The sequence below is a fragment of the Salmo salar genome, chromosome ssa05 (genome assembly GCF_905237065.1).
Source record: "Salmo salar chromosome ssa05, Ssal_v3.1, whole genome shotgun sequence".
NCBI classification, from domain to species: domain Eukaryota; kingdom Metazoa; phylum Chordata; class Actinopteri; order Salmoniformes; family Salmonidae; genus Salmo; species Salmo salar.
The window spans coordinates 76080615-76224793 of record NC_059446.1 but is presented as its reverse complement, the minus strand read 5'-3'; the positions used below and the strand labels follow the sequence as shown (position 1 = coordinate 76224793).

Here is a 144179-nt window from a genome sequence, read left to right as displayed (position 1 = left end):
GTACTTCCTATTTTAGGAATGCGGATCTTCAGAGACACAGGGTGGTTATCTGAAATCCCTGAGTCAGTGTGAATCTCACAGCTCTGGCCAAATGGGGCTTTGTCCTGTTGCATGAAGAACATATCTAACCGGGAGTGGCTGGTGTTCTGAGAGCGAGTGAAGGCTTGTTCTTTTGAGTGTAGTCTTGCCCAGATGTCCACTAGGTTCCGTGAGGAGATGAACTCTTCCAGATGACGCCTCAAGGCTGTGTATTGTCTATGTTCAGGTGCAGAGATCCTGTCAAAGTCAGGGTCAAGGACTGTGTTGAAATCCCCTCCAATCACTAAGATGCCTGTGGCCATATCCTGAAAATACTGTGACAGCCTCTTCAGTACTTGCTTGTCTTCTTTATGATTGTACACGTTCACAAGAGTGAAAAGTTGACCATACACCTGACAGATCAGCACAACGTTTCCACCAGCGTAATCTTCATCATCGCAGATGTACTGATGGTGTGGTATGTTTTTATTCACCAGTATGGCCACTCCTTTGCTCCTCAGAGAGTAAACGGTAAAGCAAGAGGTCCAACCTCTCACTTCATTTATGTCTTTGTAACCTTTAGGTCCAATGTGAGTTTCTTGAAGGAAGATTACGTCAGCTTTCCGTTTCTTGCCAAAGTTCCTTATATCAATCAACTTATTTGGGAGGGATTTTGTTGGTTTAACACCACTAGTGTTCCAGGTGATGATAGAGAGACTTTTTCCTGTGGTTTGTGCCATAGTTATTGGTGTTGCTAGGTTGAAATTGGGATTCTAAAACATAAAAAGATATCAGTTTGAGTTCATAATAAGCTGAATTAAATCAGACTTTCCTCCTGCTAACCAAAAGATTCAGCAAGTATTTTGAGCCTGTAATCGAACCCACAAATGCTGATGCTCCAGATACTCAACTGCTCTAAAGAAGGCCAGTTTTATTGCTTCTTTAATCAGGACAACAGTTTTCAGCTGCGCTAACATGATTGCAAAAGGGTTTTCTAATGATCAATTAGCCTTTTAAAATTATAAACTTGGATTAGCTAACACAACGTGCCATTGGAACACAGGAGTGATGGTTGCTGATAATGGGCCTCTTACAACATTAACAACATCGACACTGTATTTCTGATCCATTTGATGTTATTTTAATGGACAAAAAATGTGCTTTTCTTTCATAAACAAGGACATTTCTAAGTGACCCCAAACTTTTGAACGGTAGTGTAAATTCGGTTAATATAAAACAAGTACCATTTGAGAATCATTCTTTGAAACCATAATGTGCTGTGTTACCTGCTCAGCTGTGACAGTCACAATGGCACTTTAAGGCAAGTTTGTCCAGGTACTGAGGCAACAAAACAACCCAAAACCATCACACCCCCACCATCCTTGACCGTTGGTATGAGGTTCTTACTGTGAAACGCAGTGTTTGGTTTTCACAAGACATAATGGTACCCATCTCATCCAAAAAGTTGACTAAAGTTTGCCAAAAAGCTCCTCGAAGCACCTGTATGATCATCAAGACTTGGAAGAATGTTCTATGGACAGATGGACTGTTCTCATTCTTGTGGTGGACACTTGTTTGGAGAGCTCACAAACTGTGCAACACTTGTGATAATGAAGTTGTGGTTTATTTAATTTACCAGTTTTATGTCAATTTCTTAATTGTCTTTTGTTTGGAGCACGTCTGTTTTTTCTGTCTTGTCACTGTTGTGTGGGCTTGATTGCACACAAATGTGGGCTACCTGGACTGAGAGCCAGGATAGTCTTATGCTGTTTAGGTTCCCTATAACTATCAAGCTGTCCTATCACAGTACAACTAGCTCCATGACAAATCATATGCTTATCAAGCACAAAAAAACATTCTCAGAGGGGGACAAGCAGGAGCAATCTCGCATCCCATCTTGTGCCACTTTAACCTCTATGGGCTAGGTGGGACGCAAGCTCAACAGCCAGTGTAATCCCGTGGCGCGATATTCAAATACCTCAAAAATGCAAAAACTTCAATTTTTCAAACATATGACTATTTTACACCATTTTAAAGACAAGACTCTCGTTAATCTAACCACACTGTCCGATTTCAAAAAGGCTTTACAACGAAAGCAAAACATTAGATTATGTCAGCAGAGTACCCAGCCAGAAATAATCAGACACCCATTTTTCAAGCTAGCATATAATGTCACATAAACCCAAACCACAGCTAAATGCAGCACTAACCTTTGATTATCTTCATCAGATGACAACCCTAGGACATTATGTTATACAATACATGCATGTTTTGTTCAATCAAGTTCATATTTATATCAAAAAACAGCTTTTTTTTACATTAGCATGTGACTAGCATGTGACTAGCATTCCCACCGAACACTGCCGGTGAATTTACTAAATGACTCACGATAAACGTTCACAAAATACATAACAATTATTTTAAGAATTATAGATACAGAACTCCTCTATGCACTCGCTATGTCCGATTTTAAAATAGCTTTTCGGTGAAAGCACATTTTGCAATATTCTCAGTAGATAGCCCGGCATCACAGGGCTAGCTATTTAGACACCGAGCAAGTTTAGCCCTGACCAAAGTCAGATTTACTATAAGAAAAATGTTATTACCTTTGCTGTCTTCGTCAGAATGCACTCCCAGGACTTCTACTTCAATAAAAAATGTTGGTTTGGTCCCAAATAATCCATTGTTATATCCAAATAGCGGCGTTTTGTTCATGCGTTCAAGACACTATCCGAATGGTAAAGGAGGGTGACGAGCACGGCGCATTTCGTGACAAAAAAATTCTAAATATTCCATTACCGTACTTCGAAGCATGTCAACAGCTGTTTAAAATAAATTTTTATGCAATTTTTCTCGTAAAAAAGCGATAATATTCCGACCGGGAGTGGTGGTTTTCGTTCAAAGAGAGGGAAAATAAAAACATCTCGTGCCCTCGTGCACGAGCCCCAGTCTAATGGTCCTCTGATCGGCCACTATCCAAACACGCTAATGTGTTTCAGCCTGGGGCTGCCTCGATATCATTAAGCTTTTTCCCGGGTTCTGAGAGCCTATGGGAGCCGTAGGAAGTGTCATGTTACAGCAAAGATCCTCAGTCTTCAATAAAAAGAGCCAAGATGAACAACAACTTGTCAGACAGGCCACTTCCTGTTCAGAATCTTCTCAGGTTTTTGCCTGCCATATGAGTTCTGTTATACTCACAGACACCATTCAAACAGTTTTAGAAACTTTAGGGTGTTTTCTATCCAAAGCCAATAATTATATGCATATTCTCGTTACTGGGCAGGAGTAGTAATTAGATTAAATCGGGTAAGTTTTTTATACGGCCGTATAAATACTGCCCCCTATCCCCAACAGGTTAACCTCTTGGGGCTATGTGGGACGCTAGCGTGCCACCCGTGGTGCACCCTATCAACAGCAGGTGCATTTCAAGAGCGGCAAATTTGAAACCAAATAAATGTCAAAATTCAAATTTTTCAAACATACAACTATCTTACACCCTTTGAAAGATAAACATCTCCTTAATCTAACCACGTTATCCGATTTCAAAAAGGTTTTACGGCGAAAGCATAAAGTTAGATTATGTTAGGAGAGTACATTGACAATAGCTGTGTGTAATGTTTTGTCAATTCAAAGACAGGCGTCACCAAAACCATAAAACCAGCTAAAATGATGCACTAACCTTTGACAATCTCCATCAGATGACACTCCTAGGACATTATGTTAGACAATGCATGCATTTTTAGTTCTATCAAGTTCATATTTATATCCAAAAACAGCGTTTTACTATGGCGTTGATGTTCAGGAAATCGTTTCCCTTCAATAACCGGCAGTCAAGTCAGCACCACAAATTAAATAATTAAAATTAGAAAACATTGGTAAAATATTATATTGTCATTTAAAGAATTATAGATTTACATCTCTTGAACGCAATCGACTTGCCAGATTTAAAAATAGCCTTACTGGGAAATCACACTTTGCAATAATCTGAGCACTGCGCCCAGAAAAATACGCTTTGCGATACAGACAAACGGCCATGTTGGAGAGATCTAAAATCGAAAATACTATGCAAATAATCCATTACCTTTGATTCTCTTCATCAGATGTCACTTCCAGGAATCCCAGGTCCATAACGAATGTAGTTTTGTTCAAAAAAGCTCATCATTTATGTCCAAAAAGCTCCGTGTTGTTAGCACATGATCTAAGCCCGCCGGACTTCACTTCATGAACGAGGGGAAAAAAATATATTTACGTTCGTTCAAACATGTCAAACGTTGTATAGCATAAATCATTAGTGCCTTTTTTAACCAGAACATGAATAATATTCAAGGTGGACGAATGCATTCTCTTTTAAAACGTATTGGAACGAGGGTACCCAACATGACCTCGTGCGCCAGAGTCTAATCGGCCATCACCGTTCCAAGGCTCTTGTTCGGTCAGATCTCACAGTATAAGACTCAAAACACTTTGTAAAGACTGGTGACATCTAGTGGAAGCCATAGGAAGTGCCAAAACATTAATCAGCCCCTGTGTGTTTCAATGGCATAGGCTTAAAGGTAATTCAACACATCAGGTATCCACTTCCTGTCAGAAAATGTCTCAGGGCTTTGCCTGCCAAATGAGTTCTGTTATACTCACAGACACCATTCAAACAGTTTTAGAAACTTTAGGGTGTTTTCTATCCATATATAATAAGTATATGCATATTCTAGTTACTGGGTAGGATTAGTAACCAGATTAAATCGGGTACGTTTTTTTTATCCAGCCGTGAAAATACTGCCCCCTAGCCCCAACAGGTTAACAGAAGGAACCATGAATTCTGCTCCGTATCAGAGAATTCTACAGGTGAATGTCAGGACATCCATCTGTGAGCTGAAGCTGACAGCAAGACAAGTATCCAAAACACACAATCAAGTCTACATGAAAATGGTTCAAAAGCAATACATTTGAAGTTTTGGAATGGCCTAGTCAAAGTCTAGACCTTATCCCAATTGAGATGTTGTGGCAGGACTTGAAATGAGCAGACTAGAAAACCCATAAATGTCGCTGAGTTAACTTCTCTGGGCTAGGTGGGATGTGAGCGTCCCACTCTATTCAACAGCCAGTGGTAGAGCGTGGCGCGAAATTGAAAACCTCAGAAATGCTATAATTTCAATATTTCAAACATTCGACTATTTTACACCATTTGAAAGATAAGACTCTTGTTAATCTAACCACACTGTCCGATTTCAAAAAGGCTTTACAGCGAAAGCAAAACATTAGATTATGTTAGGAGAGTACATAGCCAGAAATAACCACACAGCCATTTTTCAAGCAAGCATATGTCACAAAAACCCAAAACACAGCTAAATGCAGCACTAACCTCTGATGATCTTCATCAGATGACACTCCTAGGACATTATGTTATACAATACATGCATGTTTTGTTCAATCAAGTTCATATTTATATAAAAAAACAGCTTTTTACATTAGCATGTGATGTTCAAAACTAGCATACTTCTGGTGAATTTACTAAATTACTCATGATAAACGTTCACAAAATACATAACAATTATTTTAAGAATTATAGATACAGAACTCCTTTATGCAATCACAGTGTCAGATTTTAAAATAGCTTTTCGGCGAAAGCACATTTTGTAATATTCTGAGTACATAGCTCGGCCATCAAGGCTAGCTATTCAGACACCCGCCAACGTCGAGGCTCACTAAACTCAGAATTACTATTAGAAACATTGGATTACCTTTGCTGTTCTTCATCAGAATGCACTCCCAGGACTGCTACTTCCACAAGAAATGTTGTTTTTGTTCCAAATAATCCATAGTTATGTGCAAATATCTGCGTTTTGTTTGTGCGTTCAGGTCACTATCCAAAAGGTAACGCGCGAGCGCATATCGAAAAAAATTCAAAATGTTCCATTACCGTACTTAGAAGCATGTCAAACGCTGTTTAAAATAAATTTTTATGCAATTTTTCTCGGAAAATAGCGATAATATTCCAACCGGACAATACTGTATTCATTCAAAGATGGAAAGAAAAAATGGCGAGGTCTCGGGACTGCGCATCTCCAGTCTCTGAGTCACCAGGCAGTCCACTAACAAACTGTGCTCCAATACTTTGCCCAGAGACAGGTGACACCCCAATCCACTTTCTGGCAGCTTTAGAGAGCCAATGGAAGCCTTAGAAAGTGCAACAAAACCCCACGGATACTGTAGTTTCGATAGACAAGCAAAAGCAAAACTACAAAATCGCAGACAGGGCACTTCATGCTTGAAATCTTCTCAGATTTTTGCCTGCCATATGAGTTCTGTTATACTCACAGACACCATTGAAACAGTTTTAGAAACTTTCGAGTGTTTTCTATCCAAATCTGCTAATAATATGCATATTCTCGTTTCTGGGCAAGAGTAGTAACCAGTTTAAATCGGGTTCGTATTTTATCCGTCCGTGAAAATACTGCCCCCTAGCCCAGAAAGGTTAAAGCAGTTCTGCATGCAAGAGTGGGCCAAAATTCCTCCACAGCGATGTGAGAAACTGATCAACAAGTACAGGAAGCATTTGGTTGCTGTCATCGCAGCTAAAGGTGGCACAACCAGTTATTGAGTGTGAGGGGGCATTTGCTTTTTCAGACACGGGAATAACTTTGTTAATTAAGTAAAATATTGTTGTTGTTGTTGTTGTGATTTCTAAACCCAGGTTCCCTTTGTCTAATATTAGGTTTTGGTTGAAGATCTGATAACATTCAGTATCAAAAATATGCAAAATAGAGAAAATCAGAAAGGGGGCAAATGCTTTTTCACGGCACTGTGTCAACACAGTAAAATCCTAGTAATTTCAGATGATCTTAATTCTGCCATTCTTCATTCATGTCAATCCCAGACTCCTCTCTGATGTGGGAGAGGTGGTCCTGCATAGACTTTACTACCAGAGTGTCTATGTAGATCTTAAGACTCCTTCTTTGGTAGCTGAGGCTAGTGGTGACATTGGGGATGACTCTGGAAATGTCGTCCTCCATGTATTTGAGACTCAGGCTGAGTAGGGCTGGGGTGAGGGGACAGTCATGATGTAGGTGTTTCTTATGAACACAGGAATGTTCAACACTTATAAGCAACTTCCGCAAGATAGCCAAGTCCTGGGAAAGCACTTTCCTCAAAATGGTGTCCTCTTTGGGAATATTTTGTAGTGGGATTGTCTTTATTGATTTAATTGCAATGCTTAAGAACTTCCAATTGATCTGTTCTTTGCCATTAAGGACCAAAGTAACAGTGCAGTGCGGACTCAGGGGTATCTTGGTCCTTTCATGTAATAAGGGTTCCAAGTACATCTGCAGACGGTTGGCAAGTATTGTTGCAAATATTTTGTACTCTCTGTTGAATCCTTTAGGGATTTTCTTATTTTCCGTTTCCTCTGCGAGTACTTCATTATAATAGTGTTTTAATCTTTCTATTTCCATAAGGTTATCTAACCTTGAATCATATGGTGTTAAATCTAATCTTGAATCCTTTAAATCACATGGTGGTGATTGTCTGGAGTCATCTGACCTTGAATCATATAGTGTTGATTGTCTGGAGTCATCTGACCTTGAATCATATAGTGTTGATTGTCTGGAATCATCTGGCCTTGATGGTGATTGTCTGGAGTAATCTGACCACCTTGATGGTGATTGTCTGGAATAATCTGACCTCAATGGTGATTGTCTGACATCATCTGACCTCAATGGTGATCGTGTATAGGCATCTGACCCTGAAATCACCACCTCATATGGTGGTGATTGTGTTGAGTCAGTCAGGGATTTTATCGCCACTAGGACTTCAGCTCCACTGATTTTTCCTTGCCTTCTTGTTGTTTCACTGTCTCCTATCTGGCTCAGTTTTCTGGGAATAACCGGTGATATTGTACATTCTACTTGTACTCTCAGAGACACAGGATTGTGATCTGAAATCGCATTAGGTTGGTGAATCTTACATGTCAGAGCATGGTGTGCTTTGTTCTGTGGCATGAAGAACATATCTATCCGGGAGTGGCTGGTGCTCTGAGAACGAGTGAAGGCTTCTTCTGTTGGGTGTAGTCTTGCCCATGTGTCTTGGAGGTTCAGTGAGGAAATGAAACTCTGCAGGAGAGGTCGTAGGGATGTGTGCCGTTTATGTTCAGATGCTGTACACTTGTCAAAGTCAAGGTCCAAGACTGTTTTGAAATCCCCCACAATCACTAAAGTTCCGATCTTCATCTCCTGAAGATACTGAGACAGCCTCCCCAGTACTTGCTTGTCTTCTTTATGATTGTACACGTTCACGAGCGTGAAGAGTTGACCATACATCTGACAGAACAGCACAATGTAGCCACCAGCGTAATCTTCATCATGGCAGATGTACTCATAGTGTGGTTTTAGTTTTTTATTCACCAGTATGGCCACTCCTTTGCTATTCGGAGAGTAAACTGTAAAGTAAGAGGTCCAATGTATTTTCATCTCTTCCCATCCATGTCTTTCCATCACTTTATAGCAGTTAGGTCCAATGTGAGTTCCTTGAAGGAAGATTATGTCACCATTCCTGCCACACTTCATTATATCAATACATTTATTTGGGTGCCGTTTTGTTGGTTTAACACCACAAATATTCCAGGTGATGATAGAGAGTCTATTTGCTGTATATTTTGCCATAGTTCTTGCCATAGGTGTTTCTAGGTTGGATTCTATAACATGAAGATATTGATTTTGTAATAAGCTGCTTTAAATCAGACTTTCCTCCTTCTAACCAAAAGATTCAGCCAGATTCAGCATGTATTTGCATAAGCACAGAAGATTATTTAAAAACCAAAGCTTAAAGATGAATCTCTGATTATTTGCCATTTACCATCATCTACTTGAAATAATAGTGAAGTTCTACACACAGTTATTTCACCAACAAATATTAAAAAATGTATAATAACCTCACCTGTGTAGTGCTGATCCAGGTGTGTCTTGTCTGCCGTGCTGTATGACCTGTGTAGTGCTGATCCAGGTGTGTCTTCTCTGCTGGGCTGTATGACCTGTGTAGTGCTGATCCAGGTGTGTCTTCTCTGCTGTGCTGTATGACCTGTGTAGTGCTGATCCAGGTGTGTCTTCTCTGCTGTGCTGTATGACCTCTGATACTCAGGTGAGTCTATGTAAATACATGTAAATAAATGTGACTCACCACCTGGATTCGGTCTTATGTAACAACATTTGAATTTCTGTTTTTTACATTGGATAAAAGATTTGAAATTTGATTTGCATTTGAGGAAATAATGGGAAAGTAATTCTGCTTTGAAAGTTGATCAACTTGTAAACTCACTTTTGAGAAAGCCATCTTTGTCACGTCTGCTCCTGCTCTTCCCTCCCCTGGCGCTTGAGGGCACCAGGCTGCCCTGCATCACGCACTCCTGCCACCAATTACGCACACCTGCCTTCCCTCGTCACGTGCATCAGCGATACTGGACTCACCTGGACTCACTTATCATGTTTTGTTCAATCAAGTTCATATTTATATCAAAAACCAGCTTTTTTACATTAGCATGTGATGTTCAGAACTAGCATACCCCCCGCAAACATCCGGTGAATTTACTAAATTACTCACGATAAACGTTCACAAAAAACATAACAATTATTTTAAGAATTATAGATACAGAACTCCTCTATGCACTCGATATGTCCGATTTTAAAATAGCTTTTCGGTGAAAGCACATTTTGCAATATTCTCAGTAGATAGCCCAGCCATCACGGCTAGCCATTTAGACACCGACCAAGTTTAGCCCTGATCAAACTCCGATTTACTATTACAAAAGTTTCATTACCTTTGTTGTCTTCGTCAGAATGCACTCCCAGGACTGCTACTTCAATAACAAATGTTGGTTTGGTCCAAAATACTCCATCGTTATATCCAAATTGCGGCGTTTTGTTCGTGTGTTCCAAGACACTATCCGAAATGGTAAATCAGGGTCGCGAGCATGGCGCAATTCGTGACAAAAGATTTCTAAATATTCCATTACCGTACTTCGAAGCATGTCAACCGCTGTTTAAAATCCATTTTTATGCCATTTTTCTCGTAATGAAGCGATAATATTCCGACCGGGAATCTCCGTTTAGCTAAACAGAGGAAAGAAAACAAAGCTTTCGGTCGACGCGGGCACGAGCCTGAGTCTCACAGTACTGTAACCAGCCACTACCCAAACGCGCTACTTTGTTTCAGCCAGAGCCTGCAAAGCCACGATTCAGCTTTTTGCCGCCTTCTGAGAGTCCATGTGAGCCGTAGAAAGTGTCACGTCAGAGCAGAGATCCCCTGTAATAGATAGAGATAATCAACAAGGCCAAGAAATGGTCAGACAGGGTACTTCCTGTACAGAATCTTCTCAGGTTTTGGCCTGCCAAATGAGTTCTGTTATACTCACGGACACCATTCAAACAGTTTTAGAAACTTTGGAGTGTTTTCTATCCAGAGCTAATCATTATATGCATATTCTAGTTTCTGGGCAGGAGTACTAATCAGATTAAATCGGGTACGTTTTTTATCCGTCCGTGAAAATACTGCCCCCTAGCCATAACAGGTTAAACAGCGGTTGACATGCTTCGAAGTACGGTAATGGAATATTTAGAATTTTTTTGTCACGAAACGCGTCGGGCGCGTCACCCTTCGTCACCCTTCGGATAGTGTCTTGAACGCACGAACAAAACAGAGGATATTTGAACATAACTATGGATTATTTTGAACCAAACCAACATTTGTTATTGAAGTAGAAGTCTTGGGAGTGCATTCTGACAAAGAACAGCAAAGGTAATCAAATTTTTCTAATAGTAAATCGGAGTTTGGTGAGGGCCAAACTTGGTGGGTGTCAAATTAGCTAGCCGTGATGGCTGGGCTATCTACTCAGAATATTGCAAAATGTGCTTTTGCCGAAAAGCTATTTTAAAATCGGACATAGCGATTGCATAAAGGAGTTCTGTATCTATAATTCTTAAAATAATTGTTATGTTTTTTGTGAACGTTTATCGTGAGTACTTTAGTAAATTCACCAGAAGTTTGCAGTGGGTATGCTAGTTCTGAACTTCACATGCTAATGTAAAAAGCTGGTTTTTGATATAAATATGAACTTGATTGAACAAAACATGCATGTATTGTATAACATAATGTCCTAGGATTGTCATCTGATGAAGATCATCAAAGGTTAGTGCTGCATTTAGCTGTGGTTTGGGTTTATGTGACATTATATGCTAGCTTGAAAAATGGGTGTCTGATTATTTCTGGCTGGGTACTCTGCTGACATAATCTAATGTTTTGCTTTCATTGTAAAGCCTTTTTGAAATCGGACAGTGTGGTTAGATTAACGAGAGTCTTGTCTTTAAAATGGTGTAAAATAGTCATATGTTTGAGAAATTGAAGTAATAGCATTTCTAAGGTATTTGAATAACCGGCCACGGGATTCCACTGGCTGTTGAGTAGGTGGGACGATTTCGTCACACATACCCTAGAGAGGTTAATGTTTGACTTCCTGTACCTGCTTCCTCTCTCCAGCGTCAACTCATGTGACAGAATGCAGCAGCCATCACACGAAGCATCGGGGAGTACTGGCGTTCCGGTTGGTATGGTGGCATCGGCTCTGGGTCGCCACCGATGGAACCGGGGGTGCCTAGCCAGCTCGTCGGGCTTCCACACCCTAGCTGGCTCAAGAGGTTTCCTTGCCCTGGTTGGCTCGGATGGCGCCCATCCCACGTCGGGCCTCAGCCAGATCGTCAGTTCTTGTTCACCCAGCCGGTCCAGGAGTTTTTTTTTGTTTTTTGTTTTGTTGGTGAAGTCGGGGTGGATTCCGCCTCCGATGGAACCGGGGGTACCTAAGCCAGTCTGTTGGGCTTTCACGAGAGGTTTCCTTGCCTCGGTTGGCTCGGTGGCTTCCCATCCCACGTCACTCTCCACCGGATCATCGGGCTCCCTCTCTGCAGCGGGATCGACAGGCGTCTTGTCTCAGTCGGATTGTTTGGCTTCCATGCCTCCTGCTTGTTCGTTGGGCTTTGACGCTCCAACCAGCTTGCCCAGCACCCATGTCTCGGCCGGTTCGCCCAGGTGGGACGCCAGGTGGCACCCCTAGAGGGAGGGGCACTGTCACGTCTGCTCCCACTCTTCCCTCCCCTGGCGCTTGAGGGCGCCAGGCTGCCCTGCATCACGCACTCCTGCCATCAATTATGCACAATTGCCTTCCCTCGTCACGCGCTTCAGTGATATTGGACTCAGTCTGCACTCACTATTATCCCCCCCTATATTTGTCAGTTTCCCTGCTCTGTTCCCTGCTGATGCATTAATAGTTTTTTGTCTGTATTGCTCATTTGCTGACACTGTTCCTGTCTCGTTCCATGTCCATTCTATATTAAATGTTTGACTCCCCGTACCTGCTTCGTCTCTCCAGCGTCATCCATGTGACAATCTTTCAATGTTTGGTACTATTATTGGAGCTAGCTAAAAGTACACTTTAACTTGAAATTAAAATACTTTGTCAAAATTAGAGTGGAGTCTTTTCTTACGACAACAATCCAGTCACCGGGACTGAGTTTGACAATAGCCAGTGAAAAATCAGAGCGCCAGATTCAAAACCACAAATCTAATAATTTCAATTTCTCAAACATAGGACTATTTACACCATTTTATAGATACACTTCTCCTGAATCGAACCACGTTGTCCGATTTCAGAAAAGCTTTACAGCAAAAGCAAAACATTAGATTATGTTAGGAGAGTACGTTGACACAAATAACCACACAGCCATTTTCCAAGCAACTAGATGCATCACAAATACCCAAAACACAGCTAAATGAAGCACTAACCTTTGACGATCTTCATCAGATGACACTCCTAGGACATCATGTTACACAATACATGCATTTTTTGTTCGATAAAGTTCTGTTTTATATCTAAAAACAGCATTTTACATTGGCGCGTGACGTTCAGAAAATATTTTCCCTCAAATACTGCCGGTGAATCAGCACAATTTACAAAAATACTCGTCATAAACGTTGATAAAATATAAAACTGTCATTCAAAGAATTATAGATGAACATCTCCTTTATGCTAACACTGTGAAAGATTTCAAAATAACTTTACTGGGAAAGCACACTTTGCAATAATCTGAGTACTGCGCTCAGAAAAATACACTACGCAATACAGATAGCCGCCATTTTGGAGTCATCTAAAATATTAAATAGCATGAGAAATATTCACTTACCTTTGATGATCTTCGTCAAGGCATTTCCAGGAATCCCAGGTCCACAACAAATGTTGTTTTGTTCGATAAACTCCATAATTTATGTCCAAATAGCTCCTTGTTGTTCGCGCATTCGTTCAGCTATTCCAAATGTAGGAAGCGCGTGGAAAATATCACGACGAAAAGTCAAAAAAAGTTATATTTACGTTCGTTCAAACATGTCAAACGTTGTAAAGCATCAATCTTTAGGGCCTTTAGAATGTGAAAATTCAGTAATATTCCAACCGGACGATTCCAGTGTCTTGAAAAACATTTTGGAACACAGCTACCTCTCGTGTGAATGCGTGCCAATGAACTGATGTCCTTCCGTGGGTCAACAACTTCCCAGCCTTCTTGTTCGGTCTCTATTCATCATAGACGCCTCAAACAACTTTCTAAAGACTGTTGACATCTAGTGGAAGCCTTAGGAAGTGCACAATGATTACTTAGTCACTGTGTGTTTGATAGGCAATGACTTGAAAAGAGTCCACGCATCAGATTTCCACTTCCTGGTAGGATTTTTCTCAGGTTTTTGCCTGCCATATGAGTTCTGTTATACTCACAGACATCATTCAAACCGTTTTAGAAACTTCAGAGTGTTTTCTATCCAAATCTACTAATAATATGCATATCCTAGCTTCTGCGTTTGAGTAGGAGGCAGTTTAATATGGGCACATATTTAATCCGAAAGTGACAATACTGCCCCCTATGCGATTGGTGTCATAAGAGGTTAAAATAAAAGCCGCATTCGACATGATTACCTAAACATACGGACCTGCTCCAATAGACAGACGCGTGCTATATGGTAGACCAATCCAAACTCATCTCTCGACATATCCAGCCCACTCAATATCTCAGCCAATCACGGCTAGTGGGAAGGTTGCTCGCTTTTTCTGTGGCTAAACCAACTACGCTTATTTAACAATTGTATTCGTATTTACAGATGGCATACAAGTTTGATATTAAGGCACAGGAAACTTCACATGTTCGAGAAGGCATTTCTGTAAAAGAAAACGCATTTTACAAAAAAATATTTTTTACGTTCAAACAGCTCTCCTGTGAATTCATGGCTTGCGACATATGCCTAGTCTCCTGAATCGGGTCACAAATGCCTGCATCCATACAAACATCTACACCCACCTCTGTGTCATACCAGCACTTATCATTGGATAGATGTCAACGATAAGACTTATGGAATGCCACCCCTAAAACAGAGCTACATAGTTAATTTGAATATCCATTTCCAATCCAGGTTTTAAATCACTACCTTTAATTTTGATCAAGCAAATGATATGTTATTGTTGAAGTAGGAATTACTGCCAATGTCGTGTGTAATTTCATTGTTGTTATTCTTGTCTTGCTTTAAGAGGTAAGGAATGTCTTCTGAGAATTGCGTATGACTAGTATTTTCATATAAATTCAGTGACAGTAGTGCAGGAATTACCTGATGACTGGATTATGATAGTTGATTCCTGAAAAAAAGGGCAAAACATTCTTTGAACACTTCAGTGACATTTATATACATTTATATTAAATTAGTTGTATAGATCTGGATAATTTTTTAAAACATTTTAGTCATTTTAGCAGAGCAATTGCTCTTGCTAAGAAGCTATTTTAGTTTGTTTTTGACTGCTTTTTGATTGAAGAAAGTCACTTTTTAAGGTACTTATGTTACCCAGAAATTATTTGATATTGAGATAAAAAAAAACAGCCGCAATGGGCCTTTTAATATTCTGCCTCTATTTTACACACTGTAAATTATGTAAAATGACAGAATGTGTGGACAAAATATTTTTACATTTAGTTAAAAGTTGCAAAAAATACTTGAAATTTGAAGTTTTTCTACTTCAGGATACCGTGCTTTTTTTTTTGTACTGGCCCCCCGTGGGAATCAAACCCACAACCCTGGCGTTGCACACACCATGCTCTACCAACTGAGCCACAGGGAATGCAAATAATGCATCGAACATGTTACAAACCCCTACAGTTATTACTGTATAACTGATTATTTGACTTTAAAGTACTACTTAAGTAGTTTTTTGGGGTATCTGTACTTTATTTTACTATTACTATAAGAAAATAATGTACTTTTTACTCCATACATTTCCCTGACACCCAAAAGTACTCGTTACATTTTGAATGCTTAGCAGGATAGGAAAATGGTCCAGTTCACGCACGTATCAAGAGAACATGTGGACATCCCTACTGCCTCTGATCTGGCGGACTCACTAATCACAAATGCATTATGTCTGAGTGTTGGAGTGTGCCCCTGGCTATCTGTAAATTTTTTAAACAAGAAAATGGTGCCGTCTGCTTTGCTTAATATAAGGAATTTGAAATGATTTATACTTTCACTTTTAATACTTAAAACCTCTACAGGATCGGTGGGTCTCCTGCGGGACGGTTGAGCTAATGTAGGCTAATGCGATTAGCATGAGGTTGTAAGTGTAACAGTTTTGCTTCCGTCCCTCTCCTCGCCCCTACCTGGGCTTGAACCAGGGACCCTCTGCACACATCGACAACAGCCACCCTCGAAGCATCGTTACCCATCGCTCCACAAAAGCCACGGCCCTTGCAGAGCAAGGGGAACAACTACTTCAAGGTCTCAGAGCGAGTGACGTCACCGATTGAAATGCTATTAGCGCGCACGCCGCTAACTAGCTAGCCATTTCACACCGGTTACACTCAACCCCCCTTTGACCTCCTCCTTTTCCGCAGCAACCAGTGATCCAGATCAACAGTATCACTGTAACAGTTTTGCTTGCGTCCCTCTCCTCGCCTCGAACCAGGGACCCTCTGCACAAATGAACAACTGACACCTACGAAGCATCGTAACCCATCGCTCCACAAAAGCCATGGCCCTTGCAGAGCAAGGGGAACAACTACTTCAAGGTCTCAGAGCGAGTGATGTCACCGATTGAAACGCTATTAGTTCACATCGGTTACATAAGTAACAAGGACATAGACATATCTGATATTGGCAGAAAGCTTAAATTCTTGTTAATCTAACTGCACTGTCCAATTTACAGTAGCTATTTTCACTATAGCTATTTACAGTAGCTATAGTGAAATAATACCATGCTATTGTTTGAGGAGAGTGCACAGTTATGAATGAACTTGAAAAGTAATTAATAAACCAATTAGGCACATTTGGGAAGTCTTGATACAAAATTTGGAACAGAAATGCGTCTGGCTCATTGGATGAGTCTGAAACTTTGCACATACACTGCTTCCATCTAGTGGCCAAAATCTAAATTGTGCCTAGGTTCTTAAGTCATATTTTGGCCTTTCTCTTGGATTTCAAAGATGTTAAAAAAATAAATACAAAAACGCATGGTTATTTCTTTGTATTATCTTTTACCAAATCTAACGTGTTATATTCTCCTACATTAATTTAAAATTTACACAAACTTCAAAGTGTTTCCCTTCACATGGTATCAAGAATATGCATATCCTTGCTTCAGGTCCTGAGCTACAGGCAGTTAGATTTGGGTATGTCATTTTAGGCAAAAATTGAAAAAAAGGGATCGAGCCGTAAGTATATTTTAGCAATTACATTTACTTTTGATACTTACAGTAAGTATATTTAGAACAAAATACTTGTAGGCTTTTACTCAAGTAGTATTTACTGACTTTAACTTTTACTTGAGTAACTTTCTATTATGTTATCTATACTTTTACCCATGTATCACAATTGGGTACTTTTTCCACCACTGGCTACTGATATTCAGGTGAGTCTCTTTAAATATTAAAGGTTGTGTGCATCTAAACAAACATCCACATGCACCCTCTGCATCATACCAGCAGCACCTATCGTTAAATAGATATGACCTATGGAATCCCACCTGTAAAAACACTTTTAGATTTCCATTGAGTTTACATTTCCAATACTGGTTTTTCATCACTACCTTTTAGTTTTGAACAAGCAATTAGACATTTGAATTACTTCCAATGTCATCAAATAGATGACACTTTTTATTTATTAAAGTCCCATTATGGTAACCTTTAAGATACCGTAATGCTCCCGAGTGGCGCAGCGCCTCTTGCACCTCAGTGCAAGATTCATCACTGCAGTCCCTGGTTCGAATCCAGGCTGCATCACATCCAGCTGTGATTGGTAGTCCCATAGGGCAGTGCACAATTGGCCCAGCGTAGACTGGGTTTGGACGGGATAGGCCGTCATTGTAAATAAGAATTTGTTCTTAACTGACTTGCCTAGTTAAAACATTTTTTTTAAAGTATTTAGTATTATATCAGGATCCCCATCAGCTGTTGCTAAGGCAGCAGCTGCTCTTCCTTGAAGCAACAATTAAGAAATGCAATCAAAAGGATTCAATTTGTCTCTCTATTTGACTTTCCTTTTGGTGTAATATGTAATGTATAAATGCCCCATTCTTTGTTTTGAGGGGGTTGGGTGGGGGGGACATTCTGATGTTCTTATTTTTTATCTTGCTTTCAGAGGTAAGGAATGTCCAGTGGCGATTCTAGCATGTAAATCTTGGTGGGGTCAAACTCAACTAAAATGTTTTAGCTGCATGCCAGCAAAGCCATTACACAACACTAAACAATACATTAAATGCACTATAACAGTGACAAATGGTGCCCACAAACTGTTAGGGCCTACATAAAGGTGTCACAACAGCAGTCCCAACACCTTACCACTGCTACACCTGGCTATCAGCGCAGCCTTGTCTGGCAACAAAACAGTTAATTCAGCCTCATTTACTGCCTTTAAAATGTATTTTGCTGATATGGCTGACTTGCTTAAAGAAATGAGGTTTCTACTGACATTTGAGATGTACAAACTATGGCATAAGGGAACGATGAACAGATAAAAGACCATCCGTAATTTTGTTTAAGACATTAATGAGCGAGCTAAGACGGACGTAGTCAATATAACTTTGTTCAGCACTTTTTAAATGTACAGTGACATAATTCAGAACATGGGCCCTTCTTACAGTATTCTCCCTGTACACCAAGTCAGAATCGTAGGATACATAAAGGGGAGATATAAGCAGACAATGCAAGCTCTAACAATATTCAATGAGATTTCTCTAAAAAAGGCTACATGTGCACCACCAAGTCAGAACAGTAGGCTAAGTTATGAGGGGGAGAAGGACCAAATTATTAGGGTGAGACACATGGGCTACTGACAGCTTACTACACAACATACACTTAGTATTACTTTCTTAGCTAGAGTATACATATCTCCCTGGCATATTACATAATTTATGCAGAAGCATACAATACATTTTTGCACTCACAGTTGTGCTGTGCTCACTTGAACAGGAAGGTGGAACGGTGGTCCATCTTGTGGGCAAATTTTGTCATGAAACTTTGTCATCAAAGTGCTTTCAAGACAACTGGGAATTCAGAAAAAAACAAGGTGAAATCATGACGTCAGTTATCTTTCGGTCGGAGCTTTAGAAAGGCCCGAGTTCCCGAGTTGGCTGAACGTTCAAAACTTTTTTTCCCAGTCAGAGCTAGTTTTTTTCCGAGTTCCCAGTGGCTTTGGTTGTCCCATAGGGCAGTGCACAATTGGCCCAGCGTAGTCCGGGTTTGGACGGGATAGGCCGTCATTGTAAATAAGAATTTGTTCTTAACTGACTTGCCTAGTTAAAACATTTTTTTAAAGTATTTAGTATTAACTTCAGTGGCACTGAAGTTTGAGATTTCCAAGTTTCCAGTTTTTTTACATGGCAGAAGTCTTGCTGGATGGACAGCATGGCCAATGTATTCAACCTTTTCTTGCCCATGGTGATCCGTGTGAATGTTGATCCTTTTAAGCTTGGAAAAGAGACCCTTAGACCCAGACTTGGACCACACACCCTCTCCACTGAATAGCAGGCAGGAGAATCAAAATAGAGATTGCTTTGCAACGCTTGCACTTAGCCACTGATTCCTTCCAAACCACTCATTGTTGAATTTGCAATTTCCAACTTGTGTAATGTTTATGTCCAATGGCTTATGAGCACCAATACATTTTATCTCTAATTAGGATTGAAAAGGAATTGGCAGTAGATCGTCGACGTGATTCATAATGATGACTGCTTGTCTAGCTTACTAGCTAAGATTTTGAAAGTATGATGTTACATGATCAGTCCAATCAAAGCTATGGTAGATGTGATTTGACATAATTTTATCTGTGGCCAATGACCTTGAGCCTTCTTGGATGGGCACTTTAATGTAAATCTATGGCAACCCCCAAGGGAGCTTGAACTTTCTAGCTCTCCCTGTAGATTTTGGAGTGGTGTAGTGTCTCCATGAGTGACAAAAAACAGAGACAATTACGGCGCAACTAGAGAAAATTACCAACCCCTACCCTCTGTATTTGTCACAGGCTGCCCCTCCATGTCACGTTCGTCATATGGATTAGTCCAAAACGCAGCGGGATTGTGTATGCTCATCTTCTTTATTTTCGAAGAGAACCAAAACAAACACTTAACCTCTATGGGCTAGGTGGGATGCCTGCTCAACAGCCAGTGTAATCCCGTGGCGTGATATTGAAATACCTCAAAAATGCAAAAACTTCAATTTTTCAAACATATGACTATTTTACACCATTTTAAAGACAAGACTCTCGTTAATCTAACCACACTGTCCGATTTCAAAAAGGCTTTACAACGAAAGCAAAACATTAGATTATGTCAGCAGAGTACCCAGCCAGAAATAATCAGACACCCATTTTTCAAGCTAGCATATAATGTCATCTCTCTCCTGCTGGGCCTGTCTCCTCATCTTCTCAGACACTGATAAATCCTACACACAGAGACACAGAGAGAGACAGAGAGAGAGAGAGAGAGAGAGAGAGTGTTCTAAAACACAAGAGTTTGTGTCTTCGCAAATCTCTCTCACACACACACACACCAGCACACACACACCTCTGTAAGCTGCAGTAACTCCGCCTCCAAGGTCTGCAGGCGCTTCTCTGTGTCTTTTGATTGGACGACAGTAAAGGGGTTCTCTGACCAATTATCCGCCACCTCCCTCATGACCTGGTAAAATAGGCTGACTCTCGATATGTTATTGGCAAAAGAGGATGGTGTAGGTAGAATGAGTAAGTTCATTGCTGTACATACATTCCTGATAACACAGCTCATGTTTGGGAAATGGAAAAGTGTTGTAAGAACTGTATTATGGGCTGCTTTCCCCTGTATGAGGTTTAATCACCAGAACTCTAGAGAGATCGATAACGGAGCAGATGGTGAGATACGGACCGAGTCATAGTTCAGACCAATGGGACGACAAATACCTACCGCCGAGCCAGGTGGAGGATTCATTTAATTATGAGGAACACATGTTAGATGAGACCATCTTTAGGGATTCCTGAATTAGTTTGATTTTGTGTGAAATTTCTGAATCCAATAAAAATAGATGTGTTATAATGTATGTGAAATATCTAGCAAAACGGGTGGATGGTAATGGAAATGATATGATTTTAAGCCATATTGAGACTTGACAAGCTATCTGCTGAAATTAAGGGTGGAGCAGGGGTAGACGAGGGGAATTGGATGAATATATTTTTTGGTAAGTACACATCTATGGTGGTTACTGGATTTCTGACCCTAGTGCTTGTGTTCCTATTATTGATGTGTTGTGCTGCCTGTATAATCCCATGCTTAAGAAAGTCTCTTACAGAGGTGGTCAGAGCAACTGGAATGATGCCTTTGATGGAATTGACCCCGGAGAACACTAAATCCAGCTCTGGGCAAAAGATGGATCTGTCCGAGGACGATCCTTGGTTTGCTGTTGAGGAAGTGGTTGAATAAAGCGTATCCACAGTAATTTCATATGTATTGAATGTAGTGGCAAGTGGATGTGAAGGTTTAAAGTACTGGGACAAAGTGTCTGTCCCACACATGTTAGGTGTAGCCACTGTCGCAAGAAGGTATTATTTTTATATGTTTTTTAAATAATATGTTTTGAATTTATCCTGTGTACTATTTGTCTTTCCTTATGTGAAGGTTTGAAGTTCCTGGGTGACTGGTAGTCAACCTAGTACAAGTGAGGTGTAGCCGGAAGGATGTGAGGGTTTTTATCTAATTATCTAATCATTAAAATGGAGATATACAAATTGTGTTGAGTGACACCCTAGGGGGTGTCAAAAGGGGGAATCCTAAATTTCTCTGAAATTTGTTATAGGAGTATGTTCACACCCCAGGGGGTGTGAGAAGGGGGATTGTTAGTGTTGAACTGGCTATTTGTTTGCATAACCTATTAAATATACCAGGGAAGCTATTGCTACAATATTAAGTATACAAACTACGGATAAGTCAACTGCTGAAGACAAGAACTACACCCGGCAACAGGAAGTGCGTCTCGAGAAATTGCATTGAAGTAATTCATTCATGAAATTCTTATATCTAACCAACAGATATGAAAAATAAATTATCCAATCCAAATACAAAGTAAATACATTTTAAATTGCATTGATAATAAAACGTAATTCATGCTATTCGTTTAAAAAACTGATGATAAAAAAAGGATGTTTTATAACCTTGAAACCTGTACTGGTAACCTGTACTAAAGAGCAGTTATTGTTTATAGAGCTACATATATCACCACACTGAGTTAAGTGCACTTTAGTGTTCCCTGATATAACTTTTGTGATTGGAAAATGAAATTGCTTTGAAGTAATAAATTCATAAATGTCATGTATCTAACCAACAGATAATAAGCATATATTACACAATCAAAATAAAAGTAATGAATTTAGATTGCATTGAAAATAAAATTGAATTAATTGATGTTATTTGTTTAATGAACAGATTATAACAAAATAAATGTTTTATAACTTAAAAAATACAGGGTAACCTGTACTAAAGAGCTTGAGTTATTGTTGATAGAGCTACAAGCAGTTAATCTACACCTGTAAACATTTGTAAAAAAAAAAGGAGATTAGGAGATTTGTCAAAAAAAAAAAAAAAACATTTAAATGAGGAGATATTTGAGAATGTTTCAAATAATCAAAATCGATGCAAACACGTCTGGACCTCTACAAAATATCAACATTTAACTGAAACACATAAAGCAGAGTGTTTACTGCCATTCAAACAAACACCAATTTTAAGCCTCTCCTCATTGATGGAGGGCCTCACCTGGTTAAGTGCTCAGCAGAAAGTCTAAATAACTGCACACCTGGTTAAAATCGAGCACACTGCCATGCAATCTCCATAGACAAACATTGACAGTGGAATGGCCCATACTGAAGAGCTCAGTGACTTTTAACGTGGCAACGTCATAGGATGCCACCTTTCCAAGAAATCAGTTTGGAAAATTTCTGCCCTGCTAGAGTTGCCCCGGTAAACTATAAGTGCTGTTATCACCATGCGCAATGCCAAGCGTCAACTGCAGTGGTGTATAGCTCGCCGCCTTTGGACTCTGTAGCAGTGGAAACGCGTTCTCTGGAATGATGAATCACGCTTCACAATTTGGCAGTCCGAAGGACGAATCTGGGTTTGGCAGATACCAGGAGAACACTACGTGCCCCAATGCACAGTGTCAACTGTAACATTTGGTGGAGGAGGAATAATGGTCTGGGGCTGTTTTTCATGGTTTGGGCTAGGCCCCTTAGTTCCAGTGGAGGGAAATCTTAACTCTAGAGCTTACAATGACATTCTAGACGATTTTAAGCTTCCAACTTTGTGGCAACAATTTGGGGAAGATCCTGGTTCAGCCTAACAATGTCCCCGTGCACAAAGCAAGGTCCACACAGAAATGGTTTGGAATAACTTGACTGGCCTGCACAAAGCCCTGACCTCAACTCCAGAAGGGACAGAGGTAGAGGGGACAGAAGGTGATGCAGTGGACTTGCTGTAGCAAGCAAGCTCCCGGATGAGCAGCTCTCTGAAGGCTAGCTGTGAGATGGGGGGCTGTCCACAGCTCTTAGCCATTTCCTTCTGGAGGATGAAGGCATTCACCACAGCAATGATCATGAAATGATAGAACAATGTCTTGTACCATTTCATTGTCTTGTGGAGAAGATTGTAGTAGCCTATCAGCGCGTCTGACAGGTCCACACCTCCCATGCCCTTGTTGTAGTCCTTTACAGCAGCTGGAATGGGGCCATTTTTTGTGGTCCATGCCCCATTAGCGTTCTTCACACGCCTTACGACGTGATTGCCACTGTAGGACTTGTGGATAGTTGTGCACATGACCACCTCTCTGGTATCCATCCACTTTACAAAGAGCAGGCCATCTTCACGAATCCATCGCATGGTATCCCTTTCAGCCCTCTTAGGCATGTCATTCACTTTGTTTTTGGAAAGCCCACTCTGTTGGTCCGAATGGTGCCACAAGCCCACACATCCAGCCTCCTCAGGTCTGTAAACAGGATAGGGCTTGTGTAGAAATTGTCCACAAACAGTTTGTAGCCCTTCCCCAGCAGTTGAAAATCCAGTAACTCCATAACGGAATCATAACTAAGTCCATTACCGGTAGCAAAACTGTTTTTCCCCTCATAAACAAAACAATTGCAAGTGTAGGCACACACAGAATCAGCCAAAACCAAAAAGTTTGTAACCCCATTTTGTTGGTTTGTTATGCATGTATTGTTTGAGGCCAATTCTGGCCTTTGAAGCTACCATCCTCTCATCTACGGACAGGTTCTGGGCGGGCTGAAAATAGGTCTTGCAGGCCTCAACCACGTTGTGGTAGAAAGGTTTGATTTTGCAGAGCCTATCAAACCTTGCTGTGCCTCTCTTCGTGTCATTGTCCTCATCAACTTCTGGGTCACTGATATGAAGCGCCCGTGAAATAGCCAGAAATGACCAGTGAAAGGTAGCAGAAAAGGTCTGACATGGAAATAGGCTTCCATGCCTTTTTCTTTCCTGCATGCTTCTTAGCCCCATACTTGTTGGTCTTAGACACCAGGGAATCAATAACAGACGAGGTGAAAAACAGCTGAAAAAGTTGAATGGGGCTGTAATTAGAGGTCATGTCCAGCTGAGGTCCTGGTGGCCTTTTTCGGTCTGAATGTTGGTGGAAGTGGCTCCACATCCTCCTCTAGCACAGTGTGCCAACGACCCTCTGCCTCTTTGTCTGCAGATTTCTCTCTTCCCCACCTCTGCTTCTTTGTCAGTGCCTGCACACCTCTAGATGGCCGGGTAGGTGTGGAGCCGGAGACAGCAGGGGTCCGGCTGGATGAACCAGCTCCAGTGGGGGATGGACACCTTGCCATTGAGGGCTCCCATTCAGAGTCAGTGGCACTGTGAAAGAAAAAAATTCAGTAAGAATACTTTCACGTATGAGCCCTGCATGTATATGTATGTATGTGTGTGTGTATATATTATATGTTTATTACATTTATTTTATAAAAACATGGAATGGAGTAGAATGGAACAGCACTTCACCATGGTGATTGTGTTCCCTCGACTCTATATAATACATATCTGTTTATTTTACGTGTTGATACACACGTAAAATAAATATGTATTATATAGAGTAGAGGGAACACAATCACTATGGTGAAGTGCTGTTCCATTCTACTCCACTCCATGTTTATATAAAATACATTAAAAAAATATATAATATACACACACACACACACACACACACACACACACACACACACACACACACACAATGTATAGCCAATGTGTACTATACACATTTCATTACTGATGATATTTTTGGATATTGCAAATAAAATAAGAAAATCTCCAAAAAATCTCAAATGAATAATATTTTATATTATTAATTTCAAACAATGGCATTAGCATGAGAAGAACTTACCAGTCCAAAATGACGTCCTCTCCGTGCAAAAACATGTCTTCTGCCTGTGAGTCAAAACTATGCTCGTTTACTGACTCATCTTCCTGAAGCAACTCTGTCTCACTTTTCCTATCAATTTCCTCTATAATTTGGGTTAAATTTGTATACCTAGACTTTGTTTTTGCTTTTCCTGATTTAGTCGCCATAATTTAACTTTTTAGGGTATAGGGGGCAGGATTTTCGATTTCGGATGAAAAGCGTGCCCAGAGTAAACTGTCTAATACTTGGGCCCAGAGTCAAGTATTTGCATATTATTAGTAGATTTGGATAGAAAACACTCTGCCGTTTCTAAAACTGTTTGAATGATGTCTGTGAGTATAACAGAACTCATATGGCAGGCAAAAACCTGAGAAAAATCCAACCAGGAATTGTCTAAAAAACAAATAGTAAAGTATAGATACCCCCAAAAACTACTTAAGTAGTACTTTAAAGTATTTTACTGAAGTACATAACACCACTGGTTATTGACAGGAAATATTTATTAAACGCTCCTAAAGTCACGGTTGTCATAGGGTTGAGACCAAAACGCAGCGGGGTTATGTGCACTCATCTTCTTTTATTAAATTGGCAAAGAAGGAAAAACCAAAATAAACACGTACACGAAACACAATGACGAATAACAGGCCGGTAAGGCATAAAGGCAATACCTAGCACAATCTCCCACAAACCACAAACACATACCTATATATAGGACTCTCAATCAGAGGCAACTAGGAAACACCTGCCTCCAATTGAGAGTCCAACACCCAATGACCTAAACAAAGAAATACTAATACTAGAATCAACATAGAAATACAAAACATATAACATAGCCCAAATAATAATAAATCAAACACCCTTCTAAACAACCCACCACCCCGAACCACATAAAACAAATACCCTCTGCCACGTCCTGACCAAACTACAATAACAAATAACCCCTATTACCGGTCAGGACGTGACAGTACCCCCCCCCCCCCAAAAAGGTGCAGACCCTGTATGCACCTCAAAAAATATATATAAATAAATAAACCCCTAACTAAAGGGAGGGAAGGGAGGGTGGCTGCCGTCACCGACGTCTCCTGTGCTACACCCCCCCCTCCCCAAACCACCTATATTGGAGGTGGCTTAGGCTCGGGCCTCAAACCACCCCCTGACCAGTCCACTCCTCCCAAGTACCTCGGCCTGACACATGCCACTGTAGACCCTGTACTATACTTTATGAGCTCTGGACTGTAGGACGACTCACTCGGTTCCGGACTGGACACTGTTGCCGGATACTCTGGACTGGACACTGTTGCCGGATACTCTGGACTGGACACTGTTGCCGGATACTCTGGACTGGAAACTGTTGCCGGATACTCTGGACTGGACACTGTTGCCGGATACTGTGGACTTGACACTGCTGCCGGACACTGTGGACTGGACACTGTGGACTGGACACTGTGGACTGGACACTGTGGACTGGACACTGTGGACTGGACACTCTGGACTGGACACTCTGGACTGGACACTCTGGACTGGACACTCTGGACTGGACACTCTGGACTGGGTCTGGGCTGATGCACTGAAAGCCTGATGCGTGGTGCTGGATGTGCCAGTTTGGGGACACGCACCTCAGGGCTAGTGCGAGGAGCGGGAACAGGCTGAACTGGATTGGGCTGACGCACTGGAGGCCTGGTGCGTGGTGCTGGTACTGGATATACCGGGCCGTGGAGGCGCACTGGCGGTCTCGATCGCACCTCCTGCACAACCCGTCCTGGCTGGATGGAACTAGTAGCCCTGCACAAGCGGAGTGCTGGCACAGGGCGAACTGGGCTGTGCAGGGGCCTGATGGTTGCCGTGCGTAGAGCTGGCGTAGGGTAGCCTGGACCTAGGAGGCGCACCGGTGGCCAGATGCGCTGCGCAGGCATCCTCCTTCCAGGCTGGATGCCCACTCTAGCACGGCACTTGCGAGGGGCTGGGATCACTCGCACTGGACTGTGCGTGCGTACGGGCGAGATCGTGCGCACTTCCGCATACCTCGGCGCTCTCTTCTCCACCTGCTTCCCATAATAAGCACGGGGAGCTGGCTTAGGTCTACTGCCTGGCCTAGCCAAACTACCCGTGTGCCCCCCCCAAAAAAATTCTTGGGGGTGCCTCTCGTGCTTTATCGGCCCATATATCGCTTCATACCGCCGCCGCTCTGCCTTGGCTGCTTCTATCTCCTCCGGTGGGAGACGGTAGTCCGCAGCCTGGTGCCATGGTCCAGCCCCGTCCAGAATCTCCTCCCATGTCCAATTCCCCTGATAGTCCATATAATCTTTCCATTGCTCCTTACCCCGCTGCTTGGTCCTTGGTTGGTGGGAGATTCTGTAACGGTTGTCATAGGGTTGAGACCAAAACGCAGCGGGGTTATGTGCACTCATCTTCTTTTATTAAATTGGCAAAGAAGGAAAAAACTAAATAAACACGTACAAAACACAATGACAAATAACAGGCCGGTAAGGCATAAAGGCAATACCTAGCACAATCTCCCACAAACCACCAACACAAACACATACCTATGTATAGGACTCTCAATCATAGACAACTAGGAAACACCTGCCTCCAATTGAGAGTCCAACACCCAATGACCTAAACAAAGAAATACTAATACTAGAATCAACATAGAAATACAAAACATATAACATAGCCCAAAAACCCGGAAATAATAAATCAAACACCCTTCTAAACAACCAACCACCCCGAACCACATAAAACAAATACCCTCTGCCACGTCCTGACCAAACTACAATAACAAATAACCCCTATTACCGGTCAGGACATGACACCTAATTGCATTTCTTCTATAGGTTTCAGAAACATACACAATTCAATTACTATAATGTGGCTTTAACTTTTATAAAAAGAAAATTGCTATAAAAAGTATTGGATGTTGGGTTTTTATAGATGTATTCAACCTTTAATATTTAAAGAGACCTGAGTATCACTGGTAATACAGTCTGACAGCGATGACACACCAACATTTCCACTGTAATAACTAAAGGGAATCACAAAAAAGGACATTTAACACTTAAGACACAGTAGTCCTCCATTGTCACTGTACAGACTGACCAAACACATGAGAACTTAGTGAAGTTATATAAATGACCTCAAGACAGTTCATTGAATCATAATGAAGATCATAACCCTGTTATCTAGTACATCCTGCTCTACTGTCACTGAACTTGTATGTAAAGAATGTCATTTGTTTCCGAGTGCTCGCACGCAACTCTCACAAGACATTCCTTACCTTTGAAAGCAAGATAAAAATAAGAACATCTGAATACGCCCCACCCACTCAAAACAAAGAACGGGGCATTTATACATTACATATTACACAACGGAAAGTCAAATAGAAAGACAAATTGAATCCTCCTGACTGCATTTCTTAATTGTTGCTTCAAGGAAGAGTAGCTGCTGCCTTAGTAACAGCTGATGGAAATCCTAATAAAAGACTAAATGCTAAATACTTAAAGGTTACCATCATGGGACTTTAATAAATAATTACTATTTGATGGCATTGGCAGTAATTCAAATGTCAATTTGCTTGTTCAAAACTAAAGGTAGTGATTAAAAACCAGTGTTGGAAATGTAAACTCAATGGAAATCAAAAACTGTTTTTACTAGGTGGGATTCCATAGGTCATATCATCTATCTAACGATAGGTGCTGGTATGTCGCAGAGGTGCATGTGGATGTTTGTTTAGATGCACGCACCTGAATATCAATAGCCAGTGGTGGAAAAAGTACCCAATTGTGATACTTGAGTAAAAGTATAGATACCTTAATAGAAAGTTACTCAAGTAAAAGTTAGTCGCCCAGTACAATGCTACTTGAGTAAAAATCAAAAAGTATTTGGGTCTTAATATACTTACTGTAAGTATCAAAAGGAAATGTCATTGCTAAAATATACTTAAGTATCAAAAGTAAAAGTATAAATCATTTCAAATTCCTTATATTAAGCAAAGCAGACGGCACCATTTTCTTGTTTTAAAAATGTACAGATAACCAGGGGCACACTCCAACACTCAGACATTATTTACAAATGATGCATTTGTGTTTAGTGAGTCCACCAGATCAGGTGCAGTAGGGATGACCACGTGTTCTCTTGATACGTGCGTGAATTGGATCATTTTCCTGTCCTGCTAAGCATTCAAAATGTAACGAGTACTTTTGGGTGTCAGGGAAAATGTATGGAGTAAAAAGTACATGATTTTCTTTAGGAATGTAGTGAAGTAAAGTTTGTCTAAAAAACAAATAGTAAAGTATAGATACCCCCAAAAACTACTTAAGTAGTACTTTAAAGTATTTTACTGAAGTACATAACACCACTGTTTATTGAGAGGAAATATTTATTAAACGCTCCTAATTGCATTTCTTCTATAGGTTTCAGAAACATACACAATTCAATTACTATAATGTGGCTTTAACTTTTATTTAAAAAAATGCAATAAAAAGTATTGGATGTTGGGTGTGGCTGTTTTTATAGATGTATTCAACCTTTAATATTTAAAGAGACCTGAGTATCACTGGTAATACAGTCTGACAGCGATGACACACCAACATTTCCACTGTAATAACTAAAGGGAATCACAAAAAAGGACATTTACCACTTAAGACACAGTAGTCCTCCATTGTCACTGTACAGACTGACCAAACACATGAGAACTTAGTGAAGTTATATACATGACCTCAAGACAGTTCATTGAATCATAATGAAGATCATAACCCTGTTATCTAGTACATCCTGCTCTACTGTCACTGAACTTGTATGTAAAGAATGTCATTTGTTTCCGAGTGCTCGCACGCAACTCTCACAAGACATTCCTTACCTTTGAAAGCAAGATAAAAATAAGAACATCTGAATACGCCCCACCCACTCAAAACAAAGAACGGGGTATTTATACATTACATATTACACAACGGAAAGTCAAATAGAAAGACAAATTGAATCCTCCTGACTGCATTTCTTAATTGTTGCTTCAAGGAAGAGTAGCTGCTGCCTTAGTAACAGCTGATGGAAATCCTAATAAAAGACTAAATGCTAAATACTTAAAGGTTACCATCATGGGATTTTAATAAATAATGACTATTTGATGACATTGGCAGTAATTCAAATGTCAATTTGCTTGTTCAAAACCAAAGGTAGTGATTAAAAACCAGTATTGGAAATGTAAACTCAATGGAAATCAAAAACTGTTTTTACTAGGTGGGATTCCATAAGTCATATCATCTATCTAACGATAGGTGCTGCTATGACGCAGAGGTGCATGTGGATGTTTGTTTAGATGCACGCACCTGAATATCAATAGCCAGTGGTGGAAAAAGTACCCAATTGTGATACTTGAGTAAAAGTATAGATACCTTAATAGAAAGTTACTCAAGTAAAAGTTAGTCGCCCAGTACAATACTACTTGAGTAAAAGTCTACAAGTATTTGGTTCTAAATATACTTATCGTAAGTATCAAAAGTAAATGTAAATGCTAAAATATACTTAAATATACCAACTTCACACTTCCAGACAAAATAAACACCTTCTTTGCCCGCTTTGTTGATAATAGAGTGCCACTCTCCCCCCTCTCCTTCTCCGTGGCTGACATGAGTAAAACATTTAAACGTGTTAACCCTAGCAAGGCTGCTGTCCCAGATGGCATCCCTAGCCGTGTCCTCAGAGCATGCGCAGACCAGCTGGCTGGTGTGTTTACGGACATTCAATCGCTACCTATCCCAGTCTGCTGCTCCCACATGCTTTAAGATGGCTACCATTGTTCCTGTACCCAAGAAGGCAAAGATAGCTGAACTAAATGACTACCGCCCCGTAGCACTCACTTCTGTCATCATGAAGTGCTTTGAGAGGCTAATCAAGGATCATATCACCTCCACCTTACCGGCCACCCTAGACCCACTTCAGTTTGCATACTGCACCAACAGGTCCACAGATGAGGCATTCGCCATCACACTGCACACTGCCCTATCCCATCTGGACAAAAGGAATACCTATGTAAGAATGCTGTTCATTGACTACAGCTCAGCATTCAATACCATAGCGCTCTCCAAGCTCATCATCAAGCTGGAGGCCCTGGGTCTCAACCCTGCCCTGTGCAACTGGGTCCTGGACTTTCTGACAGGCCGACCCCAGGTGGTGAAGGTAGGAAACAACATCACCACTTCGCTGACCCTCAACACTGGGGCCCCACAAGGGTGCGTGCTCAGCCCCCTCCTGTACTCCCTGTTCACCCATGACTGTGTGGCCATGCACACCTCCAACTCAATCATCAAGTTTGCAGATGACACAACAGTAGTGGGCTTGATTACCAACCACGACGAGACAGCATACAGGGAGGAGGTGAGGGTACTCGGATTGTGGTGTCACGAAAACAATCTCACTCAAATTCAACAAAACAAAGGAGATGATCGTGAGGCTGAAGAAATTTGGCTTGTCACCCAAAACCCTGACAAACTTTTAGAGATGCACAATCGAGAGCATCCTGTCGGGCTGTATCACAGCCTGGTACAGCAACTGCACCGCCCTCAACCGCAAGGCTCTCCAGAGGGTGGTGCGGTCTGCACAACGCATCACCGGGGGCAAACTACCTGCCCTCCATGACACCTACAGCACCCAATGTCACAGGAAGGCCAAATTGATCATCAACGACATCAATTACCCGAGCCACTGCCTGTTCCCCCCGCTACCATCCAGAAGGTGAGGTCAGTACAGGTGCATCAAAGCTGGGACCAGAGACTGAAAAGCAGCTTCTATCTCAAGGCCATCAGACTGCTAAACAGCAATCATTAACTCAGAGAGGCTGCTGCCTACATTGAGACCCAATCACTAGTCACTTTATACAATGCCACTCTAAATAATGGCACTTTAATAATGTTTACATATCTTACATTACTCATATCACATGTATAAACTGAATTTTATACCATCTATTGCACCTTGCCTATGCCGCTCGGCCGTCGCTCATCCATATACTTACACTACCGTTCAAAAGTTTGGGGTCACTTATAAATGTCCTTGTTTTCCATGAAAACATACATGAAATAAGTTGCAAAATGAATAGGAAATATAGTCAAGATATTGACAAGGTTATAAATAATGATTTTTAATTGAAATAATAATTGTGTCCTTCAAACTTTGCTTTCATCAAAGAATCCTCCATTTGCAACAATTACAGCCTTGCAGACCTTTGGCATTCTAGTTGTCAATTTGTTGAGGTAATCTGAAGAGATTTCACCCCATGCTTCCTGAAGCACCTCCCACAAGTTGGATTGGCTTGATGGTTACTTCTTATGTACCATACGGTCAAGCTGCTCCCACAACAGCTCAATAGGGTTGAGATCCGGTGACTGTACTGGCCACTCCCTTATAGACAGAATACCAGCTGACCGCCTCTTCCCTAAATAGTTATTGCATAGTTTGGAGCTGTGCTTTGGGTTATTGTCCTGTTGTAGGAGGAAATTGGCTCCAATTAAGCTCCGTCCACAGGGTATGACATGGCATTGCAAAATGGAGTCATAGCCTTCCTTCTTCAAGATCCCTTTTACCCTGTACAAATCTCTCACTTTACCACCACCAAAGCACCCCCAGACCATCACATTGCCTCCAGCATGCTTGACAGATGGCGTCAAGCACTCCTCCAGCATCTTTTCATTTTTTCTGTGTCTCATGAATGTTCTTCTTTGTGATCCGAACACCTCAAACTTAGATTAGTCTGTCCATAACACTTTTTTCCAATCTTCCTCTGTCCAGTGTCAGTGTTCTTTTACTCATCTTAAACTTTTCTTTTAATTGGCCAGTCTGAGATATGTATTTTTCTTTGCAACTCTGCCTAGAAGGCCAGCATCCTGGAGTCGCCTCTTCACTGTTGACCTTTGAGACTGGTGTTTTGCGGGTACTATTTAATGAAGCTGCCAGTTGAGGACTTGTGATTGTGAGGCGTCTGTTTCTCAAACTAGACACTCCAATGTACTTGTCCTCTTGCTCAGTTGTGCACCGGGGCCTCCCACTCCTCTTTATATTCTGGTTAGTTTGTGCTGTTCTGTGAAGGGAATAGTACACAGCGTTTTACGAGATCTTCCGTTTCTTTGCAATTTCTCACATGGAATAGCCTTAATTTCTCAGAACAAGAATAGACTGACAAGTTTCGGAAGAAAGTCCATTGTTTCTGGCCATTTTGAGCCTGTAATCGAACCCACAAATGCTGATGATCCAGATATTGAACTACTCTAAAGAAGGCCAGTTTTATTGCTTCTTTAATCAGAACAACAGTTTTCAGCTGTGCTAACATAATTGCAAAATGGTTTTCTAATGATCAATTAGCCATTTAAAAGGATAAACTTGGATTAGATAACACAAGGTGCCATTGGAACACAGGAGTGATGGTTGCTAATAATGGGCCTCTGTACGCCTATGTAGATATTCCATAAAAAAATCTGCCGTTTCCAGCTACAATAGTCATTAACAACATTAACAATGACTACACTGTATTTTTGATCAATTTGATGTTATTTTAATGGACAAAATATTTTTGCTTTTCTTTCAAGAACAAGGACATTTCTAAGTGAACCCAAACTTTTGAACGGTAGTGTATATGTACATTTTCTCATTCACCCCTATAGATTTGTGTGTATTAGGTTGTTGTTGGGGGAATGTTAGAATACTTGTTAGATATTACTTTTGGGTGTCAGGAAAATGTATGGAGTAAAAAGTACATTTTCTTTAGGAATGTACTGAAGTAAAAGTGAAAGTTATCAAAAAAATAAATAGTAAAGTACACATACGCCAAAGAAATGACCTAAGTAGTACTTTATAGTATTTTACTTAAGTACTTTACACCAATGGTTATTCATGATTGCATTTCTTCTATAGGTTTCAGAAACATAAACATATAAATTACTATAATGTGGCTTTACATTTGATAAAAATTGCAATAAAACGTATTTGATGATGCAGCTGTGGGTGTGGCTGTTTTTATAAATGCATACAAGCTTTCATATTTAAAGTGATCTGAGTATCACTGGTAATACAGCATGACAGGGATGACACACCAACATTTCCACTGTAATCAGTAAAGGGAATCACAAAAGGACATTTAACACTTAAGACACAGTAGTCCTCCATTGTTCCTGTACAGACTGACCAAACACATGAGAGCTTTGTGAAGTAGAAATGACCTCAAGACAGTTCATTGAATCATAATGAAGACCATAACCCTGTTATCTAGTACATCCTGCTCTAACTTCACCACTTCACTGAACTTATGTAATTTGTCCTCGGAGACATTCATTAACTCCGAAATGAGGACAAAAAAAGAACTAAACATTATAAAATGCACATGCCCCCACCTCATCAAAACAAAGGATGCATCAATTATATCTAACACCTTACAATGGAATGTCAAATAGAGAGACAAATGTAATTCTCCAGATTGCATTTCTTGTAAAGGTTTAAGAGACATACAAGTGAGATGTTGTTTAAAATATATATATATATATATATGATGACATTGGCAGTCATTTCTACTTCAACAATAACATATATTTTGTTTGAGCAAATGTAAAGGTAGTCATTCAAAACTGGGATTAGAAATAGAAACTCAAATGAAACAAAACTCATGTAACTGTCTGACTTACAGTCGAGGGGCATTCCATGAGTCAGGTTGAGTGGCATTCCATGAGTCTTATTACTGGCATCAATCTAATAGTTGGTGCTGTTATGATGCAGGGGTGGGTGTGGTTGTTTCTATGAATGCAAGCAACCTTTATTATTTAAAACTCACCTGAGTAGCCCAGGCCATACAGCACGGAAGAGAAGACACACCAGGATCAGCACTACACAGGTCATACAGCACGGAAGAGAAGACACACCTGGATCAGCACTACACAGGTCATACAGCACAGAAGAGAAGACACACCTGGATCAGCTCTACACAGGTCATACAGCACGGCAGAGAAAACACACCTGGATCAGCACTACACAGGTGAGGTTATTATGCGTTGTTTTTTATGTGTATTGATGTGCAGATGAGTGTAGAAGTGTGTGAAGAACTTTACCCTTATTACATGAAGATGGTTAATGATAGATAAGCAGAGATTCATCTTTAACCTTTGTTTTTTAAATTATATTCTGAAAAAGTTGTGTTCTTGTGCAAATACTTGCGGAATCTGGATGAATCTGTTGGTTAGCAGGAGGAAAGTCTGTTTTAAATCATCTTATTATGAACTCAATCTGATATCTTTATGTTGTAGAATCCAACCTAGAAACAGCAAGAACTATGGCAAAATCTACAGGAAATAGTCTCTCTATCATCACCTGGAACACTTGTGGTGTTAAACCAACAAAACGCAGCCCAAATAAATTGATTGATATAATGAACTATGGCAAGAAACAGAATACTGACATAATCTTCCTTCAAGAAACTCACATTGGACCTAAATGCTATAGAAAACTGAAACAACATGGATGGGAAGAGATGGAAAGACATTGGACCTCTTACTTTACAGTTTACTCTCCGAATAGCAAAGGAGTGGCCATACTGGTGAATAGAGAACTAAAATCACACTATAAGTACATCTGCCATGATGAAGATTACGCTGGTGGCTACATTGTGCTGTTCTGTCAGATGTATGGTCAACTCTTCACGCTCGTGAACGTGTACAATCATAAAGAAGACAAGCAAGTACTGGGGAGGCTGTCTCAGTATCTTCAGGAGATGAAGATCGGAACTTTAGTGATTGGGGGGGATTTCAACACAGTTTTGGACCTTGACTTTGACAAGCGTACAGCATCTGAACATAGACGGCACACATCCCTACGACCTCTCCTGCAAAGTTTCATTTCCTCACTGAACCTCCAAGACACATGGGCAAGACTACACCCAACAGAAGAAGCCTTCACTCGTTCTCGGAGCACCAGCCACTCCCGGTTAGATATGTTCTTCATGCCACAGAATAAAGCACACCATGCTCTAACATGTAAGATTCACCAACCTAATGTGATTTCAGATCACAATCCTGTGTCTCTGAGAGTACAAGTAGAATGTACAATATCACAGGTTATTCCCAGAAAACTGAGCCAGATAGGAGACAGTGAAACAACAAGAAGGCAAGGAAAAATCAGTGGAGCTGAAGTCCTAGTGGCGATAAAATCCCTGACTGACTCAGGGTCGGATGACTGTACACGATCAACACTATATGATTCAAGGTCAGATGACTCCAGACAATCACCACCATGTGAATTAGATGATTCAAGATTAGATTTAACACCATGTGATTCAAGGTTAGATAACCTTATGGAAATAGAAAGATTAAAACACTATTATAATGAAGTACTCGCAGAGGGAATGAAAAATAAGAAAATCCCTAAAGGATTCAACAGAGAGTACAAAATATTTGCAACAATACTTGCCAACCGCCTGCAGATGTACTTGGAACCCTTATTACATGAAAAGATCAAGATACCCCTGAGTCCGCACTGCACTGTTACTTTGGTCCTTAATGGCAAATCACAGATCAATTGGAAGTTCTTAAGCATTGCAATTAAATCAATAAAGCCAATCCCACTACAAAATATTCCCAAAGAGGACACCATTTTGAGGAAAGTGCTTTCCCAGGACTTGGCTATCTTGCGGAAGTTGCTTATAAGTGTTGAACATTCCTGTGTTCATAAGAAACACCTACATCATGACTGTCCCCTCACCCCAGCCCTACTCAGCCTGAGTCTCAAATACATGGAGGACAAGATTTCCAGTGTCATCCCCAATGTCACCACTAGAATCAGCTACCAAAGAAGGAGTCTTAAGATCTACATAGACAATCTGGGAGTACCCTCTTTGCAGGACTATCTTGCCCACATCAGAGAGCAGTCTGGGATTGAAATGAACCTGTTGTGGACAGAACCCCATTCCGCCAGCGGAACCCCATTCCGCCAGCGGAACCCCTAGCCAACAGCCAATGGAACAGCAGGGCGCGATATTCAAAACATAAAAAAATCTAATAATTACAATTTCTCAAACATACGACTATTTTACACCATTTGAAAGATAAACCTCTCCTGAATCCAACCACCTTGTCCGATTTCAAAAAGGCTTTACAGCGAAAGCAAAACATTAGATTATGTTAGGATACCACCACAGAAAAAAAACAACAACACAGCCACTTCCCTAGCAAGGACAGCCATTTTCCAAGCAAGGGTAGCCGTCCAAAAGCACAAAACCAGCTAAAATGATTCACTAACCTTTGACGATCTTCATCAGATAACACTCCTAGGACATTATGTTAGACAAGACATGCATTTTTTGTTCCATCAAGTTCATATTTATATCCCCAAAAAAACTTTTACATTGGCGCGTGACGTTCAGAAAATGTATTCACCCCAAACTCTCCGGTGAATGGGCACCATAATTTACAGAAATACTCATCATAAATGTTGACAGAATATATAACAATTAATTAAAGAAGTATAGATGAACTATTCCTTTATGCAACCGCTTTGTCAGATTTCAAAATAACTTTACGGAGAAAGCACATTGTTCAATATTCTGAGTACTGAGCCCCAAGCTATTCAGTTAGCCGTCCAGCCACGGCATCCACAAAACGCTGAAATATGTAAAAAATATTATCTTACCTTTGCTGATCTTCGGCTGAATGCACTCGGAAGGTCTCCCACTTCCACAAGAAATGTTCATTTGTTTGATAAAGTCCATAATTTATGTCGAAATAAATCAGTTTTGATGGCGCGTCCAGATCACCATTCCAATATGCATCTATCCACCGTCGACGAAATGTTATAAAGTTCCCTCAGCGTTTGTAGAAAAATGTCAAACCATGTTCACAATCAATCTTTAGGGTGTTTTTAACGTAGAATTTTAATAATATTCCAACCGGACAATAGCAAATTCATTACAGAAGAAAAATAACAATGGCTAGCCCTACGTGACCGCGCGAGAGGTAAGTCAATGACACCAGGTCGACCACTTACTGTTCCGGGTATTATTCAATCAAATTGCATTGTAGAAGCCTCAAACAAGATTCTAATGACTGTTGACATCTAGTGGAAGCCTTAGGAAGTGCAATATGACATCACAGACACTGTAGTTTAGATAGAACATCATTTGAAATGACTACAACCATCAGAGGTCAAACTTCCTGGTTGGATACCTCTCAGGTTTTTGCCTGCCATATGAGTTCTGTTATACTCACAGACATCATTCAAACAGTTTTAGAAACTTCAGAGTGTTTTCTATCCAACTCTACTAATAATATGCATATCCTACCTTCTGAGTCTGAGTAGGAGGCAGTTTAATTTGGGTACGTTTTTCATCCGGCCGTGAAATTACTGCCCCCTATAGTGAAGAGGTTAAGGTCCTGGAGTGGCCTAGACAGTCTCCAGACCTTAATCCCATAGAAAATCTGTGGAGGGAGCTGAAGGTTCGAGTTGCCAAACGTCAGCCTCGAAACCTTAATGACTTGGAGAAGATCTGCAAAGAGGAGTGGGACAAAATCCCTCCTGAGATGTGTGCAAACCTGGTGGCCAACTACAAGAAACGTCTGACCTCTGTGATTGCCAACAAGGGTTTTGCCACCAAGTACTAAGTCATGTTTTGCAGAGGGGTCAAATACTTATTTCCCTGATTAAAACGCAAATAATTTTATAACATTTTTGACATGCGTTTTTCTGGATTTTTTGTTGTTGTTATTCTGTCTCTCACTGTTCAAATAAACCTACCATTAAAATTATAGACTGATCATTTCTTTGTAAGTGGGCAAACGTACAAAATCAGCAGGGGATCAAATACATTCCCCCCCCACTGAATATACTGTATGAACTTTCTTAAAGAACAATGAGGTCATTTCTATAATTTCACAAAGTTCTCATGTGTTTGCTCAGTTTGTGCAAGGACAAAGGAGGATTATTGTGTCTTATTGTTAAATGTCCTTTAATGATTCCTTTTGCTTATTACAGTGCCAATGTGAACACATCCTGTGATTCAACAGTAAAAACTAGATACAGGTATAGGATCTCTCTCTCTCTCTCTCCTCTCTCTCTCTCTCTCTTTGCATGCCCACATAAAGGCCATAGACAAGGTGAGGGTACAAAGGCCAGTGGGGGAAATCGAGGTCAACGTGCTGGGGGCCATGAGACGCAGGCAGCAGAGGCTGGGCCTAGTCATGCTATGAATGGTGGTGTAGCTGAGGCTGGGCCTTTTCATGTTACTGACGGTGGAGTAGATGATGCTGGGCCTAGTCATGCTATGAATGGTGGTGTAGCTGAGGCTGGGCCTAGTCATGTTACTGATGGTGGTGTAGATGAGACTGGGTCTAGTCAGGTTATGCTAGTGGATGAGGAGAGTATAGTGGGGAAGAGGAAGAGACTAGTGGGGGTGAAGGAGGGTATCAGGTGGAAGAGGAAAATGGTGGAGAAGAAAGGAGTTGGGAGGGGAGAGGCTGGTGTGGTCAAAGGCACCAAGGAACCTTTGCCTGGTGGGGGGGGGCGACCAGAGAGAAAGTACAGGTGGTAAGGATGGGAGATAGGGACTAGGAGGAGGAGGGTGAGTCTGAGGAAGAGGACAACGATGAGGCTTTTTTTCCAGACCCCTCTTCAATGGGTCCAGTGCTGAGAGTCAGGCAAAGAAGGTTAAGAAGTTTGTAAGATCAGTACAACAAGCTTTGAAAAATGAGGGGCATGGTGTCCTCTCACCTAGGAAACGTTTTAGGTTGAGGAAGTGGGTCACAACCGTGCGTGAGGGTCTACCTTCCGATGCTGTTTAAATGAATAGTTTTTTTTCTGGCACTTGGGGCTTTTTTTGCTGGCTTTTCTCCCACTTCTTATGGAGACTCTTCGGGTAGGCTTGCTTAATATTAATGGCGCCAGAGATGCAGGAAAGAGGAGTCTGTTAGTTGAATACGTAAAAAAATTAAACAGTACAGGTTTTGTGGTGAATGAAGTCGATTCGGGGCTCTGGTGGGTGTGGCAGTTCTTTTTGCCCCGGGGCTGGCTGTAAAAATGTACTCCTCAAAGGAAGTGCGTAGGGGCAGACTGCATGTAGTAAAAGCAGAAATTAATAATAGGGGTTTTGCCTTTATAAATGTGTATGCGCCTAACACAGGCAGGGACATGTGGCTTCTGTTTGGGTGTCTTAGACAGGAACTCTCACAGGTAGTGCCTGAGGAGACGCTGGTGGTCGGCGGGGACTGGAACTGTACGATGGATTTGACGAAGACAGGAATGGGGAAGAGCCTCATTCAGGCTCAGTGGGGGTGTTAAGGGACATCCCAACACAAGACAGTATACATGGGTGAAGGTCGTTGGGGCTAGGGTGAGTGCAGCTCGACTCAATATATTTTATATTTCCAGCAATGAGAGCAATAGGCTGTTGGGTGCTACCATTCTCCTGGTGGGTTTTTCAATCACCACATAACCATGGCTCGGCTGTCTATTTCACCAGGGCCTCGGCAGGCATCCTATTGGAAGTTTAATGTAAAGCGCTTACAAGATACCACCTTTTGCTCAGGTTTCCAGACTTTTTGGGAAAGGTGGGTGCAGCGAAGAGAGGAGTATGAGTCAATGGTGGGATGTGGGAAAAGTCCAAATTCTGCTTTCTGTCAACAGTATACAACTATCTCATCCTCAGAGGCTGGTAGAGTATTGGTGGAACTCGAGCGTAGTATCAGTGAGGTGGAGGTAGAGCTGGTGGGGCTAGGCAATGTAGGCCTTCAGTCTAACTTAGCTGAATTACGTAGGGACCTGGGCAGTTTTTTTGAGGTTAAAGCGAAGGGAGCACTTCTATGAGCTAGGTTCTCCATGCTCAAGAAGATGAATGCTCCCAGCTCCTTCTTCTTTGGTTTGGAAAGACAGAGTGGTGAAGCCAGGGGTATGCATTGTCTAAGGCTGTCGGATGGGTGGGTGACCTCTATGGTGGGGGAGATCCGGGAGTGGACTGTGGAGTTTTATACTGTGTTGTATAGGGCAGAACTGTGTGATCCCATGTGTGCTCAGGTTTATATCGCGGAAGTTTTTTGCTGAACTTTTTTACGGATCTCCCTGTGTGCCTGGACATTCCCCTGTTGTCCCATGAACTGGCAGAGGCCGTAACCCAGATGTCCCTCGGCCATGCACCAGGGGTCGATGGACTCCCAGAGGAGTTTTATAAACAATTCTGCGGAATAATTGGACTGGACTTCCTTTGCATGTTGCGTGAGTGCGTTGGGGTAGGAGAGTTGCCGATGAGCTGTTGTTGGATGGCTCTGACTCTCCTGACTTGTGTGAACTTAAGAACTGGAGGCCTGTGGCATTGCTATGTGCGGACTACAAGATATTTGCCAAGGTCCTCGCTAACAGACTGAAGTCCCATCTGGACTCTATAGTACACAAGGACCAAACATATTGTGTACCGGGATGCTCAATCAAGGACAACCTGTTCTTAATCACGGACAACCTGGCTCAGTAGGCCAGTATGGGTAAGGCGGGGCATTAAGCAAGGATGCCCTCTATCGAGGCAGTTATATACACTATAATATAAACTAGTCATTGAGCCTCTTTTGGGCCTGCTTTGCAGGAGACTGCGGGGAGTGTGTTGGACAGGTATGGGTATGGGTGTGTTGACAGGCATAGCAGTGTTGGGGTATGAAGATGATGTCTCTGTGATGGTCAGGGATGGGCAAGACATGCAGGCACTAGAGACTAGACTGAAGGTGCATGAGGGAGCTTCATCAGCTACGGTGAGTTGGGGCAAGTGCGAAGCTCTGTTAAGTGGGCTCGGAGAGGTGGGTCAGGAAGAACTGAGAGGGGCTGTCACAGGCAGTGGTGTCAAGACTGACCAGGTAGAGGTGGCTGCCAATGTTTCCACCACTGCAGGGGATGGCAGAGACTCTGTCTGTCTGTCTGTCTGTCTGTCTGTCTGTCTGTCTGTCTGTCTGTCTGTCTCTCACATCTGACACTCTGGGATTGGAGAATAGACCCTGCTACTCTGTAGTCGTAATCTGACCATATCTGCAATTAACTGGACCCGTGGCTGTTGGTTTACATTTCGTATTGAGATTCAATTGGTAGGGGGTGAGAAAGGGAGGTTTCTATCCCCCTTCCACATCTTCTTCTGTTTTAGGCAATAAAAAATATGAGCACGCTTCAAACCGCATCGGGTGATTGGCGGATGCTTCTGACCAACCAGGTGTGTAACTATTTAGACTGTGTGCTGAGCAATTTAACCAGACAAGGCCCTCCACCAATGAGGAATAGAGGTTCTTGTTTTAGCGCAGTAAAAGTCTGTTCGGTTTTTCACTTCAATATTTATGTTTTGTAGAGGTCCAGACATTTTGATTATTTGAAAAAATCTGTTAATTTTAACATGGCAGAACTTGAGTTTTATAATTTTTTTACAAATATTTACACGTGTAGATGAATTAACTCAATATGGTGATACATGTATCTCTATCAAGAATCACTGCTCCTTAGTACAGGGCACCCTGTATTGTTTTCGGGTTATAAAAAAAAATATTTTTTTAAACAAATAGCATGAATTAAATTTTATTATCAATGCAATTTTAAATGTATTTAAATGATATTTGTATTGTGTAATTTCTGTTTAATATCTGATGGTTAGATATAAGACTTTTATGAATGAATTACTTCAATGCAATTTCTTTCTTTTCAATCAGAAAAAACTGTTAGTGCAACTAAAGTGCACTAACAGGGTTCAAGTGTGTATTACAAAATCTATCACAAAACTAACAATTATACATGTTCTGTTTTAAAAAAGGAGAGGTTTAACTGAAATGATTGTTATTAATTTAATCCCCTCAAAAAACAGAACAGATTTAATTAAATAATTATTCTGATTATTTCCTTAACTTCATCAAACATAAAAGTGACAGTTTCCACCTATAATTGAAAAATAATACATAGGCTTTTCTGTGCTGCATTTTATACCACATTGTAATGTTGTCTTCTGTCACAGCATGTACAATATGTTGACTCATAGTTATACCTGTAAGAACTTCCTCATGAAGAGGAGTCTGTAGTATTACTTTACTCACACATTTGGACTAATGATTACGCCCTAGATCAGCTAGATGCAGGCAAGAGTGTGCAAGGCGGTGTCGTGGAAATGACCACCAGGATCTCAAAGTCAAACTTAAATGAATGTTCTTTATTAATATACGGCCGGAGAGGTTTCAATTAACTTAATGCACAAAGTACAAGTCTGTCAGAAGCTCTGAAGGGGCGTGTGACTGCATGTGACCGGCTGTTATCGCCAGTCATATGCAGTCTCATATCTTAACTTCCAGAACATATTCTGAGCATTCTACCAATTCGTCTGAGGAGGGGGTCATACCCAGTCACCTGCACGAACCATGATATTTTATTTTATTTATTTTTATTTCACCTTTATTTGACCAGGTAAGCTAGTTGAGAACAAGTTCTCATTTACAACTGCGACCTGGCCAAGATAAAGCAAAGCTGTGCGACACAAACAACAACACAGAGTTACACATGGAATAAACAAGCGTACAGTCAATAACACAATAGAACAAAAAAAGAAAGTCTATGTACAGTGTGTGCAAATGGCGTGAGGAGGTAAGGCAATAAATAGGCACTAGTAACAAAGTAATTACAATTTAGCAAATTAACACTGGAGTGATAGATGAGAAGATGATGACGTGCAAATAGAAATACTGGTGTGCAAAAGAGCAGAAAAGTAAATAAAAACAATATGGGGATGAGGTAGGTAGATTGGGTGGGCTATTTATAGACGGGCTATGTACAGCTGCAGCGATCGGTTAGCTGCTTCGATAGCTGATGTTTAAAGTTAGTGAGGGAAATATAAGTCTCCAGCTTCAGCGATTTTTGCAATTCGTTCCAGTCATTGGCAGCAGAGAACTGGAAGGAAAGGTGGCCAAAGGACGTGTTGGCTTTGGGGATGACCAGTGAGATATACCTGCTAAATCAAATCAAATCAAATGTTATTTGTCATTTACACATGGTTAGCAGATACTGTTGGGGCTAGGGGGCAGTATTTGCACGGCCGGATAAAAAACGTACCGATTTATCCTTTTCCGGAAACGAGAATATGCATATAATTACTAGATTTGGATAGAAAACACTCTAAAGTTTCTAAAACTGTTTGAATGGTGTCTGTGAGTATAACATAACTCATATGGCAGGCCAAAACCTGAGAAGATTCCATACAGGAAGTGCCCTGTCTGACAATTTCTGGTCCTTCTGAGTTATCTCCATCGAAAATACAGTATCTCTGCTGTTACGTGACAATTTCTAAGGCTTCCATTGGCTGTCTGAAGGCGCCAGAAAGTGGATTGGGGCGTCTGCTGTCTCTGGGCGAATAACTGCAGCAGATTTTGTGAGTGGTCAGGCTGAGGACAGTGACACTGGATATGCGCGTTCATGAGAATCCTCCATTTTTTCTTTCAGCCTTTGAATGAAAACAACGTCGCCCGGTTGGAATATTATCGCTATTTTACGAGAAAAATCGCATAAAAATGTATTTTAAACAGCGTTTGACATGCTTCTAAGTACGGTAATGGAATATTTTGAAAATTCTTGTCACGATATGCGCTCACGCGTCACCCTTTGGATAGGGACCTGAACGCACAAAAAAATGGAGATATTTGCACATAACTATGGATTATTTTGAACCAAAACTAAATTTCTTGTTGAAGTAGAAGTCCTGGGAGTGCATTCTGACGAAGAACAGCAAAGGTAATCCAATTTTTCTTATAGTAATTCTGAGTTTAGTGAGCGCCAAACTTGGTGGGTGTCAAATTAGCTAGCCTGTGATGGCCGAGCTATCTACTCAGAATATTGCAAAATGTGCTTTTGCCGAAAAGCTATTTTAAAATCTGAAGCATAAAGGAGTTCTGTATCTATAATTCTTAAAATAATTGTTATGTATTTTGTGAAGGTTAATCGTGAGTAATTTAGTAAATTCACCGGAAGTTTGCGGTGGGAATGCTAGTTCTGTAAATCACATGCTAATGTAAAAAGCTGGTTTTTGATATAAATATGAACTTGATTGAACAAAACATGCATGTATTGTATAACATAATGTCCTAGGAGTGTCATCTGATGAAGATCATCAAAGGTTAGTGCTGCATTTAGCTGTGGTTTTGGTTTTTGTGACATTATATGCTTGCTTTGAAAATGGCTGTGTGATTATTTTTGGATGGGTACTCTCCTGACATAATCTAATGTTTTGCTTTCGCTGTAAAGCCTTTTTGAAATCGGACAGTGTGGTTAGATTAACGAGAGTCTTGTCTTTCAAATGGTGTAAAATAGTCATATGTTTGAGAAATTGAAGTTATAGCATATTTAAGGTTTTTGTATTTCGCGCCACTCGATTCCACTGACTGTTGACTAGGTGGGACGCTCACGTCCCACCTAGCCCACGGAAGTTAATGCGAGGGTAGCGAAATGCTTGTGCTTCTAGTTCCGACCATGCAGTAATATCTAACAAGTAATCTAACCTAACAATTGCACAACAACTACCTCATATACACAAGTGTAAAGGAATGAATAAGAATATGTACATAAAAATATATGAATGAGTGATGGCCGAATGGCATAGGCAAAATGCAGTAGATGGTATAGAGTACAGTATATACATATGAGATGAGTAATGTAGGGTATGTAAACATTATATAGAGTGGCATTGCTTAAAGTGGCTAGTGATACATTTATTACATCAATTTAACCATTATTAAAGTGGCTAGAGTTGAGTCAGTATGGTGGCAACAGCCACTCAATGTTAGTGATGGCTGTTTAACAGTCTGATGGCCTTGAGATAGAAGCTGTTTTTCAGTCTCTCGGTCCCAGCTTTAATGCACCTGTACTGACCTCGCCTTCTGGGTGATAGCGGGGTGAAAAGGCAGTGGCTCGGGTGGTTGTTGTCCTTGATGATCTTTTTGGCATTCCTGTGACATCGGGTGGTGTAGGTGTCCTGGAGAGCAGGTAGTTTGCCCCCGGTGATGCGTTGTGCAGACCTCACTACCCTCTGGAGAGCCTTACGGTTGTGGGCGGAGCAGTTGCCATACCAGGCGGAGATACAGCCTGACAGGATGCTCTCGATTGTGCATCTGTAAAAGTTTGTGAGTGTTTTTGGTGACAAGCCGAATTTCTTCAGCCTCCTGAGGTTGAAGAGGCGCTGCTGCGCCTTCTTCACCACGCTGTCTGTGTGGGTGGACCATTTCAGTTTGTCCATGATGTGTACGCCGAGGAACTTAAAACCTTCCACCCTCTCCACTACTGTCCCGTCTATGTGGATAGGGGGCTACTCCCTCTGCTGTTTCCTGAAGTCCACGATCATCTCCTTTGTTTTGTTGACATTGAGTGTGAGGTTATTTTCCTGACACCACGCTCCGAGGGCCCTCACCTCCTCCCTGTAGGCCGTCTCGTCGTTGTTGGTAATCAAGCCTACCACTATAGTGTCGTAAACTTGATGATTGAGTTGGATGGGTGCATGTCCACGCAGTCGTGGGTGAACAGGGAGTACAGGAGAGGGCTGAGAACACACCCTTGTGGGGCCCCAGTGTTGAGGATCAGCGGGGTGGAGATGTTGTTACCTACCCTCACCACCTGGGGCCAGCCTGTCAGGAAGTCCAGGACCCAGTTGCACAGGGCGGGGTCAAGACCCAGGGTCTCGAACTTAATGACGAGTTTGGAGGGTACTATGGTGTTAAATGCTGAGCTGTAGTCGATGAACAGCATTCTTACCTAGGTATTCCTCTTGTCCAGATGGGTTAGGGCAGTGTGATTGCGTCGTCTGTAGACCTATTGGGGCGGTAAGCAAATTGGAGTGTGTCTAGGGTGTCAGGGAGTGTGGAGGTGATATGGTCCTTGACTCGTCTCTCAAAGCACTTCATGATGACGGAAGTGAATGCTACGGAGCGGTAGTCATTTAGCTCAGTTACCTTAGCTTTCTTGGGAACAGGAATAATGGTGGCCCTCTTGAAGCATGTGGGAACAGCAGACTGGGATAAGGATTGATTGAATATGTCCGTAAACACACCAGCCAGCTGGTCTGTGCATGCTCTGAGGACGCGGCTGGGGATGCCGTCTGGGCCTGCAGCGTTGCTAGGGTTAACACGTTTAAATGTTTTACTCACGTTGGCTGCAGTGAAGGAGAGCCCGCAGGTTTTGGTAGCGGGTTGTGTCAGTGGCACTGTATTGTCCTCAAAGTGGGAAAAGAAGTTGTTTAGTCTGTCTGGGCGCAAGAAATCGTGGTCCGCGACGGGGCTGGTTTTTCTTTTTGTAGTCCGTGATTGACTGTAGACCCTGCCACATACCTTTCGTGTCTGAGCCGTTGAATTGCGACTCCACTTTGTCTCTATACTGACACTTAGCTTGTTTGATTGCCTTGCGGAGGGAATAGCTACACTGTTTGTATTCGGTCATGTTTCCGGTCACCTTGCCCTGATTAAAACCTGTTAGGGCTACCCCCCCACTTCTCTTAATTTCCGCCTAAAGACATACCCAAATCTAACTGTCTGTAGCTCAGGCCCAGTAGCAAGGATATGCATGTTCTTGGTTTCATTTGAAAGGAAACACTCTGAAGTTTGTGGAAATGTGAATTGAATGTAGGAGAATATAACACAATAGATCTGGTAGAAGAAAATACAAGGAAACAAACATACGTTTTCTGTTTTTTATTGTTGCTGTATCATCTTTCAAATAAAGAAGAACAGACAAACATACAGATGGGATGCTGGGGATGGTTTGATTGCAGAAAATAAGATGGCAACAATAGCTGAGCAAAGTTTTGGAAAATTAACTCCAAAAATGAGCGAGCCACATGCCATTGATCATGAGGTCACCCAGGTGTCCCACACCAATGTACCCAAATGTACCCAAGTGGCCAAATTGGTACAGTGATACATATTGAAAGAAACAACTATATACAAAATACAAATGTCATTCTAACACCCCCCCCAAAAAAAAAGTAAAAAATTAACATTGGGAACTATTTACAATTTATATTTACAATACTGTGAAGACCCTCAGTCCACAATATTGTGCTGATGGTGCCATGGCACATAGCAGTTTCTTTCTGCTGTAAAGCAGAGGCTTACTGCGCAGGTGGTGCAGGTGATGGCACATTTTCTGTGACAAAGGGCACAGCGACGTCTCCCCACTGTGGCCTTTTTGCCCGGAGGCACATCCATGCCTGCAGAGATGTATCTGGGCAGGTGAACACCACAGTTTGGAGCAGAAGAGACAGAGGTAGAGGGGACAGAAGGTGCTTCAGTGGACTTGCTATAGGCAGCAAGCTCCTGGATGAGCACCTCTCTGAATGCAAGCTGAGAGATGGGGGGCTGTCCACAGCTCTCTTCCTTCTGTAGAATGAAAGAATTGACCACACCAATATCAATAAAATGATAAAAAAATGTTTTGTACCATTTCATGGTCTTGTGTAGCACATTGTAGTACCCTATCAGTGCATCTGACAGGTCCACACCCCCCATGCTCTTGTTGTAGTCTTTGACAGCTACTGGAATGGGGACATTTTTGGTGTTCCATGCCCCGCTACCGTCCTTGACACGCCTGATGACCTGATCTCCACTGAAGGACTTGTGGATAGTGGAGCACATGACCACCTCCCTGGTATCCATCCACTTCACAAACAGCAGGCCATCTTCACGGATCCATCGCATGGTACCCCGCTCAGCCCGCTTAGGCATGTCGTTTTCCTTGGTTTTCGGAAAGCCCACCCTGTTGGTCCGAATGGTCCCACAAGCCCACACATCACGCTGCCTCAGGTCTCTGAACAGGGTAGGGCTTGTGTAGAAGTTGTCTACAAATAGTTTGTAGCCCTTCCCCAGCAGTTGAAAATCCAGTAATTCCATAACGGAATCATAACTCAGTCCATTACCGGTTGCAAAACTGCTCTTCCCCTCATAAACAAAAAATTACAGGTGTAGGCACACACAGAATCAGCCAAAACAAACAGTTTGTATCCCCACTTGGTCGGTTTGTTTCTCATGTATTGTTTTAGGCTGATTCGGGCCTTTGAGGCTACCATCCTCTCATCAATGGACAGGTTCTGGGCAGGCTGAAAATAGGTCTTGCAGGCCTCAACGATGTTGGGGTAGAGAGGTTTGATCTTGCATAGCCTATCAAACCTTGGTGTGCCTCTCTGCTTGTCATTCTCCCCATCAACTTCTGGGTCACTGATGTGAAGTGCCCGTGAGATAGACAGAAACCGTTTGCAAGACATCACAGTCATGGGGAAAGGCAGTTGGTAGAGGGCTGACGTCTTCCAGTAGTCCTTCAGAGTTTTCAACTTCACCAGCCCCATGTAAATGACCAGTGAAAGAAAGCAGAAAAGGTCTGAAATGGAAATGGGCTTCCATGCCTCTTTCTTTCCTGACTGCTTCTTAGCCCCATACTTATTGGTGTTCGACACCAGGGAATCTACAACTGACGAGGTGAAAAACAGTTGGAAAAGTTGAAGGGGGCTGTACTTTGCAGTCATGTCAAGTTGAGGGCCTGGCTGCCTTTTGGGTCTGAAAACTGGTGGAATTGGTTCCACATCTTCTTCTGACACAGAGTGCCAACGACCCTCTGTCCCTTTGTTTGAAGGTTTCTCTCTGCCCCACCTCCGTTTCTTTGTTACTGACTTCACACCTCTAGATGGCCGGGTAGGTGTGGAGCCAGAGACAGCAGGGGTCCGTCTGGATGAACCAGCTTCAGAGGGGGATGGGCACCTAGCCACTGGTGGCTCATAATCAGAATCACTCCCACTGTGAATGAAAGGCAAAACTCAGTAAGAATACTTTCACATATGAGCCCTGTATCAACATGTAAAATAAACATATGTGTATTATATAGAGTACAGGGAACATTATGGTGAATTGCTGTTCCATTCCACGTTTATGTAAATTCAATTAAAAATATATATATATATATATAAACACACAGTACAGCCAAGGTGTACTTTATACATTTATACTTTATACTTCATTTAGCAGATGCGCTTATCCAGAGCGACGTACAGTAGTGAATGTATACATTTCACGCATTATTATTTTTTTTTGTATTGGTCCCCCGTGAGAATTGAACCCATAGCCATGGCATTATACACACCATGCGCTACCGACTGAGCCACAGGGAAGACATTGCGTTACTGATGGAATTTTTATATATTGCAAATAAAATAAGAAAATCTCAATAAAAAAATATATATATTTCATATTATTCATTTCAAACAATAACATGACCACTTACTTATCCAGCACGGCATCCTCCCCATGTAGAAACATATCTTCAGTCCTGGAGTCAAAGCTATCTTCACTGAAAGAATCATCTTCCTCTAGAAATTCTGTCTCGCTTTCTCTATCAATTTCCTCTAAAATCTCGGTCAAATCTGTATACCTAGACTTTGTTTTAGACTTTCCTGATTTATTCGCCATAATTTCACTAAATAAACTTGCTGAAAACGCTATTGATTATGTACCGCTATGCGTAACACTCGTGGCTCCGTCAAGTAGAATTCGCAATGACTGGAGAACCTCTTTTACGCCAGAGTTTACGACAAAGGCTGGTCTTCAAACCTATAACCATTATACACCGTCATTTACCTTAGCTCATTGGCTATCTTCCAAGCTAGATTTCAAGATGATCAGTGGTCATTGGGCCAAAATATAGTCAATCAACGATAGACCGCTCCTACCACTGGTGCGTAAAGCTGTCATTGATCGCTGTCTTCAAATCGGCTTCTTTCGGGCCAATACGTCCCAGGAAAAAAACCATCAAGGTTGATGTGTCACTAACAATCAGAGGATTGCAATGAAGCCAACCTTGACTAGATACACGTTTGTTTTGTGAGTGTAATTACCACGAATGTCACGTCCAAAGTTGAAGGAGACGGAAATCACGACGCAAGCGGTTTACAAATGTTTGGTGTTAGGCTATAAAAATGGATTTGATCAAACATAATTGACATTCACTAAGTAGTTAGGACACTTGGCATTGCCACCAGAAGAAGATCTTCAAAGGTAATTGATTATTTTATTGCCATTTCTGACTTTAGTGACGCTAATGCTTGGTTGGAAAATGCCAGTAATGCTTGTGTGTGCGGGAGCTGTCCTCGGATTATTATAATGTATGCTTTCGCCGCAAAACATTTTTGATATCTGACATACTGGCTGGATTAACAAGATGTTAAGCTTTTAAAAACTGTAACCTACATGTATTTACATAAATGTTTAATATAACGATAGTGGATTTAGAATTGTGAAGCTATGCATTTTCACCGGATGTTAGCCAAGTGGGACGAAATCGTCCCACCTAGCCCAGACAGGTTAAAAGCAGTGGTTCGCGCTTTTAGTTTTGCGCGAATGCTGCCATCAATCCACGGTTTCTGGTTGGGGAATGTTTTAATAGACGCTGTGGGTACAACATCATCGAAGCACTTGCTAATAAACTCGCTCACCGAATCAGCATATTCATCAATGTTGTTGTTTGCCGCTATGCGGAACATATCCCAGTCCTCGTGATCGAAGCAATCTTGAAGCGTGGAATCCGATTGGTCGGACCAGCATTGAACAGACCTGAGCGTGGGTGTTTCCTGTTTTAGTTTCTGTCTATAGGCTGGGAGCAACAAAATGGGAGAGATGCTTGTTTCTGTCGGCGCGATGCGTGATGAAACCAGGTGGCTGTACCGACTCCGATAGCGTGTCTCGAGTGAGCCATGTTTCCATGAAACAAACAACGTTACAGTCTCTGATGTCTCTCTGGAATGCAACCCTTGCGCGGATTTCGTCTACCTTGTTGTCAAGAGACTGGACATTGGCGAGTAGTATGCTCGGGAACGGTGCGCGATGTACCCGTATACGGAGCATGACCAGAAGACCGCTCCGTCTGCCCCTTCTGCGGCGCCGTTGTTTTGGGTCGCCGGCTGGGATCCGATCCATTGTCCTGAGTGGTGGGCCAAACAGAGGATCCGCTTCTGGAAAGTCGTATTCCTGGTCGTAATGTTGGTGAGTTGACGTTGCTCTTATATCCAATAGTTCCTCCCGACTGTATGTAATAAAACCTAAGATTTCCTGGGGTAACAATGTAAGAAATAACACAGTAAAAAACAAAATACTGCATAGTTTCCTAGGAACGCGAAGCGAGGCGGCCATCTCTGTCGGCGCCGGAAGTTACAGTAGAGCGCCTGCTACGGGTGGGTGTTGTCATCGTGACCAGTGAGCTGAGATAAGGCGGAGCTTTACCTAGCATAAACTTATAGATGACCTGGAGCCAGTGGGTCTGGCGACGAATATGTAGCGAGGGCCAGCCGACTAGAGCATACAGGTCGCAGTGGTGGGTGGTATAAGGGGGTTTGGTAACAAAACGGATGGCACTGTGATAGATTGCATCCAGTTTTCTGAGTAGAGTATTGGAAGCTATTTTGTAAATTACATCGCCGAAGTCGAGGATCGGTAGGATGGTCAGTTTTACGAGGGTATGTTTGGCGACGTGAGTGAAGGAGGCTTTGTTGTGAAATAGTAAGCCGATTCTAGATTTAATTTTGGATTGGAGATGTTTAATATGAGTCTGGAAGGAGATTTTACAGTCTAGCCAGACACCTAGGTATTTGTAGTTGTCCACATATTCTAAGTTAGAACATATATAAAGTTAGATAGAAGAACAAAGGATGCATACAGCTTGTACGATTCAAGGCCATGTCTTCAGAATATACAATTTCCCACCACAGTGGTATTGTTTCTCACCTTGATTACTCTAATTTCTCTCTCTCTGTGCACCTACATTGTAAACCTTCATTAATAGGCTAAGTTGTAGCAGCCTCGTGATGGGTACAGGTAAAATTTGGAGTATTATTTAGTAGCCTTAACCTATTGATGTTACATTGCGCTGGGTGAATGGAATATATGAATGACAGTTTTATTTATTTTTTATTTAACCTTTATTTAACCAGGAAGGGCTCATTGAGATTTGAAATCTCTTTTTCAAGAGCGTCCTGTCCAAGATAGGCAGCACCAAGTCATTACACAATTACAGACAGACGACTTGAAAAACTACCGGTAATCTAGTAAAAAACCATAGAATTCACAAGAGTATAACAAAATCATAAAAAATCTATTTAAAAACATTGACAGGTCAGGGAATCAGCCTCAAAATCCTTCATCAATGATTTAAAAACACCAATCGGGACAATTTCTTCCAGTTTAAAGTATTTTGTAAGGCTTTCCAAGCCGTTGGCGCAGAGTACATAAAAGCCCTTTTACCAAATTCAGTTCAGACATTTGGAACAGTTAGCAGGATAAAGTCCAGCAAACGAAGAGAGTATCCACCACATGTCTGATCAATAAAAATGCCCAAATAAAATGGTAGTAAACCCAAAAGGCTTTGTAAATAAAAGTATACCAGTGACTGAGCCTACGAGTGACTAGAGAAGGCCAGCCAACCCTGGTATATAAAGTACAGTGGTGCGTAAGGGTTTTGCAGTTTAAAATAAATCTCAATGCTCCATGGTAAAGGTGTCAATTGATCTCAAACACTGAGTGGAAGCATTCATATATAAAATATACCCATAGTCTAGTATAGGCATACATTTAGCTGATACTAGCCTCTTTCTGGCTTCAAAAGAAAAACAGGCCTTATTCCTAAAATAAAATCCCAACTTCAGCTTCAATTTTTTTGTAAGTTGTTGAATATGCAATTTAAAATAGAGGCCGTCATCAATTAAAATTCCAAGATATTTATAGGAGGTTACAGTCTCAATCTCATTGCCCTGACAGGTAGTAAGTAATATGTGAAATGTGCTGTAATAGAAATAAGGCCATGCTCCTAAAAAAAATTATTGTCCTTCCTCATAAATGGCATGGATGACACGTTTGTCACAAATCATACATGCTCTTTAGGACTGGTTCTGGTGTTTGACCTTCACTCACTGTTCTGGGTTTGTGGCCTGGTGGCAAAGGGATAGTTTTATGTGTGGTAATACTAAGCCCAGAGTCTTCTCTGAATTTAAGTAGTACTGTAAAGGGATAGTTTTATCTGTGGTAATGCTGAGCCCAGAGTCTTCTCTGAATTTTAGTAGTACTGTAAAGGGATAGTTTTATCTGTGGTAATGCTAAGCCCAGAGTCTTCTATGAATTTAAAGAGTACAGCTGCCACAGTTGGCAATTCCTTTTCATCCATGTGTATCAGACAACACCGTCTGAAGTACCACACACTGGGTATCTTAGCTTGATCATTAATCTTGTATTGCAAATTCTTCAGCCATAAGGCAAGTAGATTTTGGGTGAGGGGACAGTCATGCCTCAACCATCTCTTGTCACATCAACGATTTGTGGGAGCTGAAGCATGATCGACAACTGGAAGAAACTTTAACCAGATGGGAAAGTCATAAGAAAGCACTTCCCTTAAATCCCTAGAGTCGATCAAAATCTGTCTGTTTAAGATATCTCTTTTTTTGCATTGGATACGTCTCAATCCACCGCATGCGCCGATGTCGCACTTCCATATCTGCGGTAAAAGGTGGCAGAGCTACAGCAGTGTTTGTCAGACCATGAGACATCCCAAAAATTGGTCTTCTCATGAAAACGTCTGCAGGGCCAGAATGGTTTGGCCTACAAAATATCATGACACTTCTATAGAAAGATGAAACACTCACAAACACGATGGTGTTCTCCCGGACTCGTCTGAAGTCGATACTGCCCATCTGCCAACTTCTGTCTGTAGTCTCCAAACAGTTTGGGCTACACACTAATAGATCAAAGCCCTCTATGGAAAGGTGTCTCTCACAACCATGTACATGTTGGCTGGTTTACTCTAGGATGAACAAAAGCCTCACAAGTCTTGTCTGAAGGTCCACGGTACCAGTTTAAAAAATGAATGGAAGTATACAGTGCATTCGGAAAGTATTCAGACCCTTGACTTTTTCCCCCAAAAATTACGTTACAGCCTTATTCTAAAATTGATTAAATATTTTTTTTCACTCATCAATCCACACACAATACCCCATAATAACAAAGAAAAAACATTTATTTTAATTTTAGCAAATTTATAACAAATAAAAACTGAAATATCACATTTACGTAAGCATTCAGACCCTTTACTCTGTACTTTTCGGAAGCACCTTTGGCAGCGATACAGACTTGAGTCTTCTTGGGTATGACACTACCTGTATTTGGGGAGTTTCTTCTCTGCAGATCCTCTCAATCTCGGTCAGTTTGGTTGGGGAGTGTCGCTGAACAGCTATTTTCAGGTCTCTCCAGAGATGTTAGATCAGATTTCAAGTCCGGGCTCTGGCTGGGACACTTAAGGACATTCAGAGACTAGTCCCAAAGCCACTCCTGCGTTGTCTTGGCTGTGTGCTTAGGGTCATTGTCTTGTTGGAAGGTGAACCTTCATCCCAGTCTTAGGTCCTGAGTGCTCTGGAGCAGGTTTTCTCTGTTCTTTGCTCCGTTCATCTTTCCCTCGATCCTGACTAGTCTCCCAGTCCCTGCCGCTGAAAAACATCCCCACAGCATGATGCTGCCACTGTAGGGATGATATTGGCCAGGTGATGAGTGGTACCTGGTTTCCTCCAGATGTGACACTTGGCATTCAGGCGAAAGAGTTCAATCTCGGTTTCATCAGAACAGAGAATCTTGTTTCTCGTGGTCTGAGAGTCCTTTAGGTGCCTTTTGTCAAACTCCAAGAGAGCTATTTTTCTAATATATTTTATTTAACCTTTATTTAACTAGGCAAGTCAGTTGAGCACAAATTATTATTTTCAACGACGGCCTAGGAACACTGCCTTAACAGCCTTGTTCAGAATGACAGATTTTTACATTGTCAGCTTGGGGATTCGATCTTGCAACCTTTCGGTTACAAGTCCAACGCTCTAACCACTAGGCTACCTGCCGTCCCAAGAGAGCTATCATGTGCCTTTTACTAAGGAGTGGCTTCTACCATAAAATCCTGATTGGTGGAGTGCTGCAGTGGTGGTTGTCCTTCTGGAAGGTTCTCCCATCTCCACAGAGGAACTCTGGAGCTCTGGGGGTTTTTGGTCACCTCCCTGACCAACGCCCTTCTCCCCTGATTGCTCAGTTTGGCCGGGCAGTCAGATCTGTGAAGAGTCTTGTTGGGTCCAAACTTCTTCAATTTAAGAATGATAGACACCACTATTTTCTTGGGGACCTTCAATGATGCAGACATTTTTTGCTACCCTTCCCCAGTTCTGTGCCTTGACACAATCCTGTCTCGGAGCTATAAGGACCATTCCTTCGACCTCATGCCTTGGTTTTTGCTCTGACATGCACTGTTAACTGTGGGACCTAATATAGACAGGTGTGTGCCTTTCCAATTCATGTCCAATCAACTGAATTTACCACAGGTGGACATCGGCAAAACATCTCAAGGATGATCAAAGGAAACAGGATGCACCTGAGCTCAATTTCGAGTCTCATAGCAAAGGGTCTGAATACTTATGTAAATAAGGTATTTCTGTTTTTTATTTTTAGTAAGAAATGTATAAAACGTTTTTTTACGCTTTGTCATTATGGGGTATTGTGTGTAGATTGATATTAGTTTTTTTACTTAATCCATTTTAGAATAAGGCTGTAACGTAACAAAATGTGGAAAAAGGGAAGGGGTCTGAATACTTTCCGAATGCACTGTATGCCTCAGTGTTCAGTATGAAGAAAGTTAGAGGTAGTTTTGCGAGCCAATGCTAACTACTGGAAGTCTATGGGTATCTGATAGCTATCCACACTTTCATCTGATACTTGGCATTTTGCCCAAATCCCGATGTATCCATGTAAAGCCAGATTATAGTTGAAGTTGGAAGTTTACAAACACTTAGTTTGGAGTCATTAAAACTCGTTTTTCAACCACTCCACAAATTTCTTGTTAACAAACTATAGTTTTGGCAAGTCAGTTAGGACATCTACTTTGTGCATGACACAAGACATTTTTCCAACACTTGTTTACAGACAGATTATTTAACTTATAATTCACTGTATCACAATTCCAGTGGGTAAGAAGTTTACATACACTAAGTTGACTGTGCCCTTAACCAGCTTGGAAAATTCCAGAAAATGATGTCATGGCTTTACAAGCATCTGATAGGCTAATTTACATAATTTGAGTAAATTGGAGGTGTACCTGTGGATGTATTTCAAGGCATACCTTCAAACTCAGTGCCTCTTTGCTTGACATCATGGGAAAATTGAAAGAAATCAGCCAAGGCCTCTGTAGACCTTCACAAGTCTGGTTCATCCTTGGGAGCAATTTCCAAATGCCTGAAGGTACCACTTTCATCTGTACAAACAATAGCACGGAAGTATAAACACCATGGGACCACGCAGCCGTCATACCGCTCAGGAAGGAGAAGCGTTCTGTCTCCTAGAGATGACTTCGGTGCAAAAAGTGCAAATCAATCCCAGAACAACAGCAAAGGACCTTGTGAAGATGCTGGAGGAACAGGTACAAAAGTATCTATGTCCACAGTAAAACAAGTCTTATATCGACATAACCTAAATCGCCGCTCAGCAAGGAAGAAGCCACTGCTCCAAAACCGCCATAAAAAAGCCAAACTACGGTTTGCAACTGCACATGGGGACGAAGATCGTACTTTTTGGGGAAATGTCCTCTGGTCTGATGAAAGAAAAATAGAACTGTTTGGCCATAATGACCATCGTTATGTTTGGAGGAAAAAGGGGAGACTTGCAAGCCGAAGAACACCATCCCAAACGTGAAGCACGGGGGTGGCAGCATCATGTTGTGGGGGTGCTTTGCTGCAGGAGGGACTGGTGAAATTCACAAAATAGATGGCATCATGAGGCGGGAAAATGATGTGGATATATTCAAGCAACATCTCAGTCAGGAAGTTAAAGCTTGATCGCAAATGGGTCTTCCAAATGGACAATGACCCCAAGCATACTTCCAAAGTTGTCGAAAAATGGCTTAATGACAACAAAGTCAAGTTTTGGAGTGGCCATCACAAAGCCCTGACCTCAATCCCATAGAACATTCGTGGGCAGAACTGAAAAGGCGTGTGCGAGCAAGGAGGCCTAAAATACTGACTCAGTTACACCAGCTCTGTCAGTAGGAATGGGCCAAAATTCACCGAAATTATTGTGGGAAGATTGTGGCAGGCTACACGAAACATTTGACCCAAGTTAAACAATTTAAAGGGTAATGCTACCAAATACTAATTGAGTACTTCTGACCCATTGGGAATGTGATGAAAGAAATAAAACCTTAAATAAATAATTCTCTCTACTATTATTCTGACATTTCACATTCTTAAAATAAAGTGGTGATCCTAACTGACCTAAGACAGGGAATTTTTACGAGGATCAAATGTCAGAATTGTGAAAAACTGAGTTTAAATGTATTTGGCTAAGGTGTATGTAAACTTCCGACTTCATCTGTATTTGTCTATGCTTCTAATACTTATAGAAGAAATGTCATCAGGAACATTTAATAGATATTTCCTATGCATTTCTCTTTACAGTGTGCAAAATGTGTGCATTAACATATTCCAAATAAGCCATTCTTCTTTAATGTGCTTCTTCTTGAGCCACTCCTTTGTTGCCTTGGCCGTGTGTTTCCATGACCCATTTTCAATGCCCTGGCTGAGGGAAGGAGGTTCTCACCCAAGATTTGACGGTACATGGCCCCATCCATCGTCCCTTTGATGCAGTGAAGTTGTCCTGTCCCCTTAGCAGAAAAACACCTCCAAAGCATAATGTTTCCACCTCCATGTTTGACGGTGGAGAGGGTGTTCTTGGGGTCATAGGCAGCATTCCTCCTCCTCCAAACACGGCGAGTTGAGTTGATGCCAAAGAGCTCTATTTTGGTCTCATCTGACCACAACACTTTCACCTGTTGTCCTCTGAATCATTCAGATGTTCATTGGCAAACTTCAGACGGGCATGTATATGTGCTTTCTTGAGCAGGGGGACCTTGCGGGCGCTGCAGGATTTCAGTCCTTCACGGCGTAGTGTGTTACCAATTGTTTTCTTGGTGACTATGGTCCCAGCTGCCTTGAGATCATTGACAAGATCCTCCCGTGTAGTTCTGGGCTGATTCCTCACCGTTCTCATGATCATTGCAACTCCACGAGGTGAGATCTTGCATGGAGCCCCAGGCCGAGGGATATTGACAGTTCTTTTGTGTTTCTTCCATTTGCGAATAATCGCACCAAATGTTGTCACCTTCTCACCAAGCTGCTTGGCGATGGTCTTGTAGCTCATTCCAGCCTTGTGAAGGTCTACAATCTTGTCCCTGACATCCTTGGAGAGCTCTTTGGTCTTGGCCATGGTGGAGAGTTTGGAATCTGATTGCTTCTGTGGACAGATGTCTTTTTTACAGGTAACAAGCTGCGGTTAGGAGCACTCCCTTTCAGAGTGTGCTCCTAATCTCAGCTCGTTACCTGTATAAAAGACACCTGGGAGCCAGAAATCTTTCTGATTGAGAGGGGGTCAAATACATATTTCCCTCATTAAAATGCTAATAATTTTATAAAATTTTTGACATGAGTTTTTCTGGATCTTTTTGTTGTTATTCTGTCTCTCACTGTTCAAATAAACCTACCATTAAAATTATAGACTTATCATTTCTTTGTAAGTGGGTAAACGTACAAAATCAGCAGGGGATCAAATACTCCCCCCCCCCCCCCCCCCCACTGTACATCCAGCGGTGGAAAAAGTACCCAATTCTCAGACTTGAGTAAATGTAAAAATACTTCAATAGAAAATGACTCATTAAAAGTGAGTCACTCAGTAAAATATTGCTTGAGTAAAAGTAAAAAATTATTTGATTTTATACATACTTAAGTTCCCTGTAGCTCAGTTGGTAGAGCATGGCGTTTGCAACGCCAGGGTTGTGGGTTCGATTCCCACGGGGGGCCAGCACAGGAAGAAAAAAAAATAAAACAAAATTGTATGAAATGTATGCATTCACTACTGTAAGTCGCTCTGGATAAGAGTGTCTGCTAAATGACTAAAATGTAGAAATGTAAAAAAATGTAAGTATCAAAAGTAAATGTAATCACTAAAATATACTTAAGTATCAAAAGTAAAAATATAAATCATTTCGAATTTCTTATATTAAGCAAACCAGACAGCACAATTTCTGTTTTTTTTAATATATTATGGAAAGCCAGGGGCATACTCCAACACTCAGATATAATTTACAAACAAAGCATGTGTGTTTAGTGAGTCAGCCAGAGCAGAGGCAGTAGGGATGACCAGGGATATTCTTTTGATAAGTGCGTGAATTGGACCATTTTCCTGTCCTGCTAAGCATTCAACATGTAACGAGTACTTTTGGGTGTCAGGGAAAATGTATGAGTAAAAAGCACATTGTTTTCTTCAGGAATGTAGTGAAGTAAAAGTAACAGTTGTCAAAAATATAAATAGTAAAGTACAGATACCCAAAAATACCCTTTAAAGTATTTTTACTTAAGTACTTTACACCACTGTATGAATCAAATAATACAGTAATAATTGTACGTGTTTGTAACATGTTCAATGCATTATCCAGTTCTATACAACTAATTGAATATAAATGTATAAATCCAGTATATAAATGTCACTGAACCTGTGCCATTTTTCAGGAAACAACAATCTGAATCAAAAATAGTAATCCAGTTATCAGGTAAATTTGGCACTACTGAATTTATATGAAAATAATGGTAATTTGTCCTCAAGTGTTCATACGCAATTCTCAGAAGATATTCCTTACCTCTCAAAGCAAGACACACAACAACAACGAAATTCCCCCTTCCCCCGTCGTGCCTAAGAACAGCCCTTAGCCGTGGTACAGTATATTGGCCCTATGCCACACGCCCTCATGCCTTATTGCTTGATTACACAGTGGAAGCTCAAATAGTGAGACAAATCAATTCTTATAAAATGTAAGAGATATACAAGTAAGATGTTTTATAAAATATCATAATGAGATTTCAATAAAAAATAATTGTTTGATTACATTTTTAGTAAATTCCTACTTCAACAATAACATATAATTCGCTTGATCAAAATTAAAGGTAGTGATTCAAAACCTCGATTGGAAATGGAAATTCAAATGAACTACGTAGCTCTGTTTTACGGGAGGCATTACATAAGTCTTATCAATGACATCGATCTAGAGATAGGTGCTGGTATGACACCGAGGTGGGTGTAGATGTTTGTATGGATGCAGGCATTTATTTACATGTATACATAGACTCACCTGAGTATCAGAGGTCATACAGAGAAGACACACCTGGATCAGCACTACACAGGTCATACAGCCCAGCAGAGAAGACACACCTGGATCAACACTACACAGGTCATACAGCACAGCAGAGAAGACACACCTGGATCAGCACTACACAGGTCATACAGCACAGCAGAGAAGACACACCTGGATCAGCACTACACAGGTGAGGTTATTATACATTTTTTAAATGTGTTGGTGACATAACTGTGAAGAACTATACTATTATTACATGTATATGATGGTGAACGGCAGATAATCAGAGATTCATCTTTAAGCCTTGTTTTTAAAAATAATATTCTGGAAAAAAGTTGTGTTAAATCTGCGTTTATGCAAATACATGCTGAATCTGGCTGAATCTTTTGGTTAGAAGTAGGAAAGTCTGATTTAAAGCAGCTTATTATGAACTCAATATCTTTCTGTTTTAGAATCCAACCTAGGAACACCAATGGCAAGAACTATGGCAAAATATACAGGAAAAAGTCTCTCAATCATCACCTGGAATATTTGTGGTGTTAAACCCACAAAACGCAGCCCAAATAAATGTATTGATATAATGAAGTGTGGCAGGAATGGTGACATAATCTTCCTTCAAGAAACTCACATTGGACCTAACTGCTATAAAGTGATGGAAAGACATGGATGGGAAGAGATGAAAATACATTGGAGCTCTTACTTTACAGTTTACTCTCCGAATAGCAAAGGAGTGGCCATACTGGTGAATAAAAAACTAAAACCACACTATGAGTACATCTGCCATGATGAAGATTACGCTGGTGGCTACATTGTGCTGTTCTGTCACATGTATGGTCAACTCTTCACGCTCGTGAACGTGTACAATCATAAAGAAGACAAGCAAGTACTGGGGAGGCTGTCTCAGTATCTTCAGGAGATGAAGATCGGAACTTTCGTGATTGGGGGGGATTTCAACACAGTTTTGGACCTTGACTTTGACAATCGTACAGCATCTGAACATAAACGGCACACATCCCTACGACCTCTCCTGCAGAGTTTCATTTCCTCACTGAACCTCCAAGACACATGGGCAAGACTACACCCAACAGAAGAAGCCTTCACTCATTCTCAGAACACCAGCCACTCCCGGATAGATATGTTCTTCATGCATCAGGACAAAGCCCCATTTGCCCAGAGCTGTGAGATTCACACTGACTCAGGGATTTCAGATCACAACCCTGTGTCTCTGAAGATCCATGTTCCTAAAATAGGAAGTACGTTAACAGATGTTCATCAAAAGCTGAGGAAGTTGGGCGATGGTGAACTAAAATACAAGACCAAATTAGATAGAAGAGCAGGACAAATCAGTGGGGCAGAAGTCCTTGTGGCAATGAAATCCCTGACCGACTCATCAAATGGACCAAGGGAAGGGGACCTCATGGAAACAGAGACATTAAAGCATGAATACAATGAAATACTCAGCGGGAAGAGACAAATACCTGATGGATTCAATATGTCAGTTAACCGAGAGAAGAAAATATTTGCCACAATACTTGCCAACCGTCTGCAGATGTACCTAGAACCCTCGTTCACAAGAAGTATTAACATACCACCAAAGAGTTTGCCATACATAGTTTATCTGGGCAGGCAACCATTGATTAAGTCAAATTTCTTAAAAAAGGCACTGCTGTCCATTGACATTATTTCGTCTCCTCCTAGAGACTTCAAAATCCTAAAGCAGGTGCTTCCTCGGGACTTGGACATCTTGTGGAAGTTACTCCCAATGGTTGAAGGTTCCTCGGGTCACAAAATAAATCTACAGGATCAATGCCCCCTCACCCCAGCACTACTCCATCTGTGTCTGAAGTACATGGAGCACAGAATCCAGAAGACAGGCACAGTCCTTAGTGTTAGCCGTCAAAGACTGAGTCTTTTTATACACATGGAACAAAAGAAACAGCCTTTGGTGTTCAAACTACTCTTTAAAATCAGAAAGGAGTCTGACCTGAGTTTTAAGGTATTTGAAGGTAACATCTTAAGTGGAAGATGGACATTCAAATTAAAGGAAACGTTCTCATAAAAATATTAGAGAAACTGTTATTGTTCTCTAAATGTGGATATTGCCTTCAGCTTCAAAATGAGAAAAACAAAATACCATGAAAATATAAGAAACATATATGGAACTACCTCCATGAAGTGTTGAACCAGTGCTCTCCATACTGCATGCTATGGGCTGTCATGACGTTGCCCTCTTTGGACACAGTGAGCACCATCCCCCTACCTCTGCACCATCTCTCTCTGTCTCCTACACCCAGGCTGCTGTGGTCAGAGAGGTCGTAAATTCCTGGAGGAGATTATCTCCTCATGGCCACAGTATAGAGAGAGAGTGAGTTTTCAGAGGGAACAAAGGAATTTCTTCCACCTCACAGAACTGGAGGTCCGAACAATATTTATGTTCTGGAGAATGTATAAAAGATCGGCGAAGAATCCAGCTACGAACTGGTCCATTTGGTACAATTTTGTGAAACTCATGAGAGACAATACGGCCACATTACCATAACACTGTTTATACAATAGCCTCAGTTATGAGGCTTACATCTAATTGTTGTATAAAATGAATGAGTAAAGATGATACTATTTGTGAAATGATGTGATGCTATGTAATGATGTTAATGTGAGAGAATTGTATTTCTGTTTAAAGTTTCACTAAGTCATTGGCACGCCCCCAGGAGCACAGACATGACCTGGCGTCATGAGACAGCCCTTTTCTATGTTCCGAATAAAACCCCCACCTGGGTTTTCTATCACCAGACCAGCTTACCTCGATAACGAGAGGGCCAAGGTTTGAGACCAGACCAGTACCTCTATCACAGAGGGAAATAAGGTTTAAGTAGATCGCTGAATCTTTTAACCATCCCACGTGGTTAAACTCTTAGACTATCGATACCGACAGAATAAGAACAAGTCTTTGATATTAAATTACTAGTCTGCAGCTAGGAATTCGGTATCATTGAATGCGAAGACCGACAACCCCCGAAACATTATTCTTTAATGACATGAATGAATGTCACTCTCAACTATCCATTCTAACCACGAGAGAGAGAGAGGGCGGACAAACTCTCCAACAGAAACAAACTTTTCAACAGAGATCCCAACGACACACTGAGCGTAAATATATATATTGATTGCAATTATTCCCGAATGAGTGAGCGTTCATGTGCAAAGGGTTAGCATTTCAATTGTTATAATTATCAACTTTGTAGTGTCTTTTATCTTTTGCGCCCTTCTCAGTCCCTTTGTCTAACAAGCCGCCATGCCGGTTTAGCCCACTAGGGCACATTCCCCTATAATTTCTTTGTAACCATTGTTTGTTTGTGTTATGCATTTCTGTGAGTACTTAGTTAGTAAATAAATGATTTTAAGACAATTGATGTATGGATGACTCATAGTGAAGACTGGGTTCGTGCAGATAACCAACAATTTACGACGTTTGGAATGAGACTAACGTGAGGTAAATAATAATTCATTAATCAGAAGACTAAGTGATCAGATCTTAAAAATCTGAAAATTATACTAGGAAAATTATAACTTTGTAATCTGAATATTTTCCTTGGTGCCCCGACGTCCTAGTTAATTAGTTACATGATTAAGTAGTTTAATCACGTAATAATAATTACAGAGAATTTTTGATAAAGATGAATCTTCAGTTTAATGATGCCAAAGACACGACAGGGCCCTGAGCGCCTGTTCAGTCATCTCCAGACCCATGGCTGGCTTCAGTCATCTCCAGACCCATGGCTGGCTTCAGTCATCTCCAGACCCATGGCTGGCTTCAGTCATCTCCAGACCCATGGCCAGTCAGCCAGCCAGACCCACACCACAACCCGGACTTGTGATACCGGAAGGGAAATCATACTCAACTACGAGAGATGGGATCGCAAAGGAAGTAAAGATGGAACCAAAGTGAAGGTCAAACCCAGAAACAATCCTACAGAGTCATCAAGTTAGATCATAAACAATCAAATAAGAGGAATTAGACTTCATATCCAGGGATATTGAATACCTGGCCCTATACATTACTACCTATATAAATGTAAATGTATTTTCAAAGGTATGGGTTATTTAGATTTAACTGTATCTTCATTTTTTAAAATCATATTGCTCTATTCATCGTTGATTATCTGTCTTGATAGGAATATAAATAACTACTGTACATATTATACTGTATAGATGTTTGAGGTAACCTATGATGTATGAAGGAGCATTACTCCCAGGAGTATGCAATGCCTCAGTCTTATCAGGGTTCTGCCAACTGTACATCAAATATAAACTCAACTCAATATTCTGTTGGGTTTCTCAGGTTACAATGGCCTTTCAAACCACAAGGTCATCTGAAGTCCCTGAGGTCTCATTATGAACATACTCCTATGCATTGTACATAATATGTCTTCCACAAATAAAGGTGTGTATTTGTATGTGTGTGTATTGTTTATATTTGTCATGATTTAGAACTTCCTGTAGTAAAACAAAAAAACACAAATGAAGACCAATAAACCATGAAAATTCAACAGTCTTATTGCAATCATTTTATTTTCTCGCCTTGTATAAAAGGGCTGATATTGCAGTTCACTCTTCATAGAAGATACTACATTTTTCACTAAAATGTGAAAAAGAAAAAACTAAAAACACAAAACAACATATTTTTCAGATGAATTGATCGCAACCAGATTAACACAACATGGTTCCAGACATCAGTGTTCACACCCCTGGAATAATCATTACATTCCTAAATAACCTGCTTAGACCAGACAAAATGATTTAAACGTCATTTAAAGTATATTGTTATCCAAATGTGTGAGTAAAGTAATACTACAGACTCCTCTTCATGAGGAAGTTCTTACAGGTATAACTATGAGTCAACATATTGTAAATGCTGACAAAAGAGGGGAAAAGCCTATATTTTTTTTTATTATGGGGGAAAATTGTCAAAGACTGTTGGGGATCTTATCCCGGTATAGGGATTCATTGTCAAGAGACCATGGCGGGAAATTCAAAACTGCAAGAATCTAATAATTTCAATTTCTCAAACAATCAACTATTTCTCACAATTTGAAAGATAAACATCTCCTAAATCCAACCACATTGTCCGATTTCAAAGAGGCTTTACGGCGAAAGCATAAAGTTAGGTTATGTTAGGAGAGTACATTGAAAATAGCTGTGTGTAATGTTTTGTCAATTCAAAGACAGGCGTCACCAAAAGCGGATAACCAGCTAGAATTATGCACCAACCTTTGACAATCTTCCTCAGATGACACTCCTAAGACATTATGTTACACAATACATGCATTTTTTGTTCCATCAAGTTCATATTTATATCCAAAAACAGCATTTTACCGAAGCGGTGAAAATCAGATTTTTTTTTCCTCTGAAATGCTTCCGGTGAACAACGTTACAAATCACAAAATTACTATTCGATAACATTGGTAAATTATAATATTGTCATTCAAATATTCATAGTTTAACATTTCGTAAATGCTACTGCATTGCCAGATTTCAAAATAACTTTACTGGGAAATCACAATTTGCAATAAACCGGGTGCTGTGCTAAGAACAATAGGCTAGGCTATACAGGTTAGCACCATCTTGTAACCATGTAATATCAAAATTACTATTGTCAATATTCCCTTACCTTTGATTATCTTCATCCATTGGCACTTCCAGGAATCCCAGGTTCACTACAAATGCTACTAAAAAGTAGCGCGGGGGGGGGGGGGGAGTCACGGCGAAAAGTAAAAAAAAACATCTATTTACGTTTGTTCAAACATGTCAAACGTTGTTTAGCATCAATCTTTAGAGCCATTTTTAACGTGAAACATCAGTAATGTTTCAACCCGACCTCTCCTGTGTCTTGAAAAACGTCTTTGAAAAATGTATCGCATCACATGATTACGCAGGTGCAGCCAATAATGAAGTGACGACATCCCAGGGAGGTCAACTTCTCTTCCTTGTCATCCGGTCTCTGTTCATCATAGACGCTTCAAACAACTTTATAAAGATCGTTGACATCTAGTGGAAGCCGTAGGAGTTGCGAAATGAATCCTTTCTCACTGTGGTATCTAATAACAATGCCAAAAAAAAAATAGTACAGCCACAAAATTATTTTTTTATTCTCAGGTTTTTGCCTGCCATATGAGTTTTGTTATACTTACAGACACCATTCAAACAGTTTTAGAAAATTCAGAGTGTTTTCTATCCAAATCTGGTAATAATATGCATATCCTAGCTTCTGAGTTGGTGTATGAGGCAGTTAAAAATGGGCACATATTTTTTTCAAAATTCTCAATACTGCCCCCTAGCCCCAACAGGTCTGGGTGTAGCTGGTGCAGAGGAGTCAGGCGCAGGACAGCAGAGATGAGTAACACAAGTAACTTTACTCAAATATTCCAATAACATGTCGTAATACCGAGCCCACAATAACTGACCGAACATACATAAAACAATCACGCACAAAAACCATGGGAAAACAGAGGGTTAAATAATGAACATGTAATTGGGGAGTTGAAACCAGGTGTGTAAAACAAAGACAAAACAAATGGAAAATGCAAAGTGGATCGGCGATGGCTAGAAGGCCGGTGACGTCGACCGCCGAACGCCGCCCGAATAAGGAGAGGGACCGACTTCGGAGGAAGTCGTGACAAGTTAATTCAATAATTAGAAGGACTTAATTAAATCTGTACTGTTTTTGGGGGGAATAAATAAATAACAATCATTTCAGTTAAACCTCTTGAAAACCAAACAAAACATTTAGAATTGACAGCTTCGTGATAGATTTTGTAATCAACATCGTAAGTACATTTTAGCGTTCCCTGATATTTATTTTATGATAAAAAAATAAGAAATTACAATAAGGTAATTCATTCATAAATGTCTTATATCTAACCAACAGATATTAATCAGAAATTACACAATCAAAATACAATGTAAATACATTTTAAATGACATTGATAATAAAATGGAATTGATGTTATTTGTTAAAAGAAACTGCTGTTTTATAACCTTATAACAATACAGGGTAACCTGTACTAAAGAGCAGTTCATCTTCATAGAGCTACATGTATCACCGAATTCAGTTCATCTACACTGTTAAAATTAACAGATATTTTCAGAATGTTTCAAATAATCAAAATGGATGCCAACACGTCTGGACAAAACATCAATACTTAACTGAAAAAATATAAAACAGTCTTTACTGCACTAAAACAATAACCTCTATTCAAACATAAATACCAACTTTAGGCTCTCATCATTGGTGGAGGGTCTCACCTGGTTAAGAGATCAGTGTGTGTGCCACAATTTTTTGATTGCCTTTTAAGACAGAAGAAGGGTGTACAGGGGTACAAGGGGAAGGAGTGGGGTGAGTCCCCATGCCAGAACAAGATGGGGAAGTGTGATAGAAACCTCCCCCCCCTCCCCTCCGAATTCAATCCCAATCCGGAAGGTAAACCACCAGCCACAGGTCCAGCTAATCGCAGATATGGTCAGATTACTCCCACAGAGTAGCAGGGTCTATTCTCCAAAGAGAGAGAGAGACAGAGAGACACACAGACAGAGAGACACACAGACAGAGAGACACACAGACAAGAGACACAGAGAGAGAGAGAGAGAGAGAGAGAGAGAAACAGAGAGAGAGAGAAACAGAGAGAGAGAGAGAGACACAGAGAGACAGAGAGAGAGAGACACACAGAGACAGAACAGAGACATACTCATAATAAAGTAGAAATACTTCAATAGAAAATGACTCAAGTAAAAGTGAAAGTCACCCAGTAAAATACTACTTGAGTAAAAGTCTAAAAGTATTTGAATTTAAATATACTTCAGTATCAAAAGTAAATGTAATTGCTAAAATATACGGAAGTATCAAAAGTAAAAGTATTAAACATTTCAATTTCTTTATATTAAGCAAACCAGACAGCACAATGTTTTCTGGATAGTCAGGAACATACTCCAACACGTAGACATAATTTAAACTGTAGGAATGAAATAATCAGTTATCCAGTAATACCTGTATGTGTTTGTAACATGTTCAACACATTATCCAGATCTATACAACTAATTGAATATAAATGTATAAATACACTTTATAAAATGTCACTGAACCTGTGTTCAAAGAATGTTTTGCAATTTTTCAGAAAATAAATAACAATCTGAATCAAAAATCATAATCCAGTCATTAGGTAATTCCTGCACTACCGTCACTAAATTTATATGAAAATAATGGTCCTTTGTCCTCAAGAGTCAATTCGCAATTCTCATAAGACATTCCTTACCTCTCAAAGCAAGACACACAACAACAAAATTCCACCCGCTCCCCAGCTCCCCCCATCAAACAATAATAATATTTGATGACATTGGCAGTAATTCCTACTTCAACAATAACATATCATTTGCTTGTTCAAAATTAAAGGTAGTGATTCAAAACCTGGATTGGAAATGGATATTCAAATTAACTATGTAGCTCTGTTTTACTGCTGGAATTCCCTACGTTTTATCACCAACATCTATCCAATCATAAGTGCTGGTACGATGTAGAGGTGGGTGTAGATGTTTGTATGGATGCAGGCATTTATTTACATGTATACATAGACAATCCTGAGTATCAGAGGTCATACAGAGAAGACACACCACGATCAGCACTACACAGGTCATACAGAGAAGACACACCACGATCAGCACTACACAGGTCATACAGACAAGACATCATGATCAGCACTACACAGGTCATACAAAGAAGACACACCACGATCAGCACTACACAGATCATACAGAGAAGACACACCACGATCAGCTCTACACAGGTCATACAGAGAAGACACACCACGATCAGCACTACACAGGTCATACAGCACGGCAGAGAAGACACACCTGGATCAGCACTACACAGGTCATACAGCACAGCAGAGAAGACACACCTGGATCAGCACTACACAGGTCATACAGCACGGCAGAGAAGACACACCACGATCAGCACTACACAGGTCATACAGCACGGCAGAGAAGACACACCACGATCAGCACTACACAGGTCATACAGCACGGCAGAGAAGACACACCTGGATCAGCACTACACAGGTCATACAGCACGGCAGAGAAGACACCTGGATCAGCACTACACAGGTGAGGTTATTATACGTTTTTAAATATGTGGTGACATAATAACTGAAGAACTATACTATTATTACATGTATATGATGGTGAACGGCAGATAATCAGAGATTCATCTTTAAGCTTTTTTTTTTATTGTATTCTGAAAATAAGAATTGTGTGATGGTGCAAATACTTTCTGAATCTGGCTGAATATTTTGGTTAGAAGGAGGAAAGTCTGATTTAAAGCAGCTTATTATGCTTTTTATTAACCTAGAAACACCAAGAACTATGGAACTATTTACAGGAAATAGTCTCTCTATCATCACCTGGAACACTTGTGTTGTTAAACCAACAAATGGCCTCCCAAGTAAGTTGATTGATATAATGAACTATGGCAAGAAACAGAAAGCTGATGTAATCTTCCTTCAAGAAAGTCATATTAGACCTAAAAGTTACAATGACATAAATGAAGTGAGAGGTTTGACCTCTTACTTTCTCCCCCTAGAGACTTCACAATCCTAAAGCAGGTGCTTCCTGAGGACTTGGGCATCTTGTGGCAGTTACTCCCAATGGTTTACGGTTCCTGGGGTCACAAAAAACCTAAACCATCAATGCCCCCTCACCCCAGCACTGCTCCATCTGTGTCTGAAGTACATGGAGCACCGAATCCAGGAGACAGGCACAGTCCTTAGTGTTAGCCGTCAACAACAGTCTTTTGATACACATGAAATGTTATTAGAAAAGCATTGTCCATTAAAGGAGGATACTGCCTTCAGCTTCACCATGAGACTGACTACACCATGAAGTGCTGAACCAGTGCCCTCCATACTAACTGCTATGGTCCATAAGAGCCACCAGGGGAAGATAAGTGAAGGTCAAACCCAGAACCAGTCCTGAAGATCATGTATTATGGTCAAACCCAGAACCAGACCTGAAGATCATGTATTATAGTCAAACCCAGAACCAGACCTAAAGATCATGTATTATGGCCAAACCCAGAACCAGACCTAAAGATCATGTATTATAGTCAAACCCAGAACCAGTCCTGAAGATCATGTATTATAGTCAAACCCAGAACCAGTCCTAAAGATCATGTATTATAGTCAAACCCAGAACCAGACCTAAAGATCATGTATTATAGTCAAACCCAGAACCAGACCTAAAGATCATGTATTATGGTCAAACCCAGAACCAGTCCTAAAGATCATGTATTATAGTCAAACCCAGAACCAGTCCTAAAGATCATGTATTAGTCAAACCCAGAACCAGTCCTAAAGATCATGTATTATAGTCAAACCCAGAACCAGTCCTAAAGATCATGTATTATAGTCAAACCCAGAACCAGACCTAAAGATCATGTATTATGGTCAAACCCAGAACCAGACCTGAAGATCATGTATTATAGTCAAACCCAGAACCAGTCCTAAAGATCATGTATTATGGTCCAACCCAGAACCAGAGCTAAAGATCATGTATTATGGTCAAACCCAGAACCAGACCTGAAGATCATGTATTATAGTCAAACCCAGAACCAGTACTAAAGATCATGTATTATAGTCAAACCCAGAACCAGACCTAAAGATCATGTATTAGTCAAACCCAGAACCAGACCTAAAGATCATGTATTAGTCAAACCCAGAACCAGACCTAAAGAGCATGTATTAGTCAAACCCAGAACCAGTCCTGAAGATCATGCATTATCTGTGACAAACATCAGTGGCCTGAGGGAACACACTAAATGTATTGGGTGTTATAAAACGTAATCATGTAATATTTGTAATTATAAACTGGGTGGTTCAAGCCCTGAATGCTGATCGGGTGACAGCCATGGTATATCAGACCATATACCACAGGTACAACAAAATATGTATTTTTACTGCTCGAATTACATTGGTAACCAGTTTATAATAGCAATAAGGCACCTCGGGGGTTTGTGGTATATGGCCAATATACCACGGCTAAGGGCTCCGCGTTGCATCGTGCATAATAACAGCCTTTAGCTGTGGTATATTGGCCATTTACCACACCTACTTGGGCCTTATTGCTTAATTGTATATAACTGCATTAATGTTGCTGGACCCCAGAAAGAGTAGCTGCTGCCTTAGCAGGAACTAATGGGGATCCATAATAAACCCCAGTAAGAGTAGCTGCTGCCTTGGCAGGAACTAATGGGGATGCATAATAAACCCCAGGAAGAGTAGCCGCTACCTTGGCAGGAACTAATGGGGATCCATAATAAACCCCAGGAAGAGTAGCCGCTGCCTTGGCAGGAACTAATGGGGATCCATAATAAACCCCAGGAAGAGTAGGCGCTGCCTTGGCAGGAACTAATGGGGATCCATAATAAACCCCAGGAAGAGTAGCTGCTGCCTTGGCAGGAACTAATGGGGATCCATAATAAACCCCAGGAAGAGTAGCCGCTGCCTTGGCAGTAACTAATGGGGATCCATAATAAACCCCAGGAAGAGTAGCCGCTGCCTTGGCAGGAACTAATGGGGATCCATAATAAACCCCAGGAAGAGTAGCCGCTGCCTTGGCAGGAACTAATGGGGATCCATAATAAACCCCAGGAAGAGTAGCTGCTGCCTTGGCAGTAACTAATGGGGATCCATAATAAATACAAATCAGATGAGAATATAAACCATGAAATAAGAGACATTAGCCATCATATCCAGGGATATTGGATATCTGGGGCTATAATTTAAAACATACATAAATGTATTTTCAAACATATAGGCCAAAGATAAGCAAACACTGTTTCTCCAATAGAAATCCCTGATCCTGCTTGTAAGCGATGTCATGGCGACATTAGCAAGCTAAGCTCAGGTACAGAAACACGTCATCAGGTCTAATGGTCGTGGCATGCCCAACTGCGCAAACAAATAGATTATTTAGATGGAAGTGGATCTTAAACAAATGCTGATATTACTGTATTCACTGTTGCATATCGGTCTTGATAGGAATATAAATAACTACTGTACATATTATACTGTATAGATGTATGAGCTATGATGTATGAAGGAGTACTCCCAGGAGTATGCAATGTCTTGGTCTTATAAAGGTTCTGCCGACTGTACATCAAATATAAACGCAGATCAATATTCCATTGGTTTTCTCAGGTTACAATGGAATTTCAAACCACGAGGTCATCTGGAGCCTCAGAGGGCTCATAACGAACATACTCCTGTGTATTGAACATATGTTTGTATTCCAGAAATAAAAAAGGTGTGTATTTGTGTGTGTGTGTGTACTGTCTAAATTCATCTTGATTATAGAACTTCCTGTAGTAAAACAAAGAAACAAGAAGGAAGACAAACAAACCGCGAAAAACCACAAATAGCAAAGTTAAGAAAATTCAACAGTCTTATTGCAATCATCTTTATTTTGTCGTCTCACCTTGTATAAAAGGGCTCAGTTTGCAGTTCGCTCTTCATAGAAGATGCTACATACTTCACTAAAATGTGAAAACTAAAAGACAACATATTTTTTTCCTATGAACCGATTGTAATACACTAAAATCTGGGAGCACCAGCTTTATCCAACAAGGTTCCAGACAAAAGTGTTCACACCCCTGGAATAATCATTATATTCCTGAATAACCTGTGTAGACCAGAACAAAATATTTAACTGTTATTGAAGCATATTGTTATCCAAATGTGTGTGTAAAGTAATACTGCAGACTCCTCTTCATGAGGAAGTTCTTACAGGTATAACTAAGTCAACATATTGTACATGCTGTGACAGAAGACAACATTACAATGTGGGGAAAACTGCAGCCCAGAAAAGCCTGTATTTAAGAATGATTAATAATGTTGGATTAAGATAAGCAATTTATCAGAATTATGAATTGAATTAAATATACACTCGTTTTTGTGGGATTAAATGAATAAGAATAATTTCAGGTAAATCTCTCACCTTTGAAAAGAAATCATCTATATTTGTTAGGTTTGTGATATTTCTAATACACTTCTACTGAAAATGTAATTTAGTGATATATTACTTTTGTGATTGGAACATGAAATTGCATTGAAGTAATAAATTCAAAAATGTCATATCTAACCAACAGATACAAGATGACACAATCAAAAGAAAAATGATTTTAAATTGCTTTGATAATAAAATGGCATGTTTTAATGCTATTTGTTTAATGAAAAGATGATAAAAATGTATGTTTTATTAAAGAAAAATACAGGGTAACCTGAAGTGATTTAGTTATTCTTGATAGCACTATAAACAACAGCAATAGGAGTTCATCTACACCTGTAAACATTTGTATAAAAAAAGTTCAGCCGTGTAAAAATGTAGATTTTTTCAGGATGTTTCAAATAATCAAAATGGATGCCAACACATGTCTGGACCTCTACAAAACATCAACATTTAACTGAAACACATAAAGCAGAGTCTTTACTGCACTAAAACAACAACCTCTACTCAAACATAAACACCAGCTTTAGGCCTCTCCTCATTGGTGGAGGTCCTCGCCTGCTAAAGTGCTCAGCAGACAGTCTAAATACTGTACCTGCACACCTGCTTGGTCGGGAGCATCCGTCAATCAGCCCATGTGGTTCGGAGCATGTGAGGTGAAGTGAGGCAGTACCCTCAGTACGTTTCCCACAATTCCTTTTGATTGCCTTTTAAGACAGAGGTAAACCCCCAGACACAGTCCAGTTAATTCCAGATATGGTCAGATTATGACTACAGAGTAGCAGGGTCTATTCTCCAATCCCAGAGTGCCAGGTGTTACAGTCCAGTTGGACCAGTCTAACCAGTAAGATCCCAGTAGAGGGCGTAGCAGAACAGTCACAACATTCCAGTTCATCATTCCCAGGGTTCCACTCACACAGCATATCCTGGTTTAGGCAGTGTCGTCACAAGTTAACTTTTTTAATAAAGTTTGGTCAACTTTTGGTGTTTCTGTGTTTAACAGTTGGTCCCACTTTGGATACAAAAAAAATAGTTGTTTTTCATCTAAAAAACAATGACTTTCAAATCCAATGACGTCAACTCAAAAGCATAGTTCTGTTCAGAAGCAGTCAACTCTGACAGCCAGTCAACTCCAAGTCTGGTCCTCTCCGTAGTAATTTAACAGAACAACGTCTGGACGGTCCACTTTGGCTCAGCTGGCTCATTATGTTCACACACACAGGGAGACAGAGAGAGAGAGAAAGAGAGGGAGAGAGAGACTGGACACAGATGGAGTCTACAGGATGGAGTGGATAAAGGTGTGAAATGAAGAATGAATGCTTTGATGGTAGATTAGTGTCAGTCTGTTTCAGAGGGAGCTTTAGTCAGGAGCGAGGGATGGAAGAGGGGGAACGAGAGGAGAGAGTGGACAGAGAGAGAAAAGAGGAGACCAAGAAGAGAAAGATTAGTGCCACTCCAGAAACGACAGAGGAGATGTGTTGGAGGGTGTGTAGTGTTGAAGTCTGCCCTATTGCAGTCATTTTAGGGTGTGAATTGAAGACTTGGCCTCTCTATGAGGTGTGGATAGTTTAAAGCAGGGACTGAGGGTGTGAGGCAGGCCATCTACAGTGGCCATGGTAGATAGTCAGGAGGTCAGCTTGAATACAGGGATGTTAGATAGAGAGGAAGTTCAAGAGTGGGATGAGGAGGAGGAGGAGGAGAGAAAGAGGAACTGTCCTCATTGAACACACATCACTGTGAAGAGCTGGAGTACCTGAGAGAGAGAGCCAGAGAATTAGCAGTTTATCAATACCAATGAACATCCTGTGTATGCGTCGCATACCACACACACACACACACACACACACACACACACGAGTGCAGTTGTATCTCACCTTGTTCCTGCTTGTTTTGCTTGGACCCTTTGGTTGCTAAGCGATGGGAAGAGAGGGAGAGAGCAGGACATAAAAATAAAGTTCATTATTCAAGTAATTTTCAAGTTTCCCAAAAACAACGGCCTTACTTGCATGAAACAAAAAAACAAACAGAAAAATGACTAGGGGAGGGTATTTACCATTACTCACAGCCAAATGCCATGAAAAATGACTACTGACTGCGCAACCCTAAAATATGTCCCCAATGCAAATTTTCTTAAAGGTTGAATGAAAAACAAGCGAAGAAAGTGAGTCAGGAGGAAGATAATGTTGAGCCAAGGAGAAAGGAGAGAGATGAGGAATAAGAGAGAGAGATGAGGAATAAGAGAGAGAGATGAGGAATAAGAGAGAGAGATGAGGAATAAGAGAGAGAGAGATGAGGAATAAGAGAGAGAGAGAGAGAGATGAGGAATAAGAGAGAGAGAGAGAGAGATGAGGAATAAGAGAGCGAGAGAGAGATGAGGAATAAGAGAGCGAGAGAGAGATGAGGAATAAGAGAGCGAGAGAGAGATGAGGAATAAGAGAGCGAGAGAGAGATGAGGAATAAGAGAGCGAGAGAGAGATGAGGAATAAGAGAGCGAGAGAGAGAGATGAGGAATAAGAGAGAGATGAGGAATAAGAGAGAGAGAGAGATGAGGAATAAGAGAGAGAGATGAGGAATAAGAGAGAGAGAGAGATGAGGAATAAGAGAGAAAGATGAGGAATAAGAGAGAGAGAGATGCGGAATAAGAGAGAGAGAGATGAGGAATATGAGAGAGATGAGGAATAAGAGAGAGAGAGATGAGGAATAAGAGAGAGAGAGATGAGGAATAAGAGAGAGAGAGATGAGGAATAAGAGAGAGAGAGATGAGGAATAAGAGAGAGAGAGATGAGGAATAAGAGAGAGAGAGATGAGGAATAAGAGAGAGAGAGATGAGGAATAAGAGAGAGAGATGAGGAATAAGAGAGAGAGATGAGGAATAAGAGAGAGAGATGAGGAATAAGAGAGAGATGAGGAATAAGAGAGAGAAACTGAAAAAAGCAACAAAATTCAGAATGACAGAAACAGAAGAGGACAGGAGAGGAAATGAAAGGGTGGAGGTGGAAAAGCAGGGAGGGAAGGAAAGAAAGATTGTAAGAGGGTCAGGCGGAGAGAGGGAGAGAAAGAGAGAGGGAGACGGAGGAGGGAGGGGTGTTTGTGTCTGGGTGTCACTCCCTCAGCAGGGGGGCTGACTAAAAGGAAATAATGGAGGACTGGAGGGAGAGGGAGGAGGAACAAGGGAGTTAGAGAGGGGTGGATGGGTGCTGGAGGGCAAAGCAAGGTGGAGAGGGGAAAAAGAGGTGGGAGAGAAGGCTACAATACCAGAACGAGCAAAAAGAAGTAGAAAAGTAAGGATGATAGTGAAGGGAGAGGGCAGGGGAAAGGTAGAGGAAGGAAAGAAGTAGAAAAGTAAGGATGATAGTGAAGGGAGAGGGCAGGGGAAAGGTAGAGGAAGGAAAGAAGTAGAAAAGTAAGGATGATAGTGAAGGGAGAGGGCAGGAGAAAGGTAGAGGAAGGAAAGAAGTAGAAAAGTAAGGATGATAGTGAAGGGAGAGGGCAGGGGAAAGGTAGAGGAAGGAAAGAAGTAGAAAAGTAAGGATGATAGTGAAGGGAGAGGGCAGGAGAAAGGTAGAGGAAGAAAAGGAGCAGAAAATGTGGAGGAGATCGTTGTAATGAAACTGTTATCCAGTTGACCGTTTTCCTACAATGAATTGTGTACCTCGGCAGAACCCTGATGTCTAAGGTCTATTTTTCACAAGATGGCTCACTGATCGAATGCTTAGCTTGGAGATCATTTTCTCTGTGTGTGTGTGTTATTAGGGCTTGACTAAGGTATCTATAGGTATTATATTCTGTGATGTCTATAGTCAGGGGTGTACTACAAGTCAAAGCGGGAGGGGCTTAACAAAGCTCTCATATTCTGAAGAAATAACTATGGACGAGTTAACGAAGCATTAAATGACATGCTGTGATCAGGCCTCTCACTGTGTGTGTGTGTGTGTGTGTGAGCACTAACGTTAAGCAGAAGAAAATGTGAAAAAGGCATTTTGTGTCCAAAGCATCAAAACTATGAAAGTTACAGAACACATCACTTCTGTCCCTTACTCTGTTTTGTAACATTAGTTAATAATTATAAAATAACAAACAAAAAGTTGCAGGGTTCTATTAATCCAATCTTTCATGTCAAAATTGAGTGGATAAAAACAGCTGAAATAAAGCCAGCACAATAATGTGCAGAGGTTTTATCAGGTAATTCTCCAAATACAATTAACAGAACATACCAAACTATTTACATCAAAGGCAACAAACAAGTGCATACTCAACGACTAAATTAATACATTAAAGTTAACTGATTTTCAAATGTACGCATTGACCTAATGCCTACATCAATAGCTGACTTTTAAATTATTCTGAGTAATTATAACGGTTTTATAATAAACGTAATACTATACCAAACTATACTGCCGTTTCAAGAAGAACACTCGAAGTCTGCATAAACAATTAAATGTTCAATCGTCAATGATAAAAAAATGTATATATATATATATATGTGTGTGTGTGTGTGTGTGTGTGTGTGTATGTAAAATAATTGAAAGACGAAATATAATTTTTTTGTTCACTGATAATGAATAGGTCGTTCTACAAGATGAGTGCCTTTTCGTCCCATTGATATTTCAAGCAGAAATTGTGCACAAATATTGAATATTAAAAGCCGGATATATTAAATGAGGTGCCCATTAATATAGACCACATAGAAAATTCAATAAATCAGATTTTTATATTAAAGCTGCAATATGTCACTTTTAGGACGACCCGACCAAAGGCACATAGAAATGTGAGTTACAGATCTGTCATTCTCATTGAAAGCAAGTCTATGAAGCGGTAGATCTGTTCTATGCTCTTATGTTACTTCTTTGAATCTTTAACTTTCTGTTTTGCCGCTTCAAACAGCTGAAAATAAAATATTTTTGGATATGGAAAAGATATGGAATTAGAATTAAAGCAACCAGGAAATAGAGGAGCGATCACCTTTAATAAAGACTAAAGTATCAACATTCTGTTGACGTGTCCCTCTGTGCCTCCTCTGTGAATTCTAGGAAGATTTTAAACCACTTAACCCCAACATTTCTCCATTTTCACCATCATTGTAAGGCCCTAGTTATTTTGTTGCTTTAACAAAGTCATTTCTTAAGATGAATATTTAAGTGATTCATTTTAAGGTAAAGAAAATAAACCTGTCCCTCATTTTATAGGTCAATCCTGTTACGTGAACTGAACTTTTTTAATAATATTATAATAAAATGTTGGTGAAACTATTCCTTTTTAAATAGAGATATTGAACATCTAATAGTCAAGTCATAGCGTAAAAGCAGGTGAGCTGGTTCTACTCCTCCGGCCATTTTCTGGTGTTTTGTGGTGGAAAACTGAGCAGGTCGAGCTTAACACATCAACCCTGTCACCCATATATACACAGACAAGAAACCTTTTCACAATTACATTCTTTTGTCAAGCTTACATTCAATTGCCCTTCCCTGTGGTACAGAACAAGCTTGCATTGCCCATGTCACAAGGGGATTTATGGCTGATTTCAGATGAACTGGTCAGCCCGGACACTTTATTTGGAACTTAATAGGCACTTAGTCATATTTATATTTAACCTCTTGAGATATTAAGTTGAACATATGTTCTTTATGACAGAATGTTAAAATGTGGGGAAATAAAAAGCTTTTTTAACTACTCAAAATGCATCTAAATGGTGGAAAAACCAAAGTTATTATCTGTGTATTGCTGTTGTATATGATTAGGTGAATTTGTGTGAATGACTACATGCGTGCTGTAGATAACTGTGCTGTATTGGTCACGGCCAGCTCTACCCCAAAATGGCTGCCACGGTCGCGTGCGTCTCAGGAAAGCACTGCACTGCAGAGAGAGACCCACTGTGTGAGTGGATGTGAGCATGCATGTGTGTCTCCAGACAGAGAACTGCAGAGACACCATTCCGTGACTCCACCTCTCCTTCCCCACGCCGCCATTTTATAAAAACAGTGACTAGAGGTAGGGAGCAATCTTCCTGTGCGGAAAACATTTCAAACCTGTTCGCCAAAAAAGAGAGAAAAATCTAATCACAGTAGGAAGTTGGTCAAAGTTAGTCCTTCAGTGTCGTGCTGGAACCCGGAGAGAGAGGTAGACGAGCGGTGTGTGTGTGTGTGTGTGTGAGTGTGTGTTCGGAAGGGTGGGCTGGGGGCACAAAGGTATTCAGAATAGAAAAAGAAAAAAAAGTTGAAAAAAAGTGCAAAAGAAGTGAAAAAGCGGAGAGGGGACTGCAACCTGAAATGACCGCGATGGACTGTTCACAGCAGGGGAGAGAGGGAGGGAGAGAAAGAGGAGAGTAGGAGAAAGAAAGGGGAAATCAATTAGAGAGAGTAGAAGGTCTATAATGGCTTCACACAGCGGGAAAGAGAGAAGGAAAGAGAATGAGAGAGGAGTGGTGGGGAACAACAGCAGACTTCATGTTTGGAGAAGTTGTCGTCATTGAAAGGTAAGTAGAGGAAGATAGCGGAAGATTGAGGGGGAAAGGAGGAAAGAAAGCCGGCGCAGCAGGGGGAGCTGTTTCAGCGTGACACCACTCTGGTGATGCGGATATCGAAGGTTGTGTCTGATGCAACACTGTTCTAGCACAGCAGAATTGGGAAGGGGGCTTTTTGCCGTGACACCACTCTACTGGAGTGGCAGGGGACACTTTTCACCAGGACACTTCAGTAGTGTCAAATTTACAGTAGAGTCAAACTTAGACTTTCTGTTAATTTACAATGTCATTCAGCAGTCTGCAGAACCAAGATATCCAAAGAGAATTGAATTCAATAAATAGACACCAACAGGGAGAGAGGAACATAGATAAAGTGACTAATTACTCCCAGCACAGACCTTAGGAGCTTCCTGTGTCACGTGCAACTGTGTCCTACCTGCCGTGCTCTCTTTACGGCTGTTTTAGTTCATTTCAGTTGGCCTGTGACACACGCACACAGGAGAGTGCTGGTTAATTTGAGTGGATAAACACACACACAGTGACACAGGAGAGAAGAGGATGCCACCACAGAGTCCTGGGTGACCTTGGTACAATGACAGTGTACCTGATGGACCCTCTGTCACCGCTCTGTCCTTCAGGTCCCCGTGTGTGTGTGCGCGCATGTGTGTGTTTGTGCGTGCTTGTTCCCAACTACAGGGAATCGCCACCTGAAAAGTACATTCAGAGCACGGTTTGTTGTTTGAAAAAGACAGGATAGCGAGACAGTTGTAGAGAGAGAGAGAGAGAGAGAGAGAGAGAGAGAGAGAGAGAGAGAGAGAGAGTTAAAGAAAGAGAAAACGGTTTAGAAGATACAAAATTAATTAAATAAGAAAACAAAATTATTCGAAGACAACGAAATTATTAAATATATAAAAATTATTTCAAATAACATAAAATATCATTCGGATATAATCCAAATAGCAAAAGTAGAGAGGAGAGAGGAGAGAGAGAGAGAGAGAGAGTGGGAGACAGTTGTAGGTAGAGAGAGAGAGAGCGAGCGAGACAGTTGTAGAGAGAGAGAGAGAGAGAGCGAGCGAGCGAGACAGTTGTAGAGAGAGAGAGAGAGAGAGAGAGAGCGAGACAGTTGTAGAGAGAGAGAGAGAGTTGTAGAGAGAGAGAGAGAGAGTAGTAGAGAGAGAGAGAGAGAGCGAGAGAGCGAGAGACAGTTGTAGCGAGAGCGCGAGAGAGAGAGAGAGAGCGAGAGCGAGTTGTAGCGAGAGAGAGCGAGAGCGAGTTGTAGCGAGAGAGAGAGCGAGAGCGAGTTGTAGCGAGAGAGAGAGCGAGGTTAGCGAAGTGAAAGCGAGAGCGTAGTTGTAGAGAGAGAGAGCGAGAGCGCAGTTATGCGAGAGAGAGAGCGAGAGCGAGTTGTAGCGAGAGAGAGAGCGAGAGCGAGACAGTTGTAGCGAGAGAGAGAGCGAGAGCGAGACAGTTGTAGCGAGAGAGAGAGCGAGAGCGAGACAGTTGTAGCGAGAGAGAGAGCGAGAGCGAGACAGTTGTAGAGAGCGAGACAGTTGTAGAGAGCGAGACAGTTGTAGAGAGCGAGACAGTCGTAGAGAGCGAGACAGCCGTAGAGAGCGAGATAGCCGCAGAGAGCGAGATAGCCGCAGAGAGCGAGATAGCCGCAGAGAGCGAGATAGCCGCAGAGAGCGAGATAGCCGCAGAGAGCCAGATAGCCGCAGAGAGCCAGATAGCCGCAGAGAGCCAGATAGCCGCAGAGAGCCAGATAGCCGCAGAGAGCCAGATAGCCGCAGAGAGCGAGATAGCCGCAGAGAGCGAGATAGCCGCAGAGAGAGAGATAGCCGCAGAGAGAGAGATAGCCGCAGAGAGAGAGATAGCCGCAGAGAGAGAGATAGCCGCAGAGAGAGAGATAGCCGCAGAGAGAGAGATAGCCGCAGAGAGAGAGATAGCCATAGAGAGAGAGATAGCCGCAGAGAGAGTTGAAAGCATCCAGAGCAGCCAGAAAGAGGCTGTGGCTAAAGGACGGGAACGGCCATCGCTGGGTCCTCACACACACTGTATGTGCCACACTACCATGCTGGCTGTCAGATAAAAGGGAACCTCTACAGGAAGGAACCAGAGAGAGAGTGAGGCGTTGCCGCAGGGAGCACAACAACAGCTGCACTAAACAACCACTAATGGACCTGCAGAGACAGCGAGAGACAGCGAGAGAGAGAGAGACTCAGTTGAAATAAAGCATCCTGAGCACCCAGAGACAGGCTGTGGCTAAAGGACAGGAGCGGCCATCGCTGGGCCCTCACACACACTGTATGTGCCACACTACCTGTTAGATAAAAGGCAACCTCTACACGAAGGAACCAGAGAGAGTATGAGGCGTTGCTGCAGGGAGCACAACAACAGCTGCACCACTAATGGACAGAGAGACAGAGAAACTTTTTCATCTCTCCTCTCATCCATCTCAGTCTCATCCTGCTCTCTCCTCGTGTATCCTCATCCCAACACATTTACAGAACAGCCCCTGCATGACAGAGAGAGAGAGGGAGAACAAAATAAAAGAGGGAGAGTTGGTAAATAAGTGGCCAGAGAGGAGATGGAGAGATACAGAGGAGAGATAGAAAAGACAAAGAAAATGTTGGAGGGATGGAGGGAGCAGAGTCAGATAGGTGGAGGGTGAAGGAGGGAGGGAAACAAGGGGATGGAAGGAGAGAGAGACATGGTAGTGGATGAAGCCTAGATTAGTTTTGCTCCAGTAGCGACAGATCATAAAAAGGAGGGAGGGGGAACGAGGAGAAGAGACAGAGAGAGGGGGAGATTAGTGCCACTTCAGGAACGACAGAAGACTAAAAAGAGAGGGAGGAAGAAGACAGAAGAGGGCTCTTGAAATGTAGTCCGGATTAGCTTCACTAGGAGAACAGGATGAGAGAACAGAGAGGAAGAGAGACAGAATGAAAGAGAGGAAAAAAGAGCGAGAGGAACAGAGACTGAAAAACGTAGCAATGGAAGGAAACAGTCAGAAGGTCAACACCCCACAGAAACACTACCCAGAGTGTTGTTCATGAACAACCACGGGATCATTAGAACTTAACCCATCAAACGTTCATTCTAGTTATTTTGACAGATGAAATGATCCCCTCTCTCTCTTTGGAATAGACTAAGTGTTTAAGAAGAGAGACTATATAGAGCATTATACATCTCCTGGTTCTGGGCTGATGATAAACACTATGAAGAGAAGACACACCCAGGCATGCCCCACACACACACACACACACACACACACACAGGCACGCCCCACACACACACACACACACCCAGGCACGCCCCACACACACACACACACACACACACACCATGCAAACACCATGCTCTACCAACTGAGCCACAGGGAAGGCCCTCCTGCCCAGTCCACTGGGATGTGATGGGAATTGGGACAGACATCTCTTACACACACACATCTCTTCGACTGTAGAGTGTAGAGGCATTCCCACAGTGACTGGGCAACATTCCCGACCGGAATAGGAACAGGCAGCTCAGTGGACCGGAAGACTAACATTACTGTAGGAAGGACCTGGGTTAGAACAACTCTGGGAATTCACACCAGACACGGAGATAGAGTAAAGAAAAGAGAGATAGAGAATGAGTAAGTGTGTGTGTGAGAGGAAAGAGAGAGAGCAAGAGAGCTTGCTGTTGAACTGATAACAAATGTATACTAAAAGGTCTGTGTTCTTTTGACGCGCACACACACACACACACACACACACACACAATGATGCTAGAGCAGCCGTCAACAACCTTGAGTCAAGATCACTCGGAGTCAAAATGCATGCCGATATCTACCACTCTGTTGATTAACATGACTTAAAATGTAAGCCTATGAAACATTAACCAATTAAAAACAGTACTGTAGCAATGAGGTTTGTGCAGTAAGCTACAGGACCAATACATTATCACCACATACTGGCTTTGCTTGAATTTACCTGCCAATGCATTGTTGTTCAGGACATTTAAAAAATAAATGATATCAAAACATTTGAGGCAGGCTATATGATCACACCGGTAATAGAGCCATTGTTATATTACTTGTACTCTCACTCAGCTGTGCCTCACATTTAAATAATTTGCTTTTTATTTTACTGGGCTGATGGTGGCTGCATCTGATGGTCAGTCTCAGCAGAGGGAGAGAGCAGCAGACTGATGGTCAGTCTCAGCAGAGAGAGAGAGCAGCAGACTGATGGTCAGTCTCAGCAGAGGGAGAGAGCAGCAGACTGATGGTCAGTCTCAGCAGAGAGAGAGAGCAGCAGACTGATGGTCAGTCTCAGCAGAGAGAGAGAGCAGCAGACTGATGGTCAGTCTCAGCAGAGAGAGAGAGCAGCAGACTGAGGGTCAGTCTCAGCAGAGAGAGAGAGCAGCAGACTGATGGTCAGTCTCAGCAGAGAGAGAAAGCAGCAGACTGAGGGTCAGTCTCAGCAGAGGGAGAAAGCAGCTGACGGATGGTCAGTCTCAGCAGAGCGAGAGAGCAGCAGACTGAGGGTCAGTCTCAAAGTGTGGAACACAAAGTGTGGAACGCAAAGTGTGGAACGCAAAGTGTTGAACGCAAGGTGTTGAACACAAGGTGTTGAACACAAGGTGTTGAACACAAGGTGTTGAACGCAAGGTGTTGAACGCAAGGTGTTGAACGCAAGGTGTTGAACGCAAGGTGTTGAACACAAGGTGTTGAACACAAGGTGTTGAACACAAGCTGTTGAACACAAGGTGTTGAATACAAGGTGTTGAATACAAGGTGTTGAACACAAGGTGTTGAATACAAGGTGTTGAATACAAGGTGTTGAACACAAGGTGTTGAAAACAAGGTGTTGAACGCAAGGTGTTGAATACAAGGTGTTGAATACAAAGTGTTGAATACAAAGTGTTGACAGTGCTGAGTAAGAACTTAAACATGAACTCACTCATAAAAACAGCAGCTCTTTGCTGTATTCGTTGACAGTTTCTCTCTAGTCATGGTTTTAAACGTTTTGAAATCTCACAGTATTAATTTTATCGTAGCTTTCTTTATGCTGCTACGTTACTGCAGACACGGTCATCTGAGCCATCTGATTGGCCAGCGGTGGCATAGTTCACTTGATTTCCTATCCAGGCCCACCGGGAAGGCAGTGCTTGTACCTTCAGACAAATGAAATGGCAACAGTTTCCCTACCCGGCCGGCGCGCAGGGCAACAAGGATTTATCGTTGGGTTTTTTACAGAAATGTTTGGCGATCGACTAGAAATACCTTGGAGATGGACAAGTCGATCGATCAGTTGGTGACCACTGTGCTAGAGCTTCCGGAAGTTGCTCAGGTCCTCTGACTAACCTCTCCAGAAAATGAAAAGAGAGGGAAAGGGGTGGGTCAGAATACTGCTGTGATAAATGGTAGAGATACTCCGAATGATCGGCTATGAAAAGCCAACCGACATTTACTCCTGAGGTGCTGACCTGTTGCACCCTCTACAACCACTGTGATTATTATTATTTGACCATGCTGGTCATCTATGAACATTTGAACATCTTGGCCATGTACTGTTATAATCTCCACCCAGCACAGCCAGAAGAGGACTGGCCACCCCTCATAGCCTGGTTCCTCTCTAGGTTTCTTCCTAGGGAGTTTTTCCTAGCCACGTGCTTCTACACCTGCATTGCTTGCTGTTTGGGGTTTTAGGCTGGGTTTCTGTACAGCACTTTGCGACATCAGCTGATGTAAGAAGGGCTTTATAAATACGTTTGATTGAATACTGCTGTGATGAAAAGGGGAGGGGTCAGAATACTACTGTGATCAAAAGGGGAGGGGTCAGAATACTGCTGTGATCAAAGGGGAGGGGTCAGAATACTGCTGTGATCAAAGGGGAGGGGTCAGAATACTGCTGTGATCAAAAGGGGAGGGGTCAGAATACTGCTGTGATCAAAAGGGGAGGGGTCAGAATACTGCTGTGATCAAAGGGGAGGGGTCAGAATACTGCTGTGATCAAAGGGGAGGGGTCAGAATACTGCTGTGATCAAAGGGGAGGGGTCAGAATACTGCTGTGATCAAAGGGGAGGGGTCAGAATACTGCAGTGATCAAAAGGGGAGGGGTCAGAATACTGCAGTGATCAAAGGGGGAGGGGTCAGAATACTGCTGTGATCAAAGGGGAGGGGTCAGAATACTGCTGTGATAAAAGGGGAGGGGTCAGAATACTGCTGTGATAAAAGGGGAGGGGTCAGAATACTGCTGTGATCAAAGGGGAGGGGTCAGAATACTGCTGTGATCAAAGGGGAGGGGTCAGAATACTGCAGTGATAAAAGGGGAGGGGTCAGAATACTGCAGTGATCAAAGGGGAGGGGTCAGAATACTGCTGTGATAAAAGGGGAGGGGTCAGAATACTGCTGTGATAAAAGGGGAGGGGTCAGAATACTGCTGTGATAAAAGGGGAGGGGTCAGAATACTGCAGTGATAAAAGGGGAGGGGTCAGAATACTGCTGTGATAAAAGGGGAGGGGTCAGAATACTGCAGTGATAAAAGGGGAGGGGTCAGAATACTGCAGTGATAAAAGGGGAGGGGTCAGAATACTGCTGTGATAAAAGGGGAGGGGTCAGAATACTGCTGTGATAAAAGGGGAGGGGTCAGAATACTGCTGTGATAAAAGGGGAGGGGTCAGAATACTGCTGTGATAAAAGGGGAGGGGTCAGAATACTGCTGTGATAAAAGGGGAGGGGTTAGAATACTGCTGTGATAAAAGGGGAGGGGTCAGAATAGTGCTGTGATAAAAGGGGAGGGGTCAGAATACTGCTGTGATAAAGAGGTCAACCTCTAGTTAGAATACTGCTGTGATAAAAGGGGAGGTCAACCTCTAGTTAGAATACTGCAGTGATAAAAGGGGAGGTCAACCTCTAGTTAGAATACTGCTGTGATAAAAGGGGAGGTCAACCTCTAGTTAGAATACTGCAGTGATAAAAGGGGAGGTCAACCTCTAGTTAGAATACTGCAGTGATAAAAGGGGAGGTCAACCTCTAGTTAGAATACTGCTGTGATAAAAGGGGAGGTCAACCTCTAGTTAGAATACTGCAGTGATAAAAGGGGAGGTCAACCTCTAGTTAGAATACTGCTGTGATAAAAGGGGAGGTCAACAGCAGTGATGAAGTTAGGAACTGAGGAAGAGGGACAATTACAGAGCTATACAGAGAATCAAATGAAATGTTATTGGACTAACAGTGAAATGCTTACTTACAGCGCCTTTTCCCATAATCCACAGTTAAAAATAACATACAAATAATAATGTGTCACGAGGAATAAAAACAGGAAGTGAATAACCAATAAAAATAAAGAGTAAAATAACATGTCTACATACAGTACAGGGAGTACCAGTACTGAGTCAATGTGCAGGTGTACGAGGTAACTGAGGTAGCTATGTACTGAACATACCGGTAGGGGTAAACTGACTAGGCAGAGAGAGAGAGAAGAATGGTGGAGCGAGAAAGGGAGAAGGAGAATGATGAAAGAAAAGGATATGAAAAAAGGATGCCCTCCATCACAAACATTTTGATTTGAGCTAGAGGAAGAGGAAGAGATGAGGTGGAGGAGAACAAAGGTGAGATGAAGAGCAGGAACGTCCCCAGCTACCTCTAGTAGACCGAGAGAAGGAAATATGGAAACAGATGGAGGGAGACAGAGAGCTCTACATACTGGTTTCACAAAGAAGAGCCTATGAGTGAGTGAGTGAGTGAGTGAGTGAGTGAGTGAGTGAGTGAGTGAGTGAGTGAGTGAGTGAGTGATGAAAAGGAGGAGTTTACTCACTGGGCTCACAGCACACTGTGACTCGCAGCTTCATGCAGGGCAGCGGGGAGCTTTCCCCTGTAGGCAATGCTGGAGAGAGACAGAGAGAGAAAGAGACAGACACAGACAGACAGACAGACAGACAGACAGACAGACAGACAGACAGACAGACAGACAGACAGACAGACAGACAGACAGACAGACAGACAGACAGACAGACAGACAGACAGACAGACAGACAGACAGACAGACAGACAGACAGACAGACAGACAGACAGACAGACAGACAGAGACAGAGAGAGACAGAGACAGAGACAGAGAGAGAGATTGCCTTGTTACAGTAAAGGTATGTGTGAAGTGTTGGGAGTTGGAGATTTTCAACCCTTCATGTATGTGACAATAATATAGAATGTGTCACCATATGACATCACCCTTCACCAACCAGCAGAACTCAGCTGGACGGCACTCAGTATGAAAGAAACCACAGAAAAGCTTTTCCATTTGGAAACTTCAGCAGACAGCAACCACTGCAGGGGTCAAAGGGGACTGACACAATGGATTGTGGGAGTCAAGGTGTTTCCTTTTTGGCAGCTGCTGTCAGAGTTAAGTGACAGAAACACGGTCACTATCTGGATGTCTGGAGCTCAGTTGGTAGAGCATGACACTTGCAGGACAGTGGGTTTGATTCCCGGGACCACCCCTATGTAAAATGGATGCATGCATGACTAAGTCACTTCAGATAAGAGTCTTCTAAATGGCATATATTATATTAAGGAGGATGAAAGTTCAAACAGCCACCTCTAATCTTAACCCCCAACGTAACCGAACAAAAGCCTGTCAGTTCTGAGAATGCTGTTCCTTCTAGCAATGCCATCTAGTGACTATAGATCACTGGGCTGATTGACGCGGATGCTATGTGAGCTGTCAGTGTGGATCACTATAAGAGACAGACTGAAACAGCTAATACTATTAGCGGCTCTAATACGATTGTCGTGTCCCCAGTCTAAAACCATTATACTGTCCCCAGTCTAAAACCATTATACTGTCCCCAGTCTAAAACCATTATACTGTCCCCAGTCTAAAACCATTATACTGTCCCCAGTCTAAAACCAGTATACTGTCCCCAGTCTAAAACCAGTATACTGTCCCCAGTCTAAAACCAGTATACTGTCCCCAGTCTAAAACCATTATACTGTCCCCAGTCTAAAACCATTATACTGTCCCCAGTCTAAAACCATTATACTGTCCCCAGTCTAAAACCATTATACTGTCCCCAGTCTAAAACCATTATACTGTCCCCAGTCTAAAACCATTATACTGTCCCCAGTCTAAAACCATTATACTGTCCCCAGTCTAAAACCAGTATACTGTCCCCAGTCTAAAACCATTATACTGTCCCCAGTCTAAAACCAGTATACTGTCCCCAGTCTAAAACCAGTATACTGTCCCCAGTCTAAAACCAGTATACTGTCCCCAGTCTAAAACCATTATACTGTCCCCAGTCTAAAACCATTATACTGTCCCCAGTCTAAAACCATTATACTGTCCCCAGTCTAAAACCATTATACTGTCCCCAGTCTAAAACCAGTATACTGTCCCTATGGCCTGGCCCTTTCACCCAGCCAGACGTTTGGACAAACTTCAAGCGTTATCTTTGATGTGGACAATACACACACAGACAGCCAGGCCCATTGTTGTGTTCTCTAGCCCTGCACAGCCACAATGGCCCAGTGCTGTGTGTGTGTGTGTGTGTGTGTGCTCTCTCATGCCCTGACAATGCTCCATTGTCCCGCAGACCGCAATAGTAATTTATGTAAAGATTCTTTCCCTCCGTCTCTCATCCATTATTTTCCTCGCCCTTTTCCCTCGATTTTGTTGCTCCCCTTTCTTTCTCCCTGTGGATTCCACTCATCCCCCCTCTCTCTCCCTCCCTTCCTGTACTGTCAGGCTCTCCCCTCTTTCATTCCCCCTCTCTCTCTCTCTCCCTCCCTTCCTGTACTGTCAGGCTCTCCCCTCTTTCATTCCCCCCTCTCTCTCTCTCTCCCTCCCTTCCTGTACTGGTCAGGCTCTCCCCTCTTTCATTCCACCCCTCTCTCTCTCTCTCCCTCCCTTCCTGTACTGTCAGGCTCTCCCCTCTTTCATTCCACGCTTCTCTTCCTCCGGCTGCTTTAAAAGCCTTTCTTTTTCCTCGCTTTTTCTTGTTCCCCCCCCTTTGGTTGGACAGTGACCAGAAGCTGTAAAAACAGTAAGAAACTGATTTTACGCCCACAAACCTCCCCCTCCCCAATGTGTCAAGTAATTATCTTTTTATTTTCTCATGATTTGGTTGGGTCTAATTGTGTTGCTGTCCTGGGGCTCTGTGGGGTCTGTTTGAGTTTGTGAACAGAGCCCCAGGACCAGCTTGCTTAGGGGACTCTTCTCCAGGTTCATCTCTCTGTAGGTGATGGCTTTGTTAACGAAGGTTTGGGAATCGCTTCCTTTTAGGTGGTTGTAGAATTTAACGGCTCTTTCCTGGATTTTGATAATTAGTGGGTATTGGTCTAACTCTGCTCTGCATGTATTATTTGGTGTTTTACGGACGATAGTTTTGCAGAATTCTGCATGCAGAGTCTCAATTTGATGTTTGTCCCATTTTGTGAATTCTTGGTTGGTGAGCGGACCCCAGACCTCACAACCATAAAGGGCAATGGGTTCTATAACTGATTCAAGTATTTTTAGCCAGATCCTAATTGGTATGTCGAATTTGATGTTCCTTTTGATGGCATAGAAGGCCCTTCTTGCCTTGTCTCTCAGATCGTTCACAGCTTTGTGGAAGATACCTGTGGCGCTGATGTTTAGGCCGAGGTATGTATAGTTTTTTGTGTGCTCTAGGGCAATTGTGTCTAGAAGGAATTTGTTTTTGTGGACCTGGCGACTGGAGCTTTTTTGGAACACCATCATTTTTGTCTTACTGAGATTTAATGTCAGGGCCCAGGGCTGGCAGAATCTGTGCAGAAGATCTAGGTGCTGCTGTAGGCCCTCCTTGGTTGGGGACAGAAGCACCAGATCATCACCAAACAGTAGACGTCGCTCCCTCCCTTCTACCTTCTCTGCCTCCCTTGCTCCCCCCCTCCAGTGGTTGGAGATAAATGAGAGAGGAAGACAGAAATAGGAAGTAGTGGGAAAAGAGGAAACCCAAGTTATCACACAGATTTACTTATACACACACACACACACACACATCTACTCACAGCTGTAGTAGTAGTGGTGTCCGGGGAGGAACTCGAAGCCCAGAGAAAAGGGGGTGAAGCGCTGGATCTTCTCTGAGAAGCGGACAGGGCCGAAGGGGGCATGGGGGCTGTTACACTCCCACCTCTTGATGGCCCCCTGAGTCTCCACACAGCCCCTGAACCCCCCCTCAGCCACCAGGTACAGGGCCAGGCTGTCTGGTGGGGCCTGGGGGTAGGCATCCTCACTGGGGGGAGACGGGTGAGGGTAGTGGGGGCAGTAGATATCCAGGTAGTCATTCAGATTCACCTGGATGGACAGATCCCCTCCCGTCAACCTGAGACAGAAGGAGAGAGACAGACAGAGACACAGAAGGAGAGAGACAGACAGACAGAGACAGACAGAGAGACAGACAGAGAGACAGAGAGACAGACAGAGACAGAAGGAGAGAGAGACAGAGAGACAGAAGGAGAGAGAGACAGAGAGACAGAAGGAGAGAGAGACAGAGACAGAAGGAGAGAGAGACAGAGACAGAAGGAGAGAGAGACAGAGAGACAGAAGAAGAGAGAGACAGAGAGACAGAAGGAGAGAGAGACAGAAGGAGAGAGAGACAGAGACAGAAGGAGAGAGAGACAGAGAGACAGAAGGAGAGAGAGACAGAGACAGAAGGAGAGAGAGACAGAGAGACAGAAGGAGAGAGAGACAGAGAGACAGAAGGAGAGAGAGACAGGAGGAGAGAGAGACAGGAGGAGAGAGAGAGAGAGACAGAGAGAGAGAGACAGAGAGAGAGAGAGAGAGAGACAGAGAGAGAGAGAGACAGAGACAGAGAGAGAGAGACAGAGAGAGAGAGAGACAGAGACAGAGAGAGAGAGACAGAGAGAGAGAGAGAGAGAGACAGAGACAGAGAGACAGACAGAGACAGACAGAGAGAGAGACAGACAGAGACAGAAGGAGAGAGAGACAGACAGAGACAGAAGGAGAGAGAGACAGACAGAGACAGAAGGAGAGAGAGACAGACAGAGACAGAAGGAGAGAGAGACAGACAGAGACAGAAGGAGAGAGAGACAGACAGAGACAGAAGGAGAGAGAGACAGAAGGAGAGAGACAGAAGGAGAGAGACAGAAGGAGAGAGACAGAAGGAGAGAGACAGAAGGAGAGAGACAGAAGGAGAGAGACAGAAGGAGAGAGACAGAAGGAGACAGACAGAGACAGAAGGAGACAGAAGGAGACAGACAGAGACAGACAGAGACAGACAGAGACAGACAGAGACAGACAGAGACAGACAGAGACAGACAGAGACAGACAGAGACAGACACAGACAGAGACAGACAGAGACAGACAGAGACAGACAGAGACAGACAGAGACAGAGGACAGACAGAGACAGACAGAGACAGAGACAGAAGGAGAGACAGAGACAGAAGGAGAGACAGAGACAGAAGGAGAGAGAGACAGAGACAGAAGGAGAGACAGAAGGAGAGACAGAAGGAGAGACAGAGACAGAGACAGAGGGAGACAGAAGGAGAGGGAGAGACAGAAGGAGAGGGAGACAGAAGGAGAGGGAGACAGAAGGAGAGGGAGACAGAAGGAGAGGGAGAGACAGAAGGAGAGGGAGAGACAGAAGGAGAGGGAGAGACAGAAGGAGAGGGAGACAGAAGGAGAGGGAGACAGAAGGAGAGGGAGAGACAGAAGGAGAGGGAGAGACAGAAGGAGAGGGAGAGACAGAAGGAGAGGGAGAGACAGAAGGAGAGGGGGAGACAGAAGGAGAGGGGGAGACAGAAGGAGAGGGAGAGACAGAAGGAGAGGGAGAGAGAAGGAGAGACAGAAGGAGAGGGAGAGAGAAGGAGAGACAGAGAAGGAGAGACAGAGAGAAGGAGAGGGAGACAGAAGGAGAGGGAGAGACAGAAGGAGAGGGAGAGACAGAAGGAGAGGGAGAGACAGAAGGAGAGACAGAGACAGAAGGAGAGGGAGACAGAAGGAGAGGGGGAGACAGAAGGAGAGGGAGAGACAGAAGGAGAGGGAGAGACAGAAGGAGAGGGAGAGACAGAAGGAGAGGGAGAGACAGAAGGAGAGGGAGAGACAGAAGGAGACAGAGACAGAAGGAGAGGGAGACAGAAGGAGAGGGAGAGACAGACAGAAGGAGAGGGAGACAGAAGGAGAGACAGAGGAAGGAGAGGGAGACAGGAGAGACAGAAGGAGAGGGAGAGACAGACAGAAGGAGAGGGAGACAGAAGGAGAGGGAGAGACAGAAGGAGAGGGAGAGACAGACAGAAGGAGAGGGAGAGACAGAAGGAGAGGGAGACAGAAGGAGAGGGAGAGAGACAGAAGGAGAGGGAGACAGAAGGAGAGGGAGAGACAGAAGGAGAGGGAGACAGAAGGAGAGGGAGAGACAGACAGAAGGAGAGGGAGACAGAAGGAGAGGGAGAGACAGACAGAAGGAGAGGGAGACAGAAGGAGAGACAGAGAGAAGGAGAGGGAGACAGAAGGAGAGACAGAAGGAGAGGGAGAGACAGACAGAAGGAGAGGGAGAGAAGGATAAAGAGGAAAAGAGATTAAGGATCAACATTCCACAATAACGATCTAACACAGTAAAATACAATGCTGTTAGTCTGAGAGAAAGAGAGACGGATGGAGAGAAGAGCTGGATGGTTGATAGATAGTCTAAATAACTGTGGGCCTGGAGGAGAGATGGAGAGACAAGAAAGATGGATAGATCATCAATATTCCACATAACGATTACAAGGTGATAAAGCAACATAATGCTGAGCCACCTTTATTACTTGTTTTGATGTCTGATACTTTGTAATGACATAGCTGGGAGCAGTGCCAGAAAAAACTACCCACAGAGAGAACGAGAGCGAGAGAGAACGAGAGAGGCCCAACAATGCTAATTAAGGAGAAGAAGGGAGTCGGAAGAGTACAATGTGGACTTGACTCTGACACACACTAGGGCCTCCAGTCAAGGCTGGCTGGTTCTGGGCATAACAACATGGGGCCAGACATGAGCAGTACGGTGTCGAAGGGCCTTAGTGAATTGAGGAGACGCAGCCTATCTAACAGTCCTCCACCAGTGGAGAGAGAGAAGCAGCCCGTCTACCGGTCCTCCACCAGTGGAGAGAGAGAAGCAGCCCGTCTACCGGTCCTCCACCAGTGGAGAGAGAGAAGCAGCCCGTCTACCGGTCCTCCACCAGTGGAGAGAGAGAAGCAGCCCGTCTACCGGTCCTCCACCAGTGGAGAGAGAAGCAGCCCGTCTACCGGTCCTCCACCAGTGGAGAGAGAAGCAGCCCGTCTACCGGTCCTCCACCAGTGGAGAGAGAAGCAGCCCGTCTACCGGTCCTCCACCAGTGGAGAGAGAAGCAGCCCGTCTACCGGTCCTCCACCAGTGGAGAGAGAAGCAGCCCGTCTACCGGTCCTCCACCAGTGGAGAGAGAAGCAGCCCATCTACCGGTCCTCCACCAGTGGAGAGAGAAGCAGCCCGTCTCACCGGTCCTCCACCAGTGGAGAGAGAAGCAGCCCGTCTACCGGTCCTCCACCAGTGGAGAGAGAAGCAGCCCGTCTACCGGTCCTCCACCAGTGGAGAGAGAAGCAGCCCATCTACCGGTCCTCCACCAGTGGAGAGAGAAGCAGCCCGTCTACCGGTCCTCCACCAGTGGAGAGAGAAGCAGCCCGTCTACCGGTCCTCCACCAGTGGAGAGAGAAGCAGCCCGTCTACCGGTCCTCCACCAGTGGAGAGAGAAGCAGCCCGTCTACCGGTCCTCCACCAGTGGAGAGAGAAGCAGCCCGTCTACCGGTCCTCCACCAGTGGAGAGAGAAGCAGCCCGTCTACCGGTCCTCCACCAGTGGAGAGAGAAGCAGCCCGTCTACCGGTCCTCCACCAGTGGAGAGAGAAGCAGCCCGTCTAACGGTCCTCCACCAGTGGAGAGAGAAGCAGCATATCTAACGGTCCTCCACCAGTGGAGAGAGAAGCAGCATATCTAACGGTCCTCCACCAGTGGAGAGAGAAGCAGCATATCTAACAGTCCTCCACCAGTGGAGAGAGAAGCAGCATATCTAACAGTCCTCCACCAGTGGAGAGAGAAGCAGCCTATCTAACAGTCCTCCACCAGTGGAGAGAGAAGCAGCCTATCTAACAGTCCTCCACCAGTGGAGAGAGAAGCAGCCTATCTAACAGTCCTCCACCAGTGGAGAGAGAAGCAGCCTATCTAACAGTCCTCCACCAGTGGAGAGAGAAGCAGCATATCTAACAGTCCTCCACCAGTGGAGAGAGAAGCAGCATATCTAACAGTCCTCCACCAGTGGAGAGAGAAGCAGCCTATCTAACAGTCCTCCACTAGTGGAGAGAGAAGCAGCCTATCTAACAGTCCTCCACCAGTGGAGAGAGAAGCAGCCTATCTAACAGTCCTCCACCAGTGGAGAGAGAAGCAGCATATCTAACAGTCCTCCACTAGTGGAGAGAGAAGCAGCCTATCTAACAGTCCTCCACTAGTGGAGAGAGAAGCAGCATATCTAACAGTCCTCCACTAGTGGAGAGAGAAGCAGCATATCTAACGGTCCTCCACTAGGGGAGAGAGAAGCAGCCTAACGGTCCTCCACTAGGGGAGAACGAAGCAGCATATCTAACGGTCCTCCACTAGGGGAGAGAGAAGCAGCCTAACGGTCCTCCACTAGGGGAGAGAGAAGCAGCCTAACGGTCCTCCACTAGTGGAGAGAGAAAAACAGACTGGCCATACAGTATGTCCACCAGTCTGCAGAATATTAATCCTTAAGAGTTTACTGATGGTGGAAGGTGACTGAACTACAGTGGTGTTTGTCAGACCATGAGACATCCCGAAATTCTGTCTTCTCACAAAAACGTGTAGCGTCTGAACGGTTTGCTCTACAAACTATTCCACTCTATGGAAAGGAAAGGCTCTCTCAAAGACTATGGTGTTCTACGTTTTGCACTACGACCCCCACAAGTATCAAGGGACTGGCAGGACAAAGTTTGGGGAACCCTGGGCTATAGTAGTAAATGCCAAATACAATATTTTATTTTAAAAAATGTGGGGGATACCTAAAGGACAAAGAGAGAGAGAGAGAGGGGTAGATATGTAGAGCAGTGATAGTCAATAGGAGAATGGGAGCGAGGGATGAAGTGTGTGATGAAACAAAAAAACGTGAGAAGAAAAGAAAGCAGACGGAAGGTAGTGAGGAAGGTAGGAGAAGTATGAGGGGGAAGAGAAAGCGTGTATGAAGGGATGTAGAATGGCATGACATAAGGAGAAAGAGGAGAGGTGACGATGGACAAGGTGAGAGCCTCATGAGAATAAGAAAGACAGGAAAAAGAGAGAAAGTCAGTTGAAGTCAGACGATGAGGGGAGGAGAAAAGAAAGTAGAGACAAAAGAGTTGAGTTTTAATCAGTGACCCAGGAGAGTCTGGCTGTAGACAGAGAGAGAGACAGAGAGCTTCTGTGAGTGTAATGTTTACTGTTCACTTTTTTATTGTTTATCATCTACCTCACTTGCTTTGGCAATGTAAACATATGTTTCCCATGCCAATAAAACCCTTTGAATTGAAATTGAGAGAGATCAAGAGTGAGCGAGGTACAGTAGAGAGAGCATGAGGTCGAGAAAGAGAGAGGAGGAGATGGACTTTAATTGGTCTCCACTCCACACTGAGCACATGAGGGGGATGAGGGGGGGCAGAGAAAGAAAGAGGGAGAAAAATAAATAAAAGACAGGATGTGTGTCTCGGGCGGCAAGTTCAGGTCCGTCAGCGGGAGTCTTTATAGGGGAGCGACAGAGCGAGGGAGTCAGTGGAGGGGGAAAAGGAGAGAGAATAGAATGGAGAGAGAGAGGGGGGTCTCAAGTTAAGTGTGTGGACAGAGAAAAGAGCCCCAAAATGACTGGGGCATCAGAAAGAGAGAGAACAGAGGAAATGAAATGAACACAGAGAGAGGACACAAAGAGAGAGAGTAAGAAGGATTAACGGAGAGAGAGAGAAAGAGAGGACAGAAAATGCTTACAGTGTGAGCAGTATGTGTTTCAGGAAGGATTTCCATTTCCCATGTGTAATACAGCCCCACTATCCAGTCAAAAGCCTAGGTCACTGATCCCCTGGTTGATGAGCGCTGCAGGGTGTGCAGACTTTAGTCCCAGCCTAGTATTCACACACCTGGTTTAACTAATAAAGGACTTAGATTATTAGTTGACTGGTTGAAACAGGTGAGCTAGAGCTGGGTGGGGAAAAACTGCATGCTAAAAGGGAAGTGGACCAATAGATTTGAAACGTGTCAGAAAACACAGTTACTAGAGAGCTGCCGTAGGCTTCAACACAGTTAGTAGAGGTGCCGTAGGCTTCAACACAGTTACTAGAGAGCTGCCGTAGGCTTCAACAGTTACTAGAGAGCTGCCGTAGGCTTCAACAGTTACTAGAGAGGTGCCGTAGGCTTCAACAGTTACTAGAGAGGTGCCGTAGGCTTCAACAGTTACTAGAGAGGTGCCGTAGGCTTCAACAGTTACTAGAGAGGTGCCGTAGGCTTCAACAGTTACTAGAGAGGTGCCGTAGGCTTCAACAGTTACTAGAGAGGTGCCGTAGGCTTCAACAGTTACTAGAGAGGTGCCGTAGGCTTCAACAGTTAGTAGAGGTGCCGTAGGCTTCAACACAGTTAGTAGAGGTGCCGTAGGCTTCAACACAGTTAGTAGAGGTGCCGTAGGCTTCAACACAGTTAGTAGAGGTGCCGTAGGCTTCAACACAGTTACTAGAGGTGCCGTAGGCTTCAACGCAGTTAGAAGAGAGCTGCCGTAGGCTTCAACACAGTTAGAAGAGAGCTGCCGTAGGCTTCAACACAGTTACTAGAGAGGTGCCGTAGACTTCAACACAGTTAGAGGTGCCATAGGCTTCAACACAGATACTAGAAAGGTGCCGTAGGCTTCAACACAGTTACTAGAAAGGTGCCGTAGGCTTCAACACAGTGTACTAGAGAGGTGCCGTAGGTTTCAACACAGTTACTAGAGGTGCCGTAGGCTTCAACACAGTTACTAGAGAGGTGCCGTAGGCTTCAACACAGTTACTAGAAAGGTGCCGTAGGCTTCAACACAGTGTACTAGAGAGGTGCCGTAGGTTTCAACACAGTTACTAGAGGTGCCGTAGGCTTCAACACAGTTAGTAGAGGTGCCGTAGGCTTCAACACAGTTACTAGAAAGGTGCCGTAGGCTTCAACACAGTTACTAGAGGTGCCGTAGGCTTCAACACAGTTACTAGAGGTGCCGTAGGCTTCAACACAGTTACTAGAAAGGTGCCGTAGGCTTCAACACAGTTACTAGAGAGGTGCCGTAGGCTTCAACACAGTTACTAGAGAGGTGCCGTAGGCTTCAACACAGTTACTAGAGAGGTGCCGTAGGCTTCAACACAGGGACAGCTCTTGACTAAGCTGATTCCTAATCAATAAATGCCGCAGACTATTGGTGATCAATCTACAAGACGGGGCCCATCGATCTGGGCCACTCAAACAGGACACACACACAGTATTGATCCCCTGTGTGTTTGTGTTCAACCCCTCAGGTCAAGATGCATAGCTTTATTACCTGTATCAGCTATACAACACACACACACACACACACACACACACACACACACACACACACACACACACACACACACACACACACACACAGGTATGTTTACTTCGGCGTACTGCAGGGTGTGTGTGTGCAGGCAGTGACAGCAGTGTGTTTACATAGGGGTGTACCACCTGTAGTGAGTGTCAGTCACTGTGACTCCTCTCCTGTCTAAAGCTGCTCACAGATCTTGTCAAACTACCTCTCCTCTTCCTCCCCCCCTTCTCTCCCCCCTTTGCCATTCCCCCCCTCTACCTTTGCATATCAATCACTCTTTCCCCACCCATCGTTGTCTCTCTCTTCTCCTCATCCCATCTCCTCATCTCAGACTCTTCCCCTCACGTGTCCCTCCATCCTCCTCTATCCTCAGCTCAGATGATGTATGCCCTGGCAATTACAGAGAGGGTGTCAAACACTGTCAACCGTTCCTTCCTTCTCCCCCTCGATATCTCACAGACCTTGGAGGAGGAGGAGGTACACCCTTATTATACCCAGGATGCTCTGCGCCAGCTGCAAGCCAGGGGAGCTGTGACAGAACAGAGAATCATGGAAGTGCTGTAGAACAGTGTCACAGAGTAGAATGTCAGAGCAGCCAATCAGTGAGAGAACAAATTGAAACAGGAAGAGAATCAAATACAGGGCAGTGTAGAACACACACACAGGCCAGGGGCCAGGGGCCAGGGGATAACACCATGATATTGCTGGAACACAGAAACAGACAGTAGAGAGGAGGACTAGGGGAATGTCTTGCCAGACAGCCCATGTCCAGCCTTCTTCCTGACACTAGGTGTGTGTTCCGTTCTGTCGTTGGTGCAGTGTGTAGTCCAGGAAGACGGATGTGGAGTTAGGACGTCAGGACGACTGTGCTACGTTAACTCTATGAAACTAATTCCTTCTCACTATGGAAGATAACAATAACCCACATGTTGAGTGCTTCAATAATACAGCAATGTAAAATATATCCAATTAACAACTACAAAATCTCCCAACTGAATCAAAAGAATATTGTAAATAACGGATGGTATTACTGATGAGTGTGTGTGAGGATTAGGAGTGTACAGTATGTGTGTCTGCATGTGTATTGTGTGTGTGTGTGTAGTTGTAATGAAATGCAGGAGGTTGACTGTGGCAGGGACCTTTGATCCTTTATTTGAGAGAATTATTAAACAAGCAACAATCCCTCAGCAGACAGTCACCCTGGAATACAGAACACTTACTCTACATACTACTGTCAACTACACAACACGCATACTGAATAGAACCACACTTTACTACTGCGCATACAAAGTACATGACAAAAGGTAAGTTGTGCTACTACACACTAAGTACCAAAATACACTAAATGGCAAATATTATATTAAATATTATACACCATTACATAAGAGAACAGTGTGCAAGTACATCAATCTAGTACACTGAACTACTAGGACAGGACAAGAGAGAAGAGGAGAAGGGGAGAAGAGAGTGAAGAGAGAAGGGGAGAAGAGAAAGAAGAGAGAAGGGGAGAAGAGAAAGAAGAGAGAAGGGGAGAAGAGAAAGAAGAGAGAAGGGGAGAAGAGAAAGAAGAGAGAAGGGGAGAAGAGAAAGAAGAGAGAAGGGGAGAAGAGAAAGAAGAGAGAAGGGGAGAAGAGAAAGAAGAGAGAAGGGGAGAAGAGAAAGAAGAGAGAAGAGGAGAAGAGAAAGAAGAGAGAAGGGGAGAAGAGAAAGAAGAGAGAAGGGGAGAAGAGAAAGAAGAGAGAAGGGGAGAAGAGAGTGAAGAGAGAAGGGGAGAAGAGAAAGAAGAGAGAAGAGGAGAAGAGAAAGAAGAGAGAAGGGGAGAAGAGAAAGAAGAGAGAAGGGGAGAAGAGAAAGAAGAGAGAAGGGGAGAAGAGAGTGAAGAGAGAAGGGGAGAAGAGAAAGAAGAGAGAAGGGGAGAAGGGGAGAAGAGAAAGAAGAGAGAAGAGGAGAAGAGAGAAGGGGAGAAGAGAAAGAAGAGAGAAGGGGAGAAGAGAGAGAAGAGAGAAGGGGAGAAGAGAAAGAAGAGAGAAGGGGAGAAGAGAGTGAAGAGAGAAGGGGAGAAGAGAAAGAAGAGAGAAGGGGAGAAGAGAGTGAAGAGAGAGAGGGAGAAGAGAAAGAAGAGAGAAGGGGAGAAGAGAGAGAAGAGAGAAGGGGAGAAGAGAAAGAAGAGAGAAGGGGAGAAGAGAAAGAAGAGAGAAGGGGAGAAGAGAAAGAAGAGAGAAGGGAGAAGAGAAAGAAGAGAGAAGGGGAGAAGAGAAAGAAGAGAGAAGGGGAGAAGAGAAAGAAGAGAGAAGGGGAGAAGAGAAAGAAGAGAGAAGGGGAGAAGAGAAAGAAGAGAGAAGAGGAGAAGAGAAAGAAGAGAGAAGGGGAGAAGAGAAAGAAGAGAGAAGGGGAGAAGAGAAAGAAGAGAGAAGGGGAGAAGAGAAAGAAGAGAGAAGAGGAGAAGAGAAAGAAGAGAGAAGGGGAGAAGAGAAAGAAGAGAGAAGGGGAGAAGAGAAAGAAGAGAGAAGGGGAGAAGAGAAAGAAGAGAGAAGGGGAGAAGAGAAAGAAGAGAGAAGGGGAGAAGAGAAAGAAGAGAGAAGGGGAGAAGAGAAAGAAGAGAGAAGAGGAGAAGAGAAAGAAGAGAGAAGGGGAGAAGAGAAAGAAGAGAGAAGGGGAGAAGAGAAAGAAGAGAGAAGAGGAGAAGAGAAAGAAGAGAGAAGAGGAGAAGAGAGTGAAGAGAGAAGGGGAGAAGAGAGTTCCTGAATGGTCTGTGGGGTGACCGGGGGAGGGGGGTGACTGTTGCCGTTGTAGTGACTGTGGAGAGGTTGTACGGCTCGGTGGAGCCCAAACTCTTCCTTTATTGGGCATAGCATGATGTTGTAACAACCCGCTACGAAAGTCTGTCTAGTTTGCTGTAACAATAATACAGGAAGTTGGTTGCACAATGATTTCCCACATTTCTTCTGAGTTCCAAACATAACAGGTAGTCATCATTACCATGGAATAACAACTCAGAGGAGTTGTGTAGTGGTGTGTAGCAACATGTCAATGACAGAACACTATTTCTCTGTGTAGTCCAGAGCAGATAATGCCCTGAACCACTGGTACAGGGTCAGATATTATTCCTCCCCCAAATGTATATGGGTTGGACTGGGGGTGGGAAAATCTGATCCTAGAACTGTGGTTAGGGGTACTTCTACTTCAAGTGTACGAAACCGTCCTTGACCTCCAGCAGTCCATCAAAGAGGAAGAGATGAAATGATGGGGGTAGAAAAACAACAAAAGGGGGGACGCAGGGAGTGAGAAACAACAAAAGGGTGGACGCAGGGAGTGAGAAACAACAAAAGGGTGGACGCAGGGAGTGAGAAACAACAAAAGGGTGGACGCAGGGAGTGAGAAACAACAAAGGGGGATGCAGGGAGTGAGAAACAACAAAGGGGGATGCAGGGAGTGAGAAACAACAAAGGGGGACGCAGGGAGTGAGAAACAACAAAGGGGGGACGCAGGGAGTGAGAAACAACAAAGGGGGACGCAGGGAGTGAGAAACAACAAAGGGGGATGCAGGGAGTGAGAAACAACAAAGGGGGACGCAGGGAGTGAGAAACAACAAAGGGGGATGCAGGGAGTGAGAAACAACAAAGGGGGGATGCAGGGAGTGAGAAACAACAAAGGAGGGATGCAGGGAGTGAGAAACAACAAAGGGGGATGCAGGGAGTGAGAAACAACAAAGGGGGATGCAGGGAGTGAGAAACAACAAAGGGGATGCAGGGAGTGAGAAACAACAAAGGGGATGCAGGGAGTGAGAAACAACAAAGGGGATGCAGGGAGTGAGAAACAACAAAGGGGGATGCAGGGAGTGAGAAACAACAAAGGGGGATGCAGGGAGTGAGAAACAACAAAGGGGGATGCAGGGAGTGAGAAACAACAAAGGAGGGATGCAGGGAGTGAGAAACAACAAAGGGGGATGCAGGGAGTGAGAAACAACAAAGGGGGGATGCAGGGAGTGAGAAACAACAAAGGGGGGATGCAGGGAGTGAGAAACAACAAAGGGGATGCAGGGAGTGAGAAACAACAAAGGGGGATGCAGGGAGTGAGAAACAAAGAGGGGATGCAGGGAGTGAGAAACAAAGGGGGATGCAGGGAGTGAGAAACAACAAAGGGGGATGCAGGGAGTGAGAAACAACAAAGGGGGATGCAGGGAGTGAGAAACAACAAAGGGGGATGCAGGGAGTGAGAAACAACAAAGGGGGATGCAGGGAGTGAGAAACAACAAAGGGGGATGCAGGGAGTGAGAAACAACAAAGGGGATGCAGGGAGTGAGAAACAACAAAGGGGGGTGCAGGGAGTGAGAAACAACAAAGGGGGATGCAGGGAGTGAGAAACAACAAAGGGGGATGCAGGGAGTGAGAAACAACAAAGGGGGGATGCAGGGAGTGAGAAACAACAAAGGGGGATGCAGGGAGTGAGAAACAACAAAGGGGGGATGCAGGGAGTGAGAAACAACAAAGGGGGGATGCAGGGAGTGAGAAACAACAAAGAGGGGATGCAGGGAGTGAGAAACAACAAAGGGGATGCAGGGAGTGAGAAACAACAAAGGGGGATGCAGGGAGTGAGAAACAACAAGGGGGGATGCAGGGAGTGAGAATCAACAAAGGGGGATGCAGGGAGTGAGAAACAACAAAGGGGGATGCAGGGAGTGAGAAACAACAAAGGGGGATGCAGGGAGTGAGAAACAACAAAGGGGGGATGCAGGGAGTGAGAAACAACAAAGGGGGGATGCAGGGAGTGAGAAACAACAAAGGGGGATGCAGGGAGTGAGAAACAACAAAGAGGGGATACAGGGAGTGAGAAACAACAAAGGGGATGCAGGGAGTGAGAAACAACAAAGGGGGGATGCAGGGAGTGAGAAACAACAAAGGGGGGATGCAGGGAGTGAGAAACAACAAAGGGGGGATGTAGGGAGTGAGAAACAACAAAGGGGGATGCAGGGAGTGAGAAACAACAAAGGGGGGATGCAGGGAGTGAGAAACAACAAAGGGGGGATGCAGGGAGTGAGAAACAACAAAGGTGAGAACATTACTCCCTAAAGGCTTCCATCACTCCAGCGATCTGTCCACATGCCATCCTTCCATCACTGAGTGAAAAAGAGGAACATTGAGCACCACTGCCCATGAGAACACATAGAAAAGGGAGAGAGGAAGAGGGGGAGACCTCTTTCCCCTCAATGTCCTACAGGTACCATGAATAATGCACATTTACTAATAATGACAAACTTCTGGTAGCAGACATTTTAGAAAATGAACACAGGTCTCAATCTCTAAAGCACAAGCCCACCTGTTAATGTGTAGTCAGCTAATCTTTATATTTCAAGTTTAGCCAACTTGGATATATTTGCTAGCTAATGAGGTAATACATTTTAATTGTTATGAACGCAACCCTTTGTCTCCAACTGTTTAAACAGCATGCTAGCCTGTCCACTTTGTTCACGTGTTGAAATCAAGTGGCCTACCGTATTTCTCAGAATGAGAACAAGTTGCCAATTCCTTATATAATTGTGTTTCATGCTTATGCACATTTATGAAACACAGACTAGACAGCTAGTATAACAGTGTTTTGTTAAAATGCTGTTAGTGGCACGTGGTACTGCAATCCCGCTCACAACAAACTGAGCATTGATTTTCCAGAAGCAGTGTTGATTGATTCTCCTGTTTCAGTAGCGTCTGCTCTGAGTGCAGTTTGAGGAGTTGAGACAGAAAAAGGGTCTAGTTAAAAGGTTAACTCCTCTATTACAGTAAAATAATGTCTCAGTGTGTTTCAGTCTCCATATGACCCATTCTGTTGGACCAAACCTCAAAATCAAATAGCGAGTTGTCAGAGAGAAAAGTGATCTCTCTCTTTGTTGTTGTGAGTGGCAGGGGGAGGGGCTTGGTGTGTGTGGGGGGGCTTGGTGTGGCGCGCGAGGGAGGAGCTTGGTGTGTGTGTGGGGGGTTGGTGTGGGGCACGGGGAGGGGTGGGGGGCTTGGTGGTGTTGTGTGGCGGGGGGCTTGGTGTGTGTGTGGGGGCTTGCTGTGTGGGGGCTTGGTGGCGGGAGGGCTTGGTTGTGTGTGGGGCGGGGAGGGGCTTGGTGTGTGGCTGGGGGGGAGGGGCTTGGTGTGTGTGGGGGGCTTGGGGGAGGGGCTTGGTGTGTTGGGCTGGGGGCTGGGGGCTTGTGTGTGTGGGCGGGGAGGGGCTTGGTGTGGGCGCGCGGGAGGGCTGGAGGGGCTTGGTGTGTGGGTAAATGGGAATGTGCACACAGCACAGAAGGCGTGAAGGAGAAGAGAACAAAGCGACATATCAAGCAAAAACATACATTGGAATTAATTGGATACATGGCACAGCACTAACGCCTCCTCCCCTCCACGTTGAATCTCATGATTCTATACCGTCTCTCATTCACTCCTTTATCCAACGTTAAGTCATTTAGTCTCGGTTTCCTCATTACAGACCCAGTGTGGCCTAAGCAGCTCAGACATGCATGTTGTCTAACCTAGTGCTTAGGCCTCTGTCCACTCTCTGTCTCCTCCACACGTACAGACAGACTTAAACCCCCCCGGACATCTGGGACCCCCCCACCATCCTCCCTGTCCTACCCAGCTGCCTTCTAAAATCTCCCCTCTATTCCACTGTGTATCTTTAACTCTGCATTGTTGGAAAGGGACCAGTAAGTAAACATTTCACTGTTAGTCGACACCTGTTGTTTACGAGGCATGTGACCAATAAAAATGTATTTGACCCCCCCACCCCCCAGTACAGTAAATGGGATATTAGAGGAAGACATTGTTGTGATCTCTTCCCTTTGTGTCTCCGTGTGCTGTATTTCCTATTGTCATCTCTCCTTCATCCGATGTGTGTGTTGTACTTCCCACACTTCCTACAGGGATAACAGGAAGTGCATCTTGACCCCTCCCTCCTGCCCGTCCTGCTGTCTGTGGTCCTCCAGTCCGTGGTCACTGCTGCTAAACATAGACACCGTCAGGAGGATCCTAGCACTCTGTTCAGCTGTGTGTTTACATGAGTTGGAGCTGAGCTCAGTGTGTGGTAGTTAGTAACAGGCTTCACTGGTGTGTGAGTGTTCAGCATTACTGAAGTGATTGGCTGCCCCGCTCTCCCGCAGCATGATCCTTTAAATGACCTGCAGCCTCAGATGGTTCTACTCCCCGTATCTCTCAACGGAGAGTGGATACACACACTCTGGGGAATACACACACTCTGGGGAATACACACACTCTGGGGAATACACACACTCTGGGGAATACACACACTCTGGGGAATACACACACTCTGGGGAATACACACACTCTGGGGAATACACACACTCTGGGGAATACACACACTCTGGGGAATACAGCACACACTCTGGGGAATACACACACTCTGGGGAATACACACACTCTGGGGAATACACACACTCTGGGGAATACACACACTCTGGGGAATACACACACTCTGGGGAATACACACACTCTGGGGAATACACACACTCTGGGGAAGCAAGGGGCCTGGTCAGCTTAAGCGACAGCCCAGACCCTATGTTATGCCTGTTAAGGGCCTGAGCGCTGTGTGTGTGTGTGTGTGTGTGTGTGTGTGTGTGTGTGTGTGTGTGTGTGTGTGTGTGTGTGTGTGTGTGTGTGTGTGTGTGTGTGTGTGTGTGTGTGTGTGTGTGTGTGTGTGTGTTCGGAGGGAGTGAGCATCAGTAGCAGGAAACAGGAGGACCACACAGCTGAGGAGAACGGGGCCAATCGTCATAGAGACGAGCCTCCAACAGAACCAGTCCAATAGGACTCCAGCTCTAGCTTTGGGAAATTACTTCTTCCTGTTCCACTTAGAATCTTTATCCAGAAAAAGCAAATATAATCTTTATCCAGAAAAAGCAAATATAAGCAAATACACACACACACACACACACACACACACACACACACACACACACACACCCTGGACAAATACATGCAAAGTCACACACACCCTGGACAAATACATGCAAAGTCACACACACTGTAGCTTCAAGCTTTCAGACAAACACACAGGAAGTGTATTCCATTCTGTCAAGCCCATCAGAAGTAGAGGAGTGTGTCTGTGAGCAGAGTGAGTGGAGTGTGTGTGCGGTGAGTGTGTGTGCACGGCGAGGGCATGTAGGGGTAAATAAGGTCAGCCGTACTGTTGCCTAGGAAACAATCAATCCAAGGCTAGGATTCAAGTCAAGCCTCAGCCCCACCCATTCCTCCATCCTTCCTCCAAACCTCAGAGTAATGAGTGCTCTCTAGGTCTCTAAACAGAGCTTAAATAACAGTGTTGTGTTATTATTGTACAATGTAGAAAATAGTCAAAATAAAGGAAAACCCTTGAATAAGTAGGTGTCCAAACTTTTCACTGGTACTGTGTGTGTGTGTGTGTGTGTGTGTGTGTGTAATATATATATATATACACATACTTCTGCCGAGACGCGCTTTTAAATGGATAGTCCACCCTGCTTTTTAGTCACAAAATCCCATGCTTAGGTACTCTCCATACACTAGATTTTGTCCGTAGTCTGGAGTGTTTGTGTGGAGGTCTCAGAAAAGACCACCTGTAAAAAGTAGGTTAAGGAGGACATAGAGAGAGATACGGGCCTAAACACACACACACACACACACACACACACACACACACACTTCAGCTTGGTGAAAAGGGCACTCACTAAGCAAATAGTGTACACCAATAAATCAGCTCTGGCTTTGAGAAACCATCATTTACTAACTGGGTCAGTCTTCTGATGGTATGCACTCTTTCTTTCCTCTCCCTCTCGTTCTGACGTGAAGGTCAGTGTGAGTACTAACACTGCTCAGAGGTTGATATACGTGGACCAGGTGTTCTCTCCGTCTTTCTCTCCCCCTCTCCTTTCCTCATCCCTCTCTCTGACGCCTCTGTGGTTGTTAGTGGAGGAACAGAGGAGAGGACGGCAGGACTGGGCTCTGGGGTTGTGAGCCCTCGTTTAGAACACACACACACACTCGTTTAGACAACTAGGATCCTGCCCCAGCACAGCGGACCGGCCTGAATTATTTAAGTGGAGAGAGGGAGAGGAGGAGGGAGGAGAGAGGAGGAAGAAGCAGAGAGGAAGGAGGGAAGAAGGAGAGGAGGGAATGAATGTGTGAACAATGAGAGTCGACAGGGCAGGGAATTGCCAGGGACCTCACAATACAATATTATCCCAATACTTATTTTGTGTTTATTATGGATGCCCATTAGTTCCTGCCAAGGCAGCAGCTACTCTTCCTGGGGTTTATTATGGATGCCCATTAGTTCCTGCCAAGGCAGCAGCTACTCTTCCTGGGGTTTATTATGGATGCCCATTAGTTCCTGCCAAGGCAGCAGCTACTCTTCCTGGGGTTTATTATGGATCCCCATTAGTTCCTGCCAAGGCAGCAGCTACTCTTCCTGGGGTTTATTATGGATCCCCATTAGTTCCTGCCAAGGCAGCAGCTACTCTTCCTGGGGTTTATTATGGATCCCCATTAGTTCCTGCCAAGGCAGCAGCTACTCTTCCTGGGGTTTATTATGGATCCCCATTAGTTCCTGCCAAGGCAGCAGCTACTCTTCCTGGGGTTTATTATGGATCCCCATTAGTTCCTGCCAAGGCAGCAGCTACTCTTCCTGGGGTTTATTATGGATCCCCATTAGTTCCTGCCAAGGCAGCGGCTACTCTTCCTGGGGTTTATTATGGATCCCCATTAGTTCCTGCCAAGGCAGCGGCTACTCTTCCTGGGGTTTATTATGGATCCCCATTAGTTCCTGCCAAGGCAGCAGCTACACTTCCTGGGGTTTATTATGGATCCCCATTAGTTCCTGCCAAGGCAGCAGCTACACTTCATGGGGTCCAGCAAAACTAAGGCAGTTTATACAATTTTAAAAACATCATAATACATTCACAGATTTCACAACTGTGTACCCTCAGGCCCATACCCCACCACATATCTAAAATACAAAATCCATGTGTGTGTGTGTGTGTGTGTGTATAGTGCGTATGTTATCGTGTGCGTATGTTATGTGCGTCTGTGCCTGTTTGTGTGCCTTCACAGTCCCCGCTGTTCCATAAGGTGTATTTTTATATTTTCCCCCCTACATTTTACTGCTTGCGTCAGTTACTTGATGTGGAATAGAGTTCCATGTAGTCATGGCTCTATGTCGTACTGTGCGCCTCCCATAGTCTGTTCTGGACTGTGAAGAGACCTCGTGGTATGTCTTACGTGCCGATACGTTGTGCACTGTGATTCTCATGATTATACTGTATGTGCACTGTGATTCTCATGATTATACTGTATGTGCACTGTGATTCTCATGATTCTACTGTATGTGCATTGTGATTCTCATGATTCTACTGTATGTGCACTGTGATTCTCATGATTCTACTGTATGTGCACTGTGATTCTCATGATTCTACTGTATGTGCACTGATTCTCATGATTCTACTGTATGTGTATTGTGATTCTCATGATTCTACTGTATGTGTATTGTGATTCTCATGATTCTACTGTATGTGTATTGTGATTCTCATGATTCTACTGTATGTGTATTGTGATTCTCATGATTCTACTGTATGTGTATTGTGATTCTCATGATTCTACTGTATGTGTATTGTGATTCTCATGATTCTACTGTATGTGTATTGTGATTCTCATGATTCTACTGTATGTGCATTGTGATTCTCATGATTCTACTGTATGTGCATTGTGATTCTCATGATTCTACTGTATGTGCACTGTGATTCTCATGATTCTACTGTATGTGCACTGTGATTCTCATGATTCTACTGTATGTGTATTGTGATTCTCATGATTCTACTGTATGTGCATTGTGATTCTCATGATTCTACTGTATGTGTATTGTGATTCTCATGATTCTACTGTATGTGCATTGTGATTCTCATGATTCTACTGTATGTGCATTGTGATTCTCATGATTCTACTGTATGTGTACTGTGATTCTCATGATTCTACTGTATGTGCACTGTGATTCTCATGATTCTACTGTATGTGTATTGTGATTCTCATGATTCTACTGTATGTGTATTGTGATTCTCATGATTCTACTGTATGTGTATTGTGATTCTCATGATTCTACTGTATGTGTATTGTGATTCTCATGATTCTACTGTATGTGTATTGTGATTCTCATGATTCTACTGTATGTGTATTGTGATTCTCATGATTCTACTGTATGTGTATTGTGATTCTCATGATTCTACTGTATGTGCACTGTGATTCTCATGATTCTACTGTATGTGTATTGTGATTCTCATGATTCTACTGTATGTGTATTGTGATTCTCATGATTCTACTGTATGTGTACTGTGATTCTCATGATTCTACTGTATGTGCACTGTGATTCTCATGATTCTACTGTATGTGCACTGTGATTCTCATGATTCTACTGTATGTGCACTGTGATTCTCATGATTCTACTGTATGTGCACTGTGATTCTCATGATTTTACTGTATGCGCATTGTGATTCTCATGATTCTACTGTATGTGTATTGTGATTCTCATGATTCTACTGTATGTGTATTGTGATTCAATACTGTGATTTTATTTTGATTTAATGTTCTAAACATATTTCTGCTACAGATGGACACGAGGGAGCCATGAGAAAACCAGTTTTGATCAGTCAGGGAAATAAAAGCGCTGAAAACAAATTGACTCCGTATTTAAAAAGAAGAAGAGTTTTAGTGTAGGTACAGCCAACAAGAGCTAAAATAATATTGTGATATTGTCAAAATGATATGATATACAGTGGGGGAAAAAAGTATTTGATCCCTTGCTGATTTTGTACGTTTGCCCACTGACAAAGAAACGATCAGTCTATAATTTTAATGGTAGGTTTATTTGAACAGTGAGAGACAGAATAACAACAAAACAATCCAGAAAAACGCATGGCAAAAATGTTATGAAATGATTTGCATTTTAATGAGGGAAATAAGTATTTGACCCCTCTGCAAAACATGACTTAGTACTTGGTGGCAAAACCCTTGTTGGCAATCACAGAGGTCAGATGTTTCTTGTAGTTGGCCACCAGGTTTGCACACATCTCAGGAGGGATTTTGTCCCACTCCTCTTTGCAGATCTTCTCCAAGTCATTAAGGTTTCGAGGCTGACGTTTGGCAACTCGAACCTTCAGCTCCCTCCACAGATTTTCTATGGGATTAAGGTCTGGAGACTGGCTAGGCCACTCCAGGACCTTAATGTGCTTCTTCTTGAGCCACTCCTTTGTTGCCTTGGCCGGGTGTTTTGGATCATTGTCATGCTGGAATACCCATCCATGACCCATTTTCAATGCCCTGGCTGAGGGAACCCAAGATTTGACGGTACATGGCCCCGTCCATTGTCCCTTTCATGCGGTGAAGTTGTCATGTCCCCTTAGCAGAAAAACACCCCCAAAGCATAATGTTTCCAGCTCCATGTTTGACGGTGGAGATGTTGTTCTTGGGGTCATAGGCAGCATTCCTCCTCCTCCAAACACGGTGAGTTGAGTTGATGTCAAAGAGCTCCATTTTGGTCTCATCTGACCACAACACTTTCACCAGTTGTCCTCTGAGTCATTTAGATGTTCATTGGCAAACTTCAGACGGGTATGTATATGCATTCTTGAGCAGGGGGACTTTGCGGGCGCTGCAGGATTTCAGTCCTTCACGGCGTAGTGTGTTACCAATTGTTTTCTTGGTGACTATGGTCCCAGCTGCCTTGAGATCATTGACAAGATCCTCCCGTGTAGTTCTGGGCTGATTCCTCACCGTTCTCATGATCATTGCAACTCCACAAGGTGAGATCTTGCATGGAGCCCCAGGCAGAGGGATATTGACAGTTCTTTTGTGTTTCTTCCATTTGCGAATAATCGCACCAAATGTTTTCACCTTCTCACTAAGCTGCTTGGCGATGGTCTTGTAGCCCATTCCAGCCTTGTGTAGGTCTACAATCTTGTCCCTGACATCCTTGGAGAGCTCTTTGGTCTTGTCCATGGTGGAGAGTTTGGAATCTGATTGATTGATTGCTTCTGTGGACTGGTGTCTTTTTTTACAGGTAACAAGCTGCAGTTAGGAGCACTCCCTTTAAGAGTGTGCTCCTAATCTCAGCTCGTTACCTGTATAAAAGACACCTGGGAGCCAGAAATCTTTCTGATTGAGAGGGGGTCAAATACTTATTTCCCTCATTAAAATGCAAATCAATTTATAACATTTCTGACATGCGTTTTTCTGGATATTTTTGTTGTTATTCTGTCTCTCACTGTTCAAATAAACTTACCATTAAAATTATAGACTGATCCTTTCTTTGTCAGTGGGCAAACGTACAAAATCAGCAGGGGATCAAATACTTTTTTCCCCCACTGTATCAGGATATGTAACTCCATGGATTTTGTCCCCCCAGCACTATGAGCCGGCCCGTTCCAGTCCCTCTCAGTGAGCTCATTTAAAAGTTCTGGACTTGTTTACCTTCTTTTCCTCACTTTCCTTCACTCCATCTTCAGCAGGTCTCATTTCCTCCCCCTGTCATCATTTCTCCACCCCTCTCCCTCCCTGCTCCCCACCTCTGTCCGTCTCCCTCCCTCCCTTTATCTAAGTACTTTCACGGTCACTGCCTAGGAATCCCAGGGGACTAAACTGCCCCATCTCACTATCCTACACTAACCAGCTCTCTCCCTCGCTCTTTCTCTCCTTCTCCCCCTTTCTCTCACACACTATCCCTCTCTGTCACAGCCTGTCCACGATCCCCTCTCTCTTTCTTCCCCCATCTTTCTCTGTCCGATTGGGTCATGTTCATATCTAGTGGATCTGTCGGCAGGATGAAATGTCCCCCCCCCCCCCCATTTCCCCCCAGGCTGCCAGCTTTGTCCTGCTCTAGTCACGCACAGGACCCCAAAGCTCCCCCAGCCCATCTCCTCAGACACACACTGCACGCACATTCACCCATGCATGCACACACACACCCTTCATAGGGAAGTTGCCACGGCGACACAATGTGTTAGAAGAGACACACTAGCAAATAGTAAAACTCCTGCTAGGTTGTAAATGTTTAAATCATGTCAGTCAAAGGCAAACGCTTCCTTCCATTTCCTTAATGCCTTGGCTCAATCTCTAGCTCTTAGTACAAGGCTAAGACTAATCTTTAGTAAGCCTAACCTAACCCAATATTGTAGACATCTATCTAAGTCACTGCTTGAGGTGAGCTTATGGCTCACTGTTGATGTACAGATGGCTAGAATGTAAAAGATTTCGGTTGAAAACGGGAGGTCAAAAAGTTGATGAACAAAGTAGGACGTGAAGCTATCTGGTCAGTTTTCACACTGTCTGAATTCTGTCAATAACCTTTTGACTTCTGTAAATACATTATTCCTACATAATAAAACAGATTCATTGATTAGAAACTCAACCGCTAAAAAAAATGTATTCCAAGTCTCGTCATCCCTGTAAAATAAAATGTCTATACGTTCTATATTCTTTTCCTATTGTCTTTAAACATCTGCAGAGATGACAACTAAAAAGAGAAATATGGGAGACAAGTAGACGAGAGAGAGAGAGGAGTAGAGAAGAAGGGATAAAGTAGAGTAGAGGTAGAATATAGTACAGGTAGAAACAGTGTAGAGGTAGAATAGAAACAGTGTAGAGGTAAAGTATAGTACAGGTAGAATAGAGTATAGTAGAGGTAGAATACAGTACAATAGAAACATACAGTAGAGGTAGAATAGAGGTAAAGTATTGTAGAGGTAGAATAGAGTAGAATAGAAACATACAGTAGAATAGAGGTATAGTATAGTATAGGTAGAATAGAGTAGAATAGAAACATACAGTAGAATAGAGGTAAAGTATAGTATAGGTAGAATAGAGTAGAATAGAAACACAGTAGAATAGAGGTATAGTATAGTATAGGTAGAATAGAGTAGAATAGAGGTAAAGTATAGTATAGGTAGAATAGAGTAGAATAGAAACAGTAGAAGAGGTATAGTATAGGTAGAATAGAGTAGAATAGAAACAGTAGAATAGAGGTAAAGTATAGTACAGGTAGAATTGAGTAGAATAGAAACAGTAGAATAGAGGTAAAGTATAGTATAGGTAGAATAGAGTAGAATAGAAACAGTAGAATAGAGGTAAAGTATAGTACAGGTAGAATAGAGTACAATAGAAACATACAGTAGAAAAGAGGTAAAGTATAGTATAGGTAGAATAGAGGTAAAGTATAGTACAGGTAGAATAGAGTACAATAGAAACATACAGTAGAATAGAGGTAAAGTATAGTATAGGTAGAATAGAGGTAAAGTATAGTACAGGTAGAATAGAGTACAATAGAAACATACAGTAGAATAGAGGTAAAGTATAGTATAGGTAGAATAGAGGTAAAGTATAGTACAGGTAGAATAGAGTACAATAGAAACATACAGTAGAATAGAGGTAAAGTATAGTATAGGTAGAATAGAGGTAAAGTATAGTACAGGTAGAATAAAGTAGAGTAGGCTATAATGATGCACGTATACCGAAACGTTTTTTATGTCGTTTAGGAACAAAACTATTTAATAGATTAAATGATTTAGCTGTAATAAATATGGAATTATAGGTTGAGCAAATTAACCCCAAAGTACCAAATGACATTTTAAAAACAGTTTAACTACAATTGTAAAATGATTGTCTGCTCTGAGTCTCCGGTATGGTTTTGCATAAGGAAAATATAATGTATTGTTCTGAAATGTTATATGGTGCTTTATTTTTTACAAGAAATTTAATTTAGAATAGAAGACAGTTTATTTGGTCTACCAGTTATCAATATATTGTTCAATGTTAAAAAATACATTTAAAAAAACCCAGAGGTGACTATAGCTAAACGTTTTTTTTTTTTTTGCCGTGGTATCGTTTCGGTATTGACTGTCGTTTCGGTATTGACTGTCGTTTCGGTATTGACTGTCGTTTCGGTATTGACTATCGTTTCGGTATTGACTATCATTTCGTATGGAGTATTATGATACTAAACCTGGTATGGAGGTCCTAAACCTGGTATGGTGACAACACCAGTAGAGTGATGGTAGAGTCAGACCCCATCTAGGGATGATGCTGCAGTAGAGGACAGGGATTAACTGATTAATGTGGGATTACAGATGGCCAGCCACTACAGGAGGAAATGACCCACAATGATCAGATTATCAACATGGGAAGTGTGTGTGTGTGTGTGTGTGTGTGTGTGTGTGTGTGTATGTGTGTGTGTGTGTCTCTCTCTATTCTGGTGTCTGTTTTTTGAGATACCTATTTTCTACATGTTTTATGTACAGAACATACAGATTCTGTAATAGTGGTGTTATGAAATATCAACACGGGGCAGCAGGTAGCCTAGTGGTTAGAGCATTGGGCCAGTAACCGAAAGGTTGCAATATCGAATCCCTGAGCTGACAAGGTAAAAATCTGTCGTTCTGCCCCTGAACAAGGCAGTTCACCCACTGTTCCTAGGCCGTCATTGTAAGTAAGAATTTCTTCTTAACCGACTTGCCTAGTTAAAGGTTAACTGTGTGTGTATGTATGTATGTATGTATGTATGTATGTATGTATGTATGTATGTATATACACTGCTCAAAAAAATAAAGGGAACACTTAAACAACACATCCTAGATCTGAATGAAAGAAATAATCTTATTAAATACTTTTTTCTTTACATAGTTGAATGTGCTGACAACAAAATCACACAAAAATAATCAATGGAAATCCAATTTATCAACCCATGGAGGTCTGGATTTGGAGTCGCACTCAAAATTAAAGTGGAAAACTACACTATAGGCTGATCCAACTTTGATGTAATGTCCTTAAAACAAGTCAAAATGAGGCTCAGTAGTGTGTGTGGCCTCCACGTGCCTGTATGACCTCCCTACAACGCCTGGGCATGCTCCTGATGAGGTGGCGGATGGTCCCCTGAGGGATCTCCTCCCAGACCTGGACTAAAGCATCCGCCAACTCCTGGACAGTCTGTGGTGCAACGTGGCGTTGGTGGATGGAGCGAGACATGATGTCCCAGATGTGCTCAATTGGATTCAGGTCTGGGGAACGGGGGGCCAGTCCATAGCATCAATGCCTTCCTCTTGCAGGAACTGCTGACACATTCCAGCCACATGAGGTCTAGCATTGTCTTGCATTAGGAGGAACCCAGGGCCAACCGCACCAGCATATGGTTTCACAAGGGGTCTGAGGATCTCATCTCGGTACCTAATGGCAGTCAGGCTACCTCTGGCGAGCACATGGAGGGCTGTGCGGCCCTCCAAAGAAATGCCACCCCACACCATGACTGACCCACCGCCAAACCGGTCATGCTGGAGGATGTTGCAGGCAGCAGAACGTTCTCCACGGCGTCTCCAGACTCTGTCAGGTCTGTCACGTGCTCAGTGTGAACCTGCTTTCATCTGTGAAGAGCACAGGGCGCCAGTGGCGAATTTGCCAATCTTGGTGTTCTCTGGCAAATGCCAAACGTCCTGCACGGTGTTGGGCTGTAAGCACAACCCCCACCTGTGGACGTCGGCCCTCATACCACCTTCATGGGGTCTTTTTCTGACCGTTTGAGCAGACACATGCACATTTGTGGCCTGCTGGAGGTCATTTTGCAGAGCTCTGGCAGTGCTTCTCCTGCTCCTCCTTGCACAAAGGCGGAGGTAGCGGTCCTGCTGCTGGGTTGTTGCCCTCCTACGGCCTCCTCCACGTCTCCTGATGTACTGGCCTGTCTCCTGGTAGCACCTCCATGCTCTGGACACTACGCTGACAGACACAGCAAACCTTCTTGCCACAGCTCGCATTGATGTGCCATCCTGGAAGAGCTGCACTACCTGAGCCACTTGTGTGGGTTGTAGACTCCGTCTCATGCTACCACTAGAGTGAAAGCACCGCCAGCATTCAAAAGTGACCAAAACATCAGCCAGGAAGCATAGGAACTGAGAAGTGGTCTGTGGTCACCACCTGCAGAACCACTCCTTTATTGGGGGTGTCTTGCTAATTGCCTATAATTTCCACCTGTTGTCTATTCCATTTGCACAACAGCATGTGAAATTTATTGTCAATCAGTGTTGCTTCCTAAGTGGACAGTTTGATTTCACAGAAGTGTGATTGACTTGGATTTACATTGTGTTGTTTAAGTGTTCCCTTTATTTTTTTGAGCAGTGTATACACACACACACACACACACACATTTTTAATATCACTCCAACTAAATGCTCAAAATACATAATGAAATAAAGTAGGTATTTTACAGTTCAGATGCAATGACTACGTACTTGTCAATAGTCATCCCACACAGACACGCACGTTTTTTGAACTTACAGACCATTACAACTCTGAGTTTTTCCCCAACAGTCTTTGGACAAGCAGAGTGACTACAATACATCCATTTCCACCTGAATGAAAGTGCAATGAGATTCATGAGTCCTGCTGCTAGGAGGGTAAGTCTATGGAGATGGAAAATGTGACTGGAAAAATACAACCACTTCTCTGTTTGTTCTAATGTTGGGAATAATAACCAGATTATTGTGGCCGCATGACAAAATAGTCTGACAATATCAGCAGGACATGGTCCTCATTTAAATGAAGGCTCTCAAAAATCTGTTGGGAATGAGATTTAAACTGAGTTTTTCCATCAAATAGAGAGGGGTCGAGAATGGAGAGATAACAGGGAGAGAAAGACAGGAACGGAAAGAAAGAGGGTGAAACAGGGTGAGGAATTAGTGCAAATAGAAACCTGAAATTCACGTGGTACTGGTTATTACTAGAAACACACACCTCATACTATATATCCACTCAGCCAAGACAAAAGTGGGAGTAGTGTTTAAATAAGTACATGATACAGTGTTCCATCTAGTTTGTTCTAAAAACACTTACAGGTGTTTTATATCCACACGCACAGAATGGAGTGGGATTCCCCTCGGACTCTCCTAGGAGGCTTCTAGCAGCTGCTATGAGAGTGTGTCTGAGATATATATCACACACATATACACACATATACACACACACACAGCGTATGTATGTATGTATGTATGTATGTATGTATGTATGTATGTATGTATGTATGTATGTATGTATCCTCTCCTCACACAACCTCCTGACAGTGATAGTAATACCTGCTGACATCCTTTCTTCCCTCGCTCCCTCCATCCCTAGAGAAGGCCTTGCCGTTTGGGGAGTTGAAATCTGTTGCCCCTTTCTCTGCCATCCTTCCTAACGCATTCTCCACCCCCTCTTCCACTAGCACAGGTCTACTGTTTTCACCATCTCTGGGGGCTGGTGTGTGTGTTTTCCTGATCTCTCAGGGGAGGTAGGAAAGTAGCTTGTGATACTACGGAGAGGCATTTCTAAACGACTGGGGGAGAGATGATACAGTATTACTGTAGCAGATTACAACTAACATCATGTTGAAACCATCCAGTAAAATACAGGAGTAGCTATAACATTCATACCATACGTCTCAACAACCTGACTACAGTACATAACCATACGTCTCAACAACCTGACTACAGTACATAACATTACATCTCAACAACCTCACTACAGTACATAACCATCCAGTAAAATACAGGAGTAGCTATAACATTCATACCATACGTCTCAACAACCTGACTACAGTACATAACCATACGTCTCAATAACCTGACTACAGTACATAACATTACGTCTCAACAACCTGACTACAGTACATAACCATCCAGTAAAATACAGGAGTAGCTATAACATTCATACCATACGTCTCAACAACCTGACTACAGTACATAACCATACGTCTCAACAACCTCCTGACGACAGTACATTACCATACGTGTCAACAACCTCCTGACTACAGTACATAACCATACGTGTCAACAATCTCCTGACTACAGTACATAACCATACGTCTCAACAACCTCCTGACTACAGTACATAACCATACGTGTCAACAACCTGACTACAGTACATAACCATACGTTCAACAAGCTCCGACAACAGTACATAACCATACGTCTCAACAACCTGACTACAGTACATAACCATACGTCTCAACAACCTGACTACAGTACAAAACCATATGTCTCAACAACCTGACTGCAGTACATAACCATACGTCTCAACAACCTCCTGACGACAGTACATTACCATACGTCTCAACAAGCTCCTGACTACAGTACATAACCATACGTCTCAACAAGCTCCTGACTACAGTACATAACCATACGTCTCAACAAGCTCCTGACTACAGTACATAACCATACGTCTCAACAAGCTCCTGACTACAGTACATAACCATACGTGTCAACAACCTCCTGACTACAGTACATAACCATACGTCTCAACAAGCTCCTGACTACAGTACATAACCATACGTCTCAACAAGCTCCTGACTACAGTACATAACCATACGTCTCAACAAGCTCCTGACTGCAGTACATAACCATACGTCTCAACAAGCTCCTGACTGCAGTACATAACCATACGTCTCAACAACCTCCTGACTACAGTACATAACCATACGTCTCAACAAGCTCCTGACTGCAGTACATAACCATACGTCTCAACAAGCTCCTGACCGCTGTACATAACCATACGTCTCAACAACCTCATGACCGCAGTACATAACCATACGTCTCAACAACCTCCTGACTACAGTACATAACCATACGTCTCAACAACCTCCTGACCACAGTACATAACCATACGTCTCAACACCTGACTACAGTACATAACCATACGTCTCAACAACCTCCTGACTACAGTACATAACCATACGTCTCAACAACCTGACTACAGTACATAACCATACGTCTCAACAACCTCCTGACTACAGTACATAACCATACGTCTCAACAAGCTCCTGACCACAGTACATAACCATACGTCTCAACAAGCTCCTGACCACAGTACATAACCATACGTCTCAACAAGCTCCTGACCACAGTACATAACCATACGTCTCAACAAGCTCCTGACTACAGTACATAACCATACGTCTCAACAACCTCCTGACTGCAGTACATAACCATACGTCTCAACAACCTCCTGACCGCAGTACATAACCATACGTCTCAACAACCTCCTGACTGCAGTACATAACCATACGTCTCAACAACCTCCTGACTACAGTACATAACCATACGTCTCAACAACCTCCTGACTACAGTACATAACCATACGTCTCAACAACCTCCTGACTACAGTACATAACCAATATGCAGACCTTAGCATAGAACCTTAGTACAGACACTCACACAAAAACAGAACATCTCAGTACACACCCACCCACCCACAGCAAAGTCAGACTATTGACCCCATACTGCATATTGTGTAGATGATTAGATAAAGTGTTGTGGAGCGGTGCTTTGTGCAAGGAACTTTATTACACCATAAACCAGTATGAAGTGTTCTGCACCCTACCTCTCCCCTGAACTACACTCTACTGTACAGAGTAACACAGTAGTACACCCTACCTCTCCCCTGAACTACACTCTACTGTACAGAGTAACACAGTAGTACACCCTACCTCTGTACTGAACTACACTGTACAGAGTAACACAGTAGTACACCCTACCTCTCCACTGAACTACACTCTACTGTACAGAGTAACACAGCAGTACACCCTACCTCTCCCCTGAACTACACTCTACTGTACAGAGTAACACAGCAGTACACCCTACCTCTCCCCTGAACTACACTCTACTGTACAGAGTAACACAGTAGTACACCCTACCTCTCCCCTGAACTACACTCTACTGTACAGAGTAACACAGTAATACACCCTATCCCTCTCCATTGAACTACACTCTACTGTACAGAGTAACACAGTAGTACACCCTACCTCTCCACTGAACTACACTCTACTGTACAGAGTAACACAGTAATACACCCTACCTCTCCCTCTGTACTGAACTACACTCTACTGTACAGAGTAACACAGTAGTACACCCTACCTCTCCCCTGAACTACACTCTACTGTACAGAGTAACACAGTAGTACACCCTACCACTTCACTGAACTACACTCTACTGTACAGAGTAACACAGTAGTACACCCTACCTCTGTACTGAACTACACTCTACTGTACAGAGTAACACAGTAGTACACCCTACCTCTCCCTCTGTACTGAACTACACTCTACTGTACAGAGTAACACAGTAGTACACCCTACCTCTGTACTGAACTACACTGTACAGAGTAACAGTAGTCCACAGGGAACAAGCCTAGTACCTGGATAGATAAAACCTACAAGCAGACAGACAGGTAGTCAGCCCAATAAAGATCACAGGCAATTCACTTTCATATGTTTTCCAGCTCCAATGTCACAGTTGGTGTGAATGAATATATTGAATGTATTTCTGTCCATTGCAGGTTGATGGAGACAATATGGTTAGAGATGGAGTGATACTATAGACCTGCATGTGGATGGAGACAATATGGTTAGAGATGGAGTGATACTATAGACCTACATGTGGATGGAGACAATATGGTTAGAGATGGAGTGATACTATAGACCTGCATGTGGATGGAGACAATATGGTTAGAGATGGAGTGATACTATAGACCTACATGTGGATGGAGACAATATGGTTAGAGATGGAGTGATTCTATAGACCTACATGTGGATGGAGACAATATGGTTAGAGATGGAGTGATACTATAGACCTGCATGTGGATGGAGACAATATGGTTAGAGATGGAGTGATACTATAGACCTGCATGTGGATGGAGACAATATGGTTAGAGATGGAGTGATACTATAGACCTGCATGTGGATGGAGACAATATGGTTAGAGATGGAGTGATAGTATAGACCTACATGTGGATGGAGACAATATGGTTAGAGATGGAGTGATACTATAGACCTGCATGTGGATGGAGACAATATGGTTAGAGATGGAGTGATACTATAGACCTGCATGTGGATGGAGACAATATGGTTAGAGATGGAGTGATACTATAGACCTGCATGTGGATGGAGACAATATGGTTAGAGATGGAGTGATACTATAGACCTGCATGTGGATGGAGACAATATGGTTAGAGATGGAGTGATACTATAGACCTACATGTGGATGGAGACAATATGGTTAGAGATGGAGTGATACTATAGACCTACATGTGGATGGAGACAATATGGTTAGAGATGGAGTGATACTATAGACCTGCATGTGGATGGAGACAATATGGTTAGAGATGGAGTGATACTATAGGCCTGCATGTGGATGGAGACAATATGGTTAGAGATGGAGTGATACTATAGACCTGCATGTGGATGGAGACAATATGGTTAGAGATGGAGTGATACTATAGACCTGCATGTGGATGGAGACAATATGGTTAGAGATGGAGTGATACTATAGACCTGCATGTGGATGGAGACAATATGGTTAGAGATGGAGTGATACTATAGACCTGCATGTGGATGGAGACAATATGGTTAGAGATGGAGTGATACTATAGACCTACATGTGGATGGAGACAATATGGTTAGAGATGGAGTGATACTATAGACCTGCATGTGGATGGAGACAATATGGTTAGAGATGGAGTGATACTATAGACCTGCATGTGGATGGAGACAATATGGTTAGAGATGGAGTGATACTATAGACCTGCATGTGGATGGAGACAATATGGTTAGAGATGGAGTGATACTATAGACCTACATGTGGATGGAGACAATATGGTTAGAGATGGAGTGATTCTATAGACCTACATGTGGATGGAGACAATATGGTTAGAGATGGAGTGATACTATAGACCTGCATGTGGATGGAGACAATATGGTTAGAGATGGAGTGATACTATAGACCTACATGTGGATGGAGACAATATGGTTAGAGATGGAGTGATACTATAGACCTGCATGTGGATGGAGACAATATGGTTAGAGATGGAGTGATACTATAGACCTGCATGTGGATGGAGACAATATGGTTAGAGATGGAGTGATACTATAGACCTGCATGTGGATGGAGACAATATGGTTAGAGATGGAGTGATACTATAGACCTACATGTGGATGGAGACAATATGGTTAGAGATGGAGTGATACTATAGACCTGCATGTGGATGGAGACAATATGGTTAGAGATGGAGTGATACTATAGACCTACATGTGGATGGAGACAATATGGTTAGAGATGGAGTGATACTATAGACCTGCATGTGGATGGAGACAATATGGTTAGAGATGGAGTGATACTATAGACCTGCATGTGGATGGAGACAATATGGTTAGAGATGGAGTGATACTATAGACCTGCATGTGGATGGAGACTATGGTTAGAGATGGAGTGATACTATAGACCTACATGTGGATGGAGGGGGAGTTCTATAGCCGTCTCAGCTTGGTTTATGACGTGGGAGGGGTTTTCAATATTACTTACTAGAAACATGAATGAATGTGAAAGCAACATCAGCGTACTCATGAAGTGTGTGTTACCCATATACACCCGATAGACTGCAATACAAAGATTACTGTGGAATTCACATGGCATCTTGGAAAAAGGTCAGAACACCAAAACATTTAATAAAACAGGGAAACTTTGTAAGCAAAAAGTAGAGAAATATGTGCCTCCTTCGAAATAAATTCTATAGTCTACTCCAACGCACCTGCATGACAGTGGACTTATGTTAACCTTCTACATGCTTCTGTAATACATCAATCATACTGACACAGTTTGGTGAGGATTTGTCCAAACAAAGTGTAATCTGGTCAGAGCAAAAAAACATTTACGCATATCAGATAACACTGGCAAAAAATATATATCTGTAGTCATAACAACCATCACCATTGACGATCATATGAGCTATGCCAATTTGCTCATAAGACAGGAAAATGGCAATTCCAAGCTCAAGAGATATTCCCCAACTTCGATGAACCTGACGACAATGCAAACCCAACAACTGGGGACTAAACACACTAACAGCTGTCATGTGAAACACAGGATGTGTCAAATACCTTGTAGGTTCCTGTACTGTTCTATAACCTTGGTTCTCTGGTTCTCCCTGTACCTCATCCTCCTCGGTCAATACTCATTCCCTTTTTCTATAGCAGGGAATTCCCTGGCTGCCTCTTGGCAAGGCTTCTGTGATGTGTGTGTGTGTGTGTGTGTGTGTGTGTGTGTGTGTGTGTGTGTGTGTGTGTGTGTGTGTGATGAAGCAGAGGGAGTTGAGACAGTGTTAACCATTTAAGTCATTTCTATATCGTTCAGCTGAGACAAACAGAATCTATTGAAAACTTCCAACATTCATATTCCATTACATGCAGGACCATTTGAGTTCCAGATTTGATGATCATAAAAGTGAATAACTCTGTAATATACGCTTCTACAAACCAATGCAATTTTTTAAAGATTGCTTTGTTGATGTTTAATGCATACAAGATGATTCCAACACACTGCTGCTTGTCTGCGTCATCCCGAGCCTCCTTGTCACGTGGCAGCCATTTTGTGCCCAACAGAAGCCGCTTGAGTGTCCATGCCGACAGACCCGCTATCCAAACTTCATCTGTCCCTGGACAACAGCCGTTTCAGGTCACGAAGACATTCACTCTACAGTCAATATTAGATGCACTAAATAAAATCAATAATGATTATCCACAGAGAGAGAAATGGCGAGATATGGAAAGAGGTCTGGGGCCAGTTTGGGTCCATATGTAGTCCAGCGATAATGCAAGGAGTCAGTGATTATATCTAGCGTTTAAATTGGTATGGATGATTCCTAAATACCTTGACCAGAGGTATTCTAGCTGCTGTGTAAATACACTCAGCACCATGACTATCTGAGAGGCTGATACAGACAGAGTGCAAGGCCTCTCTCTCACCCTCTCCACCGAAAATAACTAATTTACAACAGTGTGTGTGTGTTTATCCACCTCAATTGCTTGCTGCAGGATTATATTTTCTGTTTGGCAGCTCGTTTACATAAGATTTCATTCAGAGGGGTAATACAGCAAGCAGTCTCTAGCCGGCTGGCTCCTCGCAATACTGTGGATTACACACACACACACACACACCTCGACGGTGCTCCAACTCAATACAAAAATCCACATTTGAATGGACTTGTTAGAATGATGTACAAATTGAGGCCAGGTAGGGTAATGTTTACAGAAAGACAGACAGTCACAGTACAATACAAGTCTCTAGTCTACACCCTCCCTGCAATAACACATTTTCCTCTGACACTTTGTCATACCTAAATGAACTACAAGTTGAAACAAAACAACGTCCCATTTAAATTATACTCTGTCATAGAACTTGGCACCTTTCCCTCATCACTGTCTGAGACCTGGGGTTGGTCCTCCCAGTTAGGCCTTTCCTCATCACTGTCTGAGACCTGGGGTTGGTCCTCCCAGTTAGGCCTTTCCTCATCACTGTCTGAGACCTGGGGTTGGTCCTCCCAGTTAGGCCTTTCCTCATCACTGTCTGAGACCTGGGGTTGGTCCTCCCAGTTAGGCCTTTCCTCATCACTGTCTGAGACCTGGGGTTGGTCCTCCCAGTTAGGCCTTTCCTCATCACTGTCTGAGACCTGGGGTTGGTCCTCCCAGTTAGGCCTTTCCTCATCACTGTCTGAGACCTGGGGTTGGTCCTCCCAGTTAGGCCTTTCCTCATCACTGTCTGAGACCTGGGGTTGGTCCTCCCAGTTAGGCCTTTCCTCATCACTGTCTGAGACCTGGGGTTGGTCCTCCCAGTTAGGCCTTTCCTCATCACTGTCTGAGACCTGGGGTTGGTCCTCCCAGTTAGGCCTTTCCTCATCACTGTCTGAGACCTGGGGTTGGTCCTCCCAGTTAGGCCTTTCCTCATCACTGTCTGAGACCTGGGGTTGGTCCTCCCAGTTAGGCCTTTCCTCATCACTGTCTGAGACCTGGGGTTGGTCCTCCCAGTTAGGCCTTTCCTTATCACTGTCTGAGACCTGGGGTTGGTCCTCCCAGTTAGGCCTTTCCTCATCACTGTCTGAGACCTGGGGTTGGTCCTCCCAGTTAGGCCTTTCCTCATCACTGTCTGAGACCTGGGGTTGGTCCTCCCAGTTAGGCCTTTCCTCATCACTGTCTGAGACCTGGGGTTGGTCCTCCCAGTTAGGCCTTTCCTCATCACTGTCTGAGACCTGGGGTTGGTCCTCCCAGTTAGGCCTTTCCTCATCACTGTCTGAGACCTGGGGTTGGTCCTCCCAGTTAGGCCTTTCCTCATCACTGTCTGAGACCTGGGGTTGGTCCTCCCAGTTAGGCCTTTCCTCATCACTGTCTGAGACCTGGGGTTGGTCCTCCCAGTTAGGCCTTTCCTCATCACTGTCTGAGACCTGGGGTTGGTCCTCTCAGTTAGGCCTTTCCTCATCACTGTCTGAGACCTGGGGTTGGTCCTCCCAGTTAGGCCTTTCCTCATCACTGTCTGAGACCTGGGGTTGGTCCTCCCAGTTAGGCCTTTCCTCATCACTGTCTGAGACCTGGGGTTGGTCCTCCCAGTTAGGCCTTTCCTCATCACTGTCTGAGACCTGGGGTTGGTCCTCCCAGTTAGGCCTTTCCTCATCACTGTCTGAGACCTGGGGTTGGTCCTCCCAGTTAGGCCTTTCCTTATCACTTCTCAGTAGGAGGAAGTTCACACGCAGGGAGAAAGGTCCTTGCTTGTTGAAAAACAAGCCATTTTGTCTGCCATGTGCTACAGTATCTCGCTACTTTACTGGAAAAGGAAAACCTAGAAAATAACCCTTTATGAAATGTAACTGTTTTAGGAGAGTGTGTCCTGTTTTGAAAGCTTCAAGGAGAGACTTCCTGTGACTGAGTGTTGGTCTTTCCAGTAACGGGTCATATCTCAGCCCTGCTCTGGTGACGGAAACACACACTTCCCCTGAACACATGCACACACACACACATGCTCCAAGAAACAAGTTCCCAGACTAGGACACACCCTGACAGAGTTATTGTTCTACTGAAATTAACTTCAGTTCAGCACAACGGGCAGAAACATTGATTCAGCCTGCGACAAATCACTGAAACACATTGTTTTATACACAACTAGAGTCAGACTGCCTCCTGGTACACACACAAACACACAACATAAAGCACAATGTTTACTACGTCAGGCAAGACAACGCATGAGCATCACCAACACAGATAGGAGAGGGAGAGAGACAGAGAGATGAAGAAGGGATGGTGTTACCAGGACAGGGAATAGAGTGGTAATTACCACACTTTAGTCTTGTTGATTATAGTTCACAGCTTCTTCATGTTAATCATTTACCAGGGGACGACTGAGATTAACACTGAGCTAGGCACAGCGGAGAGAGAGAGAGGAAAGAGACGCACACACACACAGGAGAGAGAGAGGAAAGAGACGCACACACACAGGAGAGAGAGAGGAAAGAGACGCACGCACACAGAGAGAGAGAGAGGAAAGAGACGCACGCACACAGGAGAGAGAGAGGAAAGAGACGCACGCACACAGGAGAGAGAGAGGAAAGAGACGCACACACACACAGGAGAGAGAGAGGAAAGAGACACACACACACAGGAGAGAGAGAGGAAAGAGACGCACGCACACAGGAGAGAGAGAGGAAAGAGACGCACACACACAGGAGAGAGAGAGGAAAGAGACGCACGCACACAGGAGAGAGAGAGGAAAGAGACGCACGCACACAGGAGAGAGAGAGGAAAGAGACGCACACACACACAGGAGAGAGAGAGGAAAGAGACGCACGCACACAGGAGAGAGAGAGGAAAGAGACGCACACACACAGGAGAGAGAGAGGAAAGAGACGCACGCACACAGGAGAGAGAGAGGAAAGAGACACACGCACACAGGAGAGAGAGAGGAAAGAGACGCACGCACACAGGAGAGAGAGGAAAGAGACGCACGCACACAGGAGAGAGAGAGGAAAGAGACGCACACACACACAGGAGAGAGAGAGAGGAAAGAGACGCACACACACAGGAGAGAGAGAGGAAAGAGACGCACGCACACAGGAGAGAGAGAGGAAAGAGACGCACGCACACAGGAGAGAGAGAGGAAAGAGACGCACGCACACAGGAGAGAGAGAGGAAAGAGACGCACGCACACAGGAGAGAGAGAGGAAAGAGACGCACGCACACAGGAGAGAGAGAGGAAAGAGACGCACGCACACAGGAGAGAGAGAGGAAAGAGACGCACACAGGAGAGAGAGAGGAAAGAGACGCACACAGGAGAGAGAGAGGAAAGAGACACACGCACACAGGAGAGAGAGAGGAAAGAGACGCACACAGGAGAGAGAGAGGAAAGAGACGCACACACACAGGAGAGAGAGAGGAAAGAGACGCACAGGAGAGAGAGAAACAAGTCTACTGGTGCAATCATAACTCCCCTGATTAGGCCCAATTACACAGACACTGTCAGCTTTCCATTCAGTCTCTACAGTACAGTACATGAACCCAGGTACATGATGAATATTACACAGACACTGTCAGCTTCCCATTCAGTCTCTACAGTACAGTACATGAACCCAGGTACATGATGAATATTACACAGACACTGTCAGCTTCCCATTCAGTCTCTACAGTACAGTACATGAACCCAGGTACATGATGAATATTACACAGACACTGTCAGCTTTCCATTCAGTCTCTACAGTACAGTACATGAACCCAGGTACATGATGAATATTACACAGAGGAGCTGTAAAAGAATAAAATGCTTTTTTAATAAACAAACAAATAGTAATCTGTACTGCAGAGAGAGAGAGCTGGACTGCTATTCCTTACATATACAGTAAGTGTCCAAACTTGTTGAGGGAAAATAATCCTGCAACAACAGGAAATGTGAATTCTAATTAAGTGGACATCTTCATGGGGTTGATACATGTTTCGTAAGGGAAGGGAAAATCAAGTCTGAAATTTCAAACCACAAATACACTACTAGTTTGAAATGTCAGCTGTCGCCCCTCTCTGGAGGACAGAGGGGTGGGTAAAGGAGGAGGACTGAAGGGTGTTAGCGTGTGTAAAGGAGGAGAGGGTGAACGAACCAAGAACAGGGGATAAAGGAGCAGACCAACCAAACAGAGAGAGATATGGAGTATGAAAACCAGAATGGCAGAACGAGTAGAGACCAGGCCTATGTACAGACAATGCATGGTACCTACGTGGTAAACTAGTTTGGAGCCACAGATTCTTCAAGGTAAACCAAACCCCATGAGTGGAGTCCAAATCCACAGCAGAGAACTAGCCCCAGCCTGCTACACACTGGGAGGAACGCTGCATACTGTAGCTACACACTCACCACTAAATTACATTTGGTTTATAACTGTTGTTTTATATCACCTTTATTTAAACCAGGAAGTAGCACACAGATAAAGAATGTGGAGCCCTGGTCAATGAGACAGCTCATGTAGAAAACAATCATTCAGGATATAAAACCACAACAAAACCGATAAAAACAAATGTACATTTCTACCTCTCCTGCTGTAAATCTTTCATTTAGACTAGAGCCAGATACACTTCAATAACTTTAATCACTTTTTTAATAATGTTCAATTACTAAGCAATTACTCTTATTGCATATAAATGTGTGTAATGCTTAAAATGATACATGTTTATAATTGTTAATAAATGTCAAAATACTCATTTATTAATAAGACATACTGTGTATATTAGTTTATTAATACATATTAATGAATGTTTTATAAAGTGCTAGCGAAGAGTCTGCTAGCTAATTGTGCAGCAGTAATAAATTACAGCAGCCAGGCTATAGTCTTTGTTCCAGCCATTTTAACTAGATGGCTGACTTTATAAACCCCTGTTCACACATCACTGCTTCTACTTCATTAAAAGTATAAATCCTGATTTCTATGGGAAAAGGTGACAAGCCAGGGCCCTAAATCATCTCTATTAACAGCAGCCTGCTGTGTGTTGTGACTGTAGGAGCCTGGAGTTAAGGTTAGATGTCAGCTGTCGCCCCTCTCGGTCCTCCACTAGACCCTCACTGCAGTAGGATGACGCCACTAGACACTGATATCGGGTCAGTTTTGTTGTTCAGCCTTAATGGTTAAGGATCGGGTTTGGGGAGGGTGAGCTGATCCTAGATATGTGGTTAAGAGAGCACTGTGGTGTGGTATATTGCAGAGACGGAGGTAGAGGGAGGCAGTGGTCGCTTGGCCAGGTTTATGGGCCTTGGGACGCCCTATAGCTTCTCAACAGCAGCTCAGGGAAAATGGCTGAACCTAAACTAATCACACAGCCAATATCCTCCTCTGGACAGAGGCAGGGGAGAGAAGAGGAGGGAGAGGAGAGGGCAGGGGAGAGAAGGAGGAGGGAGAGGAGAGGGCAGGGGAGAGAAGGAGGAGGGAGAGGAGAGGGCAGGGGAGAGAAGGAGGAGGGAGAGGAGAGGGCAGGGGAGAGAAGGAGGAGGGAGAGGAGAGGGCAGGGGAGAGAAGGAGGAGGGAGAGGAGAGGGCAGGGGAGAGAAGGAGGAGGGAGAGGAGAGGGCAGGGGAGAGAAGGAGGGGAGAGAAGAGGGAGGCGCAGGAGAGTGGGCATGAGAGCAACAACACACACACACAGGCCCCTGGGGACCCTGTCCTGGGTGCAGTATCACAGACACACTGATGGGTTTCTGATTGGGTGGTGGTGCAGCAGAAAGTGTTTTCCTTGCCACAGAGTGTGACCCTTCTAGCTTCCCCTGAGAAAGAGAGCGAGAGAGAAAGAGGTGCAGTGGTGTTTCCCAGAAATTTTAGGTGGTTCACAATTCCAGGGCCCCGTTCCAAATAGTTATAAAACTCATCCTTCATTCCTTGAGGAATTTATATTTAATTGGTGAAAACAGTAGGATGGCAACCATACATTCAGTCATCCAATCACATACGTGCAGGTCAGATTTCCTCAGGGAAGGGAGGAAGTAGGCATTTTATAACATTTGGAACTGTCATCTACGTTAAAATATTTGGGTTCAGTTAAAGGGATACTTTGGGATTTTGGCAATGAGGCCTAGGTTTGGGCGCTATCCAGATTTTCACAACGTCATTGCATCCTTCTCTCATCCAAGGATTTACGCTATTACCGACTAAGTACACAAGGGGGCGCCACAAATGGGGAAAAAAGCCCATTGGGCATCTATTACCAGAATACTGACAAAATTAGCACAAGTAATAGCTCATTTCCATGGAAGCTGTTAGCTAAATATATGCAAAGACAGGCAATCCAGCTCATAAGGATACATATATTGGTAGGCGCTACCAAATATCATTTTTGGTGAGTTTGAACATTTACAAGTGAACGATGGCCCATCTCCTCCTTAATTCAGCCACTTACCTAGATAACTAGCAAGTTAAACTTAGGGGTTGCGTTTTTCTGCGTTTTTCACAACAAAAAGATAAAACGCATAAAATAATATCTGGCAGCATTTTATGAACACAGATCTAAAATGATTGTTATTTCTGCTCAGCATCAGTTGCACTCCTCCACTCGGATGAGACTTCACAAACAGGCCTTCTATCAGCAGACAGAAATCACACTTAGCTGCTTTTCTCCGCTAGCCTACTTTCCAGTAAAATGCGAGATTAACTTTAAGCAAAACATTACCAAATGTTTCTGGCTAAATTGTTTCTATGATAAACATTAGAAATGTGATGGCCATGAATCGTTTTCGAAAAAAATACCTCACTTTTTCATTGTAAGCTAATTTACTTGTGCGGCTGCCAGCCGAATAGCGTTGCACTGCTGCCAAATGTGGTGTTGCACCAATACATTTTTTGCGAAGGAAAACAATATTTGCATGCCCCTGATCACTCTTTTGAAGCAGAAAAACACTTGACTTTCAATATAAAACAACGCCTGTCAATAGACATTTACATTTACATTTTAGTCATTTAGCAGACGCTCTTATCCAGAGCGACTTACAGTAGTGAATGCATACATTTCATACATTTTTTTTTCTTCCGTACTAGATAGCTGGATTCACCTGCTCCCGCTTTCTCCTGTTGTGCTATTTACAAACAAACACCTGACTGGCTCAACTGTGTTGGGGAACTACGGTAAGCTTTATAATGGAAAATAATGAAGAACGGTGAAATGAAGAAAGCAATCTGCTTTATCTCCTAACATATTGCACATGTTGACTGCAGGTATTTACTTCAATTAGCTACAAATATTAAAATGTATTTGGAAATAGTTTTTCAATACCCCAGTATACACGGTATACCGCCCAAGCCTAATGAGGCCCTTTATCTACTTCCCCAGAGTCACATGAACTCCTGGATACCATGTTTATATCTCCACGTGCACGTGAATCAAGATGATAACTAGCGCAATTGCTAACTGGCGTTAATTTCAGCGTTGGCTCGTGAAATTACCTCCAGCCTCCTTAATACTGGACACAGATACATTATACATTGTAAAAATTCTGAAGTATCCCTTTCAGGCCAATCAGATCAGTGATTGATGAACACAGGGGTAGGGGCCCCAGTATGTTGCTGGGGCCCCTACCTACCTGGCTGGCAGGACAGTTGGTTAGTAAGCTATGGGAAACCCTGAGGTGGTTCAGCTTCCACAGCTCTAGTCTTCAATTAGCTGTTTGGTAACACCTGGATCTGCAGGTGAACCTCTCTCTGGCTGACTAATGACCCCAATCAACTCATTACACACACACACACACACACACACACTATACAAAACCACACAGCACGCTCCCATTACCAACTAAACACTTACACATGGCAGGGGTTTGGAGTCAAACACGCCTGTCAGCAGAATAGTTCAGTATCTAGGGCCGTGTTTGAATGCTTCCTACATATAAATCACTACCACAACATGGCTAGACAAGTGAAAGCAAGGGTTTCCACTACAGAACTAACACTAATGCAGTCATGTCAGAACAGTGATGATTACCTTAATGAAGGAAGGAAGGAAGGAGGGAAGAATACATCAGGAGAATTCCTGAGTCCTGTTATAGTTAGACCTATCACACAGCTCAGTTAGGGCACCACTGGGTTGGAGGTTGAACGTTGCCCAATCTCAATGTGCTACAAGTTCACTCAAAGTGGACTAATATGCATAAATACTATGGCGTTGTCCTGTCTGTGCAGTAGGCTAATGCAAAAGGACGTGGGCTACTCATGCAGAAACGTGAGATAATGGGAAAGTGAAGTTGATGGACTTGTTCCAAATGAGCAATGCATAAACTCTACCAAATGAACAATCCCTAAACTATTCCCCCCAGCTTCAGAGCAGCGGGGAGGATTTCCATGGTTGTTCTATAAACACTTAGCTCACCTAGAGTTGGTGGAGTTCCAGTAGACGACGTGTCTCTTGGCCGACGCTGTGCACGCGATGTTGAGCAGGAAAACGGTAGTTCTCCAAACCGTGACAGCTCCCGGACTCCAACCGCACGCCATCACGGTTAGCGGGCGAGGCAGGCGACCCACGGAAAGACAGCACGAGGGGACCGGGGTGGGAGTGGTTGGTTGAAAGAATTCGGTGACAGGTAGACTAGTGGTCCCGGTTAACGCAGAGTAGAATCACCTTTATTGACGCAATACTCCCGTTTAAACGTTCTCAAACTAATTCACCAGAATACCTTCCTTTCGGGGGACATCCTATGTGGAAACCGTTGCTGCATGGTGAATAGTCAAACGATTGAGAGACCCCTCGAAAGTTGAACACAAGAAAGTCAGATAGTTTGGTAAAGTTGCTGACTGATACTGAAAAGGATAGCCTCCTTTTTGCTGGAGCAGCACAACTTATTTCCTTATGTAAAAAAACGATTAAAAGTAGACTAACTTACCGAGTATATGCCTAAAGTTAACTTGCAAGTTGTTGATAATCACCTGCTGAACTATACTAGGTTAAAATCGAAGCGTTTTCTGAATTCGAGTTGAAATCAGTTGATAGGTGTCAGTGGGTCCTGTCTGGAGCGGTGCGCTGTGATTTGGGTTGGGAGGAGCACGGGGCCAGAGGGCCACGGGCGAGGGAGGGACCCAGGAAACTTTAAACCAATCAATGCAGCGCATGGGCGGTGTCAACATTCCATAGTTTTCTAGAGGTGTGAGCTGCGCCGACTTGTGTGAGCTGAGGGTGTGGTGCATCAAATAGGTTTCTTCCTCTCCTCGTCTTCCCTTAAGAGTATGGACAGCAGAAGGCAAAGAAAATGCAAAATTATGCGGAAGTTTATTAAAATATAGGTTGTACAAAATTATGGTTGACAAAATATTTAGAAAAAAGACTGACAAAACAAAGAACAATATGAAAGAAAACGAATAGACCTATGCCATCTAGGCATTCCTGCCAAAAGACTTACAGTACTTAAGTTGGCATAGGTGGGGTCTACCCCAGGCCCCCATGTCCTGTCTGGAGCAGGAAGTCATGAGCTCTGCTGGTTGGCTACTGCTAAGCAACCTAGCGGTGCCCCTATCCACAAAGTAACTCAGAGTAGAAGTGCTGATCTAGGATCTGTCCATATCACTAAAAGTTCAAACTGATCTTAGATCAGCACTCCTACTCTGAGATGCTTTATGGATATGGGCCCAGGTCTTCCCCAGAAAGACTATGTAAATGATGATTGCCAGAATGGGCCAAAAATGTTTTCAGATGTCCGTTTTGGCCTTTAAAAATAGTTTATTATGATGAAGTTCAATCCCCACATTTAATTATTTTATAGTACGCTACAAATGGAGATATTTAAGTAAATAGTGACCCATTCTGACTACTAAATTAGTCACACAGAACCATGTGTCAACACAGACCAATCCACGCTCTTTTCACGTGCACCTAAGGGGGTGTGGTGTGCTATCCAGATGAGAGGGCGGAGTCAACGAGCCTGTCAGGAGGAGATGGAGGGGCTGACCAATGTCTGAGGGGCTGAGAGAGGATGACAGAGGATGGCTGTGGAGATGGAGGGGCTGACCAATGTCTGAGGGGCTGAGAGAGGATGACAGAGGATGGCCGTGGAGATGGAGGGGCTGACCAATGTCTGAGGGGCTGAGAGAGGATGACAGAGGATGGCCGTGGAGATGGAGGGGCTGACCAATGTCTGAGGGGCTGAGAGAGGATGACAGAGGATGGCCGTGGAGATGGAGGGGCTGACCAATGTCTGAGGGGCTGAGAGAGGATGACAGAGGATGGCCGTGGAGATGGAGGATTGGCTCACATTATGTTTGAAATAATTGTATAGATTTTTAATTCCCAACTCCGTTGTATGTCTGAGGATATTCTTTATGACAAAATGATGCTGTTGCAGAAAGGATAAAGATAGTCTACAAACATATACAAATATAGAATCGAGATGAAATCATTTTATCATTTATATTTAATCATTTATCCCCTTTTTAGATTTGACAGAGAGTCACCATGCCAGCAGGTTCTGCTTTTAACTGTACTAATCGGCACTCCAAAGAATCTTCATTTTTTCCCGGTAAGTCAGTCGTAATTCAGATTATTATAGTTAATATTTGCTGTCCGTTTTGTTTTTCAATGTTGAACTGGCTAAGTTCTAGGTAACTCTGAACCTAGCCAAATGCATGCTAGCAGATACCCATAGACTTCCAGTCAAGAAGGAGGAATGAGGAAGAGATGAAGAGAACCATCCAGAACAGAGCTTATTGGAGGTGCAGGACCTCTGCTCCACTAGCAGCTGAAAGGATTACGTCTAGTAAGTCAAGAAATGAATACACATTATATATATTGTGTGTGTGTGTGTGTGTGTGTGTGTGTGTGTGTGTGTGTGTGTGTGTGTGTGTGTGTGTGTGTGTGTGTGTCAATCTCCTTTTGATGGCATTCTTGTGCATCTGATGTTATGATTGGATTTCAATAAAAGCTGGTTGCTTTTATGAAAGCAATTTGAAATGCAATTCCAGACGTGAAATATTAGGTTTACTACAGTAGATGGATAAATTCCATCACAAGTTAGATATCATGCATGGCTACATTGACTGTGACCTCACCTTTAGACTGTAATGCAGTCTGTAATGCAGTCTGTAATGCAGGCTTACAGTATATTAGTCTATCAAGCAGCCAGATAGACAGCACAGCCGGATGCAAGATAAGTAATCTATCACACACACACACACACACACACACACACACACACACACACAGTAATCACAGTCAAAGATAGGCTATGCTTCGAAAAGCAGTTTCCAGAAAAATCACACTTTCTTCCTGTCTCATCTCTCTTCTCTCCAGGCCATAGTTACTGTTTATAACCTTCTTCCTCATTTATGTTGAGGTTTGTGTAGTGGATGTGTGTGTGTGTTGTGGGTATTAATTCTCCTGTTGTCAGTGGGCCCCAGGGGATGGTGTAGTAACACTAATCACCTTCTACCTCCGTGGGCGAGAGCCACCGGTGGTCCTCTATAATTATCTGTGCGTGTTTGAGTGTGTGTGTGTGTGTGTGTGTGTGTGTGTGTGTGTGTGTGTGTGTGTGTGTGTGTGTGTGTGTGTGTGTGTGTGTGTGAGAGAGAGAGAGAGTGTGTGCATGGTACCATCTTCTCCTAGCGTGTTTGCTCCATACCTCATGCAGACAGTTACATGGCTAGCGTCGTGTTATTAGGAAGGTCCTGTCTCTCTTCCTGTGTGTGTGTGTGTGTGTGTGTGTGTGTGTGTGTGTGTGTGTGTGTGTGTGTGTGTGTGTGTGTGTGTGTGTGTGTGTGTGTGTGTGTGTGTGAGAAGAACAAAACATGTGTGTGAGTGTGTGCATGCATGCGCACACATGTGTGTGTGACGCCAGGTCTCATTAGCTCACTTCCTGATCATGAATTTCCCATGATGCATCTGTGGTCCGGTGTTGCTAATTTGTTCCCTGTGTGTTGTAGCACACCCCCAGCAACATTAAATCAAATCAAATTGTATTTGTCGCATGAGCCGAATACAACAGGTGTAGACCTTACTGTGAAATGCTGAATACAACAGGTGTAGACCTTACAGTGAAATGGTTACTTACAAGCCCTTAACCAACAATGCAGTTTTAAGAAAATACCTATAAAAAAAGTAAGAGATAAGAATTACAAATAATTCAAGAGCAGCAGTAAATAACAATAGCGGGCTATATACAGGGGGTACCGGTACAGAGTCAATGTGGAGGCTATATACAGGGGGTACCAGTACAGAGTCAATGTGGAGGCTATATACAGGGGGTATCGGTACAGAGTCAATGTGGAGGCTATATACAGGGGGTATCGGTACAGAGTCAATGTGGAGGCTATATACAGGGGGTACCGGTACAGAGTCAATGTGGAGGCTATATACAGGGGGTATCGGTACAGAGTCAATGTGGAGGCTATATACAGGGGGTATCGGTACAGAGTCAATGTGGAGGCTATATACAGGGGGTACCGGTACAGAGTCAATGTGGAGGCTATATACAGGGGGTATCGGTACAGAGTCAATGTGGAGGCTATATACAGGGGGTATCGGTACAGAGTCAATGTGGAGGCTATATACAGGGGGTACCGGTACAGAGTCAATGTGGAGGCTATATACAGGGGGTATCGGTACAGAGTCAATGTGGAGGCTATATACAGGGGGTACCGGTACAGAGTCAATGTGGAGGCTATATACAGGGGGTACCGGTACAGAGTCAATGTGGAGACTATATACAGGGGGTACCGGTACAGAGTCAATGTGGAGGCTATATACAGGGGGTACCGGTACAGAGTCAATGTGGAGGCTATATACAGGGGGTATCGGTACAGAGTCAATGTGGAGGCTATATACAGGGGGTACCGGTACAGAGTCAATGTGGAGACTATATACAGGGGGTACCGGTACAGAGTCAATGTGGAGGCTATATACAGGGGGTACCGGTACAGAGTCAATGTGGAGGCTATATACAGGGGGTATCGGTACAGAGTCAATGTGGAGACTATATACAGGGGGTACCGGTACAGAGTCAATGTGGAGACTATTTTCAGGGGGTACCGGTACAGAGTCAATGTGGAGACTATATACAGGGGGTACCGGTACAGAGTCAATGTGGAGACTATATTCAGGGGGTACCGGTACAGAGTCAATGTGGAGGCTATATTCAGGGGGTACTGGTACAGAGTCAATGTGCGGGGGCACAGGTGTCGAGGTGTACATGTAGGTAGAGTACATGTAGGTAGTACACATGTACATGTAGGTAGAGTACATGTAGGTAGAGTACATGTAGGTAGTACACATGTACATGTAGGTAGAGTGCATGTACATGTAGGTAGAGGACCTGTGTGTGTGTGTGTGTGTGTGTGTGTGTGTGTGTGTGTGTGTGTGTGTGTGTGTGTGTGTGTGTGTGTGTGTGTGTGTGTGTGTGTGTGTGTGTGTGTGTGTGTGATTTGCCCCAACAGAGTATAGCTCCCTCAGGCTGATGCACACTCAGGAGGGTCTTTCTCTAGCCTGATCAGGATGGTTAGTGTTTCTCTCACCTCTTTGTCCGTTTCTCTCTCTCCTTCTCTCACGGTCTTTTCTGGCCCTAAGCAAGCTCAGCTCTCAGGTCAGGTTCTTCAACTGACAGTTAAACAGAATTGCAGAAGCATATCAGAGATGTGGATTCATCTAATTGTGCAGATGGTTATTTCACATTAACAGCAGAGGTTCCCAACACGTGTCCTTAGTCCCTTCCTCATTGGTCAGACAGACGATGTTGTCCATGTGGTCCATGTTGTCCTTGGACAGCCGTCTCTTCTTCTGTCCTGGGGACTCCACTCTACTGCTTGTGTTATTATGCTGTTGGCTTGTTGTTTTCTCAGGTGTTCCATCCATGTCCATCTTCCCAGCCCCAGTCGGTTAGCTATTAGCTACGGGCCAGATATTGATTTTATAATGAGCGTAAACAGCCTGAAGTCTGTTGTTGTTGTGTGATTAGTTACATGTTATGGTGGTAGAGGTTTAGGAAAGTGGAGCCAATTCAGATGACTCAAATCCTCTTATCACCACATTTGGCCCCATTTCTCTCTCTCTCTCTCTCTCTCTCTCTCTCTCTCTCTCTCTCTCTCTCTCTCTCTCTCTCTCTCTCTCTCTCTCTCTCTCTCTCTCTCTTCTCTCTCTCTCTCTCTATCTCTCTCTCTCTCTCTCTCTCTCTCTCTCTCTCTCTCTCTCTCTCTCTCTCTCTCTCTCTCTCTCTCTCTCTCTCTCTCTCTCTCTTTCTATCCCTCTCTCCATCTCTATCTCTCTCTCTCTTCTCTCTCACTCTTATCTCTCTCTCTCTCTCTCTCTCTTCTCTCTCTCTCTCTCTCTCTCTCTCTCTCTCTCTCACTCTCTCTCTCTCTCTCCTTCTCTCTCTCTCTCTCTCTCTCTCTCTCACTCTCTCTCTGTCTTTCTCTCTCTCTCTGTCTCTCTCTCTGTCTCTCTCTCTCTTTCTATCCCTCTCTCCATCTCTATCTCTCTCTCTCTCTCTCTCTCTCTCTCTCTCTCTCTCTCTCTCTCTCTCTCTCTCTCTCTCTCTCTCTCTCTCTCTCTCTCTCTCTCTCTCTCTCTCTCTCTCTCTCTCTCTCTCTCTCTGTTGTACAGTGATGTCAGGGAGCCATAATCCTGTTATCTGCACACACACAGGCTGACACCATGCCACTCGCCAGAGCTGTAATCAACTACCCTGTACACACACACACACACACACACACACACACACACACACACACACACACACACACACACACACACACACACACACACACACACACACACACACACACACACACACTGAGCCACTCGCCGAAGCAGTAATCAACTAGCCATGAACAGACGCACACAGTGTGATCATGTTTTCTCCCCGTCTTGCTAACCTGTACATACAGTACTTCTCTGTCTGATCCCTCTATCTCTCTTTGTTATGCCCCCTCTCCAGCCGGGTCACTAGAAATACACACATTTCAGACGTTTGAGAAGGGCCTGAGAACATCGATATATATGCCTTCCTCGCTCACAAAAAAGAAATAAAAGCAATTGCCCAGCACTGGGCCCAAACTCCTGGTACTGGGAGACAGAGCCTGCACTTCACAGTGATCTAACTAGCCACCACACCACTAAGAATACTGAAGATACCTGATGGTTATAACGCACTGTTTTTCATTATTTTGTTTTAAGCCTTCCCCAAAACATAACCCTAACCTTAACTACTTGGAATGAATGCCTGAACTGTTAACCTTTTAGTTGTTTTGTTTTAACCCTGTCACCAAGAGGAGTGAATGCTTCAAAAACGTTAATCCATAAAATGTCAAATTTCGAAGGGGAAATATTGTTGCCCTCAGTTTACAGCACTAATGCCCCTCTCTCTCTCTCTCTCTCTCTCTCTCTCTCTCTCTCTCTCTCTCTCTCTCTGTTCTTCACCCTCCATCATAATCTACCTCTTCCACAAGCCTAACATAGATTTATGTTACAAATAATAACCATAGAGAATAAATGAACCAAACCTCAATGGAGAGAAGGAGAGGAGATGATATGATGAAATCCTAGAGAAATGCTGCTTCTGTTACAATGTGGAGAATGCTCCCTGTCCTCCCACACGCACCACACACTTGACTTTCCCCTCTCTCTCTCTCTCTCTCTCTCGCTCTCTCTCTTGCTCTCTCTCATGTTCTCTCCCCTTTTCTGTCTTTCTCCCTTTCTTACTCTCTCTGGAAGTTTTAAAGTACATAGTTTTGTGTTCTTTCTCCCCCTTTCTCTCTTTCTCCCCCTTTCTCTCTTTCTCCCCCCCTTTCTCTCTTTCTCCCCCCTTTCTCTCTTTCTCCCCCTTCTCCCCTTTATCTCTTTCTCCCCCCTTTCTCTCTTTCTACCCTTTCTCCCCCTTTCTCTATTTCTCCCCCCTTTCTCTCTTTCTCCCCACTTTCTCTCTTTCTCCCCTTTCTCCCCCCTTTCTCTCTTTCTCCCCCTTTCTCCCCTTTCTCTCTTTCTCCCTCTTTCTCCCCCCTTTCTCTCTTTCTCCTCCCCTTTCCCTCTTTCTCCTCCCCTTTCTCCCCGTTCTCTCTGCCTCCTCATATTTCTCTCTTTCTCCTCCCTTTTCTCCCACTTTCTCTCTTTCTCCCTCTTTCTCCACTTTCTCCCCTTTCTCTCTTTCTCCCCCTTTTTCTCTTTCTCTCCCCTTTCTCTCTTTCTCCCCTTTCTCCCCCTTTCTCTCTTTCTCCCCCTCTTTCTCTCTTTCTCCCCTTTCTCCCCCTTTTTTCTTTCTCCTCCCCTTTCTTCCCCTTTCTCTCTTTCTCCCCCTTTCTCCACTTTCTCCCCCTTTCTCTCTTTCTCCCCATTTCTCTCTTTCTCTCCCCTTCCTCTCTTTCCCCCCTTTCTCCCCCTTTCTCTCTTTCTCCCCCGTTCTCCCTTTCTCCCCTTTCTCCCCCTTTCTCTCGTTCTCCCCCCTTTCTCCCCTTTCTCCCCATTTCTCTATTTCTTCTCCCTTTCTCCCCCTTTCTCTCTTTCTCCCCTTTCTCCCCCTTTCTCCCCCTTTCTCTCTTTCTACTCCCCTTTCTCTCTTTCTCCCCTTTTTCTCCCCCTTTCTCCCCCTTTCTTCCTTTCTCCACCTTTCTCTCTCTGTTTTTCTCACCGTTTCCTTTAGTAAAACACATTATGTGGGCTCTATATTGGTGTATAGTTTTCGTCCCTTCCTCTCTCCCTCTGTCTCTCTCACTCAGTTCTGTAATTACAGTTCTGGACTCAAGCAGTGATGGTAAATGCTTTTTCTTTCTCTCTCTCCATCTCCCTCCCTCTCTCTCCATCTCTCTCATCTCCTTCCCCCTCTCTCGGCCTCTCTCACTCTCCCACCAAGCAAATTACCTCCTGGTTACCATAGAGATGTGTTTACTAAATGCATTTAGCCTCTTTCATACATCCCCCCCTCTGTCCTCCTTCCTCTCTCCCTCGGTCTTTTCTCCTCTTTCTGATTTTTGCTTCCCTCCCTCGTTTTTCACACAGTGTACGAACCACCTCTCTTTTGTGTCTGCTCTCATTTGATCCCTCTCTCTCCCCCCATCTCTCTCTTGTTGTTGGAGGAGGCATATATTGTAGTTGTTTTGTGTGTCTCCAGATAAATCTATGGCCTGTTGTAGTAATGAAGCAGTTTTCCAGAAGACAGTTTGTGTTATCTCAGGTTATTGACAGCACAAGTGGTTCAAACTAAATACACCACTTACAGAAATGCACTAATCTGATTGTTTGTTCTCTCCCATTTCTCCTCAATGACAAGGATAGTCTTCAGTCTCTCTCCTTCATATGTATCTCTCTCTCTCCCCCCGGTGTCTCTGATCCCTCCTCCTGTCTTTCCTCGCCTTATTCACTTCCTCTATCCCCTTTTTCCTCCCACCTTCACTTTTCTTACTTCCTATTTATCCCTCTCTCATGTTTTCCCTCCTCATCACTCTCTCGCTCCTCTCCGTCAACACACGTTCTCCCCCCTTCTCTCTCCTCTCCTGCCTCCCTTCTCCTCCCTCCCCCTTCCTTTCCCTCTCTCCTCCCTCCCTTCTCTCTCTCTCAGTACATGTGGATGATTAGTGTAGTCAGATGGAACAGTAGAGTCGACACGCGGACGGATCTAAATAATGGTCTGTCCTTCTGTCTCCTCTATTCCCCCTCCTGTCTCTCTCTCTCTCTCTCTCTCTCTCTCTCTCTCTCTCTCTCTCTCTCTCTCTCTCTCTCTCTCTCTCTCTCTCTCTCTCTCTCTCTCGCTCTCTCCGTCTCTCTCTCTCTCTCTCTCTCTCTCTGTCTCTCTCTCTCTGTATCTATTTCTCTCTCTCTCTGTCTCTGTCTGTCTCTCTCTCTGTCTGTCTTTCTCTCTGTCTCTCTCCCGCTGTATCTATGTCTCTCTCTCTCTGTCTTTGTCTGTCTTTCTCTCTGTCTGTCTCTCTCTCTGTCTCTCGCTCTGTCGCTCTCTCTGTATCTATCTCTGTCTCTCTCTCTCTCTCTCTGTCTGTCTCTCTCTCTCTCTGTCTCTCTCTCTCTGTATCTATGTCTCTCTCTCTCTGTCTCTGTCTGTCTTTCTCTCTGTCTGTCTCTCTCTCTGTCTCTCTCTCTGTCTCTCTGTCTCTCTCTCTCTCTCTCTCTCTCTCTCTCTCTCTGTCTCTCTCTCTCTGTATCTATGTCTCTCTCTCTCTGTCTCTGTCTGTCTCTCTCTCTGTCTGTCTCTCTCTCTGTCTCTAACTCTCTGTATCTATGTCTCTCTCTCTCTGTCTCTGTCTGTCTCTCTCTCTGTCTCTCTCTCTGTCTCTCTCTCTCTGTATCTATCTCTGTCTCTCTCTCTCTCTCTCTCTGTCTCTCTCTCTCTCTGTCTCTCTCTCTCTGTATCTATGTCTCTCTCTCTCTCTCTGTCTCTGTCTGTCTTTCTCTCTGTCTGTCTCTCTCTCTGTCTCTCTCTCTCTCTCTCTCTCTCTCTCTGTCTCTCTCTCTCTGTCTCTCTCTCTCTGTATCTATGTCTCTCTCTCTCTGTCTCTATCTGTCTCTCTCTCTGTCTGTCTCTCTCTCTGTCTCTCTCTCTGTCTCTCTCTCTCTGTATCTATCTCTGTCTCTCTCTCTGTCTGTCTCTCTCTCTCTGTCTGTCTCTCTCTCTCTGTCTGTCTGTCTCTCTCTCTCTCTCTCTCTCTCTCTGTCTCTCTCTCTCTGTGTCTCACTCTATCTCTCTCTCTCGCTGTCTGACTTTGTGGCTCTTTGTGGCTCTGGTCTCTGTCTCTCTCTCTGTCTCTCTCTCTGTCTCTCTCTGTCACGCTCACTCTTTCTCTCTACCTCTACCTATTTAACGTCCTGTTTGAAACCTATAATGTAACCTTTATATGAGGTAGTGACTCAACAACATCTCAGCCATAACAGATGTGAGACTGGTAATGAAGAAATACTACCAATCAGTCATGGTGAAACATCCTCCGTAACTCTTCACGTGGATTTGTTGAGGTTTCTATGACGACCACCTTTTTAAATACAGTCTATCAGTTTCTGTATGTCTCCATGGATGGATCTATGCATGTGTTTATGATGTTTTGTGTGT

The 144179-nt window shown here is 43.2% G+C and overlaps 3 protein-coding genes across 4 annotated transcripts; 2 read left to right on the top strand and 1 right to left on the bottom strand.

Moving 5' to 3' along the window:
- The first annotated feature begins 34861 nt into the window (after positions 1-34861).
- LOC106575617 (uncharacterized) lies at positions 34862-37494 on the top strand. The gene is made up of 2 exons (XM_045718920.1): positions 34862-34872; positions 35282-37494. The coding sequence occupies exon 2, from the start codon at positions 35308-35310 to the stop codon at positions 36973-36975; it is 1668 nt and encodes a 555-aa protein (XP_045574876.1). The 5' UTR covers positions 34862-34872; positions 35282-35307; the 3' UTR covers positions 36976-37494.
- Positions 37495-60258: 22764 nt separating this feature from the next.
- LOC106574635 (uncharacterized) lies at positions 60259-65677 on the top strand. Its single transcript, XM_014150629.2, has 2 exons — positions 60259-61413; positions 61676-65677. Exon 2 carries the CDS (start codon positions 61696-61698, stop codon positions 63280-63282), a length of 1587 nt encoding a protein of 528 aa, XP_014006104.2. The 5' UTR covers positions 60259-61413; positions 61676-61695; the 3' UTR covers positions 63283-65677.
- An 8026-nt stretch (positions 65678-73703) lies between these two features.
- LOC106574641 (ephrin-A4) lies at positions 73704-134197 on the bottom strand. 2 transcript variants are annotated; one of them, XM_045718918.1, is made up of 5 exons: positions 133526-134196; positions 91739-92052; positions 88530-88598; positions 76145-76180; positions 73704-76023 (listed from the first exon to the last, which is right to left on the bottom strand). In XM_045718918.1, the coding sequence occupies exons 1-5, from the start codon at positions 133645-133647 to the stop codon at positions 75923-75925; spliced, it is 642 nt and encodes a 213-aa protein (XP_045574874.1). In that variant the 5' UTR covers positions 133648-134196; the 3' UTR covers positions 73704-75922. The 2 variants fall into 2 exon arrangements, with proteins under 2 accessions (XP_045574874.1, XP_045574875.1); XM_045718919.1 differs by lacking the exon at positions 88530-88598 and having other exon boundaries at positions 133526-134197.
- Between the last annotated feature and the right edge of the window lie 9982 nt (positions 134198-144179).

Bases quoted from the DNA above. Each gene is read 5' to 3' on its own strand.
- LOC106575617 (XM_045718920.1), top strand. From the start codon at position 35,308: ATGGCAAAATCTACAGGAAATAGTCTCTCTATCATCACCTGGAACACT.
- LOC106574635 (XM_014150629.2), top strand. From the start codon at position 61,696: ATGGCAAGAACTATGGCAAAATATACAGGAAAAAGTCTCTCAATCATC.
- LOC106574641 (XM_045718918.1), bottom strand. From the start codon at position 133,647: ATGGCGTGCGGTTGGAGTCCGGGAGCTGTCACGGTTTGGAGAACTACC. The intron at 88,599-91,738 runs GTGAGTAGATGT...GTCTCTCTCCAG, and splicing joins ACACCACTACTACTACAGCT to CATTGCCTACAGGGGAAAGC. The intron at 76,181-88,529 runs GTGAGTAAACTC...CCCATCGCTTAG, and splicing joins CACAGTGTGCTGTGAGCCCA to CAACCAAAGGGTCCAAGCAA.